The sequence below is a fragment of the Gorilla gorilla genome, chromosome 18 (assembly GCF_029281585.2).
Source record: "Gorilla gorilla gorilla isolate KB3781 chromosome 18, NHGRI_mGorGor1-v2.1_pri, whole genome shotgun sequence".
NCBI lineage: Eukaryota > Metazoa > Chordata > Mammalia > Primates > Hominidae > Gorilla > Gorilla gorilla.
Window position 1 is genome coordinate 115,186,614 of NC_073242.2, and position 133,267 is coordinate 115,319,880.

At 45.0% G+C, this 133,267-nt stretch overlaps 1 protein-coding gene and 1 long non-coding RNA gene across 3 annotated transcripts; both read left to right on the top strand.

Annotated features, from left to right (window-relative positions):
- The first annotated feature begins 21,329 nt into the window (after nt 1-21,329).
- Nucleotides 21,330-102,220, top strand: USP10 (ubiquitin specific peptidase 10). Of its 2 annotated transcripts, none has more exons than XM_031002658.3 (14): nt 21,330-21,495; nt 54,970-55,038; nt 62,041-62,101; nt 66,354-67,394; nt 80,709-80,800; nt 81,355-81,464; nt 81,883-81,938; nt 82,164-82,267; nt 84,978-85,077; nt 86,206-86,383; nt 90,037-90,202; nt 94,359-94,503; nt 96,985-97,050; nt 101,193-102,220. In XM_031002658.3, exons 1-14 carry the CDS (start codon nt 21,460-21,462, stop codon nt 101,378-101,380), a joined length of 2,412 nt encoding a protein of 803 aa, XP_030858518.2. In that variant the 5' UTR covers nt 21,330-21,459; the 3' UTR covers nt 101,381-102,220. The 2 variants fall into 2 exon arrangements, with proteins under 2 accessions (XP_030858518.2, XP_055222666.1); XM_055366691.2 differs by lacking the exon at nt 21,330-21,495 and adding an exon at nt 26,071-26,184.
- LOC134757524 (uncharacterized) lies at nt 26,195-37,946 on the top strand. The gene is made up of 4 exons (XR_010131607.1): nt 26,195-33,085; nt 36,074-36,160; nt 37,374-37,475; nt 37,718-37,946. It is a non-coding gene; the product is annotated as an uncharacterized lncRNA (long non-coding RNA).
- Nucleotides 102,221-133,267: the final 31,047 nt, after the last annotated feature.

Genomic DNA, 133,267 nt, shown 5'->3' on the forward strand with positions numbered 1-133,267 from the left:
CCTAACCCCCGAGGTGATGGTGTAAAGAGGTGGAGCCTTTGCCAGGTGATTAGGGCACGAGACTGGAGCCCTCATCATGCGATTAGTGCCCTTATAAGAAAGGCCTGAGGGCTGGGCACAGTGGCTCAAGCCTGTAATCCCAGCACTTTGGGAGGCCGAGGTGGGAGGATGGCTTGAGCCCAGGAGTTTGAGACCAACTTGGGCAATATAGCAAGACCCCATTTCTAAAAAAAAAAAAAAAAAAATACATATATATATATATATATATATATAGTTTTTTTTTTAATTAGTTAGGTGTGGCTGGGTGCGGTAGCTCATGCCTGTAGTCCCAGCACTTTGGGAGGCCGAGGCAGGCAGATCACCTGAGGTCAGGAGTTCGAGACCAGCCTGGCCAACATGGTGAAACCCCATCTCTACTAAAAATACAAAAATTAGCCAGGTATGGTGGCAGGTGCCTATAATCCCAGCTACTCAGGAGCCTGAGGCAGGAGGATCACTTGAACCCGGGAGGCAGAGGTTGCAGTGAGCTGAGATTTCGCCACTGCACTCCAGCCTGGGCAACAAAAGGGAAACTCTGACTCAAAAAAGAAAAAAAGAAAAAAATTAGTTGGGTGTGGTGGCACATGCCCGCAGTCCCAGTAGTCCCAGCTACTCGGGAGCCAGAGACTGGAGGATTGCTTGAGCCTGGGAGGCCAGGGCTGCAGTGAGCCGTGTGTGCGCCACTGCACTCCAGCCTGGGCAACAGAGCAAGACTTTCTCACTTTCTCTCTCTCTCTCTCTCTGTATATATATGCCTGAGAGAGACCCCTTAATCTCCCACCGTGTGAGGACATAGAAAGATGGAGCCATCTATGAACCAGAAAGCCCTCATCTGAATTTCCTGGAGCCTTGAGCTTGGACTTCCAGCCTCCAGAGCTGTGAGTAATAAATTTCTGTTGTTTGCAAGCTACTCAGCTTATGGCGTTTTGTTGCAGACACCAGTCTAGGGCAAATCCTGGTGCACTGAAGTCACTAGGGTCAAATTCTCAATATTGGCTGTACACCAAAGCCAGCACATACGCACAAACCGAGACTCATGTGCAGGGCTTTATCCCAACTTTAGCCACCACCAGGCGGGAAAAGGAAAATCCCAGGCTGTTATTAGGGAAAGGCAAATAAAACCACAATAAGAGACCACGTCACAGGGACTAGGAGGGCTAGAACCAAAGATAGATAATAGCAAGTATTGGTGAGGTTGTGGAGAAATTGGAACCCGTCTGCTCTGTTCATCGGAATGTAATGGGAACAGTGGTGCGGCCGCTGGGGGAGACGGTCTGGCAGCTCCTCAAAAAGGCCAACAATGCATTACCCTACCACCCAGTTATTCCATTCCTAGGGATATGCTCAAGGGAAATGAAAATGCATGTCCACAAAAAAACTGTACACAAATGTTCATAACAGCATTATTCATAGTAGACAAAAGTGGGAGAAAACAAAATGTCCATCAATTTGATGAATAGACAACAAAAATGTGGTCTCTCCATACAAGAAAATATTATTGCATCATGAGAAGGAAGGAAGTTCTGATACACGCTACAAACCAGGAACCTTGGAAGTATCATACTAAGCGAAAGAAGCCAGACACAAAAGAACACATATTGTGTGATTCCAGTTGTATGAAATGTCCAGAACAGGTAAATCCATAGAGACAGAAAGTAGATTTGTGGTTGCCAGGGGCTGGGAGATGGAAGAATGGGGAGTGACTGTTAATGGGTGCAGAGTTTTATGGGGAGATGATGAAAATGTTTTGGAATTAGATAGTACTGATGGTTGAACAACTCTGTGAATATACTAAAAGCTACTGAATATATAGTCTAAAAGGCTGAGCATGCAGTCTTTATGGTATGCGAATTATATCTCAATAAATTTGGAAGCTCAGAGAATGTGCAGGACATTGTTTTGCTGACAGAGCATCATTTTCTCTGACATCTTGAGGCAGGATTCGCACTTTTACTGGTGGAATTTCATTTACTCTGTGGACCCAAGCCCAGGCAATCAAAGCATTAAATCCTCCTAGCAGGAAGAATGGTCTAGACCTGGACATAACTCAGGTCAGTCCAAATGAGCCTTTGTTTTGGGTCATCTGTTTGTATAGTTGGTGAAAGAAATGCTGTTTCCGCTGGGGATACCACAAAAAGGATGTTGTTAGACTGCTTCTAGCACTATCTAATCACCATGTGAGAAGAGTTGGCTTAAGAATGGAGCTAACCCAAAAGAAAGCAAGGATGTCAGAAGGAGAAAGTAACACGGAGTCCCATTGACATCATTTGAACCCTGGATCCAGCCATGCCTGAAACCCTAGACTTTTAGGTCCAACAGATGATAACATTTCTTTTTCCTTACCCTAGAGATGCACTTCTGTCATTTGCAACCAAAAGTCCAATCTAGACTATTTCATTTAAATGTTTTTGAAGCATATTGTCAGACTCCCAGAACAGTTAAACCAACTCATACTTCCACCAGAGCATGCATGTCCCCATAGTTGAAGCAGACATTGAGTCCTGTAGCTCTATTATAGGTTCCAAACAGACTTCCACAAAGGGTCCTCCATCTCAGAATCCTCAATTTGTTTTGTTTTCTTTTGAGATAGGGTCACCTCTGTCACCCAGGCTGGAGTGCAGTGGCACGATCATAGCTCACTACAACCTCAAACTCCTAGGCTCAAGTGATCCTCCTACCTCAGGCTCCTGAGTAGCTGAGCCCACAGGCATGAATTGCCACACCTGGCTATTTTTGTACTTTTTGTAGAAGTGGAGTCTCACCATGTTGCCCATGGCTGGTCTCAATCCTTAATTTTAGAACTGGACAAGAGTGCAAGGAATCATGTATATGATGGTTAATTTCACTTGTCAACTTGACTGAATCAAGGTGCCGAAATGTCTGGACACAGCTTACTCTGGTGTGTCTGTGAGGGCATTTCTGGGCAAGAGGAACACCTGAGTCAGTGGACTCTGGAAAGCAGACTGTCCTCCTAATGTGGGTGGACCTCATCCAATCAGTGGGAGGCCTAAATAGAACAAAAGGGAGAATTCTCTCTCCCCACCTGTCTTTGAGGTGGGACATTGGTCTTCTCTCGCACTTGGACTGTAACTTACATCATCGGCTCTCCTGGTTTTCGGGCCTTTAGACTGGAACAGGAACTACAGCACCTGCTTTCCTGGCTCTCCAGCTTGCAGAGGGCAGATCCTGGAACTTCTCGGCCTCTGTAATCATGTGAGCCAATTCCTTACAGTCAATCTCTCTCTCTCTCTCTCTTTTTTTTTTTTTTTTTTGAGACAGAGTCTTGCTCTGTCTCCCAGACTGGCATACAGTGGTACCGTCACATCGGCTCACTACAGCCTCATCCTTGTGAGCTCAAGTGATCCTCCCACCTCAGCCTTCTGAGTAGCTGGGACTATAGGCGTGCACCACCACACCTGGCTAATTTTTAAACATTTTTTTTTTGTAAAGATGGAGGACTCACTGTGTTGCCTAGGCTGGTCTCAAACTCCTGGGCTCAAGCAATCCTCCTTTCCTTGGTCTCCCAATGTGCTGGGATTATAGGCATGAGCCCCCGCCTTTCTATACATTTATCTCCTAATGGTTCTGTTTCTCTGGAGAACCCTGACTAATATAATGTGATAACTTGAACACAGAGAAGACCTTGTGCATAAAGATGTCCATTAATATTTATAAGAGCAAACAATTTGAAATAATTTATATGCGTGAAACTTGTACAGAACAGAATATGGTACAATTGCTTAAAATAATGTTTATGAGGGCTTTTTCATTTTAATCAAATGGAAAAATTATTGCACTTGTGCCATAGAAAGGCCAGAATACAAAAATCAGATATCCTATAATAATAATAATAACACTTTCATTTCCTGAGCAGGAACGAAGTGCCAGACACTGCCTTGGGTATATTATGTGCATCATTGAACTAAATGACATTCTCACCATTACATTCAAAATATCAAGAAAAAAGATTTGGAACTTATATGTTATACCAAAAAGCCAACAGTGTTTGTCTTTTAAAATAAATCGTTTTTTTTTCCCTTCTTTCCACCTATTTTTACCCTCTTTACCACACTGAGTGTGTATTGCTTCTATATTTGGACAGAATTAAAACAAACTGAATTTTTTAAAGTAAGATGGAGCCTCAGTCCCATGCCTCAACCCTTCCTCCAATTTGTACAAGATCATGGTACTCATGGTGGCAGCCGATGACAGGTGGTAGGATGCCCCTCCCCTTCTCCCAGGAGGCTGTCATCCCTAGAATCTTCCCATGAAGTTAAATTTCAAATTATTGTATAACTAATGTATCAGTAGTGCTACCAGCAGCAACATGATCTTATATGCAAATCAGTTTTATTTCATCACAGCACAAGCCCAGCATAGTAATTACCTATCAAGTGGTAATTACACTTTTATTATTTTTTTAAACTTTCATTAAAAGAAAGCATCTTAAATTGGAAAGAAACAATCCGTGTCACAAGCCAGTTAGTCAAAAAATGTTTGTCTGTTTGGAGGTCCCAGAATGAACATCGTAATATCCACCCCTGATTAAATACTTACCATGTAGCAGGCATCTCGAAAAGCACTTCGCATTTCATATCTCAATATGTATTCCTCGCTGCCGTGCTGGGAGGTGCGTCTTCTTATCACAAAATTACTGATAAAGAAACAGAGACTCAGAGAAATTTCAATAGCTTGTCAAGCTTCATAGAATTTAAGGCGAGGAGCATTTAACACAGAAGTCAGGGGAGGTCGGCAGCAGTGACTCATGCCTGCAATCACAGCACCTTGGGAGGCTGAGGCAGGAGGATCGCTTGAGCCCAGGAGTTCAACACCAGCCTGGGCAACATAATGACACCTCGTCTCCAATAAATAAAAATAAATAAATAAATAAAATATTAGCTGGTTGTGGTGGCATATGCCTGTAGTCTCAGCTATGGGGAGGAGGCTGAGGTGGGAGGATTGCTTGACCCCAGGAGGTCAAGGCTGCAGTGAGCTATGATCACACCACTGCACTCCAGTCAGGGGGACAGATGAGACCCTGTCTCAAAATTATAGATATATAGATAGATAGATAGATAGATAGATAGATAGATAGATAGATAGATAATCAATCTGACTTTGTGATGAAGCGATGCAATATAGGATGTATAAAAGGGAAGAATGATGTGATAGTCATCTGTGGGGTGCCTCAGAGGCTCTTTGACTTGCGTATTTAAAGCTCCTAAAGGAAGCCAGGGGATTTTACCCACTGTGCTGCTTTGCCAGGAGGGGTGTGGACTTCACCTCCCTGCTATGCTTTCCACAAAGGCACGCGGATGGAAATGAAGGAGGAGAGAAAGGCATGCCCGCAGTGCCCACAGAAGAGCAGTCCTTCTCCTGGCTAGGGGTCATTTGTGTGTCTCTCTGTCTCCTATCAGGCTGAGAGCAGTGAGAGATGAGGTTCTCCGTGGAGTTAGGCACTCCTCCTAGACTGCCCCTTTCTACCCAATCCAACAAGTCAGAAATACACCATTGGGATAACATTTCCTGTCTCTCACCATTCATATCATTTGGCAGATTCTGTGACCTTAATATCTTTCCATGCCTTCTCCTGTTACTGATCTCCACTACAGCATCCTGTTCTGGATGGCTTCATTGGGAAGTCTATGCATTTTCTCTAGCTTCAGGCATAGCTGTATCCAGGAGTTCACAAAGTATCTCCAGCCTGGATTCAGGGTTTCAGGTACAGGCTCTTAACTAGCTACGAACCTTCCCATCTTTTTGTGCTTCTCTAACCTCACCATCTTCCCACCCTTAGTTCCGACTGGTTTACGTCCCAACGGATATAAACAGAGAGGTCTTTCTAAAATGAAAATCTGATCACCATTCCTGTGCCAAAGCCGTCAGTGGAAAGATGACAGTTGAACTTCCTGCCTTGGCATGATCTGCCATCAGCCTAGCTCCTCAATCTCACTATCCTCCATTTCCCCCATGTGCCATATAAAGAAAATTTATACCAAACTTGGGATACTGAATGCCCTTTGGATGTCATACCAAATTATTGTATTGTCTTCAAGTCATCCCAACGGTCATCTGACTCTCAAAGGCAGAGCTTCTCAAACTTGAGTTGCACGTCAGGACCCCTGGAGGACGTGCTAAACCCGGAGTGCTGGCCTGCTCCTGGTGTATCCGATTCAGTGGGCCTGAAGTCAGCCTCAGTATTTACCTTTCTCATAGCTCTTGGGGGCTAATGCTGCCAGTCGAGGGACCACACTTTAAGAACCACAGCTCTGAGATCTTCTGGGGCAAGGGTTAGAAAGCTTCCTGAAAAGGGTCAGATGGTCAAGATTTTAGACTTCGTGGGCAAGACGGTTTCTGTTGCAGTGACTCAAGTCTGCTATTGTAGTGAAAAAGCAGCTATGGGCAATATATAAACAGATGGGTATGCCTGTGTTCTAACCTTATTTATGATAACAGGTAGAGGGCCAGATTTGGCCCACAGGCCATAGTACTTTGCTGCTCTAGAGAAATGTAATTTTTTTTTTTTTTTTTTTTTTTTGAGACAGAGTCTTGCTCTGTTGCCTAGTCTGGAGTACAGTGGCACGATCTCGGCTCACTGCAACCTCCGCCTCCTGGGTTCAAACGACTCTCCTGCCTCAGCCTCCCTAGTAGCTGAGATTACAGGGACCCACCACCACACCCGGCTAATTTTTGTATTCTTAGTAGAAGTGGGGTTTTGCCATATTGGCCAGGCTGGTCTCAAACTCCTAACCTCAGGTGATCCGCCCACTTTGGCCTCCCAAAGTGCTGAGATTACAGGCATGAGGCATCATGCCCAACCAAGAAATGTAATTTTTTAAACTTACTATTTACTTTTAGGGCCTAGACTCTGCAAAGTTAGATGTTAGCTCATGGAATATTTTTTGTTCCATACAGATGGAAATTATTTCCATCTGAAAGAAAAGATAATTTCCAATGTTGTCATTTTATTGCCTTGTAGGGCGTTAAACTTCTTGTGTTATACTTCACACTTTTATTCCAGCATTCTTTCTTTCATTAACTGTACAGACCACTTCTGACTTACAACTGTTTGACTTAACAAATTTTTGAATTTATGATAGATTTATTGGGGCATTAAATTCATTTTTGACTTAAGATATTTTCAGCTTACCATTGGCTTTTTGGAACATAACCCTATTGTAAGTCAAGGAGCATCTGCGTATACTTCAGTCTCTTGTATCTTCCTTTGGACCAACTTGACTGCCCTGGTGGGGCTCTCATTAATGAGGTAAGTGAATTTCTGTCATGTGTTCACTATATATTGGCATGAAATATTTTTTTTTTGAGTCAGGGTCTCACTCTGTTGCCCAGGCTGGAGTGCGATGGTGTGATCATGGCTCATTGTAGCCTCAACTTTCCAGGCTCAAGGGATCCTCCTACCTCAGCCGCCCCAGTAGCTGGGACCACAGGTGCATACCACCATACCCGGCTAACTTTTAAATTTTTTGTAGAGAAAAGGTTTTGCTATGTTGCTCAGTCTGGTCTTGAACTCCTGGGCTCAAGCAATTCTCCTACCTCGGCTTCTCAAAATGCTTGGATTACAGGCGCGAGCCACAGTGACCTGGCTACAACCACCATTTATTATCTGTCACAATATTGTGGGTTGGCTAGGCTCAACTGGGCAGTTCTTTTCTCTGGAGACAGCTGGGGTTGCCATCATCTGGGGTCGTGACCAGGCTGAGCACCTTAGTTCTCCTCTACATGGCCTCTCCATGCAGCTGAGGGCTGGGTTCCACGAGGGAACATCCTGAGCACACAAGACAAAGGCCCAGCCCTGGAGTTGACACAGCATCACCTCCACTGCACGCTATTGGTCAAAGCAAGTCACAGGGCTGGCTCAGCTTCTAGGGGACAGAAAATAGACTCCACCTCTCAATGCCAAGAGTGTCAGAGAACAGGCAGCCACTTCTAATCTCTCAGAGACAGATCAGGGCTGTTAAACTCAGGAAGAAATCTTCAAGGTGACCTTGAGTGGATTGGGATCATAATCCCAAAAGACACAATCCAGAATGCCATAATCCCAAATGCTGAAATCCCAGAAGATCAAAATCTTGAAAATATCATTCTGAAAAAAATCATAAAACATTAGGCCAGGCGCGGTGGCTCCTGACTGTAATCCCAGCTAATCCCAGCACTTTGGGAGGCCGAGGTTGGCAGATCACCTGAGGTCAGGAGTTCGAGACCAGCCTGACCAATATGATGAAACCCCGTCTCTACTAAAAATACAAAAAATTAGGCCGGGCATGGTGGCAGGTGCCTGTAATTTCAGCTACTAGGGAGGCTGAGGTGGGAGAATAACTTGAACCCGGGAGGCAGAGGTTGCAGTGTGGCGAGATTGCACCACTGCACTTCAGCCTGGATGACAGAGAGAGACTCTGTCTACAAAAAAAAAAAAAAAAAATGTAGGATATCACACTTAGTAGGATGTTGCTAGAATCCAGGAAAGATTCAAGGTGTCTCTCACTAGCTGGGTAATCTCTTCAATCTGGGAAACCTAGTTTGTCATGGGGTGGGAAAAGGGAATCTCTACTCAGGAGAAAACATAAAGATGGTTTTTGAGGGCATGAAGCCCATTCGCCTCCTTGTCCAGAGACTTTAGCTACCATTCAAATGTTCTTTGGGGCCTCAGCTCATGATTAATTCATCAAGTATTGGTTGAGCTCTCGACACATGTCAGGGATCATGCCTTGTGTTGAGGCTTACAATGGAAAGCAAGAACTACAAGAGCAAGATCATGATCGTTAGAGCAGAACCAGGAAACCCTGTGGCTTTGACTCACCAGCATGCAACGGGACCAAAAAAAAAAAAAAGAAAAAATTCATCTCCTGTCCAATTTCATCAGCATTAAGTGGCCTCCTTTCTGAAGAGGGACAGCTGTTGGGAAACCCTTGCGGGGTAACATGTAAAATGCTCACCATCCACCAAGTCATTGCTTATTTACTTACTTAATAAAATAAAATCAGGGAAAGATCTGTTAACAAATAAACACTTCACGGCAGTGCTGTCAATGATGGTGAGATGCTGGAAACAAGCTACCTGTCTAACAGTATGTGCTGAGAGCAAGCGTGTATATATGTGCATTGATATGGTTTAGCTGTGTCCCCACCCAAATCTCATCTTGAATTGTAGCTCCCGTAATCCGCATGTGTCGTGGGAGGGATGCAGTGGGAGGTAATTGAATCATGGGGGTGGGTTTTTCCTGTGCTGTTCTCATCATAGTGAATAAGTTTCCTGAGATCTGATGGTTTGATAAGGGGCAGTTCCCCTGCACATGCTCTCTTGCCTGCCACCATGTAAGATGTGCCTTTGCTTCTCCTTCACCTTCCACCATGCTTATGAGGCCTCCCCAGCCATGTGGAACTTTGAGTCAATTAAACCTGTTTTTTTTTCCTTCCTTCCTTCCTTTCTTTTTTTTGAGACGGCATCTCACTCTGTTGCCAAGGCTGGAGTGCAGTGGCACGATCTTGGCTTACTGCAACCTCTGCCTCCCGGGTTCAAGCGATTCTCCTGCCTCAGTCTCCCGAGTAGCTGGGATTACAGGTGTGTGCCACCATGATGCCTGGCTAATTTTTGTGTTTTTAGTAGAGACAGTTTCGCCATTTTGGCCAGGCTGGTCTCGAACTCCTGACCTCAGGTGATCCTCCCACCTCAGCCTCCCAAAGTGCTGGGATTAGAGGCGTGAGCCATCACACCCAGTCTAAACCTCTTTTTCTTAATAAAGTACCCAGTCTTAGGTATTTCTTCATAGCAGTATGAAAATGGACTAAAACATGCATACAGAATCTGAATACGTCCACATTTATATACATACTGTGTACATTCTTAGTTGACTGGCGGAGATTCTAGTAACATCCTACTAAGTGCAATATCCTACTGTTTCGCCCTTATCCCTCCCAGGCTACTCTTCACACAGCAGCCAGAGAGATCTTGTTCAAACCTACGTCTGCTCCTGTCCCTCCTCGTTCCTTAGTTTACAGGCTGATCCATGTTCCCCCCATGTGCCTTCCCTCCCTCCTAGGGCAGGTTGCTGAGCTGAGTTTGATGTTGGTGTTTAATGACAAACAGGTTTCAGATAACACGTCTGCACAGAGGGAGCCATAATTCAGGGCTCAGACGGACCACCTGAAGTCTGATTCAGCTCTGGAGGAAAAATTGTCTGTTCTGGTTTTATGGCATGACGTAGAGACAGACCCAAACAGGAAAGAAGGCACGTGACAATGGAGACAGTTTGAAGCAGTGACTCGACAACACAGGAATTTTGTTCAACTTACCCTCATATCTTTGGAATCTAATAGTTCCATACAGTAGGAGCTCACCACACTTTTTAATTTTTATTTATTTATTTTTATGAAATGGCATCTCGCCCTGTTACCCAGGCTGGAGTGTAGTGGCGTGATCTCAGCTCACTGCAACCTCCACCTCCTGGGTTCAAGTGATTCTCATGCCTCATCCTCCTGAGTAGCTGGGATTACAGGCATGCACCACCATACCCAGCTAATTTTTTGTATTTTTAGTAGAGACAGGGTTTCACGATGTTGATCAGGCTGGTCTTGAACTCCTGATGTCAAGTGATCTGCCCACTTCAGCCTCCCAAAGTGCTGGGATTACAGGCATGAGTCCCCACTCCTGGCCCGTTCACCACGCTTTTGTCAAATGAATAAATACACGAGAAAATGAATGAGTGATGCATATAAAGGGTTTAATCTGAGTGCTTGACACACGGTGCTCAGTAAATGGTTCACATTATTATGTGACCAGACCACTGCCCAATTCCCCAGCACCATCTCTGCCAAGACTCCCTCACTCTCCCAGGAAACTCAGCTGCGAATCCACCCTGGCACCTTGGAGGTGCTGGGTGAACTATCTCGGTTTTTCCTGGATCACCCTTCTCTCCATTCCTCCTGGATCACCCTTCTCTCCATTCCTCCTGGATCACCCTTCTCTCCATTCCTCCTGGATCACCCTTCTCTCCATTCCTCCTGGATCACCCTTCTCTCCATTCCTCTATGCCACACCCTTTGAAGGGACCCTTGGTATCAGCTTCCTGGGGTAGCTTTGCTGATGCTTCTCCATGTACCTCAGTTTACCCTACCGTAGCTGATGCACACCATCTCATTTAATCCTGACAATGACCTGTGTGAAAGGCATCATTACCCCCATATTACAAATGAAGTAAAAGGTTTCCAGGAGCAGCCTTGCCCACAGCTTCCTGCCGCTAAGCGGGAGAGCTGGGAACTGAGCTTGGACCCTCGGACTCCACAGTCTATTTTGTAGATTCCCATCACATTCATGTTAACAACAAGCTTTAAAAAATCAAACAATCAGTGTTTGTGCTAGAATGCTGGAGTCACAGATTATTTTTTTCTTCAAAATTGTATAATTCTGTTAAAATAATCAATCTTGCCTTTAGAGTAGAAAAATATACTTTTTTTGTAGGCTAAAGAAGATTGAAAGAATGCTTTTGTTCTCTGGGGGGTCTGGCAAAGAAGAAAAAACCTACATCACATGAAAATTGATGAAACATAAGAAATTCTTGGATGAGTGGGAAAAGGAAGGGTTTGTAAGGGTGACTGGATCAAGAAAAATGAAGGAGCATTAAATAATAATGTCACCACTTCAACTCATTGATAATATGAACACATTGCAGCTAATGTATCATTTCACGTGACTGAAGTTGCCGCCACCTTCATCATCTCCGTTGATCTCAGGGTCTACTCAACGAAGCATGCAGGACAAACAGGGCTTTCTTCCTTATGTAGGAACCAAGTTACAGAAAATTAGTGATTTCTCCAAGGTCTTAGAGTGACTTGGGGGGGCTGAATTAAGAATGGAACCCAGGCCAGGCATAGTGACTCATGCCTGTAATCCCAGCACTTTGGGAGGCCTAGGTAGGTGGATCACTTGAGCCCAGGAGTTCAAGACCAGCGGGGCAACATAGGGAGACCCTGTCTCCACAAAAAGTAAACAAAATTAACTGGGTGTGGTTCTGTGTACCTGTAGTCTCAGTTGCTCTAGAGGTTGAGGCACGAGAATTGCTTGAGCCCAGGAGGCGGAGATTGCAGTGAGCTGAGATGGCGCCACTGCACTCCAGCCTGGGTGACAGAGTGAGACCCTATCTAAAAAAACAAAAAAGGAAGAATGGAATCTAGATCAATAACGTGTCTTTTATTTTTTTCTTATTCCCTTTCTTTAGCAGTTTTTTCTCCTGGCCAAAGTCTTTGAAGATGGTGGTGCCTAAATTTGGCCCACTGTCTGGGGAGGGGCAGAGACACGGGAAATGAGTATAATGTTTAAGTGAGGAACTGCATTATATAGATCCTCACTTAAGAAGAGACGTCAGCTATGTGAGTTCTGCCACCAAAAATAAAAGAGTAAAAGAATTAGAAGAAAAAAAAAAAGCGGGTGTTCTAGTCCGTTCAACATGCTATGAACGAGCAAAGAGATCCGAGTGAGGCTCAGATGAGAGGCAGGGCTCTGTGCTCCCTCCACGGTCCTCCCTCCCTCCTAGGGCAGATTGCTGAGCTGACTTTGATGCTGGTGTTTAACGATAAACAGATTTCAGATAACACGGCCTGCAGAGCAAGCTGTAATTCAGGGCTCCAACGGACCACCTGAAATTTGATCCAGCTTTGGAGGAAAAATTGTGTTGGTTTTATTACATGACAGAGACAGAGCCAAACAGAAAAGAAGGCAGGTGATGACTGAGGCAGACTGGAGCCATGACGCTACCAGCTGAGGATCACCAAGGGTGGCCGGCTGCACCAGAAGCTGGGAGACAGGCCTGCAGCAGCGTCCTCCTTGGAGCCTTCAGAGGGAGCATGGCCCTGCCAACACCTGGGTTTTGGACTCTGACCTCCAGAGCTGTGAGAATACATTTGTGTTGCTTTAAGCCTTTCAGTTTGTGGTTGTTACAGCAGCCACAGGAAACAGCGACTAGGTTGGTTCTTTTCTGGGACATATGGGACTTCTCTTATGTGCAGTTGTGTCCCAAGGACTCCTGATGACCTTGCTGAAACTTTTAGAAAACTGCCCTACAGGCCGGGCGCGGTGGCTCACGCCTGTAATCCCAGCACTTTGGGAGGCCAAGGCAGGCGGATCACAAGGTCAGGAGATCGAGACCATCCTGGCTAACACGGCGAAACCCCGTCTCTACTAAAAATGCAAAAAATTAGCTGGGTGTGGTGGCGGGCACCTGTAGTCCCAGCTACTTGGGAGGCTGAGCCAGGAGAATGGCGCGAACCTGGGAGGTGGAGCTTGCAGTGAGCAGAGAGTGCCACTGCACTCCAGCCTGGGCGACAGAGAGAGACTCCGCCTCAAAAAAAAAAAAAGAAAAGAAAAAGAAAAAAAAGAAGAAAACTGCCCTACAGTGAAAGCCTCTTCCTCCCAGCCCTCTGCCTTCCTGCTCTCCTCTGCAGGGGCCAGCCCCACAGCCTGCCGGCCAATCTCCCATCTCTGCCCACCCTTCCTCTTTCCCTCCTGGGCCTTTTCCTTCTCCACCTCTTGGTCCCTGTTTCTCAGAGGACCGGGACTAACGAAGACATCCATATATCACGTTCAACAGCTACCAAGATTTTGCAACGTTTGCTTCGTCACTTCCTTTTTCCTTCCTGTTTTGTCCTCAGATACTTTAAAGCAAATCCCATACCTCACGTCATTTCATTCTCTACATATTTCAGAGCCCACTTCTTAAAACCAGGAGTATTTTCTTATATAAACCACAATGTCATGACCATACCTAACACATGTATTGGTAAATAGTTTCTTGGTATTTTCCAGGCCTCACCTACATTCTCTAAATTGTCTCAAAAATGTCTTTTCATAGTACTTGATTTGACTCAGTTTTGAACTCTGCATTTGGCAAATCTTTTTTATCCCAATCTGCCCCACTTATAAGTGACATGATGTTAGGCAAGTCACTTGACTTTTTTCCATTTCCCCCACCTTAAAATGGGGAAACCAATAGTATCTGCCTTACTGGGTTTTGCAAGAATTAAATGAGGTCATTCCTTCCTTCATTCATTCAACAAATGTTTTGTAAGCAGCTGCCCAAAATGCCTGGAACTGTTCTAGGTCCTGCAAAAATATCAGAACACAAGACCAAGTACCTGGCTTCATGGAGCTTATATTTTTTATTTTTTTATTATTATTATTATTATTATTATTATTATTATTATTTTGAGACAGTTGCTCTGCTACCCATACTGGAGTGGAGTGGTATGATCTCGGCTCACTGCAACCTCCACCCCCCAGGTTCAAGCAATCCTCCTGCCTCAGCCTCCTGAGTAGCTGGGATTACAGGTACCTGCCACCATGTCCAGTGGATTTTTGTATTTTTTCGTAGAGACAGATGGTGTTTTGCCATGTTAGCCAGGCTAGTCTCGAACTCCTGGACTTAAGTGATCCACCTGCCTTAGCCTCCCAAAGTACTGGGATTACAGGCATGAGCCACCGCACCAGGCCTGATTCTAGTGGAAGAAAAAGACAATAAACACACAAAATAAATATGCCATAGAATGTCAGCTAGTTTCCCCAAATGTCAGCTACAAGTTTCCCCAAATTCTGATTTTTATTTGAAAGAAAGTTTGTGAGTGCTGTGGGAAAATAACCTGGATAGCAGGAGGGCACAGGGTGGGGCACCCATTATGGGCAAAGGAGTGAGGAGGGTCCTTTAGGAAGAGATGACCATTAACAGAAACCTGAGTGAATGAAGGGTTAAGCCTCCCTGGGGAAAGAAAGTTCCAGGCAGACAGAGGGCACATTTAAAGTGGGCGCTTGCTGGCACGGGAGAGCTGGAGTTCTCAAACTTCTTGGTCGCTGATCTCTTTACATGCTTAAAAATTATTGTTGGCTGACCTCCTGTTGGCAAAGCTAAAGAATTAAATGAGAGAGAGAAAAAAAAAAAAAGAGCCAGTGCGGTGGCTCACACCTGTAATTCCAGCACTTTGTTTGGGAGGCCGAGGTGGGAGGATCACGAGGTCAGGAGTTCAAGACCAGCCTGACCAACATGGTGAAACCCTATCTCTACTAAACATACAAAAACTAGCTGGGCATGGTGGCTCACGCACCTGTAATCCCAGCTATTCAGGAGGCCGAGGCAGGAGAATCGCTTGAACACAGGAGACAGAGGTTGTATCTGTTGTGGTTTACCATATTAGAAGTAAAAACTAAAGCATTACAAAATAATAACAATTTATTTAAAATATAATACTTTCATTAAATGTTAACATAAATAACATCATTTTAGTGAAAAACAACTATACTCCAAAACAAAACATTTTGGTGAGAGGAGTGGCATTATTTTGTATTTTTACAAATTTTTAAAAAGTCTGGGCCAGGAGCAGTGGCTCACACCTGTAATCCCAGCACTGTGGGAGACTGAGGAGAAAGGATTGCTTGAGCTCAGGAGTTTGAGACCAGCCTGGGATTACAAGCATTAGCCATTGTGTCTGGCCCCACTGTCCTATCTTGTACTTTGAATGGATCTTTTACTCATGTGCAATTCTATAACATCAGTCATTTGGAAAACATTGATTCACTGAGTTATGCAGATCTTCCAAATGTTGATGCATTCTATTCTATTTTTTTTTTTAAATTACAGACATAAAGATGGCAACAATAGACACTAGGGACTACTAGAGGGGCACGGGAGGGAGGGGGGCAAGGGGTGAACAACTAACAGTTGGGTACTATGCTCAGTACCTGGGTGGCGAGATCATTCCTACCCCAAATCTCAGCATCATGCAATATACCCAGGTAACACACCTGCACATGTACCTCCTGAATCTAAAAGTTGAAAAAAAGTTACATTTATTACTATCACCACCAATCTTATCAGAAAAGTCTTTAAGAATTGGGTAGCTGTCCGTCTCACAATGGTGGATACAAGTGTCTCCAAATTCTAATTTTTGTTTGAAAGAAAGCTTGAATTTTATAATTGGCAATAAATGCTGTCAAATGCACTGAGCCCTTCCTGTGCAAACCTCACTTTCCCTTCTAAGAACTCTGGGAGTAATAATGACAATTTTCACCATTTATTAAGCCCTTGCTGTATGCCGGCCATTTTGCTAAGCAATTTGCCTCTGTTATCTTATTCTCCTTTTCACGATATCCCTGGGAGGTATTATTTCTCCCATTTTGCAGGTAAGGAAACTGAGGTCCAGAGACACTAGTTACTTGCTTAAGGCCACACAGTTAGTGGCACTCCTATATACTTTCAGAGTTCCAGAAAAGAACTCTTGGGAAACACCTACTCATCAAGATCTAGCTCAAATGTTACCTCCTTGGGGAAGCCTTATGCCCAAACTGGACAATGAGAAAACTCACTTACCATTTGTCGAATGGTAGTTTAAAAGCACCAGGCACCGGGCATGGTGGCTCATGCCTGTAATCTCAGCATTTTGGGAGGCTGAGGCAGGAGAATCGTTTGAACCCTGGAGGCGGAGGTTGCAGTGAGCTGAGATCATGCCACTGTACTCCAGCCTGGGCGACGGAGTAAAATTCCATCTCAAAAAAATAAAAAAATAAAATAAATAAATAAAAGTAAAAAAATAAAAGCACCAGGCAGCACACTCCATGTGCTAGCTCCATTACTTCATCTCCTCCTAGCAACAGGCTTATAGAACAGGTGGTGTTGCTTCCCCTGTCATAGTTTCCTATTGTTGCTGGAACAAATCACAAAATTTACCGGCTTAAATCAACACAAGTTTTTTGTTTTAAAGTTCTGTAGCTCAGAAGACTCACGGGGCTAAATCAAGGTGTAAGCAAGGCTATGTTCCTTCTGGCAGCACTAGCAGAAAATGTTTGCCCTTTTCCAGCTCCTAGAGGCCACCCACATTCCTTGGCTCATGGCACCGGCAGCGCAGCATCTTCAAATCTCTCCCTTTCTCTTTCTGCTTCTATTTTCACATCTCCTTGTGACCTGACTCTCTTGCCCCTCCTTCTTTCCCTCATAAGGACCCTTGTGATTACATGGGACCCACCAGTCATGTCATAATTAGGTTATTTCCCAGGATAATCCATCTCAAAGCCCTTAACATTACCACATCTGCAATGTTCCTTTTACCATGTAAAGTAATATATTCACAGGTTCTGAGGTTGGGGCATGGACATCTTTGAGGGGAGGGGCATTATTCTGCCCATCACACCACCTTCTACAAAAGATTCACAGAAAATGTAGGTACCTTGCCCAGGTTCACACAGCTAGTGAGTGGGGGATTCCAGATTTGAACTTGGGCCTGTCTTGACTCCAGGCCTAGGCCACTGTCCCCAGACTCATGGGAGATACCAGGTGTATTAGTCTGTTGTCACGCTGCTAATAAAGACATACATACCCAAGCTAGGTAATTTATAAAGCAAAGAGGTTTAATTGACTCACAGTTCCACATGGCAAGGGAGGCCTCACAATCATGGCAGAAGGCAAATGAGGAGCAAAGTCACGCTTAACATGGCGGCAGGCAAGAGAGCTTGTGCAGGGGAACTCTCATTTGTAAAACCATTAGAGGCTGGGCGCGGTGGCTCACACCTGTATTCCCAGCACTTTGGGAGGCTGACGTGGGCAGATCACTTGAGGTCAGGAGTTCAAGACCAGCCTGGCCATCATGGTGAAACCCCATCTCTACTAAAAATACAAAAATTAGCCGGGCATGGTGTCACATGCCTGTAGTCCCAGCTACTCCAGAAGCTGAGGCAGGAGAATCACTTGAACCCAGGAGGCGGAGGTTACGGTGAGCTGAGATCCTGCCACTGCACTCCAGCCTGGGCGACAGAGCAAGACTGTCTCAAAAACAAAAACAAAAACAAAAACAAAAACAAAAACAAAAAAACAACCAAACAAACCATAAAAACCACACACACACACACACACACACAAACATTAGATCTTGTGAGACTTATTCACTACCATGAGAACAGTATGGGGAAAACCACGCCAATGATTCAATTATCACCACGTGGCCCCACTCTTGACACGTGGGGATTATTACAATCCAAGATGAGATTTGGGTGGGGACACAGCCAAAGTATATCACCAGGGTCTGCTAAGCACTGAAGGCCATAGTGCTTGTTCATATCTTCCTTTTAACATCTATTTCCTTGTACTGAAGATATGTGTTAATATCTATGTGAATTATTTGAGAATGAAGAGTGGGATCTTTTTTATTATTTATTTATTTTTGAGACAAAGTCTCACTTTGGTCCCCCAGGCTGGAGTGAGATGGTGTGATCTCAGCTCACTGCAACCTCCGCCTCCCGGGTTCAAGCAATTTTCCTGCCTAGGCCCCCCAGGTAGCTGGGATTACAGGTGCCTGCCACCATGCCCAGCTAATTTTTGTATTTTTAGTAGAGACAGGGTTTCACCATGTTGGCCAGGCTAGTCTCGAACTCTTGACCTCAGGTGATACACCTGCCTCAGCCTCCCAAAGTGGTGGGATTACAGGCGTGAGCCACCGTGCCTGGCCTGGGATCTTTTGTTTATTATCATTTTTATTTGTTGTTCAAGCAACTGTATGATAAAAATCAGACAAACAACTATATATATATATAACATATATATTATATATATTATACATATTATATAATGTATTATATATATTATACATATTATATAATGTATTATATATTATACATATTATATAATGTATTATATATTATACATATTATATAATGTATTATATATTATACATATTATATAATGTATTATATATATTATATATTTATTATATATAATATATATAATAAATATATAATATATATTATATATAATATATATGATATATATGATATATATATTATCATATATACGATATCATATTATATATAATATATATATCATATATATTATATATATCATATATAGTATATATGATATATGTTATCATATATATTATATCATATATCATATATAATATATGTTATCATATATATTATATCATATATCATATATAATATATATCATATATATTATATATGATATATATTATATATATGATATATATTATCATATATATGATATCATATATCATATATATTATATATATATATTTTTTGAGACAGAGTTTCACTCTTGTTGTCCAGGCTGGAGTGCAATGGTCCCATCTCGGCTCACTGCAACCTCCGCCTCCTGGGTTCAAGCGATTCTTCTGCCTCAGCCTCCTGAGTATCTGGGATTACAGGCGCCTGCCACCACGCCCGACTAATTTTTGTATTTTTAGTAGAGACGGGGTTTCACCATGTTGATCAGGCTGGTCTTGAACTCCCGACCTCAGGTGATCCACCCACCTCAGCCTTCCAAAGTGCTGAGATTACAGGCGTCAGCCACCGCACCGAGCCAGAGAGACAACCATAAATCACTAGTGAGTTTTCACGTCCCCCAGTTTCTATCCAAGTGCAGATATCACTTTTCCATGGTTAAAATTATAGCACAGACACTATATTGTATTGTTTTCCCCAATTTTTTGTTATAAAAATTTTCAAACATAGAGAAAAGCTGAAATATATAGCACTACTTAGAGCCAACAATAGTAAACATTTTGCCATATTTGCTGTCTCTCCCTGAATGTTTATGTGTGTACATGATTTTATCTTTTGTTGAACCATTAAACAATAGTTTACAGACATTATGGCCTTCACTCCTCAACTCTTCAGAATGCATCTCCTCACAATAAGGACATTCTCTCAATGAGCACAGTATAATTATTACACTATAAAATTACCAATAATTCACGAAGATCACCCATATCCAATCCATATTCAAATGTCTCCAATTGTCAACAAATAGTAAAACCAGCTTAAAAGACACATCAGGATCTAAGCAAGATGACACATTGTATTTGGTTATGTGTTTCTAGCTCTTCTATTTTGGAACAATCCCTCCCTACCACTTATATTTTTCTTTTCTTGTCTTTCTTTCTTTCTTTCTTTTTTTTTGAGACAGAGACTCGCTCTGTCGCCCAGGCTTGAGTGCAGTGGCGCGATCTCGGCTCATTGCAACCTCCATCTCCGGGGTTCAAGTGATCTTCCCACCTCAGCCTCCTGAGTAGCTGGGACGCCTGGCGTGCCACACTACATCCCACCAATTTTTGTATTTTTAGTAGAGTTGGGGTTTCATCATATTAGCCAGGCTAGTCTCCAACTCCTGACTTCAAGTGATCCGCCCGCCTCGGCCTCCCAATGTGTGGGATTCCAGGCATGAGCCGCTGCGCCTGGCCCACTTATATTTTTCATGGCATCCCATTTATGAAGAGACCAGGCTCCCTATTTTATGTAACGTGGGAATGGATCTCCCTGTTAATCTCCTCTGCTCAGCGTAGGGTCTAGCAAGAGCAGACTCTCTGTAGGTGTTTGTTGAATAAATGAAACCAATAGTAATGGTTATTAATAACAATCCCAGTAGCCAATTTTTATTGACTATTCTCTTGGCCAGTGTGCTCACGTTAATCTAATTTGAACCTCACAGAAATCTTACGCGTTATGACATATTTGTCTTATTCACAGGTGAGGAAACCAAGGCTTAGGGAAGGAAAGTCGCTTGTCTGAAATCACAGCTAGAAAAGGGGCCAAAACCCAAGGGTGGACCCACTGGCTGGAAAACAGTGCAGTTAGGCAGGGGCCCCTGTTTCTTAATAATGAATGAACCAACGACTCCCAAGGCTGGTTTGCCCGTGCACACGCACGCACGTGTGCAACACGTAGCACTTGCTGAGTGCTACTTGCCAGGCCTCATCTCAAGCACTTTACGCGTGCTTTTATGCCCTACGTTTCGTTTTTGTCTGTTTTGCTTTTTTCCCCTAATGCCTAGCCAAAGGCGTGGCCCAGGCGCCCAGGCAGGACTTGGGGAGTGAATGAAGAGTGAACAAATGAATGAATGCGCGGCAAAGGGATCTTCATAAACCAGACCCTCCTCGGGGATCTAATGCGAACACTCCCGAGGCCCGGGCCCAGGTACGCTGAGGGCGGCTCGTGGGCCCCGGGCCGACCTCAGCCCGCGGCTCCCGGGCTCCGGGGGCCCAGGTGGCCCCCAGTAGCTGAGGAGCCGGGCCCGCCGGCGCCTTGGCGTTGCCACCTCTACCTGCCTGCCCTCTCCCCTTCCGGATCCACAGCCAGGCCTCGGCGGGCTCCTAGTGTGCAGCCGCCCGGCCGCTTCCGCCCGAGGGTCGCGGGGCTCAGAGTCCGGCAGGCTCCAGGCGGGGCAGGGGATGTCCGCGGCCCGGCAGGCGCACGCCCACCTGTCGGCCGCGCAGGCGCAGCAGCGCGCCGGCCTCCCCGCGCCCCGCGGCGCGCGGCCAGTGCGCAGGCGCGGCGGCCGATGCGAGTGTGTATGTGCGGGCGAGAAGATGGCGGCGGCGGGGGAAGCAGCGTGAGCAGCCGGAGGATCGCAGAGTCCCAATGAAACGGGCAGCCATGGCCCTCCACAGCCCGCAGGTAGCCGCCGGTCTGCGCCTTCGGCCGGAAGGGGCCCGAGCCCGGGGCGGGCGGACGCCGCGGCGGGCGGGCGTCGGCGCCCTGCCCGGAGCGAGCGTGTGGGAGTGGGGGAGGGCGCCGGGACACGCTGCCCGGGCCTAGGCCGGAGCCACCCGCCGCCTCCGCGCCCGCCGCGCCTTCGTCCCCTGAGCCACCCGGACCCCTAGTCCCGGGGAGGTCGAGGGGCGGGGGCTCCGGGCCCCGCTTGGGGAGGGCGTGGAGGGCGCCGAACGGGTTAACCTCCCCGGGGCTGGACCGCGGGGCGAGCCCGGGGTGTGGAGTGGGGCCCTCCCCGCCGCGCCGGCCGGGGGAGGCGGCCCGGGGGCTCCGGGAGTCCCCTGGAGCGGCAGGGGCCCCAGAGCAGCTCAGGTTGCTGCCTCTGCCTGGAGCGAGCCTCAGAGATTTGGGGGTGCCCTGTTGCCCCTTTGCCCCAAAAGCTTCCTTTCTCAGCTTGATTGATGACGCGGGGGTTGCCGATTTTCTGTTTTTTAGATAGAAGTCGCAGAGTAGCGGCCTTGGGCTACTGTTGCAAAGAAAACTCGAAATAAGTCGCAAGGACCGTACTTTCACTTGCATTTGAGTGACATCCCTTGCACGAATCCATCCCAGCCAGGCTGACAACTAACGCACCCTGCCTGAACAGTATCTAAAGCTTAGGGGCCCTTTACAATAATCCCGTAGTGGAAAGAAAGAGCTCTTTTTGGGAGATGTGCGTGTAGAGTTAAGCTCTTATTCACCTCTCCCACCCCTTCTCTCACACCTTCTCCCCCCTCCGCCATTATAATTATTCTGGACAAAAATCGGCATGATGTATTATTTGTCAGCCTTGCTTTAGACTGCTAATTTGTTGACATCTGGTCCCTATAAATTGTTGCACACTTTTAAACCATCTCATTGTGTATTTGTATTAAATATGGGGAAATGAAACAAAGTAGCCATTCGGGAAACTGCGAGTAAAATCATAACCCTTCATAAGCAATTGGGTTTTGTTGCCCTTCTGCAGATGAAGTCAATCTGACTAGACCTCTTTTGAAACATGATTTTCGGAACTATTGTAATGAATGCGTGTTGTGGAATCTAAAATGCGAAAACTTTTTAAAAAATTAGATCTTACGACAAGCTTCAATTTTGTTAAATTAGCTGTAGTTTAGTTTGCATCAGAATTTCCCCCTTTAACGTTTTGTTCCCTTATACATTTACTTTTGTAAGTAGTGTAGGTCTTTGCGCCAAAAAAGGGATCAGTAGTTGAATAATTTTTACAAATGTATAGCACAAAGATTTTAAGAGATTTGGTGTATTTAGCTTTGTTTAGACCTTTCTATTAAAAAAAAAGATTTGATATTTGCTTTTTTCTCAACTTAAATCCTAATTAACTAGCTTATTGTTAGAATTGGTATGAACAATTATAAGGCTCCTTATGAATTAATGTGTAATATTCCTTGTGATTTTGACATGAAGAAAGCATCTTTAGGCATAGCTCACTTCCTTTATTTAATAAGCATCAATCACAATTCAAGGTTGATTGAAATGTTAATTAATGGGGATGGATAATATGTAAACTTAATTGTAACTTCGTTTGCATTCATTGTCCCAGTATTTACGTTTTATACAACAGTCTAAAGCGTTATACACATCTTTAGAAAATTGGAGTAGCAAAAGTTGGCGGAAGGTAAATGTTAGCAACACTTTGGGTTTATTCTTTTAAAGTATGATTTAAATGCTTTTAAGTTTTAGCATGGAGAAAGTAGCAAAGGAAATAGTTTGATTTCTCATAATTTTCTTTTTTTTTTTTTTTTTTTTTTGCGTTGGAATTTGGCTCTTGTTGCCCAGGCTGGAGTGCTGTGGTTATTAACCTATAAACTTTTTAATTTATTTTGAGATGGAGTTTCGCTCTTTTTTTTTTTTTTTTTATTTTTTTGAGACGGGAGTCTTGCTCTGTCTCCCAGGCTGGAGTGCAGTGGCATGATCTCGGCCCACTGCAACCTCTGCCTCCCAGGTTCAAGCGATTCTCCTGCCTCCATCCTCCCAAGTAGCTGGGATTACAGGCGCCCACCACCACGCCTGGCTAATTTTTTGTATTTTTATTAAAGATGGGTTTCACCATGTTGTTCAGGCTGGTCTCAAACTCCTGACCTCAGGTGATCCACCCGCCTCGGCCTCTCAAAGTGCTGGGATTATAGGTGTGAGCCACTACTGCGCCTGGCCGATTTCTCATGATTTTCATTTTAAAAGAATAGTAATGGAAACAAGTAATGGAATCATGTATGACAGGATTTAATTACTGGTTCCTGCTCCAGTCATTCTGAGCGTTTTAATAAATTTGTTTTATTTGGTTGCCTACTGTCCTAAGAGTCTTGCAGCCTTAATGGCCATTCATTCATTCGGCAAATACTGATTGTTTATCAGATATTAAGCGCCATGATATGTATATTACTTGTTTATGTTGGGAATAACAACTGCAAATTGAAGGTCTTATTTTAAAATTGACTTGTTAAATTTGTCACTGAGAATAATGGGAGGTGGAAAAAGTTACAGTTTAAAAATGTTTACAGGCCAGCGCGGTGGCTCGTGCCTGTAATCCCAGCACTTTGGGAGGCGCAGGTGGGTGGATCACTTGAGGTCAGGAGTTCGAGATCAGCCTGACCAATATAGTGAGACCGTGTCTCTACTAAAAATACAAACATTAGCCGAGTGTGGTGAAGATCGCCTGTAGTCCCAGCTACTTGGGAGGCTGAGGCAGGAGAATCGCTTGAACCCGGGAGGCGGAGGTTGCAGTGAGCCGAGATCATGCCACCGCACTCCAGCCTGGGCGACAGAGGAAGACTCCCGTCTCAAAAAAAAAAAAAAAAAAAAAGCGAAACTCCATCTCAAAATAAATAAAAAAGTTTATAGGTTAATAACCCTATTTCCGTATATTAGAAAGTGTTGGTTGATCCCTGTTACCTGTATTGAAGTGTAATAGTGAAGAATTTGGAAACATTTTGAGACCGGTAACTCAACATTTTAGCAAAGACAAATAAATGAACTTCAGCAGTTGAAGTGTAGGTCCAAGTGAATATCCTTGTCACTGAGGGGACCGGTTAAATTATTTGGGGTAATTAATTTGAAGCTATTAGTTTTGCCTTACACCGAAAAAATATTTGTGATTATTGATGTCATTTATAGTGAAATCTCCACAATAATGCTTCCTACACCCAATTTGAATGTCATGCAGTTGGCTTCTGTCCTTGTCTCTGCATAGACTCACCCCAGTCTCTTTTTTACCTTGTAATAGCAGGACCTCCACATTTTACATGATGGAAAGTCTTGGGTTCCCTCTCTAGCATATGGCTGAATGTTACCGTATTGCTGAATATCTGTTTCTAGCCAACAGCTGGATTAGTGTTAATTCTTGAAAGAGATACATTTTTATTAGAATCTCAAGTAATGAGCAGCTGAAGTAAATACAATTGTTTGAAATGTTGACAGGGCATTTGGAGATAACAGTTTTCCTTTGCATAGTGATAGCAAGCTATTTAAACATGTCCTAAGAGTAGATGTTTTAAGTTTGTGAGTCAGTGGTCACCTTAGTGGTTTGTACAGATGGCCTGAGCAGCCGCCCCGTACCAGGACCTCACCTTCATGCTCTTGAGCCCATCTCATTGAGAGCACAGCGCACTGAAATTACAGTGAATACTAAGCGGGCCTACCACATTCTAAATTCCTCACTAAAGCAAAAGTTAGGACATGTATTCCAGTGTTCTGTTACGTGGAACTGATAGGATTTAAGCAGTGATTCACATAGGAAAACTTAAAGGAGAAAAGGATTACAAAGCTTAATGATTGCTGTTTAATGCCAAGCCTAAGCGGCACGTTGCATTGTGCTGTGCTCAGAATATAACATTCAAGTAATTGAGAAAAGTGGTATCATCTCCAATTGAATTAGTTACATCAGGGTTTTTGTTTCAGTTTTTTGTTTGTTTGTTTGTTTTTAAAGATATAATTTCAGACATGTAGGTACTTCCTGTTAATGGTTCCTGGTATTCAGGTGGCACATTAAACGTAGTTGCTGAGGACACTTACTACTGGTACTATACCAAAATATGAAACGTAGTGGGAAGAGCTTGCTTTTGAATTTGTAATTAGGCTGTTACTTTTCTATTTACTGCCACACATGCAAGAATCACCATCGCACAAAACAGATAAATCTGTTTGCAATGGAATTTGCTGGCCTTGGGCCATTGGATTACTGTCATTTGTCACTTTAGTGCGACTTCAGCAGTGTAGATGTTCATTTCCAGAGACTTATATGTGCTTGGACTGCAGTTTTCCTGTTTATTGAAGTGTTCTCCCAAAAGGTCTTTCTTTGACCATTTCTGTCAGTACAGGCTGGATGAAGAATTAGTGTAGGAAAATAAAGGTAGCCCATGGGGTATGTGTATAGTATTTGTTTCAAGGATCAGAAAATGTAGAATTTATCATAAACCTCGATGTGGAATCTTCAGATCCTAGATTTTTTCTGAACTGGCTATTTTCTGGCTATTTGAAAGCTCCTGGGCCATGATCCCATTTTCATCAGATGACTTGAGAACCCAGAAGCTCTACCAGCACTGCCATTCTGTCCCGTCTTGAAACATCATGCCCTGGTTGCCCTCTCCTGGAATAGGGCAGGTAAGGTGTTGAGATAGAAATGTGGTTTGGGGCTGTTACAGCCTGAATTCCTCGACTTTCCCTTTTGGGCTCACATGAGAATTGTTAGGAGAATGTGCATGTGGAGTGCGGGCCCAGCACCTGCTACCGTCTGTGCTGTAATGGTGGCTGCTCCTAAGAGTCCTCAGTCTCCTCCCCGTTGGGCTTGTGTCTACAGCCTTATCGGTTGTCATTCTTCGGATCCATTCTCAGTTTATTTTTCTGGTATTAGCTGGAGGGACATCTCCTTAAGCCTGTACTCTACGGCTCAGGAGTCTCAAAACCAGTCCATTTTGAAGTGAGAGTATCCCTAATAAAAAGGTGAGTGTCCCCACTCCTGTGCCTTGTTTTTTTTTTTTGAGACGGAGTCTCGCTCTGTCGCCCAGGCTGCAGTGCATTGGCAGTATCTTGTCTCATTGCAACTTCTGCCTCCTGGGTTCAAGTGATTCTCCTGCCTCAGCCTCCTGAGTAGCTGGGACTACAGGCACCCGCCACCATGCCCAGCTAATTGTTTGTATTTTTAGTAGAGACTGGGTTTCACCGTGTTAGCCAGGATGGTCTCGATCTCCTGACCTCATGATCCGCCCACCTCGGCCTCCCAAAGTGCTGGGATTATAGGCGTGAGCCACCACACCCAGCCACTCCTGTGCCTTTTGAACCTGATTTTTACTTCTAGCTGACTCCTCCCTCCGTCCCTTTCTCTCTTTCTTTCTTCCTGATCTGATGGTGCTAGATTTTTGTTTTCCCGTTTGTCTTTGTTTTATGAAGATGTGCTCCTTTCCATTTGTGTATGTTGAGTACAGACATATGCCCTTGCTTGCTTTTTTTTTTTTTTTTTTGAGACAGTCTTGCTCTGTTGCCCAGGCTGGAATGCAGTGGTGCGATCTTGGTTCACTGCAGCCTCTACCTCCCAGATTCAAGCGATTCTCCTGCCTCAGTCTCTCAAGTAGCTGGGATTACAGGTGCCTGCTACCACGCCCAACTAATTTTTTTGTATTTTTAGTAGAAACGGGGTTTCACCATGTTAGTCAGGCTGGTCTCGAACTCCTCACCTCAGGTGATCCAGCTGCCTCAGCCTCCCAAAGTGCTGGGTTTACAGGCATGAGCCACCGCAACTGGCCCAATTTTTGTATTTTTAGTAGACACGGGTTTCACCATGTTAGGCTGGTCTTGATCTCCTAACCTCAGGTGATCCGCCCGCCTTGGCCTCTCAAAATGCTGGGATTACAGGTGTGAGCCACCACGTCCGGCTAATTTTTTTGTATTTTTAGTAGAGATGGGGTTTCACCATGGTGGTCAGGCTGGTGTGGAACTCCTGACCTTAGGTGATCCACCTACCTTGGCCTCCCAAAGTGCTGGGATTACAGGCATGAGCCACAGCCCCCAGCATCCCTACTCATTCTTTGAAAAAAACAATTTGTTGTTGTTTTGTAGAGACAGGGATTTGCTGTGTTTCCCAGGCTGGTCTTGAACTCCTGGCCTCAAGGGATCCCTTCTGCCTCAGCTTCCTAAAGTACTGGGATTACAGGTGTGAGCCACCGCGCCTAGCCTCCCTATTCATTCTGCAAGTATCAGTCTTTTTACTTTTGATAGGACATGTTGAAGTTTTGATTAAAAATAGAAGAGGATTTGAAAATGAAGTTCAATTCTAGAGGTTTTCGAGATTCCTGCCCAATATAAAAAACTTCTGATACATTAAAACAATTTTTTTATACTTCATTTTTTAGAGCAGTTTTAGGTTCTCAGCAAAATTGAGAGAAAAGTACAAAGAGTTCCTATATACCCCTTCCGTTGATATTTTAAGTAATAATTTCCCTTACATGGCTGCAAAGACTATATATATATTTATATGTATTTACTTGTATATATATTTATACTTATATATATTTTTATATTTATATATATATATTTTTTGAGACGAAGTCTTCCTCTGTCACCCAGGCTGGAGTGCATTGGCGCAGTATCGGCTCACTGCAAGCTCCGCCTCCCGGGTTCACGCCATTCTCCTGCCTCAGCCTCCGGAGTAGCTGGGACTATAGGCGCGCGCCACCACGCCCAGCTAATTTTTTGCATTTTTAGTAGAGACGGGGTTTCACGGTGATAGCCAGGATGGTCTCCATCTCCTGACCTCGGGATCTGCTCACCTTGGCCTCCCAGAGTGCTGGGATTACAGGCTTGAGCCACCGCGCCGGGCCAAGACTATATATATATTTATTCAAGACCTGAAGTAGGCTTTCTGGGTAGATCTGATCATTGGAGAAGGAGGAACATATTTATTACGAGATACTAAGCATTGTAGTAGTCATCATTTGAAGCCTATAAACTCTATAAACTGCATAGTTTAGAAAGTGCCTTAGCTTGTTTGAGCCTTTACAGCAACTCTGTCCTGTATTATTATAACCATTTTACAGATGAGTAAGGTAAGACCCAGAGAGGTTGTGGCTTAAGGTCAAATGGCTGCTGGCCATCAGGACCTTTTAAAAGCAGGTGTTTTGACTTCTAAATCCTTTGCTTTTTCTACTTTGCCAGACTGGTTTTCTGGAAGAGACTGATGAAGGCATAATCTTTCACACTGTGACTTCCCCTTAGTAGTTCCTCCATAAACATTTACAGAATGAATGAATGAAATGTGCATTTAAAAACTTTAATGTTACTAATTACAAAATTTGTTACTATAATATGTTACTATTCACTAAAGTTTGTGTGGGGTACATTTTAATAAAGTCGTTTATTTTATTTTCTAGTATAAAGACATGCTATTTTTAAGACACGAAAACAGCACAGACGTATTTAAAGTGAAAAGTAGAAGTCATTCCCTTCCTCTCTGATCCTTAATCGTCAGTTTGATGTGTGTCTTCTATGCTTTTTTCCACTGGAGTATTTTGTTGTTGTTGTTCCGTTGTTTCATAATATGGTCTGTTGTATCTAGTCACTCAACTTTATTGAGCAAACCTTGTTTTCAAAATTATTGAAAACATCCACTGAAGTCAGTTTTCTTAGGTTTACCTAATTTTGCCAGGGAATGAAGCAGATATTCTGGAGATTAAAGTGGCTTATCAGGATCCAGTGTGCAGGGGATTGTGGAAGTGCTGTCACAACTTATAACATGTTGTCCAAACAGTTTTTTTTTTCCTTAAGAAATATTTTGGGCCAGGTGCAGTAAGTGACTCACGCCTGTAATCCCAGCAATTTGGGAGGCTGAGGCAGGCGAATCACTCAAGCTCAGGAGTTTGGGACCAGCCTGGGCAACATAGCAAAACTCTTTCTCTACAAAAATACAAAAATTCGCTGGGCATGGTGGTGCTCTCCTGTAGTCCCACCTACTTGGGAGGTTGAGGTGGGAGGATCGCTTGAACCTGGAAGGTGGAGATTGTAGTGAGTCGAGACTGTGCCACTGCACTTCGGCTTGGGTGACAGAGCGAGACTCTTACGTCAAAAAGGAAAATATAAGAAATATTTTGAAGACTTCCACCCCCTTAGTGGTAGTCATGCTGTCCGGTGTTCATATTGTAAAAAGAGGTCTGGCTGGGCGTGGTGGCTCACACGTGTAATCCCAGCACTTTGGGAGGCCGAGGTGGGTGGATCACCTGAGGTCAGGAGTTTGAGACCATCCTGGCCAACATGGTAAAACCCCATCTCTGCTAAAAATACAAAAATTAGCCGAGTGTGGTGGCGGGCACCTTTAATCCCAGCTGCTCGGAGAATAGCTTGAACCCGTGGGGGCAGAGGTTGCTGTGAGCCAAGATCACGCCACTTCACTCCAGCCTGGACGAAAGAGTGAAACTCCATCTCAAAAAACAAAAAAGGAGGTCTGATTCACATTCAGATTCTTGTCCATCCATTGCCTTTGCACTAGATTTATGAGAGGACAGACTTTTTATTAGTTGGAGATTGGTAAGTCACCTGCCCTAGGGAATAATGAGAAACTGGGTAATTAACCTGAATTTTTCTCCATCTTCTTCAAAATCATGTTTTTGTCTTCTGTCACTTTGTTTCGTCAGAGTACTGCAATGGCAAAAAACAAAACACTTCCCAACTCAGGTCCCACTCCTGAGAGATAACCACATTTAACTACTTCTGACTTGTAATAAAATGCAAAATCAGGGCTTCCAAGTGTGGTTTACTATTTTGTTTAGAATTAATTTGCAGAATACTAGACACTTTTTTTCAGAACCACATATGAAGGACTTTATATCTTTTGTGATTGTTCACAGATTTTGCTGGCCGGACGTTAGGAGTATAGAGCTGAAGAGAGAATTCCTGTGCTTTAGAGGTTTGCTGGGTAGTGAGGGAGAGAAGCAGGCTAATGGCTGGGTGCATCCAGTTTTAGGGTGGTTAATTCCTGTAACACAAGTGTGAACAACATAGTCAAGAACATTCATTCATTCGTTTGTTCATTCATTCAGCAAATAGTTACGGAGTGGCTGCTGTGTACCAGGCACTGAGGAGGGAGTGATGAGCGAAAACAGGCATTGTTTCTCTCGTGGAGGAGTTTATGGGTCCATTGAGGAAGACAGCTTGCTAATCAGATAATCACAGTTACGTACATGTCACTCCAAACTGAGAGATGTTTCCCAAAGGAAGGGAACACAGTCTGAAGTCAGAGAATGGTTCCCGTGGAAGTGACGCGTTTACAGCATGAGACAGTGAGGACAGCATGTGTGGTGGACCTTTGGCTGGAGGAAATTTGGAGCACTTTGGAGAACTCAGCAAGGACTTGTGTGTCTTGGGCACAGAGCTGAAGGGGAGGGACAGACGCACCATCCAACCTTGCAGCCTTTGTTAGATGTCACTGTCTTTATTCTGAGAAAAGTGTGGAAGAGGGGGTGGTACAACATTTGACCGTGGAACCTCATAATCACATTGCCTTTTGGGATCATACTCTGCCCAGTGAAGAATAGACTCACGGGGTCGCAGTGGCCGTAAGGAGATCATTTAGGGCAGGGTCCTTGGACTTTTGACTCGGAGGGTGCCGTGGAGGTGGAGAGAAGTTGCGTGACTCAGGAGTTAGGTATAAGGTGTTTCAAAAAAGGAGGAGAGTGGGACTGAATGTTGGGCAAAGCTGGGAAGATGTCTCTTCTAGAACGGTGACATTTGAGCTGGAGTTTTCCAGGCAGAGAAGCACACGGACAAGGGCGTGTGGAGGAGAATGTGCAGAGGAACTGTCTCAAAGCCTGCAGCCTGTTTGGGAAACAGATAGATTTGTGGCTGAAATGGTGTGTAGGGTGAAGTGGTTAGCCGGGAGTCTGGAGAGGAGAAATAAAGAGTTTGATAATCCAAGCTCAGGACTGAGTTAAGTTGGTAGCAACACTCTGTGTGTTAAGATTGCTGGTTGAGGCCGGGTGCGAGGCTCACGCCTGTAATCCCAGCACTTTGGGAGACTGAAGTAGACGGATCACTTGAGGTAAGGAGTTTGAGACCAGTCTGGCCAACATGCTGAAACCCCATCTCTACTAAAAATGCAAAAATTAGCCGGGCATGGTGGCGCATGTCTGTAATCCCAGCTACTTGAGAGGCTTAGGCAGGAGAATCGCTTGAACCCGGGAGGCAGAGGTTGCAGTGAGCCAGACTGTGCCACTGCACTCTAGCCTGGGCAACAGAGCAAGACTCCATCTCGGAAAAAAAAAAAAAAAGATTGCTGGGTTGAGTTGATTGTGCAGGGGTCTTACTTAGATGCTTCGAAAGTTGTCAGGGATTTGATTCTTTAGGCTCTCCTCCATAGCTGGGACTCTACTCTCTGCTCATTTTGGCATCTTAAGCCTCATAACTTTGAGGGGAAAGAAGTAGGGCATTTCTTTTGGGGACTTCTGAGACAGATTAATGTGAGGCAAGTAGCCCTTCAGTGTCCTCAGTGATAATTGGATAGAGTAGTTGGGGAAGGTCATTTAGGGACATATTCCCTTTATTTTGAGGGGGAGGCACCTTTAAAAACAAGCATCTGTCCCTTGATTATATTCGTAGAAAATATTAAGAAAAACTTAGGTGACTTGTTACCTTATTTTAAATGTTTCCTGTAGTACTTTTGGTAGTAAACTTTAGAAATTTGGAATCATTGGATTTAACAGCATTTTTAGGTTTGTGATCCTCGAGTGCCCTCTTCTAATACCAGAATCACCTGGCACCCTGGGTGCCACCAAGAGGCACTGAGTAAGGATCCCTGTGAGCAGGTCCCCAGGCCGTCTCAGCCAGGCTCAGGTTGCAGATCGTCTGCATGGGTTTGTGTACAGCTTTTTTTGTTTTAACTTGTTGAGCACTTTCCCATGAATAGCAATAACGAAATCGTATTTTGGACAAAGTGTTACATCTCCAGTCTAGGTTAGGTGTGAACAACAACAAAAATATGAATTGTGCCCCTCACTCTGAGTGTGATCCTCACTTATTTTAGCGCTGAGTGGAATTGTGGAACAGTTGTGAGCAGACGAGAAACCTGACATTATGCCACTTTGAAGAGCTGTCATGTTGTGTCTTCAGAACGAGATTTCAGTTTGGTTTGGCATTCATTAAGTCCATGATTATGCCTTTTAAACTAGCATTTACCCAGCACTTGCTCTGTGCCAGGGCCCGTGTTGGGATTTATAAGTTGCAAAAAACATGTTTTTAAAAATGTAAGTACACATGTGTTCCCCAGAACCTGAAGAGCTGCTCTGGCCGTTGCTCTGCACCCCACATCTTGAAATAGGACTCTTGTGGACAGCATGGGATCAGCACACTCCCCCACAGCTCAGTGTAACTGTGAGCATCTGATGTCCCAGAGAACTGGAACTTTATAATTCATCCTGAAGCCTGGTTGTCACCATCTCTGAGGATGTGTGCATAGCATTAAGCCAGTTTACCATCGGGAGTTCCTGCTCTCTTTTGCTGTTGTTGCTCATGGATTCGTCAGGTGAGGAAATTCTAGTCTCTAGTTTTTCCCAAACTGGTGCTGAAATAATACGCTTGGTTCTCTGTTGCTTCTTACCTCTTTGCTCTTCTGTGCCACAACAATGTATTCTAAGTTAGGTGCCAGCAGCAGAAACTTTTCTTCCACCTATAACTAGAGTTTTCGGTGTGAGAAAGGGCTAGCTTTTTTTTTTTTTTTTTGTCTGAGATGGAGTCTTGTTCTGTCACCCAGGCAGTGGCAAGATCTCAGCTCACTGCAACCTCTGCCTCCGGGGCTCAAGTGATTCTCTGGCCTCAGCCTCCCGAGTAGCTGGGATTACAGGTGCGTGCCACCATGGCTGGCTAATTTTTGTATTTTTAGCAGAGACGGGGTTTCACCATGTTGGCCAGGCTGGTCTTGAACTCTTGACCTCAAGTGATCCGCCTGCCTCAGCCTCCCAATGTACTGGGATTACAGGCGTGAGCCACCGCGCCCGGTGGCTTTTGCTTTTTAAGGTGGACAGAAACACCTTGCAGCTGTGCTTCGTTGCCCTTGCTGCTTTTGGGTGGAAACATAGACTTAAGTTAGCATATTCATCAGTTGATCTCTTTTCTGTGAGAAGGGAAAGAAAACGCAGTATTTTGTGTGTATGGCAGGCTTTGAGGGCCCTTATACGTTGATTCTGTAGATGCCCTGTCCTTCCTCAGGAGGCAGTCAGCTGTGTACAGAGTCCCGTGTGGTCCTGTCCTGAGAGCAGCGGAAGGAAGACGTGGCTCTGCCTGGGGAGACTGTGCTTTTTGCAGAGGCCACCACCACATGGATGAGCCGGAAGCAGCCGCCGGCCTGGCTGCTCTGTCGGGTCAGGAAGGCTTTCTTGAGTCTGGTGTGGTCTGGCACCCCCAGTGTCGCCACTGCCTAGCACAGTGGGCACTCAGGTGTTTGTCTGTTGGATCGGTTAATTGGCAGGGACCAGTTGAAGCAAACAGAGAACAGCTGGTTGTCATTCGCTGTTTTCAGGACTGCTTATGGTTGTTTTTGGTGTTTCTATAATAGTTCTAGGCATGAAGTTCAGGACCACAGCATGCAAGACCACGAGGGACAGATTTGCCGTCTATAGAAATAGTAATGAGAGCTGATGAAGAAGAGGTGGCTGCTTCCCACAGTATCCCATTGATTGTCATTTCTGCATTTAGAATGCATGAGTGACCCCTAAGCTGCTCTTCAGGTTCTTCAGTGCTCTCTTTACCTCTGTTGTGTAGTTTCTTGACTCCAGGTGACTGACCCGCACATCACATATAAGTTATTTGGTTTTATTTCTTGGTCTCTTTCTCAGCAAGTGTAGTCAGGAGATGATAGGACACTTAGCAATGCAGAGAGAATGCCTTCACCAGAGTTACCAGCAAGTGCTTGGCTGTGGGGGCTCCGTGTACTAAAGCTCTTCCAGGACTGTTAGTGGGCATGCCAGTGATCTATCTTCGCAGGCCTGCTTACAGCAAATGCAGCTGTCCCCCAAATCCAAGAACCGTGGAGCAGCCAGCCTTTCCAGTACAGGGCCCAATTATGTGTCACCAGTGAACATGGAAAGAGCTTTTTGGTTGGTTTGCCGCAGTTAGTTTATCTTTCCCCCACCTTTGTGACCTTAGATATCTCAGCCAAAGCCACTATTCACCCACTAGTTATTTATTGATCTCAGCTATGTGCCAGGCATTGTTGGTACAGAAATGGAGGGGAACGCATTGTCTGTCCCCGAGACCCTCTGTGTGTAGACAGGCTCGCCCCCTTGTCCCTGTGGTTTGCTCCCCTACTTTCAGTGAGTCTCTGTGCCTGGGCCATCTTCTTAGGCCCACTTTACCCACCTTTAAAATTGCGCCCTCCTTCACACTTGTCACCCTGTCTCCTTGCTCCCTCTCCAGAGCACTTCACACCTAATACCCTACATACCCGGTATCCTGACATGTGTATCTGGTTCACTCTCTTGTCCTCCCCCAATGTAAGCTCCGTGAGGACAGGGGTTTTTGTTTGCTTTGTTCACTGCCAGGGCCCCTAGTTCTAGAATGTGGTGAGTGCTCAGTAAATATTTATTAACAAACACGTTCGTGAAAGACATACCACAGTGGACATATTCAGAAGCCCACAGTCTAGTGTGGGAAAGAAGCTAGAGAATCAACTGTTAGGATCCAGAATTAGAGAGACTGTCACAGGAGAGTCCCCGGGGACACCTTGGCTCATGTTTGTGAGGAAAATAGTTCACAAAGATGAGCCTTTGGAACTGAGTTCTGTAGTTTGCAGAGTCAGCCAGGCCGGCAGGGTCCCAAGAGAAGGGCGCCCAAAGCAGAAAGACCTGGCGTGTGCCGTGTCGCTGAAGTGCATTTGGGACGTGGAGAGTTGTCAGGGCTGCAGCGCTGGGGGTTGGCTGGGAAGGTGGATGGGTGCGTCTTGTAGGTTCTGCTAGAGCCTTTTAGCCTGAAAAGTTCTGGGAGACTAGAAAGGCTTTTCCTGGGCACCAGAATAGTAAGGTTCAGTTGAGCGACAGCTCTGTGGTGGCCACATGCAGTTTGGAGGGTGAGGGGTGAGCACAGAGGCGGAGGTAGATTGTTGCAGAGACCCAGTTGAGAAGCGTGGAGGGCTTGAACAGTGCCTAGAGGAGGGGCAGGCCTTAGGGTGGCGGGAGGTGGGTGGCTGGCGGGAGCCAGCTCGTTGTGGTGTGTTCATGGTATAGTAGTTTCTTCCTTAAAATGTGGAATGATACTTGTTTAGTAAAATGTTTTTCTCACTTCTTCCTCTTTTTTAGAGATGGGGTCTGGCTCTGTCATCCAGGCTGGAGTGAGTGGCACAATCGTAGCTCACTCCCTGCACCATCTAACTCCTAGGCTCAGGCCATCCTCCCTCCTTAGCCTCCCAAAATGCTGGGACTACAGACGTGCGCCACCATGCGTGGCTTTGCATTTCTTATATTGTTGAATGTTTTTCCATTAAATATTTTCCTTTGCGATTGTTGTTTTTTTTTTTTAGATCTCAAGAGCCTTAACTTAATCTTCAGCATTGTTTTTTAAGGACTGCAGCGTATTCACAAGTTATAGTTTCTGCATACTAAAAATGGTAATGTTTGGCAGGTTTTTTTGGTCCAATTTTTAGTTGTTAGTTGTGAATTTATCTTATTTCCTACAGCAAATTAAGCACGTTATTGTAAACTGGAAGATGAACGTCCTTAATTCATTGATTATTTTTGGGGTGAAGGGAGAGATATATTTTGCTAAGGGGTGTTAAGAAGATACTTAGTGGATATTTAAAACGTGAATTTTTTTAAATTTTAAAAGTAATATCAAAAACAAGTTCTACATATGAGATGTTTGAAAAATATTTAAAAAGGTCTGTTTATTATTATTATTATTATTATTATTTTTTTTTTTTGAGATGGAGTCTTGCTCTGTCGCCCAGGCTGGAGTGCAGTTCACAGTCTCGGCTCACTGCAACCTCCGCCTCTCGTGCTAAAGCGATTCTCCTGCCTCAGCCTCCTGAGTAGCTGGGACTACAGGCATGCACCACCACGCCTAGCTACTTTTTATATTTTTTAGTAGAGATGGGGTTTCACCATATTGGCCGGTCTGGTCTCGACCTCCTGACCTCAAGTGATCTGCCCGCCTAGGCCTCCCAAAGTGCTTGGATTACAGGCGTGAGGCACCACTCCCGGCCCATTTATAAAATATCAATAAGCTGACTTATGTTTGGTGAAGGCCAACTATTTCAGCTACTGCTGTAGATATCCAGGAAGATAACCAAAGCATCCTTACCTTTGTGTATAATGGATAGCTAAGGCATAAGAAACAACTGGGCACGTTACAAGATGTGTAATTAAGTGCTGAATTATGTGGTGCATGTGGCAGGGTCTTTTGTAGTAATTCAGAGAATGAAGATGGGTAATGAGCTAGTCTTGAGAAGGAATAGGATCTCCACCTCCCAAAGTGCTGGGATTACAGGCATGAGCCAGTGAGTCCACCTGGGTGACCGTACTACTTTATGTGAATTCTCTGGTCACTGCTGCCCAACTATCCTTTTATCTCCTTTTTTGCTTACCCCTTTTATGTGTTTGGGTGCCCTCCCTTTTTTTAAAAAAAACAAACAAGTAGAGCTCAGCTTTCTAACTGGCTTACACCATAAACTAGAGATTTAGTGGCTCATGTAACTAGAAATTCCAGAGGTAGATCAGGCTTCAGAGTTGGTTTAATTCAGCCATTTAATTACAGTTTTGAGGACCTGGCTTCTTTTCATTTTTTCACTTTTCATTTCTTCATCTTTTCATTCTGCATGTCAGTATTATCCCAGGGCTAGTTTCCCCCACGATGGCGGAATGGCCACAGCAGTTGCAGGCTTCACATTTGGGCACAGCCTCCGTCACACCAACCTGACCAAGAGAGTGAGTGTGCATCCCAGAATTTTAGGCAGTGTCCTGAGCTTCTTGCCCTTTGGGTCGTCCCTGAACCAGAGCACTGTGGCGAGGAGGGTGGTATGCCAAGCAGGGCTCCCATCTGGCCTGGGGGTGGGGGTGTGTTGACTTCTGAACTGGGGGACCACTATCCCACAGGGTAGGAAGGGGAGCTGGCCAGTTCGCTACTGTCCCACATGAGCGTAATGTCTCTCCCCCCTCTCCTTTTCCAGATATGCCAGTTCCTCCTGGACTCCTCAGACTGGAAGATTGTCCTTTCTCCTTGGCAAATCATCTGTACTATCTGATTGCATCTTACAGTCTTCTTTAAATATTATAGTTCCTTAACTGTTAATGTGTCTGTGCCTTGAGGTCAGCCTCAGGTTCCAATCCTGTTCATTTTGTTTGTGGAATCTCAGGCAAGGTTGGTTTCTCTGAACTTTTAAAGTTTTTTCATCTTCATTATTCAGCACATCTTTATTGGATTCTCAGTATTGTGCTTCAGTGGACGAAATACAGACTGACACAAGGAGATAACAGTTCATTCACAGGGACATAGGTAAATCAGAATTACTGTGAAATATGAACAGTGCTTTGGCAGAAATAGGGTTTAGAAACACTTCCTGAGGAGGTGATGCCTGCGTTGAGCTTTGAAGGACAAGTAGGACTTCTTCAGAGCATGGGGGAAGAGGGAGCTGCCTGCACGAAGGCTGATAAGCAGAATAATGAATAAATGCAGAGTTACCGGGATCTTAGGTGCACGACCTTCGGCAAGGTTGGTAGGCAGAGACGCCCATTACACCAAGTTGAAGAGTGAAGATTCTACCTTTATATATATACCTTACAATTACATGGGGAGTGACCGCATGTCCTGGTCTAAACTTATCCCAGCATAATTCATCGTAATGATCCTTTCACTCTGAGATATGCCTCTAATTTGGATGATAAATGGTTACACAACTTAAAATAGAAGTCCAGAGCCATAGGGACAGTCAACTGTGATAGCAGTGTGCTTGCTTCATAGTAGAGCCTTGGGATTACATGAGATAGAGCATAGCAGTGCTTCTCAAACTTAAAAGTCCGTTGAGAATCAGCTGCGGGTCTTGTGAATGTGCACATTTAGATTCAGTACACCTGGGGTGGGCCCTGTGCGCTGTCTGAGCTCCTAGGTAATTCCTAGGCTGCTGGCCTGGTGACCTCACTTTGAGTAGCAGGTAGTGTTGGGCTTTGGGAGCTTCAGAGGGTCTGTGAAGTTCTGAAATCATAGGCAGAAATGTGTGTACATGCATTCTTTAGGGGGTGGGCCTAATTCCCTTACATCAGTTTCTCAGGAGGTCTGCTGCCACCCAAAAAAGATTAGGAATCCTCCCTTTTAGAAATTTTGTGCAGATTAAATGAAATATGTTGATTAAATGCCTTTAACATTGTCTAGAGCATAATGGACATTCAGTACACACTAGGTGTATGTCCTCATTCCCTGACCCCAGTTCTTTGAAGGCAGGACACATTGCTTAAACATTTTAAACTGCTTTTTAATGTCCTTTTTATGTCATTGGTGCTCAATAAGTGTCAATTTAGCTTGGTGACAAGCTGTTTGGTGATTGTGAGCCATTCTGTCAGCATTTGCTAGTCTCTTAGGTGCCAAGCATTTTACTAGGTAGATAGGAGGAGGCCACTACCTAGGTTATTGCAGATACCCAGGCATAGGTGGAGTCATCAGGGCCTCTGCTGGATAGTAACTGTAGAATTGAAGAGGAGATGCATCACTTCTTAGTAATCTTCCTGAGTTATGTGTGTTCAGGAAAGTGCTTCTACTGCCTTTGATTCATTGAGGTCCTAGTCTCTGGTTCTCAGGTGTATGTGATTTCAGTACGGATTAATTTACTGTAATGCTTAATTTAATTCGTTCAGTTGCTATTCTTGACAAATGCAGTTTTTCTGAACATTTTGATATTTTGTTGAGATGGTCCCAGAAATTTGGGATTCGTGATCACGTTAGGGTATTTGTGATGGAAAGGGTATATAATTTATGGTATTTTCAAAGTTTCTTACCTAAGAGATTGGAAGAACAATGATGAGAGAGAGATTGGAAGATTAGTTGTCTTATAGAATTGTAGATGCTTCAGAGAACTTGACTACATTGCGAAGGGAAAATCTTGGATTGGAAGGTTATTTTTTTGAGAAAGTGGAGTGTTGGTAGTGAAAGTTAGATTTCAGTGATTTAAAAGCAAATGAGAGATGAGTTTAATTACAAAAGAAATGTCTTTTGTTCAGAAGACATTTCTGAAGAGTCGCTTGTGAGTTAATTTATTTTATTGAGACAGGATTGTACTCTGTGACCCAAGATAGAGTGCAGTGGTGCAATCATGGCTCACTGCAGCCTCAAAGTTATTGGCTCAAGGGATCCTCCCACCTCAGCCTCCTGAGGAGCTGGGACTGCAAGTGTGGGCCACTGTGTTTGGCAGGAGTTTAATTTTTCTGTCATAGTACTTCTAATTTAGTTGCATTATAGTTTTTCTTCTGGCCGGGTGCGGTGGCTCACGCCTGTAATCCCAGCACTTTGGGAGGCCAAGGTGGGTGGATCACCTGTCAGGAGTTCAAGACCATCCTGGCCAACATGGTGAAACCCTGTCTCTACTGAAAAAACAAAAATTAGCCCAGGCATCGTGGCACATGCCTGTAATACAGCTACTCGGAGGCTGAGGCAGGAGAATTGCTTGAACCCAGGAGTCGGAGGTTGCAGTGAACTGAGATTGCGCCACTACACTCCAGCTTGGGCAACAGAGCGAGACTGTCTCACAAAAAAACAAAAGTTTTTCTTCTTTTAGTTTTGTTGTTGTTGTTGTTTTTGAGAAGGAGTCTTTCTCTGTCACCCAGGCTGGAGTGCAGTGGTGCAATCTCAGCTCACTGCAACCTCCACCTCCTGGGTTCAAGCGATTCTCCTGCCTTAGCCTCCCGACTAGCTGAGATTACAGGCGCCCGCCACCGCACCCAGCTAATTTTTGTATTTTAGTAGAGACAGGGTTTCACTATGTAGGTCAAGCTGGTCTCGAACTCCTGACCTCAAATGATCCGCCCGTCTCGGCCTCCCAAAGTGCTGGGATTACAGGCATGAGCCTCCGCGCCCGGCCAGTTTTGTTGTTGTTGTTGTTGTTGTTGTTTTTGCCTTTATTAAGTTGTTAATGATCAGTAAACCCTTAAAAGCACTAAAAGAGTTCCCATTTTAAAGACATCTGGATGTTGTTCATCAACTTTATATAGTGAGTAATTATCTCAAATTATTTTATAATTTCTTTTTTAATTGGGAGGCATAACTGAATGGAGAAGTAGCTCCCCTCATCCTCCTGTTTTCTGCTTAGTTTCTCCCACCTCTCCTCAGTTGCCTGTAGTGATGGAGCTTTTTCTTGGATCACGGGAATGCCCCTACACAGTGATTCTAAACTCCAACTGTAAGTCAGAATCACACAGGAAGTGTGTAAAATGCTAAATAAGGCCTGGACTCCACCCTAGACCACTGAAGCCAGAATTGTTGCAGGTGTGGCCTGAGGATGCTCTGGTTCTAAGGTGTGGCCAGGTTCGAGGACTGTTGTCTTAGGCCTTTGTCCAATATGGTTTATGCTGTTCCCCTGCTAGGTGAGTACCACCGCGGATTGATTACCTGCTTTTATGTGGAAAATAGAATATAGGAAGCCGATTGGGTGGAAAACATCTCTTCCAGTGTATGTAGATCCCATAAGGGGGACTTTGAAGTCTGGAGTTAACAGTTTTCTAATAAAAGATTTCAGACCATATCCAGGAACTTAAATACATAATTAAAGAGTGGAATGCAAATTATTAGGATTTTTGCTGGTAAAGCAAGCTATACTTGCATAATTTAAATCTTTGGAGGGCATGTTTCGACAGATCATTAGGTGAAGGTTAAATTGAGACAACAAACAGTGGATTCCTTCCTTAGCTAGTATACCTCTTTTTGCATTCTTTTATTTTCAACAGATAGTAACTTTGCAGCTTTTTACTTCTTCAACCAAACCTTCTAAGTAACTTTGCTTTCCATTAACAACAAAGCTGCTCATTAAGGGGGAAGTTCTGTGCTTGATCTTAACACCGGAAGGAGAGGAGTCTATTTACCAGCTAATGTAAGTACTTCTCATTAGACAGTCCTAGATTTTCTAGGAGATTTGAAGAGTCTGCTGACAGTGGCCAGCAAATCAGAGGAAAATCATTTCTGTAGCTAGGTTCTTTTTTCATGGATGTCCTTTAAAAGGAAGCTCTGCTGTAGCGATGTGCGTTCCTTCCTGGCAGGTGGCCTTCAGTAGCTGGCCTTTTGTTGGTCCGGTTCCAGCATATTTTATTAAGTGAAAAATCCTGTAGAACAGATGGCACTTACAAGTTTCTGCCCATGTAGCACTCTGTTTAATGAAATACTATAGTTTTGCTTCATTGTTTTTGGCAGTAATTGTCTTTGTGTGGAGTTTGAGTACATGGTCTGAGAAGCTCGGCAGTAATAAAGGTTGAGCCAGGCAAGAATAATCTGAAGTGACTGAGTAATGGTGGGACAGAGGCTTCAGAGTGGTGCACAGTTAAATTGGAAACAGATGCAGAATAAAAAGATGATGCACAATTTTTTTTTTTTTTTTTTGAGATGGAGCCTCGCTGTGTTGCCCAGGCTGGAGTGCAGTGGTGCGATCTTGCCTCACTGCAAGCTCCACCTCCTGGGTTCACGCCATTCTCCTGCCTCAGCCTCCTGAGTAGTTAGGACTACAGGTGCCCGCCACCACACCCAGCTAATTTTTTGTATTTTTTAATAGAGACAGGGTTTCACCGTATTAGCGGGGATGGTCTCGATCTCCTGACCTCCTGCCCACCTCGGCGTCCCAAAGTGCTGGGATTATAGGCCTGGGCCACCGCGCCCAGCCGATGATGCACAATTTTTTTTTTTTTTTTGGGAAGGAGTCTCGCTCTTCTGCCCAGGCTGGAGTGCAGTGGCGCGATCTCAGCTCACGGCAACCTCCGCCTGCCATATTCAAGCTATTTTCCTGCCTCAGCCTCTCGAGTAGCTGGGAGTACAGGTGCCCGCCACCATGCCTGACTAATTTTTGTATTTTTAGTAAAGACGGGGTTTCACCACTGGCCAGGCTGGTCTTGAACTCCTGACCTCAGGTGATCCACCTGCCTGGGCCTCCCAAAGTGCTGGGATTACAGGTGTGAGCCACCATACCCGGCGATGATGCACAATTTTTAAGATGATGTTGTGTAGCACTGGGAGGTCTTTGGACCAAGGAATGTGAAACTCAAAATCCCAGAGTGTGGATGCCTACAAATAGAGTGTACTGAAGAATTCTTCTTCCGTAGATGAGAGATTAACAAATAGAGTGTACTGAGGAACTCTTCTTCTGTAAATGAAAGATTACAACTGTGGCCATTGGTCTTCAAGAGCTTTGATTATGGTACTGCTTCATCTGCTTTACGTAGATTGTGCATAACAATTTTTAAAAAGTCAACCTTATTGAAGTATAATTTAATACAATAAATGTGCCCATTTTAAGTTTGCAGTTCGAGGTTTTTTGTCTTTGTTTTTCAGACAAGGTCTTGCTCTGTCTCCCAGGCTGGAGTGCAGTGGGTGATCATAGCTCACTGCAGCCTTGACCTCCTGGGTTCAAGCCATCCTTCTGCCTTAGCCCTCCCAAGTAACTGGGACTACAGGCGTGTGCCACCAAGTCTGGCTTTGTTTTGTTTTGTTTTGTTTTAGAGATTGAGTCTTGCTCTGTTGCCAGGCTGGAGTGCAGTGGCGCGATCATGGCTCACTGCAACCTCCGCCTCCCAGGTTCAAGCAATTCTCCTACCTCAGCCTCTCGAGTAGCTGGGACTACAGGCACACGCCGCCACACCTGGCTAATTTTTTGTGTTTTCATAGAGACAGGGTTTCACCATGTTGCCCAGGCTGATCTTGAACTCCTCTCAAGTGATCCTCTCACCTTGGCCTCCCAAAGTGCTGGAATTACAGGCCAGGAGCCATCATGCCCAGCCCAGTTTGAGTTTTGACAGATGTATACACCAAAGTAGTAACTACTACCACACTCCAGATATAGAACATTTCCATTGCTCAGAGAGTTTCTTCATGCCCCTTTGCCATGAATCCCCACCTTGTCCAGGCAGCTAGTGGTCTGCTTCTGTCACTGTAGGCTAAGAAAGTTTGCGTTTTCTATAATTACATTGGCGCAGAATTACACAAACTGTACTCTTTTGTTTGATTACCTTCACCTGACCCAACTATTTAGATTTAGCCATGTTGAGTGTTGAGTTCCAGCCTTTTCAGTACTGGGTAGTATTCCTTTGTGGATGTCCCACAGTTTGCTTGTCTCTTTCCTCTTGATAGACATTTTTGTTGTTCCCACTGTTTGAGTCTGCTGTTCACATTCATGTACAAGTGTCTGTGTGGACATAGGTTTTCATTTCTTGTGGATAAAATGTGTTAAGTATATATTCTATTCTGTAAGAAACTGCAAGACTTTTTCAAAGCGGCCATGCTGTTTTCTGTCTGCACCAGCAGTGTATGAGAATGCTTCTCTGTCCTCACCAACATTTGATATTGTCAGTCTTCTTTTTTTGAGACAGAGTCTCACTCTGTCGCCCAGGCTGGAGTGCAGTGGTGTGATCTTGGCTCACTGAAACCTTCACCTCCCAGGTTTAAGCAGTTCTCCTGCCTTAGCCTCCCGAGTAGCTGGGATTACAGGCAGATTCCCCCACGCCCAGCTAATTTTTGTATTTTTAGTAGAGATGGAGTTTCACCATGTTGGCCAGTCTCGAACTCCCTACCTCAAGTGATTCGTCCGCCTCGGCCTCCCAGAGTGCTGGGATTACAGGTGTGAGCCACTGCGTCCGGCTCAGTCGTCTTAATTTTATAGTACATCAATTTAAAAGATAATTTTTTGTCCCTAGGAACATGAGTTCCTGTCATTGACAGCAAAGTGAAACTGAGTACAAATAGGTGGTTCTTAGTGAAATGTGCCCAGAAAGACAGTTTGAGCAGAAAGGAGGGACCAAGAAATACAGGATGCATGCCTGCTTCACACTGGAAACCGGTGGTCTTATTTGAGGGTCAAAGATGGGGGGTGGGGAATAAAGTCAATTTTAAAAGGATTGACTGGCTCCAATACCTTCTGATCACATCCAAGGTTTTTTTTTTTTTTTGGCCTTTTTCCCCCCTTATACACTTAAGATTTTGAAAAGTGGTTTCTCTTTAGCTTGGGAAATGGATCACTTGGTAACTGTTAATGATTTTTCTCTAGGTCAAAATAGGTGTTCCTTTAAAGTGTTCTGTGAAGCTTAATTCACTTACGTTGAATAAGTCTTATATTTTAAAATATAAGTTTAAGTGTTATACTTTAAAAATAAGTGTTATTTCTTGATTATATTTATTTGAAGATTATATTTGAGAATGAAAGATGTACTCCTAGCTGGAACATCTCTGGTGATAATAAAAACATGAAATAAAAACCATTCAGAGTGATCAAGTTAAGACTGTCAGCCCACTGACACCTGGGAAGTCACAATGATTGCTATGTAGTTTGGAGAAATTATTCCTTATCCTTAGATAAGCTTTTTATTTGTGTGGGTTTTTTCATCTTCCTCTTCCTGAATTCACTTGTTCAACAAAGCTATTTTGAGCACCTACTCTATGCCAAGTCTACTGCATTAACTTCTGGCTAGACAAAGATGGATCTAACTCGATTCTTGTACTTTAAAGAAATCAGCTTTATGGAGGTATAACGTATGTGCAGTGAATTTCACCCATTTAAAGTGTATATTTCCATGAATTTTAACAGATGTATACATTTGTGTAATCACCTCCACAATCAAGACACCAGTTCTGTCATTCCCCAGAATGACGTTGAGCCCCCTTGCAGCCTCTTCTTTTGTTCGTCCTTGGCCCCAGCAAAGATAGAACTGCTTCTGTTACAGTTTCTTTTTTATTGGTTTCGTCTTCCATTTCTGTTTTTCTTAAGGTCAGCCCCAAGGTGATTGTAATGAATATGAAAGTAGGTGGAATCTTGAACTTCTGCGAGGGCTATCCCAGATAAAGTTGATTGAATTTACTCCCTAATTTATCTGCTGTTTCATACAATGGCAGTTTTACACAGCAAGTTATTCAATAATGAGGGCTATCTATATTACCTTGCTATTTAGTACTAGTTAAGAGCACAGCGAGTTAAAATTTAACGGCCATTTTGTAATACAGTTCTAATATAGACACAGGACTGGAAAGTTGGTAATAGTGGGTTTCTGTTAAGTGAATCATGTTTTCTAATTTGGAGATTCAATCTGAATTCAATCTAAAATTTCTGAAGGAAATTTTAGCTCGGAATCTCCATGAAAGCACTTAATATACAGCCAACCTGTTAAAAACCATATTTTGAAAGGTAAAATGATTACTTTTTGATAGCACTTTAATAGTAGAAATAGAATATACAAATAGGGAAGTAGACACTCAGTTGCAGTACTTTGACATTTGAGTTTCAAGGAGAGAGGCTGCCTGTGAGAGTGACTTTGTGATAGTTTGTCTACTTTGTTCCCTTCTCAGGACCTCTTTGCCCCAAGAAAGTAAAGCAAAATTTTGCTATAGCCCTATTAGTGAGGGAACAAAACTTCTCTTCCTCCCTCTTCCTTTCTCTGCTTCTGCCATTTGTAACACTTAGTGCAGCTTGCAATTGGCTTGCACTGTAATAAAACTGTAAATGTCACCATGCCCTGACCCCTGTGTGTGTTGTATTCAAAGTTTTACTCTCGTAGTCTCGCATAGTTGAGTGTGGATTGTCGATGCTCGGTGCATATTGTTAAATTGGCGAACTTCCTGCTGTGCATTCACTAGTTGATGACAGTGTCATCTCCAGATGTCCTCAGAACCACCCACACCACCTTCTGAAGTTGAAAGCACACAATGATTGTTCAGTAGATATCAGCTAGCACCCATAACTTACTGGGCTTTGATTCATAAAGCCTAGTAAAGAAATTAAAATTTTTATTTTGATATAAGTACTGACCTTTTTTAAAACTTTATTGAGATATAATTCACATGCTGTGGAATTTGTGTATTTGAATAAATATGCATTTCAGTGGTTTTTAGTATATTCACAGAGTTTTGCCGCTAACACCGTAGTCCATTTTAGAACATTTCATCATCCCCAAAAGAAAGCTCATGTTCATTAGCAGTCACCGCCTCCTGCTCCCCCATTCTCCTCTCCTCCCAGCCCTTGGCAACCATGATCTTTCTGTGTCTGGTAATTTGCCTATTCTTGGCATTTCATATGAATGGAAGAAACAATTTATGGCTCTTTGTGTCTGGCTTTAACTTAGTATAATGTTTTCAAAGTCATCCTGTTGTAGCATGCATTAGTCTGATGACATTTTCTTTTTCTTTTTCTCTTTCTTTTCTTTTTTCTTTTTTGAGACGGAGTTTTGCTCTTGTTACCCGGGCTGGAGTGCAAATGGCACGATTTCCGCTCACTGCAACCTCTGCCTGCTGGGTTCAAGCAATTCTCCTGCCTCAGCCTCCTGAGTAGCTGAGATTACAGGCGCCTGCCACCATGCCCGGCTAATTTTTTTGTGTGTTTTTAGTAGAGACAGGGTTTCACCATGTTGGCAGTCTGTTCTCTGACTCCTGACCTCAGGTGATCCACCCGCCTCGGCCGCCCAGAGTGCTGGGATTACAGGTGTGAGCCACCGTGCCCGGCCTGTCTGACAACATTTTCAAACCCGTGTTTCTTAATCCTTTTTAGATTCAAGAGATCCTTTTGGAGATGGGAAGAATTTTAGAAGTTGTCTGGTCCAACATACCTTCATTTTGTAGATGAGATTAAGGTTTTAATCACTCCAAACAGTCTATTGCTCTTTTCATGTTTCCCCAAATTCAGCTTATTTGGATCAGGAGAAGAGGGAGAATACTTTATACTTCTCAGCTTCTTGTGTATTTGACTGTGACCTGGTTATACCATTTGCCCCTGTGAGGCTTAGCTGTGCATCTGTGAATGGGAGATTGTTCTTAGAGATTGGTCATAGTTGTCCACCTGCCTCGGAAATTGCAGGGTACAAATGCAGCAGCAAAGTATTTACGTTCTTACTTCAGGGCTGATCTCCTTTTTCTATCAGTCCTTTTGAAGGCAGAGAATGTTAATTTGGAACAACCTGCATATTTATTCAAATTTCCAGAGAGATGAAACTTTCAGAATGCTGTGCTGCAGCGCCCCCCTAGTGCCGTGCTGTACTGATAGTCCCCAGTGTCTCCTGAAGCCGAAAGTGGTGTTTCCCACAGTTCTGGCGGGAGAGCTGTAGCCAGCAGGTTGTGCAAGTGAACATTAGACATCTTTTCTCCTTCTCACCTTCCTTGAGCCGAGATGGAGGAATGTGTCTTTATTTCTGAGGGCAAGGTCTTTGTTTTTCCTTCAGCAGGAACACTGGTTTTCCCACTTCGTCTAAACCTTTGCCCAGGGTTTCTAAACTCAGGCCCCCTGAGGGCCGTAGTGGCCTCCACACACCTCCAGAAGGTAAACTGAGCCAGCTTAGCCAACAGGCTATGCTTCAGGAAGGAAGGTGTCTTTTGTTCCCATCCCTGCTGTGGTGTGGGCTTGCCCCCCTTTTCTCGAAGTGTTCCTTGTATATTTTTTTCCACATCCTCTTGAGAAAGGATCAGAAAGTAAAGATGTGAACAGTGAGAGTTTTGAAAGCCCGGGATGGAGGCCGGATGGGATATGAGGGGAAGTGGTGGAGGGGAATAAATAGCTGCTCTAGTTCACAGTCTTACTTCCCCTAAAAAGGGGAAGAAATGCCTAAAGCCCTTGTAGTTTGCTCCCCCGAATCGCAGGCATTTCTGTGCCGTCCCGCCCCTGGGCATTTCCTATGCAACCCCAGGACGCGGGAAAGGAGCGTTTGTTACTGCTTTGTGATACCTCCTTTTGACCCCAGTGTTCTGACTGGCAGAGTTGCTGAAACCTTAGGGGGCTTCCCAGTCTTTCCTGATGGTATTTGGTGTAGCTGTGGGAAGGGCAGAGTTAGCCGCAGCAGTGTCACAGTTTCTGTAGTGTGGCATGGCTGACAGGGCCTCCAAGTACCTGCTTTTATTTTAGTTTTATGACAGCCACCAATATGTCCTAGGCTCTGCACTTTCTTTGAAATTACAAGAAACGATGAACTTACTCCTGCTTTTTAGTCTCCCATGTGAACTGAATTGTTCTGTATTTTATCTTGCTCTGTTATGGGCAAAACTAATTCATGTCATCAGTGGCATTTCCCTCTCCACTAGGTTGTAAATCCTGTGAAGTCAGACACAGTTATTTTCATCTTTATTTTACCCAAACACCTACAATTTTCCCCCCTCATGTGACAGCCTTTGAAATAAGTTAATCTTCCAGAGGAGAGAAAACACTAAACAGTCAAACATAAGGAGAGGGTAAAGATTTTCCTCATAACCTCACAATTTTCAGTGTTAGCTTTAAAAAAACAAACAAACAAACAAAAACTTTTTATTTGCAAATAGTTTCAAACTTGAAAAGTTGCGGAAAGAAAAATAGTACAAAGAATCCCCAGATGGTCCTTTACCCAGATCCACCTGTTGTTAAGATTAAACCCATTTGCTTAATCATTTGTGTGTGCTGCAGTTCTCTGTCTGCAAATACACACTCATACAGATACACATACAGGCACACAGACATGGGCTAACAAATGCAGATACACAGACATACAATCTTTTTCCAAACCCTTTGAGATTTCAGGGAAGATTACATACACTCTAGCCACTTACTCCTAAATTCTTGAATGTGTATTTCCTAAGAATAGGCATATTCTCTTAAATAACCACAGTAATATGTTACCACTTTCACAAATTTACATTGATGCAGTACTTTTTTCTAACCTGTCCATATTCTAATTTTGGGAGTTGACCATATAATGTCTTTTCTAGAATTTTCCCTTCCAGCACAGGATCCAGTCTAGGGTCAGGAAATGTATTTAGTTGTCATGTCTCTAGCTTTTTGTAGTCTGGAAGTTTCCCACAGCCTTTCAGGATATTGACTTTTTTGAACAGCAGTTTCTCCTCCCCTCTTTTGATAACATTCCTCATTTTACCAAACACCTAAAATAACTTTTGATTGGAAGTTAGAATGGCTTTTGGAGAAGGAGATGGTGAAACCAGAACATTTTAATAGCAGTTGGCTGTCCTGAATTTCTGTGATAAACTTTTTGGTGTCACAAACATGCCTTGCTTCAACATTTAGTCAGGTATCATTTTAGTTAAATAATTGTCACTCACTGGTATTTGCTATAAATATATTGAATAAATTGAATAAATAATTGAATAATGGAATAAATAATTGAAATATATTGAATAAATATTTGGCCTTTTTTCCTTTTTTTTTTTCTCACTGTTGCCCAGGCTGGAGTGCAGTGGCGCGATCTCGGCTCACTGCAACCTCTGCCTCCCCGGTTCAAGCGAATCCCCTGCCTCAGCCTCCCGAGTAGCTGGGACTACAAGCATGTGCCACCACACCTGGCTAATTTTTGTATTTTTAATAGAGACGGGGTTTCACCGTGTTAGCCGGGATGGTCTCAATCTCCTGACCTCGTGATCTGCCTGCCTCGGCCTCCCAAAGTGCTGGGATTACAGGCGTGAGCCACCGTGCCCGGCCTCCTTTTGTAGTTTTATCAAAATTATAATTTATGTCCACTCACTGGTATTTGCTATTGAATAAATATTTGGCCATTTTCCCTTTTGTAGTTTTATCAGCATATCAAAAAATTACCTTTTTCCTCCCAATAAAGTTGTCATATTCTGTTTTATAAGCAGCACCTCTTCTTTTTTCTTTTTTTTGAGACGGAGTCTTCCTCTGTCATTCAGGCTGGAGTGTAGTGGCACTATCTTGGCTCACTGCAGCCTCCGCCTTCCAGGTTCACGTAATTCTTCTGCATCAGCCTCCCAAGTAGCTGGGATTACAGGCACCCACCACCATGCCCGGCTAATTTTTGTATTTTTAGTGGAGGTGGATTTCACCATTTTGGCTAGGCTGGTCTTGAACTCCTGAAGTCAAGTGATCTGCTCGCCTCGGCTTCTGGAAGTGACGAGATAACAAGCGTGAGCCACCGTGTCTGGCCAAGCGACACTTTGTCTTTTGGAATAGTGTTGATAATAAATGCTTCTTCATTGTAGTGCTTTGAATGATGCATATGATTTTGTTAAATACAAAAATGATGTCTTAACTTTCACATTTGTATGGATTATTTTATTACGTCATTCATAACCCATGTTTGAATGGTTACCATGCCAGCTTACTTTGCCAAGAAAGAAATATTTATCGTTTTTCAAAATGTGCATTGCAATTCTAAGAAATTCCATTTTATTCTTAGGATTCCCCCAGCTTGTGATATCGATGACTTGTCTTTTACTGACATTTGATAGTTAACTCCCCAAATAGAGGATTCCTTTATATGTGGTTATTGGGTTGTATCAGAATTCCTGCTTGAGTATAAGTTATATTTGTATTGACACATAGGAAAAAGACACATGTAGTTTATCTGCCATGAGCATATGGGGAATACTCATTGTATGGGAGATGGAAATTCTAATCAAGTTCCCCGGGAGGCTGAACGCCTTGCAGAGATGCTCTTAAACCCTTGGCACTGACTTCTTAGCCCGTTCCTTTATTTCAGTTATAAAATCGAAAGGACCGGTTTTAAATATTGCTGAAGTGTAACTGCTCACTTTTAAAAGCTCATGCATTTAAGGATTAAAATGTGATTCACGTGTATTTTGATGGAGTTGTTTATTGAGCTGTGTGAGCCAGTGTTAAGGAAATTAAGTTGGAGTTCCAAACAGCCGTGGCTAGTGATTTGTCAAGTGTTAAATGATAGTTCAGTGTTGCATAGCTGGTAATCAGCAGTTACTTATGGTGTATTTTTTTGCGTGACATGTTTTCATCAAGTCCTAAGCTGTTGTCAATGAGATCTTGAAACTAACATGCTTATGAAATTATGTCTGTGCAAAATGGGTGTATTTGAAGAGTTGTAAGGTGATTTCTGTTGTGTTTACTTTTTATGATTAATGTTTTGAATAAAGTATGTAGTCCCCTCCCAAAAAAAACCCTCCAAAAAACGTGCTAGGAAATCCCCTTCACTTCTGTCTGTGTCCACTCAGCGTCCACTCAGTGCTACTGTCCCAAAGGTGAAGGGCCACATTTTTTCTTGTTGATCTTTCCAGTGTCTCTTTATGCAGACACAAATATCTATATTATTAACAAACACAAATGTGTTATTATATAGCAACACAGATAAATACTCTATTTTCCTACCTTTTTTACACCGAGAGTGCCTTCTTCTTTTAATAGTATTTTGAAGATCTCTCGCTGTCTGTACCTAAAGTTCTTCCTCATTTTCCCCTAGTTAATTTTGTAATTTGATTGAAGGTACGTATCTGTGGAGAAATTATTGACATGAAGTTATAATAAAAACACACTTAAAATGTATAACATTTTCTCAGATACTTTAAAAATAATTAAGTAAAACTAATAAATTTGAAAGTAATAGGAGAAAAAAAATTCACTGAACCGTTTCTGAGCGTTCCAGCTCATGACTTGAGGGTGTTTGCCGCTGACTCATGCTGAAGCCACTTGGTGTCTGCGTTTGAAACAGGAAGTGTGTGTTAGTGGCTTGGAATCTTGTTTTCTCCTCCTCTCCTCCTCTGCTGCCAAGATTTTTATCAAATCATTTGGATTTGTAGTTTTCTTACTGGATTGAGCAGCTCTAAAAACCTTAGGCTGTATGTGAACTCAAATAAGACAGTGTGCTTAGAAGTATGATTTAAATAAACATGTTTATTTTCCATTGCCTAGGAAGAAAACCTTCCTAAAGAAAATACCTGATAATCCTGCAGAACATTCTGATTTCTTATCCTTAGGTATCTTCCCCACATTCTGAAGTAAAAGGCCTTTCTTGTTAGTCACAAGATAAGATGGATAACTTTTAATATATAGCATTTCTACCTCTTTTTTTTTTTTTTTTTTTTTTAAGACGGAGTCTCTCTCTGTCAGCAGGCTGGAGTGCAGTGGCTCAGTCTCGGCTTGCTGCAACCTCCACCTCCCGGGTTCAAGCGATTCTCCTTCATCAGCCTCCTGAGTAGCTGGGGCTACAGGTGCATGCCACCATGCCCGGCTAATTTTTTGTATTTTTAGTAGAGACGGGGTTTCACCGTGTTAGCCAGGATGGTCTCGATCTCCTGACCTCATGATCCGCCCGCCTCGGCCTCCCAAAGTGCTGGGATTACAGGTGTGAGCCACCGCTCCCGGCCTCTACTTTTTTTTTTTTTTTAACTGCTCGTTGCAGAGCGGGGCTACCCCATAGGCAATGTGCACAGAGTAGCCACGTTTCTACTGTTGATATTAAACAAAACAGCATGATTTTAGTTTATTTATTCTTAATATTTGCATTAAACTTCACAGCTGCCGTGTGTTTCTTGTATTTTACTTCGTTATCATTCTTGTATTTCTCGAATTCATTTTCTGGAATTCTTAAGCAGTTTCCTTTCCTCCCCCCAAGAAAAAGGTGTATGTGACAGAAAGTGTTCTTTCTCTTTTGCACTTGAAAAGTAATTTATAGAATTCTATGAAAAAATACTCTGGCATTCTAGGAACAAAATCCTTTTTTCTCGAAACTTTCAAAATGTTGCCCCATTGCCTTCCATAGCCTTGTTGATTTTGCTATTAAGACGTTCTGTTGAGTTTTTTAATTTAGTGATTTAAAATTAGTAATTAATTTCCGCGAACACTTTCATGATCTCTGGTAGCTCTTTTTTTTTTTTTTGTGATAGCCTGTGCTAATTTTTTCTGCTTCCTTTTAGCCTATAGAATTTTCCCTTCCATTGCTTTGAGGGTTTCTTAGTGAAATTCATATCATCTTTTCCCAGTGTTGGTGATGAGAAGAAGGTGTAACCTTCTATATTCTTCACTGAAAAGTGACAGTATTTCAGAAGATCATTTCTGAACCATTTTGAGGCTCTGTTTATTTTCACTGTTACCGTCAATACATAATTTCTTTGTTGACTTTTGCAAGTATGTGTAAATATTATATGAAAACTTTTTTGTTCTTAATGTATATTTATAGTTTTGGTAGATGTTGTCAAAGAGCTCTCCAGAAACGTTTTCCCTGTGCATTCTTACCAGTAGGGTATTACATTTAGTGGCCATTTATTCACGTTTACAATAATAATGAGTATTATTCATTTATGTAATATTTAGTTACTGGTTATTTTTGAATCACTTGGCTTGTAAATTTCCCTGGAAGCTACTAGACTGTTTAGTTCCATTAGAACAGAGGAACCACACTCTGCTTACCATTTTTATACCCAGTACTGATCATATGTGGGCATTTGTAGGTTCTAAATTATTGATTAAATGAATGAATCATTGCTTCTCCGTTGTGGAAATCGCTAATTCTTCTCAATGACTTCTTCTTCTTCTTTTTTTTTTTTTTCTTTTTGAGATGGAGTCTGGCTCTGTTGCCCAGGCTGGGGTGCGGTGGCGTGATCTCAGCTCACTGCAACCTCCGCCTCCCGGGTTCAAGCAGTTCTCCTGGCTCAGCCTCCCGAGCAGCCGGGACTACAGGTACACGCCACCACGCCTGGCTAATTTTTGTATTTTTAGTAAAGATGGGGGTTTCACCATGTTGGCCAGGCTGGTCTCGAATTCCTGACCTTAAGTGATTCGCCCATGTCAGCCTCCCAGAGTGCTGGGATTATAGGCGTGAGCTACTGCGCCAGGCCTCAATGACTTGTTTCTTGAAGCTCCGTGGAGAATATGAACTGGTAGGCACTTGCCAGACTCACATCCATGCAGTTTAACCACTTCGTTTTCCAGAAAATCACATTCTGAATTCCGTGAAATCAGGGCTTGCAACAAAGGCTGTGTCTGTCTGATAATATGTGTATCTGTGTATCCTATGGAAATGCATTTTTAAACTAAAAAGTTATATAGATATTTTTAAAGATCATTAATCAGGATCATTAACATTTTCCTTTTTTGGATTTCCTTGTCTTCCCATTTGAACCTCGTTTTCTGCTTTTCTTTAGCATGTTTGGCAGAGAAAGCGGAAATGGAGGTAGTGGCATGAGTCAGCAGAAAGGTAAATGGAACAACTGGCAGTATTTGTGAACCAATAAAAATCTCCTGCAAGCAGGACTCGACAAGTTTGGCATACAAAATTGATTTGTTTCAAAATAAGCTTTATCAGTTTCATAGTGTTCTTTGACAATTTGTAGGAAAGGTTCAGTAGTATTTCTTTTATATAAACAACCTAGAACTCTGTGTTGCAGATCCTCTGTTTAATTGAGAAAGGATCTTGGGGGTTATGGCCCAAATGTTGCATAGGATTGTTAAAATATGTAGCATTTTTTCTGAAAGTATATAATTTGTATATTTTATGTGATCAGTGACTCTCTTATTTTTTTCAGTATATTTTTGGAGATTTCAGCCCTGATGAATTCAATCAATTCTTTGTGACTCCTCGATCTTCAGTTGAGGTAAGACAAAACTGTGTTTTAGTGAGTATGTGGGTAGATACAATTAACAGTTATGTTTCTATTTTAATTTGTTTTTTTAAATAAAGAATTTCAATGTAGAGAAAAGTATGGAGAGTAATATGAGAAATGCCTCAACCCACCAACTAGATTTGACTGACATTTGATTTGACATTTTGCTGTATTTACTTTATTAGGCTTTGAAAAGCAAATAAAACATTACAGATGCAATTGAAGCCTCCTTTGGACCTCTCTCCCATCTCTCCCCAGAAGTAACTACTCTGCTGAAATTGGGAAATATTGGTCCTGACTGGTTTTCACCTTTGATCGTATACGTGTATATCACCATAGTCAATCGTAGTGTTTTATGTGCTTTAAAGTGTCACGTAAATGGTATACTATATTAATTTTGTTGTTTATTTTAAGCTAATGTTGTATTCTTTATGCTGAGAAATTTGTCCTTGTTCTTTGGTTTCCAGTGCTCAGTACCACTGATGGAACACACTGCAATTTACTTACATATTTTCCTGTCGGGGGCCATTTAGGTCTCTAGTTCAGCCGTTAAAAATATTGCACTCAATGTATTTTATCATGTCTCCTTGTGCCCCTCTGTGGGCTCCGCCGGGACACAGACCTGGGAATGGAATTACTGGGTTCTGTGGACTGAGCCTCTTTAGTTTCACTAGAGACTGCTCGTTTGCTATCTAGGATTTTAACAGTCTTCATTCCCATCAGCAGTGAATGGGAGTTTTCTTGCTCGTATTAAAAAAAAAACCTTGCTAACTCTTGGTGTTGGCATATTTAAAATTTTTGTGAATCTGATGTGTAGTAAATGGACTCTCATTGTTTTAATTTACATCTCCCAGATTACAAACAGCTGGGTACTATTTCATTCTCTTCACGTGTCTGCTGGCAATATGGATGTCCTCTGCTGTGAATTACTTGGTTTATATCCCTTGTCCATATTTTTAAATCAAGTAGCTTGTCTTTTTCTTACTGATTTTAGGATTAATCTTTGGTTTTACAGGCATCTGTTCCTAGCATGAGGGCTTTAAGCTTCACATGTTAGGTGAAGCATCTCTTCCTAGTATGAGGGCTTTAAGCTTCACGTGTTAGGTGAACCCTTTTTGGGGTTGGGTTTTTTTGTTGTTGTTGTTGGATAAGAGGAGTACACTTTTAACTTTAATGTCAACTGAATTGATTTTTTTTTCCTTATTGTTTGTGGATTTTCAGTTTTAAAAATATCTTTAGGAAATTCTTCCCATCCTTTAGATAACGAAGACATTTGTCTGTTTTCTTCTAAAAGTTTTCAGATTTTGTTTTCACGCTTCAGTGTGTAATAAGCTGAAATTGAGGCACTGAATTTTGTATATGTGTGAGGTGGCATCGAACTCCCTGCCCCTGTGGCCCTGGCAGGTGCCTCCTCACCATTCATTGGGAACTCAGCCCTTAGCTGTCCTGTCAGCCCCGTTGGGCAGCTCATCTCCTCTGGTTCCGAGTGTGCTATTCTGTGGGCCTATTGCTTATCTCTATATAAACACCACACGTTTTATTTTGTTTTTTTATTTCTATTTTTTCTTTTCTTTTCTTTTTTTCGAGACAGGGTCTCACTCTGCCCAGGCTGGAGTGCAGAGTGCAATCACAATTCACTGCAACTTTGACCCCCCGCCCCGCCTCAGGGGGGTTCTCACGCTTCAGCCCCTGAATAGCTGGGATTACAGGTGTGTGCTGCCAGGCCCGGGTAATTTGTGTGTGTGTGTGTGTGTGTGTGTGTGTGTGTGTGTGTGTGTGTTTAAGTAAGGGGATTTTGTATTTTTTCCCACATCACGCCGATGTAACCATACGTTTTAGTTGCTACAGGTTTTCTCACGTGTGTACACATGTGGATGGGTGGGTACCTGTTTGCAAGTGAGTAGACAAAAACTTGAGTTTTCATGTGATAGGAAAGTGAAAAGTGCACCGTATTTCAAGTCTGAAGGCCTGGGGTCGCTTCAGTTCTGCCACTTCCACAGGCTCGGAGGGTTTGGGCACGTTCTTTCCTTTTGGGCCTCCCATTTCTTTTCTCTCTCTTTTGTTTTTTAAATTGAAAAAATGCAGAATGCTTATTCACGTCACAGAAATGTTGGGAAATCAGCTAATGTATGGTCCGATAACTAGTGAGTAACAGATGTTAGTAGAAATGGATGAAAAGGGTACAGATGGTAAGTTATGCCAAACCTTTTATTCACAGAAGACGTGACTGTGTCTCATGAAAATGAGCTCGAGCTTCAGAACTCGTAGTGTGTCTGGGCTTATTTGGGCTTTTCTGTTTTTCTTATTTTTGAGCATACGGTGAAGTTTGGAGGGGTATAAAAAGAGTTTATCAAAATCACAGTAACCTGCAAAAGGGAAATGCAGGCTAATTAACATAATCGGATGGAGTTGTTTTCCCCAATCTTCAGGAATCTGAATTATAATAGCACATGATTACACAGGAACTCACTTTCATGGGGCGGCATGTGGTTGGGCCTGTGGGTGTGTGAGTGGCGAGGGCGTGTCACTTGGACCTGTGGGTGTGTGAGTGGCGAGGGCATGTCACTTGGACCTGTGGGTGTGTGAGTGGCGAGGGCGTGTCACTTGGACCTGTGGGTGTGTGAGTGGCGAGGGCGTGTCACTTGGACCTGTGGGTGTGTGAGTGGTGAGGGCGTGTCACTTGGACCTGTGGGTGTGTGAGTGGCGAGGGGAGGGCGTGTCACTTGGACCTGTGGGTGTGTGAGTGGCGAGGGGAGGGCATGTCACTTGGACCTGTGGGTGTGTGAGTGGCGAGGGGAGGGCGTGTCACTTCCACAGCACAGTTTGGCCTTTTATCTCTCAGGTAACATAATTGCCGCTCAAACATGCAGTGTTTCTACCATGTGGCCGTGGCATGAGTTACAGTCTAGTCGAATTTTTCGTATGCTTTTTCTCCGTTGTTAGGAGCTTGATAAAACATTGTTTTCTCTACTTGGGGCCGTGAATTGAAAAACCAAAATTAAGAAATGTGGGATGTTAAGATGAAAGAGCATTCTGCCTTCCTGCAGAAGCGCCTCCTGCCAGCGGAGGGCTGCTTTGTCTTTTAGTTTGCTTGCTTGGCAGCTTGCCACTGGCAAGATAAGGTGGCTAGTAATTTAGTGGCATCAGGAGAAACGAATTCAGGTGAAAGGTAGCTGGCATCTTTTCTAGAGTTGTGCTCCAGTGATTTAAAAATGATTTTCTCCAGTGGAAAAAATGCAGTCACCTTATTTAATAAGCATGTTTAAACCTCAGTCGTAATCCTGTTATTTATGTTCAGAAAGAAAGAGGAAATGCTCACCATTCTTTACAGTTTCCAGAATCTCAGCTTTGGAAGTAGCATACATCCCAACCATGACTGAGTCAATAAGCCCCCGATGACATAGTGTTGGCAGTGGGCAGTGTGTGTGGTGTGGGTGTGTGTGGGTACTCATGGAGAGTAGAGAGTAGAGACAGTTCTTAATTTGGTGTGTTTTCTTTTTTGAGAGGGAGTCTTGCTCTGTCACCCAGGCTGGACTGCAGTGGCGCGATCTCGGCTCACTGCAAGCTCTGCCTCCCGGGTTCACACCATTCTCCTGCCTCAGCCTCCCGAGTAGCTGGGACTACAGGCGTCCGCAACCTCGTCCGGCTAATTTTTTGTAGTTTTAGTAGAGGCGGGGTTTCACCGGGTTAGCCAGGATGGTCTTGATCTCCTGACCTCGTGGTCTGCCCGCCTCGGCTTCCCAAAGTGCTGGGATTACAGGCGTGAGCCACCACCCCTGGCCTAATTTGGTATCTTAATGGGATTTTAAAGGAGGGCTTTGTGGTTCAGGAGAGTCTTTGAGACGGAAAGCAGAACACACAGGTAGCCCAGAGGGAGACTTCAGAACATGACCTTCCTATAGCCACGGGCCCAGGTATCCTTTTCACAAGGCTGCAGCACTGTTTTCAGACTGTGCGTTTAGCATAACTATTAATAGATGACAGTTTTTTCCCTTGCTCACTTTGTATTTGTCTAGGGAATTTTATGTCTTTGCTTTGATTTTTGAACTTTGTATTCTTACAAATAGTTATATAGTTAATGAGTGAACTTCGAACCATCCTGGCACTTTTATTCTGTTGTGTATTTAGATATCCAGTTACCACAGACTAAGTGCATCTGATGTGTGAGGAAGGTTTGCTGAATGAAAGCTGCTGTGTGCCTGTGGAGTAAAACACACACATTTCCACAGTGCCACAACCCACCTGGCATTCCTGCAGGTGCGCTCTTTTATCAGCTTAGCAAATCAAAGTGTGTTGAGCATGCTTACCGAAGGTGGCAGTGTCATCTGGGAGTTTGATGGTGGTCGTCTCACCAGATCCCTGCTGTGCCTCTTACTGGCAGTGTCACCTGCTGGCACTGTCACCTGGCTTCCTCATCTGAAGCTGGCAGTGTCGCCTGGCTTCCTCATCTGTCAGAGGGCCACAGTAACAGGACCTCCTCCCCAGAGTTGTTGAGGAGGAGCAGGATGTGTGCCTGGCACACCCTGAGTGCCCAGTCAGTGCCACCTGGTGTCACTGGTCCAGCCTCTCCACCCTCAGTCAGCGCCACCTGGCATTACTGGCCCTGCCTCTCCACTTGGCTTGTCCTCAGCGTCATCTGTGTATTTTTCCCGATTGCTGGGGTTTTCTTCTGCATGTTGTGGGAGTGGCTGGGAGTTGAGTGAGTGTTCACACCCCGTGGTTGAATGTTGAGGAAGGGGACAGCCGGAAGATGGTGAGCAGGGTTGTAACAGCTCTCTGCCTTGTACTGGCTTTTGAAGTGGATGGGTGAAGAGGTCCCTTCTCCGAATTGTGCGTCTTCCCAGCCTGCTGCACTCTCTCGGGTTTGGAGGTTTCCTTCAGCATTCTCTCTTCCCCGAGCAGAACAGAATACTGGGAAGTGTGAAGAGAACATTGATATAATAGTGATGAAACTGTTTTGACTCAGAAAAAGATGATTTCTTGATGTTACAATAAATTTTGTGTAAAAATAGAGTGATTCAAAACACTTTTCATGCCTCAAAATAACACAGCTTTCTGTCACCAGGGGGCATCCTAGTGTCATTAACAGAAAAAGAGGGCATTCTATGTATCAGTTTCTAAACTGTCTTCTGTGACCTCTGACAGAGGGTTTTGAACGAAATGGAGGCTTCCTGAGACACACATGGCCGCTGTGTCCACTGCCCTTATAGACCCACCTCTCTGCTCCAGGTGCCTGCCAGCATCAATGCTGGTGTGCGGAATGGTCTTTGCCTTGCGGGTGCCAAGGCTAGTGTAGCCCATCTCAGCATACAGAATGCTGTCTTCTGGGTGTCAACGTGATGAGTACTAGGTTGCCCCCTGGTGGTGGAGATAAGTGCAGCTGTCAACTCCTGAAGGTGTTAGCTTCTTTTGAATTGCCCTGTGTTTTCCTGTTTGTCATAATTCTCTGGGAAGAGAACTTACTGCGTTACTAGCGGAGAGAAGCTTGTATTGCTGTGATTATTGAATTGGTGTGCTGAGATCTCATTGGAGAACTCAGCTGAGGAAGCCAATCAAGCAGCAGCTCTCATACAGTATTGGGCATGAGACTTACCTGGGAGCCTCTGAACTTTGCGGCCCTAGGGCCATTCCTGCACTGGCCATTGTACTGCAGTGAACAGACTTTGGGAAGTGCTGCACCAGAATGTCTTTTTGTTCTTTTGTTCTGCCCTCAGGTAGCAGAGGGCTTACCTCACCCCTTTTCTTCCTAAACCTTTTTTTTTTTTTTTTTTTTTTTGAGACAGAGTCTTGTGCTGTTGCCCAGGCTGGAGTGCCGTGGCACTATCTCGGCTCACTGCAAGCTCCGCCTCCCGGGTTCACGCCATTCTCCTGCCTCAGCCTCCCGAGTAGCTGGGACTACAGGCACCCACCACCATGCCCGGCTAATTTTTTGTATTTTTTAGTAGAGACAGGGTTTGTTTTTTGTTTTGTTTTTTGAGACAAAGTCTTGCTCTATTGCCCAGGCTGGAGTGCAGTGGCACGATCTCGGCTCACTGCAACCTCCATCCGCCAGGTTCGAACGATTCTCCTGCCTTAGCATCCCAAGTAGCTGGGATTACAGGTGCCTGCCACCATGCCCAACTGATTTTTTGTATTTTTAGTAGAGATGGGGTTTCACCATGTGGGCCAGGCTGGTCTAGAACTCCTGACCTCAAGTGATTCACCCACCTCAGCCTCCCTAATTGCTGGGATTACAGGCATGAGCCACCATGCCCAGCCCCTTCCTAAACTTTCTTACACCCAATGTGTCCATTGGAAGCATTTCCAACTCTTAAATAAATGTTATGGAATAGCTAGGAAGAAGAAAAATTTAAGTTATTTTTGAGATAACCTTTCAGCTTTTTACAAAGAGGTCAGACAGTTCCCATTCTGCTTTCTGTCTGCCAAACAAGGAATGTGACTTCTAGCTGTTAATGTAGTTAATTAAGGCACTGTGTTAAAAAGGGAGCCGCAGTCACCAGGCTTTTTGTTTATAGTGCGCTTTCCTCTGCTCTCCGACCATGGACCTGGTCCCAGCCTCTACTGGCTGTGTTGCAATGTAGTGATCGTGAATAAGAGGTGCAGTCAGGAAGAGTCATCTTCGCTAGTGCGCAAACAAAAGTGTCTGTGGTCTGGATGGTCAGTCACTGACATCCTGTGGAAAGAAGGATGTATCATGAACATTTTATTGTAGCTGATTTACATGTCCATTGGAGTTCGTTTTTATTCCTTTTGGCTTCATTTTCGGATCTGTTTAATAGTGATAAATATTTGAAAGCATTTCTATTGTGTTTTTTCGTTAAATGAAGATGATTTAGATTGCACTGACTCTTCATGTATGTTATTCTGCTAGAAGTAACGGCATGAAAAGTTGTGTGGATTAAGAGTTTTAATGAATTGTTGCCTTAATTAAATGGTAAGTGTTGGTTTTAACATTTTGTTGAATTAAAATTTGTTTTCTGATTCCTTGTGCAGCTTCCTCCATACAGTGGAACAGTTCTGTGTGGCACACAGGCTGTGGATAAACTACCTGATGGTAAGCTAGTTCTCTCCTTATTTCCCTGAAGGGAATTTGGCCATACGTGCTGGGTGGGCAGGCTACCTGTAAACATTGTTTCCCATTTGAATAAACATTTCTTTGCAGCTTGAAGTTTTTGCTGTAAACTGTAATGTATTTAATCGCTGAATCACTTTGACTAGTGAATTGGTTTTAAAGCGTATCCTGTGCTTCGGAGTGCCAGCCATGTAAGATTTAGTTTAGGAAATGGTTGTTGAGTTCTTTTTTTCCTAACAGTTCTGAGTGCAACAGGTATGTTACTCTTCATCAGCACATGCTGGAGTTGAAGCGAACTTTGGGTCTTGTTGCTAAGCAGCCTGCTGGCTCCAGCGCCAGCTAGCTTCTGAGCCTGTGTTCTTTGTAAACTAAGGGGCAGCTGGCATCTATTGTTCTTGCAGTTCACATTCATGTCCTGGTCTGTCGCTGACTCTTAGGAACTCAGGTCACCTCTTCACCTCCTGGTCTGTTACTTTTTTGGGTCTCCATCACAGGCACTAAGCTGATTGCCAGAGATGGTGCTTATGGAGATGCAATGATTTTGTATTGCTTAAGTACCCAGCGTTGGAATACCAGCAAGGTTGTTTTAATTATTGATTGCAGGCTACCCTTGCACAATTCAAACTTGTCTAGATCATTTTTCAATCTGAATCACTTTAAAGGCCCTTACTGGCCTCCAGGAAACTGATGCCAAACTTTTTCTTTGAGAGTTAGAGGTTTGGATTCCCTGTTCAGTTAGCATGGTCAGACTTATGAAAGGGGTTTTAATTATAATTTAGGCTTCAATAGAAACCTTGAAAAGGCTAACCAAACGTTTTATCTCCAGTAACATCAGGGAGTGATTATATCTAAAATTTTAGGTTTATAAGAAATGTGGGAGACCATAAGGGAAAGAGCAGATCTAACAGTAGCTTAGGACAAGTAATAAAATGAATGAAGCTTGAGGGACCGGGAAGCCGGGCTGCTCAGCCTCCTGAGCCACCTTTTAATTGGCTGATGTCAACCTCTCAGGCATCTGAGTCAGTGGGACTTCCTCTGTCACTGTGTGCTTTGCACGTAGTGAGCATGCTGCTCATGTTGAACCAGTGCTTACAAATGCGCCATTATTTTCCCATGCACATCACTTCTTTGAGTTCACCCTCCTCCCTGTGCAGTGGGCACCACCAGCTCCCCCAGCCTCTGGAGTTCTGCTTCCCCCTCCCTCCTTCCAGCCTGCCTGCCCTTTTCAGTGACTGCTTCTTGGCCCTTTTTCTCCATTCTTTACTCTCTTCCCTCTAAGTCCTGCCTTTTTTCTGCCAAAAACACGACTGGAATCTTGCCACCAGTTTGCACAGTTAGTGACAGGCCTGCTTTTCTCTGCAGCCTTTCTGGGTATCTTGTGTTTCCATGACATTAGTTTCTCTTCCAGTGCCTGCTCGACTGTACAGAGCCTGTGGGCACTGTCATGGACCTGCCTCCCTTTCCAGCCTGCTCAACTGCTGATGGCAGGATCCATTTCTCTCTGTCTGTCACTGCGCCTGTAGTATCTGGAATGTTGTAAGCCCTCAGTACATTTGTTGGATGAATGGTTTAGGATGCTTTATTCTGCTCCCTCCCACCACCTCCAGCTGCAGCAAGCCCTTTGCAGAGGCACCTCATCGTGGCTTCCCTTTTACATCTCGGCCTTTTCTATTTTTGTGTTTTTTAATTTTTTTATATTTTAATTTTTGTAGGTACATAGTAGGTGTATATATGTATGGGGTACATGAGATATTTTCATACAGGCATACAAGTAATAATCACATCAAGGTGAATGGTTGTCCATCACCTCAAGCACTGCCTGTTTTAGATGTTCCTAAAGCTTGAGATACCACTCCTTCACCCTGCCCTTAGCAATCCAGTGATCCATCAAGTTCCACTGACCTCTCTAGTTTCTGATAGAAGTTGATCACTGTTTCCTGCATCCAGAAGAATCCTTTTTCTAAAGCTATTCACAGCCTTCTCTCCCCTCCCTCCATGTTTTCATTCTCAGTTGTTTGTATTTGTCTCCCTAATAAATGTGAACTCTCTAAGCAGGGCCCTTGTGTTACTAATCTCTGTATATTTCCCTCCCTCGCCCCCTGCCTTGTAGTCCAGGCCTCTCTACTGCATGTACTGCAGTGAGCAGCCTTGGAGAAATGCTGTGTTAGGATTCATGGTTTTATGAGCCTCTGCCTGCATTACCTGAGTATTGAGTTTCAGTCTTCCTAATGTATTGATTGGGTTGTTGAAGCCAAGCGTGCAGGCTGTCCTGCACTTCGTCTGCCTGGCAGATTGGGCTCTGAGCTCTCTGCCATGCGGTGCAAGGCACGTGCATCCATTGTGAGTGTTCCTCCATAAGAAGAGGAACTGAGATGGCTAGGAATCTGCCTTCTAGTGAGATGATCAAACATGGTATTGAGTAAATGTTTGATACTAACTATAACATACTGAAATGGTTCTGTTCACGTTACATCACATTCTAGAATGTTTTATGTTCTGATAAGATTGAGAATTGAGATGTGGACAGCACATCTGTGTCTTAGAAATAATCAGTCTTGCATAAGCAGAATGACACAACACGTTCTAGTTTCTAATGTGATTTCACAGCCTTCAAAGGGCAGGCTCCACATGGAGCCTTCTGCCCCAGGCACACCCGTTTCAATCCGGGGAGCCTTGACGGCCCCAGAACATCAGGGAGTAGGGGATGTCTGGAACCAAAATGAACAGCCAGCCCCTACATATGACAATAAATTCATTTCCCCTTGATAATTCTTTTCAAAGTAAGGAAACAAAAAATAAATAGTAGCCAAAGGAATTAGATGGTTGTGACTTTATGCATAAACTTGCTGTTAGGTGTAATTGTTATCAGTGTTCTTTTCCAGGAACTTTCTGTTGTTGGGGCAGGATTGTGCTGCCACCACCCCTCACCCCCTACAGTGGGGGGCTGTGATTCTAAAGCATACGAAGATTCAGGAGGCCTCGGGAGGCTGTGTAGCTCCAGCCTCCTGCACACTCACTTGCACGTAACTGGCCCCTCTCAGCGTCTGTATTTTTTCTTCTACAAAAAGACTTCTAGGGGTCCTTTCAAGGTAAAATATATTCAGTTCTCCGCAGTAGAACACCATTCTTTGGGTATTAGTTTCTTTTCTTGAGATAGATGCCTTGAAAAAAAAATTGGCCCCTTAATGCTAGCCTGGAAGAAATCTTCATGCATTAAAGATGAAATATAAGGCATGTGTCCTTCCCTTAACTTCAAAATGTGTAACTTTTTATCAAATATAAGGTGACATTGATGCTTGATTTCTGTTGAAAGACACAATTGATTCTAAAACTTAACCTGATTTCAGAGATGTAAACTATAGAAATACGTCTGTCTTAGCACAAATGAATTATGTGGATTGTGGTTAACTGGGAAGGAAGTATTGAAGGCTTCCCAAGAGATATTTAAAAGTTCACAATTCTAACTTTTTCTTTTGGTATTTTTGGAACGCTTTACCACCCATGGAGTTAATCCAGTGTGAATTTATTTAGAGGACGTTTGCATGTGTTCATGTCAAGGCCATTTTTCAGACTTAATTGAAGGTTACCAGCGGAGGAGACCAAGAGATAGAGAATTCAGAAGAGTGCTCTGAAGTGCGCTTTTATATATAGGATTCTTTGTTTGTTGTTGTTGTTGTTGAATCTTTTTTTGACATCTTTTTTTTTGTTTTTAAATTTATACTTTCTAATTTCTCTTATCCAGTATGTATAGGATTCTTTGCGTAGTTCATGTTTTTGGAATTAATCAAATCACGTTAACTAGAGAAGCTGATTTAACCATGTTTTAAGTCCCTAAGTTAGTTGTCATGATCTTTTAAAATTTAAGTTGTCCAAAATACATATTCCTTTATCTCAGGCATAAGGCAGCTATAAGAAAGTCAGATTCCATTGGGGGGTATTTTTAAACTGGCAAAATATTACTTGCTTTTTATTACAAATTTATTTTAATTTCTACCTTCTGAAAGCCTTCCTTAGCTAGAAAGATAAGGCTTCTGCTTCTCATATCCCCAAATTAAATAATAATTTTATAGTTGTTTCATTTTCAGCAAATTGTTCAGCGTAAGTAAACGACGTAATAGATTTGTTGATTAGGAAGAGAATTTAAGGTTTTTATTTTCAAAGAGAAAGTGAGTAATTACTGGTACTTAGAGTTTGTAGAACTGTATTCTTAACTAATAGTTTTCTTTCTAAACAGGACAAGAATATCAGAGAATTGAGTTTGGTGTCGATGAAGTCATTGAACCCAGTGACACTTCGCTGAGAACCCCCAGCTACAGTATTTCAAGCACACTGAACCCTCAGGCCCCTGAATTTATTCTTGGTTGTACAGCTTCCAAAATAACCCCTGATGGTATCACTAAAGAAGCAAGCTATGGCTCCATCGACTGCCAGTACCCAGGCTCTGCCCTCGCTTTGGATGGAAGTTCTAATGTGGAGGCGGAAGTTTTGGAAAATGATGGTGTCTCAGGTGGACTTGGACAAAGGGAGCGTAAAAAGAAGAAAAAGCGGCCACCTGGATATTACAGCTATTTAAAAGATGGTGGCGATGATAGTATCTCCACAGAAGCCCTGGTCAATGGCCATGCCAATTCAGCAGTCCCGAACAGTGTCAGTGCAGAGGATGCAGAATTTATGGGTGACATGCCCCCGTCAGTTACGCCCAGGACTTGTAACAGCCCCCAGAACTCCACGGACTCTGTCAGTGACATTGTGCCTGACAGTCCTTTCCCCGGAGCACTCGGCAGTGACACCAGGACTGCAGGGCAGCCGGAGGGGGGCCCCGGGGCTGATTTTGGTCAGTCCTGCTTCCCTGCAGAGGCTGGCAGAGACACCCTGTCAAGGACAGCTGGGGCTCAGCCCTGCGTTGGTACCGATACTACTGAAAACCTTGGAGTTGCTAATGGACAAATACTTGAATCCTCGGGTGAGGGCACAGCTACCAACGGGGTGGAGTTGCACACCACAGAAAGCATAGACTTGGACCCAACCAAACCTGAGAGTGCATCACCTCCTGCTGACGGCACGGGCTCTGCATCAGGCACCCTTCCTGTCAGCCAGCCCAAGTCCTGGGCCAGTCTCTTTCACGATTCTAAGCCCTCTTCCTCCTCGCCGGTGGCCTATGTGGAAACTAAGTATTCCCCTCCCGCCATATCTCCCCTGGTTTCTGAAAAGCAGGTTGAAGTCAAAGAAGGGCTTGTTCCGGTTTCAGAGGATCCTGTAGCCATAAAGATTGCAGGTATAGTTGAAAAGATACAAATCTAGAGTGAAGATGGGAGCAGACCTCATCAACTGGGCTTATAGACTGTGGTGTTACCCATAACAATGGCAGATTACCTGTGTGTTAATAGCAATGTCTGAAGAATGCCTATGTCTTAAATGTTCTCTAAAAGTAAGACAATATAGAAACAAATGGGAGGAGAGGGTTGTCGTAACTTTATGTTAAGTGAAAGATCCATGTCTGTTAGCAGTTCTTTTCTGTTGACAAGTTACATTTCCATTTCTTGCCTTTTGTTCAAGTAATTCTGCTCCACGGTGTGAATGTATAATGGACTTTTTCTGTGATATACCTTTGGTATGATAATCCTGATTTGTACTCACTGTGTGCTCCTTCTTTTTTATATTTCTTAAGATACAAGAAAGCATTTTGTGAAATAACATTTTTTTTTTTTGGATTGAGTAAATGGATTTTATTCAGAATTTTGATACACCAAGGTCAGCTCTTGAAAGGAAGAGAAAAATGTTAAGGGTTCAGCCCAAAGTTAATGTTTTATTTTAGAGTGCTAAGGCTCCAAAGTAGAAACAATTCACAATAAAAATAGAAAGCTGCATAATTCACAGATTGTTTTTAAAAAGTTACAGTAGGAAGTCAGAAATGCAGCAGGGTATGAAAGAGGCATGTGTCCTCACATAGCCACGTGTTGGTTAACGGTGGATATGTGTTCCGGGATGTGCGTGTTAACATCAGAGAGTACTACACAAATACAGGTGGTAGGGCCTTAGGCTGGTGGTGCAGCCTCTTACTCCTGGGCTGCAAACCTGTCCAGCGTGTTACTACTGAATACTGCAGGCAGTTGTAACACAGTGCTAAGTATTTGTGTGCCTGAACACATGTAGACATAGAAAAAATATAGTACAGATATGGTATAAAGGATGAAAAGTGCTTCACCTGTATAGAGCACTCACCATAAATGGAGATTGCAAGACTGGAGTGGCTCTGGATGGGTCAGTGATGAGTTCTGAGTGAATGTGAAGGCCCAGGACAGTACTGAGCAAAGCCAAGTTTTATAAACAGTCAACACTTAGGCTGTACTACGTTGATTTACAAATTTTTCCTCAATAAGGAATTAACCTTAACTTACTGTAACTTTTTTACGTTTTATTTTACTTTTGAATTAAAAATTCTAAACTTTTTGACTCTTTCATAAGAACACCTAGCTTAAAACACACACTACAGCTATACAAAAATATTTTCTTCCTTTTTATTCTTTCTTTCCTATAAGCTTTTTTATATTAAAAAATTTTTTAAACTTAAAAACTAAGACACAAACATTAGCCTGGACCTGCACAGGGTCGGGAGCATCACGACGCCACTAGGCGGCAGGACGTTTCAGTTCCACTAGAATCTTGTGGGACCATCATATGTGCAGCTCATTGTTGACCGAAATGTTGTTACGCCGCGCGTGACTGTACGTACCTAAGAAGCAGAAGCTGTGTCGTCAGGTTGGATTCTACCAAGCCTGGTGACCAGATCTTCAGATTCTCACCCTAGTAGCCAAGTTAAAATAAGCTGTTTGGTATAGGCTTTCTGTAATACTTTCTGATGTGACCTTTTGGAACACCTGACACCCTTCATTACCAGGATGTAGCAGCAAGCTGCCAAATGCACACCCTTCTGTGGATGGTCAGAATTGTGTAAAAAATAAAACACATTCATTGGGTGGCAATAGGATGATAGCAAGCAATGTATATATATTTTTAAGAGTATTTTATTCCTTATACGAAATACATTATCTCAGGTACTCTTGTCGTTCTGAAGTTCTCTTAAATGAGGAAATGATAGGCCAGACATCGTTATTTTGGGCTTCATATATATTTTTTAAAGCCAGGTGATTTTTTTTTTTTTTTTTTTTTTTTGAGATGCAGTCTCACTCTGTTGCTCAGGCTGTAGTGCAGGAGGCACGATCTTGGCTCACTACAACCTCCGCCTCTTGGGTTCAAGTGATTCTCCTGCCTCGGCCTCCCAAGTAGCTGGGATTACAGGCACATGCCACAACGTCTGGCTATCTTTTTTTGTATTTTTAGTAGAAATGGGGTTTCACCATGCTGGCCAGGCTGGCCTCAAACTCCTGACCTCAAGTGATCTGCTCGCTTCAGCCTCCCAAAGTGTTGGGATTCCAGGCGTGGGCCACCGCACTCAGGCGAGGTGATTTCTTGAACACAGCTTTCAGAATGTATTTATTGCAAGGACTGATACTGTAGGTGGATGACAAGGTCAGGAGATCGAGACCATCCTGGCTAACACGGTGAAACCCCGTCTCTACTAAAAAAAAGCTAAAAATTAGCCAGGCGTGGTGGCGGGCGCCTGTAGTCCCAGCTACTCAGGAGGCTGAGGCAGGAGAATGGCGTGAACCTGGGAGGCGGAGCTTGCAGTGAGCCGAGATGGCGCCAGTGCACTCCAGCCTGGGCGACAGAGCGAGACTCCATCTCAAAAAAGAAAAAAAAAAAAAGATAGATTGTGTAAGCCTTTATATAGATTACTAAGTTAAAAGTTTATTTTTAACCTATAATGAGAAATGCGTGGTTAGGTGCTCTTAAAAATGTGCATTCTAAGTTCGAAGTCATGAGAATTTTATTTTATTTTCTTTATTTTTGAGAGGGGGTCTTACTCTGTCGCCCAGGCTGGAATGCAGTGGCGCAATCTCGGCTCACTGCAACCTTCTCCTCCTGGGTTCAGGCAATTCTCCTGCCTCAGCCTCCCTAGTAGCTGGGACTACAGGTGCCTGCCACCACGCCGAGCTAATTTTTGTATTTTTAGTAGAGACCGAGTTTCACCATGTTGGCCAGGCTGGTCTTGAACTCCTGACCTCAAGTGATCCTCCTGCCTCAGCCTCTCAAAGTGCTGAGATTACAGGCGTGAGCCACCGCACCCAGCTGAGAATATTATAGTTTCGTTTCTAAAATTGCTCCACAAAGGAAAACCTCACATCCTAGAGAGATTTTCTCTATCTTTATTTAAAATAAGCAAGAAAAGCTTCATTTAAAATGTTTTAAAACATTCTACTTAGTCATATGACTTTAAATATAGTTTGATAAATAGTTTGTTATGTTCTGTGTATGTTAAAGTCTAATTGAAGTAGCTTTGTCAAACACTGAAAGTAAGGGCCTCTTAATGACTGGTAGTAGAGGAAAGCCTTGCCACACACAGTCCATGTAATTATTTTTGTGTGGACATAGTGTAAGCCCCTACCCAACAGATTATTTTTTTAATCCTATTTGGTTAGGTCAGTTATGAAGATGTTTTAATTTTCTGAGCAAAAGTGTAGTTTCTTTAAAAATATATAATTCTTTTCAGCCTGTTTGTTGAGGCTTCGATAGACAGAACGTAGTTGCTGACAGTTTCAGGAGTCTCGTGAGATAGTAGAGCAATAGAGTCACATTGAATAACCCTTGGGATCATATAGGGCTTAGGGAGAATGGCATTGTTTGAAATTTTTTTTGTTGTTTTATTCTCCTACTTAGGGATTTACTTTATAAAAGTGGTAAAATATACTCAGTTTGTTACAAGTCAGATCCACTACCACAAATTCCCTTTAGTGGGCACACTTTTAAGTGTAGGCCCACTTATTTTAAGCAGCGTTTAACTGAGTGAAAGTCCAGTTTCATTAAAAGATCTGTTGATGTGGGTTATAATAGAGTTTGACTTGCATTAGTATCTAACTGTTTCTACTGAGACAGTGGTATTTGTGTTATTAACTTTTGGGAAAGAGGGAGTAGGGAATGATTTAGACATTAAATGTATTCCTTTCTGCCAGGCATGATAGTGTGGAGATTGAGGCTTGAGGCTCGATCACTTGAGCCCGGGAGTTCGAGGCCAGCCTGGGCAACATACTGAGACCCCATCTTTTTTTAAAAAAGGTTATACACACACACAATGCTTAGAATAATTTGTGTATTTTTTGTCTCAAGTTTGTTTCAAATACATTTCTGGACTATTTCCCCTATTGTTAAGTCTGCTTAATAAATGCCAATTAGTTTCTATGCCATCAGAAGTGAAATTAAGAAGGCAGATGGGGCCGGGCGCGGTGGCTCACGCCTGTAATCCCAGCACTTTGGGAGGCCGAGGCGGGCGGATCACGAGGTCAGGAGATCGAGACCATCCTGGCTAACACAGTGAAACCCCGTCTCTACTAAAAAATACAAAAAATTAGCCGGGCATGGTGGCGGGCGCCTGTAGTCCCAGCTACGCGGGAGGCTGAGGCAGGAGAATGGCGTGAACCCGGGAGGCGGAGCTTGCAGTGAGCCGAGATCGCGCCACTGCACTCCAGCCTGGGCGACAGAGCGAGACTCCGTCTCAAAAAAAAAAAAAAAAAGAAGGCAGATGGACTAAAAGAATCACGTATAAGGGATTTTGAAGTGAAATACATTAAACTCTTGATTACTCTTAAACTATCCACTGTAACGGGTTCTACTTGGACCTTCTTGGTGGCAAGGCCATCTCCTCGGTGTAGGTTATGTGTCAACATTTTGTTCTATTGGCTGTTTTTCAAGTGTAAACTGTTATTTGAAAGGAGAAGGACACGCCAGGGGAGAGTGTGTGAACTGAACACTCATTGACTTCCTTTAGCCCCAAGGGAAGGATGAATCTAAACACAAAAGCCCTGTCTTGCCGAGGGTTGGAGAGGGATCTGTGTTTCAGTGACTGGTCTGAGAGGAGATGGTTGCCATTTTTCAGTAGGAGTCAACAAAAGGAAACTTAATACAGCCCGGCACAGTGGCTCACGCCTGTAATCCCAGCACTTTGGGAGGTTGAGGTGGGCGGATCACTTGAGGCCAGGAGTTCAAGACCAGCCTGGCCAACATAGGGAAATCCCATCTTTACTAAAAATAAAAAAATTAGTTGGGCGTGGTGGCTCATGGCTGTAATCCTAGCTACTGAGGAGGCTGTGTCAGGAGAATAGCTTGAACCGGGGAGGTGGAGGTTCAGTGAGCCGAGATCGTGCCACTGCACTCCAGCCTGGGCCACAAAGTGAGAGTGTCTCAAAAAAAAAAAAAACCCAAAACTTAATAGCTTGTGTTTGAAAGTAGTTGCAAAACGCGACACCCTTGTTAAGAGTGAGTATGGCAGACACGTGGGGAGCGCCTTTGCTGCTGCTTCCCTCATTAGCACAGATACTTTGGCGTTGACAAACATGTGATGTTTGAAATTGAACGTATGCTTTCAGTGAACATTGTACTTTTCCTGGGTCTTTACTAAGGAACATTCCTCATATACTAGACGAAATTGTATCAGATGCTTTCACATCACAAATAGAGCCATTTTGTATTTGATGTTTTGCTTTAAAAATTATGCAACAGTATATTTTGTTTTTACAGAATATAAATAATGCTGGGTAAGAAGAGTGGCCAACTGCCCGATAGAATAAGTTAAAATTCCAGTGAGAGAGAACTAGGAAAACTGAGCTCTTGAACAGCTCTGAAAACATTGCGTTGAGGTATCTAGCAATGTCATTTATTATGAATTGTTAGTCAAAACCTGTTTATATGATTTTTCACAGTGGTTTTTATACTGAAAAGGCATTGGATCAAGAAACAAAGTTATTACAATTTGGGTCTTCTCTAATGAATTACCCTGTCCGTGTTTATTTAAGTGTAAATGAACATACAGTTATGTGCTGCTTTAATGATGTTTCAGTCAACAACAGATCGCATGTACGACGGTGGTCCCATAAGATTATAATGGAGCTAAACAATTTCTAGTGACCAGTGAGTTGTGTTACAGTTGCCTACGGTATTCAGTACACAACACGCTGTACGGGTTTGTAGCTTAGGAGCAATAGGCTCTAGCATATGGCCCAGGTGTGTAGTTGGCTATACCATCTAGGCATGTGATCCCACAATGACAAAATTGCCTAATGCCACATTTCTCAGAACATATCCCCATCGTTAAGCATGGCTGTGTATCCTAAAACTGATCTTTATTTTGGCAGTTTATAAATCATGCATATATTCCCCCCTCTCCTTGGGGGAAATGGTTTCTCAGATATTTTGCACTTCCTCTTCAAACTCTGAAGTACACAGGCAGTGGTCACGCGGCGTGATCTAAGTTAAAAAGGCATGGCACCCGTTTACAGGGATCCACCCTTGTGGATTGAGAGTTTAGTCCACATCAGATTCGATGTTTGTAGCCTCACATTTATTACACATCTTTCCACTTCAGAAACATAAGTTGATCTATAGTCAATGGGTAGTGGTACATTTTGGTCACTTTGCTGCCCTCCACCTGGTTAGATAACCAAGATAGTGTGTGTTCTTCCAAATTGATGGTAATGAGGAAAAGAAAAGCACTTGGAGAATGTTCTGGACAGTTAGAAAGATGACAGAAAAGCAGGTCAACAACACCAGAATGTCGATTACGGGCCAGTTACTGAGCCCTAAGAATCAGAGTTCTGTACCTTGCATTTTCAGGGATTTTCAATGTTAATATGACCCCTAAGTCCTAATTTTAGGAAAACAGAATTTGATGTGTAAAATATGTGTAAGAATAATCATAGCTTATGATGACATAAAAGTTTACGATGCTGGTATTGCCTTCGAGTTGATAAACAATTTCAGTGGGCTGATTTGTGGCAGCCCTTGTGAGCTACCATCTACCATGTATGTCTTAAAATTTGAAAAAAGGCTATTAAGCAACTCCATTTTTCTATATGTCAGCAGATTTCATAAGAGTGAAACTTCAGTTCAGCCTTTTAATGTGAGTTATTACAAAAGTGAACTACAGGTTTCAATTTTGTGTCTTTTATGAGTCATTCTGGCATTTTGTGCCTTTTCACACACATTGTTCTAGGCAGCCCCACCCACTCCTGTGACAAAGATGGACTGGGGGAGGCCATCTTCCTAAAGTTGCTGTCTGAACAGTTAAGTAGTAAATTATACCAACCATGATGAATTGAAAAGAAGGCTTCTGGGGAAAGTTTGTTATTAGAGCCAACTTGTATTGTATGCCCTAAAAGAAGGTAAAATAGATACACCAATGGCAATGACTTTGGAATGCAGGTCAAGTTTCAACCTAGAAATTCCCTGCCCTCTATCCTTGGCGGCCCGCCTTCCTCATTTTTATTCTTTTAGCCTCCATAATTAGAGTGCGTATTGGACTTAAGGCTAGGAATAACATTGTAAATGAAAATGTTGACGTTGAAAGAGGAATTTAAATAGAGCGAAGAGTGATATTAGAAATTTGGAAGTGGTATTAGTTCTGGCTTGTCCGTAAGACCTGACTTTTGAATGATAACAATAGGATTCATTCTCTTGAACATAATTCGGTCTGGTCTTAGGAGGAATTAGAACTGCTTTTGCACCCCTGTTTTTTTCACTGCGAGGGAGAAGAGGAGCTCACGAACTTCATAAAGCGTTAGTGTCTCCTCCAGTTGATGGTTATCGAAATGAGTCAGGATGGAACGCTTAGTGTACGTGTGAGATGTTACAAAACTGGACCTTAAATGTTTCTTGAGCGTTTGGATCTTAAGAGAAAATCTTTGACAATAAGTATTTAATCTTCATTTCTTACAATCATTCCTCTTAAAATGGAGCTTTATTTTTTTAAAACGTATTTTTTTTTTTTCTTAAGAAACAGGGTCTTGCTCATTCATTCAGGCTGGAGTGCTGTGGCATGATCATAGCTCACTGCAGCCTTGATCTCTCAGGTGCAGGTGGTCTTCCTGCCCCAGCTTCCTGAGTAGTTGGGACTATAGGCAGCCACCACCATGTACAGCTAATTTTTTTATTTTTTATTTTTTATAGCAACAGAGTCTCACTGTGTGGCCCAGGCTGATCTTGGAACTCCTGGACTCAAGTGATCTTCCTGCCATAGCCTCCCAAAGTGTTGCCTGAAATAGAACTTTATTAATACATCTTTAATATGTCAAGATGTTTAAAACTTGTCAAGATTTTAAGGAAGCTGGGCTAACATTTCCTCTTGGGATGCTGAAAGTTGTTGGTTTTCTCAAACTCTCACATAAATTCATTTGCTTTTCCCTTCTCCTTCCACCTCTATTAGCTCTTTATTTTCTAGGGGGGATTCTGATGTCTATATTGAGCTGGCCGTCATGCCGGAAGTGGTCTGCTTATGTATTTACATGCGTGCTCATCTTTGCTATAGCTGAGCATGGTGCAGCTCCTTACCTGTTCCAGGTGCGGAGTGATCTGCCGCACAATGAATGAAGTGACAGAGCCAGGGTGCGAACCCCCATCTTCCTGGTTTGTGTGCCTGGGCCCTTGCCCTTTACTGTGCGTCTTCTCAGGAGCTGTCATTTAGACTTTCTGGACCAGGAGCTAAATGACCTTTAAAGTCTGTTGAGTCATTTCTAACAAATATGAATGGAGTCATTTGCCGTAACCAACAACTTTAATCTCCAGATGTTTAATTGATCCTGTATTACTGTCTAATGAGAACTTACTGTATGCCACGCACTGTCTAGTTGGAGTAATGATTGGCCTTGCCTTCAGGGTAGTCTAAGGCATAAGATCAGAAAGGAACAGATGGCAGCTGTTTGTGGAGAGAAGTGATCATTGGCAGAGGGGTGTTGAGGGGAGAAAGCAAGGAGGGGAGGCCTCATGCAGCTAGTAGGGATGGCAGTAACAGGCTGAGACACAGAAGGCCACCAAGTCCTGTTACCTTAGATGGGGCGGACTTTGTTGAGCAGTTGAAGTGTGAGAGTCTTGTCTTTAAGGAGCCTCCTGTCCAGAGAAGGAGGCACACAGCACTGATATCAGGTAGGCAGTGATGAGGTCAGCTACTGTGGAGACAGTGTGGAGAATCTTGAGTGTCTTCTGTCGGTCTTACTCTGAGATTAGGATTTAGGATCATTATAAGAGGCTAATAACAGAATGGTACGGTATTTTAGTTTATGAAAGACTTGCCACTAGATAAAATTTTTCTACAGTAACAGAATAATCATTAAGAAAAATCTAGGTTGTTCAGTGTCTCTTCTGTATTTTCCAAGTCTGAAAAGGTTTATTCTGCGTTTAACGACGTCGTACCAGAATGGCCTTTCAAAGACTGTCAAAGGCTTGAAGGAAAGCTGGTGGAGTACATTTCCTAGTACACGTCCCAAGGGCCCGTTTGTTCTGCTGTTGCAGAGGTTGTGCTTGTTCGCTTTTGTAGGTTCCTTGCAGTTACTGAACAAACCACTGGGTGGTGCTAGAAGACTTGATTTTAATGCTGTGGAAGAAAAACAGTGAAACTGCTTTTTAACCTGCCTGCGCCTCAAAATAAGCAAACTGGAAGCTGGTATCGATTTAAGGGAATGGCTGATGTAGAAACTAAAGGTTTCTGTCTGACCGGTTCACGCTGTCTCACAAATAAATGCTGGGAAAAAAGTCGGTTTATAGTTGATTTATGTATCTTCTGATTGCATAGAGATTGAATGGTCAAGCCTCCAGGCCATGCAGATTATTCTGGGCCCCTAACTCAGTTAAGAACATGAAAGGAGGCCAGGCACAGTGGCTCACACCTGTAATCCCAGCACTTTGGGAGTCCAAGGCAGGCGGATTGCTTGAGGCCAGGAGTTCGAGACCAGCCTGGCCAATGTGGTGAAACCCTGTCTCTAGACTTTGTCTCAAAAGAAAAAAAAAGGAGCTGCGTTTTCAGACAGAGCTTAGTGCAGCCAGTTCTTGATGGCTGTGTACTGCTTTCCTTTTAAGAGTGGAGTTAGCCTCGTCATAAAGCATGTTTTTGAGTCTGTTCCAAGGGGTCAACAACGAAGGGAAGTTTCAGGCAGATCTTGTATGCCTAGCCCTGGTGGCTGCTTTCATTTCCTTCCAGTATCAGTGCTAAACGGGAATGAACATCTTCAAGCCCTGTCACACCCGCCTCTGGCATCTTCGCCCTAACTGTGCCCTAGAAGACCTTTCCTTCCGTATCGTCAAGAAAACTGAAGTTGCTTTTTCACTCCTTCTCCCACCCAGAAACTTTGCTGCATCTTCTTGGATCCCTAGCTCCTTGCACCCATGATCCTGTCTCCTTCTTCAGCCCGGCTTCTGGCTGAGCAGCCTGCACTTGCTGTCTTCACTCCTACACGCTGCCCCCACTCCTACACGCTGCCCCTGCGTGCTTCTCACTTCTGTACCCTTCCAGCCCTGCACTCTGGGGACCTGTGCGTATGTTTGTGTGATTATCAATCTGTTGAACCCGGGAGGTCGAGGCTGCAGTGAGCCATAATCACGCCACTGCACTCCAGCCTGGGTAATAGAGCAAGATCCTGTCTCTAAAATACTAATTATGATTGGGTATGGTGGCACACATCTGTAGTCCCAGCTACTCGGGAGGCTGAGGCACAAGAATTGCTTGAGACCCAGAGGCGGAGGTTGGAGTGAGCTAGGATGGTGCCACTGCATTCCAGCCTGGGCGGCAGAGTGAGACTGTCTCAAAAAAAAAAAAATCAGTCATTTGCTGGTCTTTTAATATACATATACGATTTACTGGTGTCATCTGGGTATCTTTTACTAACATCTCTAAAACTGAGCTCATTACCACACTAAACAAAAAATAACCTGCTCATCTGTTGTATTCCTCCTCTAGTTGGATAGCACTGCTGCCCCAGTCAGTGAGAACCTTCTAGTATCTCTGTTCTTCCTCAGCTTCCATTTGGTGGCTTCAACCCCTGACCTTCCCAGAGTTTCTGCAGCCCTTGGATTGGGCTAAGCATCCTTCCCCCACGCCCCGCCCCCCATCCCCCAATACCCCTTCAGCTTAGCCTGTACAGTGTGTGTTTGGAGCCAGGGACATCACAGTTCGCCCCTTCACTGGTCTGCGAGCTTGCCTAGGGCAGGACCACCTCACATTCATCTCTGTGCCTTCCTTACCCGGTGCCTAGGCAGGGCTCAGCAGGGGTTTACTCGCCTTCAGCGAAAGGCAGCGTGTTTTTTAACAAAGGTTTCAGCTACACGCCATGGCTCATGCCTGTAATCCAAGCACTTTGGGAGGCCAAGGCAGGTGGATCACTTGAACTCAGGAGTTCAAGACCAGCCTGGCCAACATGGTGAAATCCTGTCTCTCCTAAAAATACAAAAATTAGCTGGGCGTGGTGGTGCACATCTGTAATCCCAGCTACATGGGAGGCTGAGGCAGGAAAATCACTTGAACCCAGGACACAGAGGTTGCAGTGAGCCAAGATCGCACCACTGCACTCCAGCCTGGGTGACAGAGCAAGACTTGTCTCAAAAAAAGATTTCTGTGTTAGAAAGATAGCAGGTTTTGAGTCTTAAGGTTAGGTTTAAAAAAAAAAAGTCATTTGATATAAAAATACTATGGCAAAGACTTGTTGGAATCATGCTGGAGTTTTTATTTGAGACACTATGCCTTTACGTCATTGATGGTTATTTGAAAATGCACCTTTTTAACACTGCAATGACATTAGTTGCTGTTCTGTGGCACACACTAGAAATGATAGACTGTTGTGATGATATGGTTTAAAGACAAATGTAAAAATCCACTGTCAATAGACTTTAAGCCTGTGGGGAAAAGTAAGTATCTGAAACCTTGGAATAAAAGGGATTTTTAAGTGAAGCCTCTTATATATTGAGGAAAGGGCTCATCAACCTCTTGAGTCAGGTAGACCCAGGTTCACAGGTCATTTCAGCTGTTATGTGACCTCAGTTTTCTCATCTGTAAAATGGGGTTGGTAACTATCTCTGACAGTAGGGTTATGATAATTATGAATAATATACACAAAGCTTCTAGCACAGTGTCCCTCACATGACAGGTGCTGTCTCTGCTGGGTGTCATCACATGCAGGCTTGGGGTTCAGTTCCTAACTGATCCATTATTCATTTATTTCAAGGCCCAGTTCTGTATTCTATATTAAGAGAGAGAGGAGCTTTGCAAACTTAGTCTAATTGAACAGATTCCACAGAATCTGTCATGTTTTACTTTCTACAGAAGAAGAGCTATGCAGAAATTATTCCCTACGCTTCTTCAGTTAGAAGGAAGAGGATATTTATTCATAGGAAGGAGGGAATGAGAGGGGTGTGTGTGTGTGTGTGTGTGTGTGTGTGTGTGTGTGTGTGTTTTGAATTTTGTAAATTAATTTCTTCATTTGATTAGTGCCGCAGTCTGGGATCTGCCAGTACAATGTAGTTTAGAAAAGAAAAGCTTATTTTTGAGCGATGCCTTAGATGGATGCTACTATCAAATGTATGTATGCCATTTTGGTTTTTCTTTCCTATATACAATTTGTTTATTTATTATACTTTATTTTTAAATGAATTTTTGATTTTTGTTGGTACATAGTAGGTGTATCTATTTGTGGGTTATATGATTAGTATACAATTTAAAAGTAAAGGAGACAGTGTGGATTCGCTGCAGATTATGGAGTTGAGGCCCTGGCTATGCTACCTGGCTCCTGTGTGATCACAGGTAAGTTAGTTAGTCTTTGTGAGCCTCAGTTTCCTTATTGGTGAAAGGGTTAAAGTGGTGGTACTCTTAGATTACTAAGGATTAAGTCCAGCCAATTAACATTTGTAAATTGTAAAGAACGTGCTAAGTGTAGAAGGGTTTATAAATTGTAGCCATCACCATTAGAAGATTCATAGTGGGACAGGGGGAGACCTTGTCTTGTTTTCAAGCATTTCTGATGGTTAATTCTATAAAGATGGCATTCACAGCTGTTTTAATACAGAAAAAGAGTGATGTCCACTCAGGGTGAACCTGAGGCTGAGCAGCGTGTTTGTAAATGGAATAAGGGAATTACAGTGTATAAAACAGTTGCTAAATTGGATTTCTAGTGGACAGTTTAATTCGTAGGAGACCGCTGTCTCTGAAAGGAGTATCTTTACTCACTGAACAGCCATTGAACACACACAGTGATGTATAGGGTCAGCATTAGATGCTGGGGATGCAGAGAGGAATGAGACGTGGGTTCTGCAAGATATCTTTCTATCTAGTGTCTGAGGCGCCTTGCTGCTGATGAGACACACCTGGCTAACGGTGTTTAAGGAAGAAAGGCTGGATCTCTCAAATCTATTCTCTAATAATGATACTGTTAACATTTTTTTGCTTCTCATTAAAATAGGTAGTTCTTGTGTTCCCTAATTCTGTTCCCCCCAGGAAGATTAAATGTTGCTATTTGAGGGAAAAGATTAGTTTCAAAATGTTCTAATTAAATAATGTACTTGATGTTGAACTGAATGAAGCCTTAACAGTATGCATTTTCTTTGGCTGTGTGTTTTACTGAAGGGATTTTAAATGCTGTCCCAGAGTAGAGCATATGAAATGATTTGAATGTTCTTCACTAGATGTCATTAATTTCTGAAATATGCTTCTTCACTCTTTCAGAGTTGCTGGAGAATGTAACCCTAATCCATAAACCAGTGTCGTTGCAACCCCGTGGGCTGATCAATAAAGGGAACTGGTGCTACATTAATGCTGTATCCTTCCTGGACGCCGTCCGCAAGGCCAGCTTGTTGCAGCTGTGCCTCCTTTGGGTGCATGTGACTTAGTTCAGCCTCCGTGGGCCATCTAGCCCTCCCTTTGAATCCCCAAGTCTGGTTTATTACTTGGTCTGCCTACCTTGCTTATAAACAGGGCTATTCCTGACCCCAGTCCGTCTCCCTCTAAAAGAGAGGATATGTTGGCACGTGAATGAGGGCTGCAGACAAGCTGACTCTCATTAGAATGGTCACAAATAATAGGGCAGAGCAACCACTTACAACTGGAAATTTGGTTTTAACTGATTGAACTGTCTTGGTTAGGTCAAGTTCTTGAATACAAACGACTGACTGCTTCGTAGATCCTTATATGGACATCACAGGACACCTACCCTAGTAACTATTTGGTTTATTCCTTTTCGTGGTGACATATCTAAGTAGTTCAACGTCCTTAGCTTCCTTGTGTTTTTATAAACATTCTTGTGCTTCATGTGCCTTCAGGAAATGTGGTGTGTCTGTTCATTTCCTTTACGCTCCTTACTGCCGCTATGTAGACACTGCAGGCATTGGTTGCTTGCCCGCCGATGTACCACCTGATGAAGTTCATTCCTCTGTATTCCAAAGTGCAAAGACCTTGTACGTCAACACCCATGATAGACAGCTTGTAAGTAAGGTGGTGAAAGATGTGTTAAGTGGTGGGGGTTTTCCCGTCTGATAATTAGAATTGAAATAGTTTAGTAAAGCTCTTGATTTCCTGCAAATGAGTCCTATAATTCTGTCTTTTTTAAAAAATAGACTGTTGGCGATTTTATATGGAAGTTAACCAGAAATGGAATTGGAGCATTGTTGATCTGTGTTCTTTAGATTCAGTAGAAAATATTTTAGCGTTTACCAGCATATATCACTTGAAATGGACCAAAAATGCATATAGAAAAGACTAGAGTTCACTAGCTGTTACAGCATTGGTTACCTAAAATCTGCTATACTCGTATAGCTGATATTCTACTTAGCCATCAAAGCTCTTTAGTAAAAGTCTATATTGTTTAAAACTGCACTATTTAACATTTTTTCCCCATGTTTAGTGTTCGGCTAATGAATGAGTTTACTAATATGCCAGTACCTCCAAAACCCCGACAAGGTTAGTAAAAATGAGTTTTTTTGATGCTATTACATATTGGGAGTTATGGAGACAGATGACTTAAATTTGGTAAATTCAGTCTTGTTGGGAAGATAATGTCTTTACACCTATGCCATTCTCAACATTCAGCCAGGTGGGAGGTGGGGGAGTTTTGATGATGTTGCTTTTTTCATCATTTATGACTTCATTGTAGTTAGGAAAACCTGTGTCCTGTTTCCATTGCAGCTCTTGGAGATAAAATCGTGAGGGATATTCGCCCTGGAGCTGCCTTTGAGCCCACATATATTTACAGACTCCTGACAGTTAACAAGTCAAGCCTGTCTGAAAAGGTTTGAGACTTCTCTGTTGTCGCTAGTATCAAGTGTTGCCTTTTGTTCCAGTGTTTGTGTGGTAACCGTTGCTTATTGATATTTGCCGTCTGTCTCCAGCGCTATAAGTAGATGTAGGTTTATAAGAGTCCATTGCTTGGATGATATGGTGCACCAAGCACTGCTGTCAGTACTTTACATATATTAACTTAGTTGACTCTGAATAAAGTATGATTATGGTCCCCTTGTTACGGTTAAGAGAAGTGAAGCCACTGTCTGAGGTCATGTAGCTAATGTACATGGCAGAACCCAGCTTTCAAGACAGTTCTCTTAACCACTGCACTATATGCCACTGGGGTAGAATGGAGTGCACTGGGCCTGGAATGATGGCAGTATTCAGAAGAGCTTATGTCTTCATCATACTTACAGGCTTTAGTAGCTATTTGATGTACTTGATTCCTTTACCTAAATTTTTTTTAATCACATATTTTGTTACTAAAGGCATGAGACCAAGGGGCCAGGGAGCCCTTATAAAAGGCCCTGGGGCTGTTGAGAGTGAATTGGGCCGCCCTTAGCACCGTTAACTGGAGCATTTCTTTCCTCCAGATTGAGTTTGTGATGAATCAGTACAAGCAGTTGAAATGATGCTTAGGGAAATGTATTCAGAGAGAAAAATAGTTGAGAAAATGCCATTTAAGTCAAGTTTACTTGAAGCTTCATTGCTTTGAAGAAGAGTGGATGTCGAGGGCATTGTAGCAGGATACCACCAGGGGTAGCAAAGGGTCTTAAGGTTTTTAAATGCTTATAATGCAGCTTTTGGTATTGGCTTGGGATTTGCATTTCCCAAGTAATGGGAACATGGTGTTAGGGATGCAGAAATGGAATGAAGTGCGCCCTCTGCCCTCAGTGAGGGAATGAGATAATGAATAGTCAACAAGAGAAGCACAAAGATATAGAGATGCCTTAGAACCCAGAGGGGCCCACCTAGCACAGGTGGAGGCAAAATAAAGTGGGTGCTCAGGAACCCCTCTTGGATCGTGCACAGAGATAATGCTGTGAACAAAAGCATCTTTTAAAGGTTACATTAATAGGGGATGTGTTGGGCTCCCCAAGACCATCCTGAGGTTGGGTGATTCACTGGAAGAACTCAGAAAATGCAGAAGCTGGTATACCCGTGGCTATGGTTGATGACAGCAAAAGCATGCGGAGCAGAGTCAGGAAAGGAAAGGACAGGTGAGGCAGGGCCTAAAGGAAACTTCCAGACTCCTCTCCCAGTGGGGCCACAAGGCTACGCGTAACTACTCCAGCACCAGACTGTGAGCACACGTGAAATGCCACCAACCAGGGAAGGTCATTACAGACTCCGTGTCCAGAGTTTTTACTGAGGGCTGGTCCCATAGGTACCATCTGCCTGGCTTGAACCAAAAGTCCAAACTCCCAAAACAAAAGCAAAGTGTTCAGCAGAAAGCACATTGCTTGCACAAACGGTTTAGGCAGAATCCCGTATCAGTTATTGGACCGATGGGAACCTTTCTGAAATCCAAGTTCCCAGACACCAGCCAAGGGGCAACCTTGCAAGCAGGCCTTTCCAAGGAGAGCCACCCAGGCCTGCTATGAAAAGTCTTCCGCACACTTTGGCTGTGCCAGTTTTTGCCCTTTTCTGCACACCTGCAGAGCATGCACTCACGTGAACAGCTACTGTCCACGTCTACTATTTGGAGAGGGCAAGTAAACTTTGCACTTTACCTAGATGCTTCAAACAGAACAATTTGCAGGGCCTTGGAATAGGCAGTTGTGCTGTGAAGAATGAAATATGAACTGATGATAAGTAACAGAATCAAACACTCCTGATGTGGGATTATTAAACTCTTGGGTGACTCGTCTGTGAATGATTTTGCTGATGTATGTGTAACACAGCTAACGCTCTAAATCAGTGGAGTTTTTCCACATGTAGTTTGAGTTCTTTCCCATGTAGTTGTCCATCATCAAAGACAGACAGAAGCAGACATAGGGCTGCTTAGCTCATTGCTCGAGTGGTAACCCTTGCAGTTGAACAGTGAACTGGCCCTAGACATCTAGTTCTTCGTCTTCTGTTTCGTTTACCCGAGACAGAAACTTTTTTTTAAATAACTTTTTTGTGATAAAGGTAATGTGGCCAGGTGTGGTGGCTCATGCCTGTCCCAGCACTTTGGGAAGCCAAGGCAGGCAGGTCACCTGAGGTCAGGAGTTTGAGACCAGCCTGGCCGACATGGTGAAACCCCGTCTCTACTAAAAATACAAAGATTAGCCAGGCATGGTGGCACACGCCTGTAGTCCCAGCTACTCGGGAGGCTGAGGCAGGAGAATCGCTTGAACCCGGGAGCTGGAGGTTGCACTGAGCCGAGATTGCACCACTGCACTCCAGCCTGGGTGACGGAGTGAGACTTTGTCTCAAAAAAAAAAAAAAAGTATATTTGTTGAAGAAAATTTCAAAAATACAGAAGGTATAAATAATAAAAATCCCCATTAGTCCACCCATTTAGAGATATGTGTTTAGTCTGTTTCTCCTTTTCCTCCTACTCTTGGGATTTCAGCTATGCAAGGGAAACCCATGTCATCATGTCATTGTTTGGAAATACTTTACATCTTCCATTTCAGAGGAGGCATGGTTGGACTTTGCAAGTACTGTATGTCCTGCAGGCCTTTGACAGTGATCGGTTCACAGTAACGTGATTATATTTGACCTTTTCAGGGTCGACAAGAAGATGCTGAGGAATACTTAGGCTTCATTCTAAATGGACTCCATGAGGAAATGTTGAACCTAAAGAAGCTTCTCTCACCAAGTAATGAAAGTAGGTTATGGTCCACTTGCCGCAGAGTTGTGCAAGAGTTCGCTGTAAACAGGTGTTGCATACTCATATGTTACGTTGCTTCCCTGCCCCTCAGTCGTTTTCCTTTCAAATAGCATTTATTCCCTACGATAACTTACACCATCGAGAAGGTTATAGTTAGGTAAATTACGGTTTATCCCGAACCTCTGCCATTTTTCTTTAACTTTTAATTAGGAAAATGATCAAGCATATAAAAAAGCTGAAAGAATCGTTTGATGAATACCTTTATCATTGCCGAGTGTACAGTTTTAAACATATTTTCTGATGCTATACACACATTGTGTATATATATATATATATTTATATGTCTTATCTATCCATCCATATATACATACATACGCATACATTTTCCCTGAATGATTCAAAAGTTAAGTTGCAGCTAACAGTTTAGTTCATCTCAGGTGCTAAAGCATCCCCTGCGTAACCACAGTCCCTTATCTAACTGACAAAACCAACTGTAATGACACGGTAATACCGACTTTGCAGAGCATCTTCAAATTTCGCCAGTTGTCCCAGGGATGTCATTTCTAGGAGTTTATGTAAACAAGGATCCGGTGGCATTGTGCCTGTTGCGATTGGTTGCCGTGGATCAAGTGGCGTTGCGATGGGTTACAGTGGATCCAGTGGCGTTGCGCCTGTTGCGATGGGTTGCCGTGGGTCCAGTGAAGTTGCGCCTGTTGCGATTGGTTGCCGTGGATCCAGTGACGTTGCGCCTGTTGCGATTGGTTGCCGTGGATCCAGTGACGTTGCGCCTGTTGCGATGGGTTGCTGTGGATCCAGTGAAGTTGCGCCTGTTGCGATGGGTTGCCGTGGATCCAGTGACGTTGCGCCTGTTGCGATGGGTTGCCGTGGATCCAGTGAAGTTGCGCCTGTTGTGATTGGTTGCCGTGGATCCAGTGACGTTGTGCCTGTTGCGATTGGTTGCCATGGATTCAGTGACGTTGCTCCTGTTGCGATTGGTTGCCGTGGCTCTTAATGTAGACCACACCCTGATTTCATTTTTAAAACTGCAATCGACAGATCTGTGCCTTTTTATTTTTTGCTGTTCTTGTCGTAAATAGTAGTGTAAGCAGATGCTCTCCTTTTCAGAACTTACGATTTCCAATGGCCCCAAAAACCACTCGGTCAATGAAGAAGAGCAGGAAGAACAAGGTGAAGGAAGCGAGGATGAATGGGAACAAGTGGGACCCCGGAACAAGACTTCCGTCACCCGCCAGGCGGATTTTGTTCAGACTCCAATCACCGGCATTTTTGGTGGACACATCAGGTTTGTGCTTTTCTAGAATAACTTAATATTTGCCTTTTCTAGGGTTTTGCCGTGTTGGTGAAGGGGGAAGGTGTGAGGGTTGTTTTGAGACTTCTTGGACGTAATGGTTTGCATCTTGCTCCCCTGCCTGCTCATCTCTTGCACTTCCTGATGCCTCCCTTGTCAGCCCCCATGGCTTATTCTCTCCCTGCTGGCACATGTCTGCAGGGGACAGGGAGCTCCTCACTTCTACTCTGTCAAGTTCAGGTGCTCACTGCTAGGGAGTAAGAGAAAAGCCAGCTAATTGGCCATACGCGGTGGTTCATGCCTGTAATCCCAGGACTTTGGGAGGCCAAGGCGGGTGGATCACCTGAGGTCAGAAGTTCGAGACCAACTTGATCAACATGGTGAAACTCCGTCTCTACTAAAAATACAAAAATCAACCAGGTGTGGTGACAGGCACCTGTAATCCCAGCTATTCGGGAGGCTGAGGCAGGAGAATCGCTTGAACCCAGGAGGCAGAGGTTGCAGTGGCCCAGATAGCGCCATTGCACTCCAGCATGGGTGACAGAGTGAGACTCTGTCTCAAGAAAGAAAAGATACAGGAGGATGTCATCATGACTTAGGGGTAGGCAAAGGTTTCATAATATAGGTCATAAACAATAACCATGAGAGAGAGAGAGAAAAAAAAAATATATATATATATATATTAGACTTCATCTGCATTTAAAACTTGCAACATAAAACCACCTCCGGGAGGCAGAGGTTGCAGTGAGGCAAGATTACACCACTGCACTCCAGCCTGGGTGACAGAGCGAGACTGTCTTCAAAAAAAAAAAAAAACCAGCTAATCAAACCATGTGTTTTGGTAAGAGAAGACAGTGTATCTGGAGGAATTTTATTTATGTTAATAAATTGTGTATATTTAAAGTATACACAAGATGTTATGAAATAGAGATAGTAAAATAGTTGCTACAGTGAAGCAGATAAACATATTCCCCATCAAGGTTACCCTTGTGTGTGTGTGTGCACATGGCAAGAGCAGCTGCAGTTTTACTCATTTCGCAAAAGTCCCAAATACAGTGCACTGTGAGTAGCTCTTGTCCGATGTTCCACATCAGATCTCTAGACCTGTTCGCCTGTGTGGCTGCCCTTGGTGTCCTTCGACCGACATCTCCCATTCCCGCTCCCTACCCCTAGGAACCACTCTTTTCCCTATCTCTGTAGTTTCGTTTTTTTTTTTTTTTTTAATAAAGATTCCATGTATAAGTGAGACCATGCAATATTTTTCTTTCTGTGTCTGACTTATTTAACTTAGTATAATGTTCCCCAGGTTCATTCATGTTGTGGCAAATGGCAGGGTCTTTATTACAGCTGAATAGTGTTCCCTTGTCTATGTATACACACCACAGTTTCTTTATCCATTGGCCCATCCACAGACAGTTGTTTCGCTGTCTTGGCTGTTGTGAACTGATTGGAAGCAGGTGAGCTAGAAAGTGAAGAGAGTGTGAAGGGAGGTCTTTTTTACACAGACAGACACGTGACTGGGCTGGAGTCCCTGGGCACCTGGCTGTGTGCCAGTTCCCTTAAGCAGCTTTTTGCTCATTCACAAAGTCCTTCAGAAAGGTTTTTCTTTATTTACCTGAGAGCTTTTCAGTACCACTGTGATGTGGAATTCAGCAAAACTTGTACCATCTCCAAGAAGGTTTACCCATCGAAAGTACTGAAGAGGCCTCATTGGAGCCTAATTTCCTTTCTGAGGCCTTGCGGCATAACCCCCAGGCCGGTATTTCAGTGACACTCTTAGTCTGTCGTTGTCCCAAATGCTGCGTACCTGAAAGAAAGAGCACCCCTTTTGAGGCATCAAGACTTGATTCAGTCTCACTTCTGAGATTGAATCAACAACTTTCAACAGGTGAATAATAAGAACCTCAGAAATCTGCGCTGACGCCCTCAGAAGCTGGTTTCCCGTCCTCTGTGGAAGTGGATTTAGAAGCCAGTTGAGCAGCCATGTGACCTTGAACAAGTCACTTCTGTGTTCTGCACTGGGAGCTCTATTCCACTGGCCCCTTTCTATTCTGGTGCTCTGTGGAGTGTCCACGGCAGCTGGGTGGTCAGTTGTCGCCTGGGAAACACCCAGCCCCGACCACTGCCTGTGGATCCTTGGGACACGTCGTGTTGGGAGGGAGACGCTGAGGTCCAGGTTGGTGCGCAGCAGTGAGGGAAGGCTGTGCCCTTTGCTCCTTCAGCCCAGCAGCCTGGTTTAGGATTGTGAGAACACCCCCTCGGGATGGGAGAGAAAGATGAAGGGACAGCTCAAATGGAGGCATCAGGAACATGGTTTTTGTGCAGAAGCCGGGTATCAGAATTTCAAGGCCACAGAGGGTCAGCATACTCAAAGATTCCAAATTTGTCTAAGAGTAACCAGTGGAAAATACCAGCGTCCATTTGGAGGACTTGCTGGCTCAGATTGAATGGCTCTGTCACGGCTGCTAGCCACATCCTCTGAGGGGTCTCTGTGTTGAAATTGGTTGTTGATGTTTCTTTTTGAAAAACGGTAAAGCAAAGATAAGGAATTCTTACAACGTAGGAACTTCTTTTCAGCCATTGTTAAGCATGATTCTTTATTCACACCAATTGAAAGATTTACTTCTGAAACTCAGTCTCTTCAGATGTTTTTCAGTTTCCCCAGGAAGACTTCCCCGCCTTTCTTCCCCGGTGCCACCTTTGCTAAAGCACAGGACCACTGAATCAAGAGGGCTTCTTGATTCTCCACCAGCTCTCATGAGCGGTTTCCCCACTACTGTATCCCTCTCCAGAACCAGGGGAACTGTTGTCACTGAAGTCTTCGAACTGTAAAGGAGCATGGAGATGCGTAATTAAACCCTGGACAGAAAAGCTTTCAGCGAGCTCTTCACCGCATCTGTTCTGGAAAGCCTGAGTACCTGTCCACACCCATTTTATTCCGTTTAGAAACTAGGTCACCGAGACTGCAGAAATAGAAGCCCTTGTTGAACCCCTGGAATGTTCCCTTGCTGAGGCTAAATGAGAGATGGGCCGAACACACAATTTTTACTCAGAAAAACTTAGAAAAAGAAAAAAAAAATGAAATGAAAAACCAGCTAAGAAAACAAGGTCAAATTGGCGCCCTTCTTGGAAGGGTGGCAGCCTTTTTTCCTGGAATGTTAACTTGTTTTTTATTCTACACACCCTATTCCCCTTCTTCTTTTTGTAAGACATAGGAGGAAAATGCCATTAAAAATCCTCTTTTTACCTTGGGATTTCCTCTATTTTATTAGAACAGGCTATAATACTTGGAGAAAATGGAAAGCAGCAGTGTTTTGAGGCCATGGCAGGGTGGCTGCCTCTATGAACTGGTGCAGTAAATAACAGTGTGGAGAGGAGGTGAAAGAATTTGGAAAATAAAATATGTTTTCTTCCAGAGCACTGGCGTTGGGAACATTCATCAACTGGTGGATTTAGTTAGAAATACTAAAGAGGTGCTATTCAGCAGAATTATTTTTAAATTCAGTATATTTTTGGCTTTTCTCTGTGGTCTTTTGAAAGTGATATTGAATAATCTTATTTTCAGTGTTTATTCCTCTTGGTTAATCTTAAGGGAAAGTGGCAAGGAGTGGTCTCTTAATTTTTTTGTTTTTGCTTTCAATTCTTAGGTCTGTGGTTTACCAGCAGAGTTCAAAAGAATCTGCCACTTTGCAGCCATTTTTCACGTTGCAGTTGGATATCCAGTCAGACAAGATACGCACAGTCCAGGATGCACTGGAGAGCTTGGTGGCAAGAGAATCTGTCCAAGGTTATACCACAAAAACCAAACAAGAGGTATGTTCACACTTGATTTTGAACCTTTCTACTGAGGTGCTCTGGTTTGGTGGAAAGAACACAGAATTAGGAATGAGGGGAAATGGGTTTGAATTATGCCTCTTAAATCAGTTGCTTAACCATTTTGTACTGAAAGTTTTTATGCTTTTACAATGAAATGGTTGAAACGTGATCCCAAGGGCCTCTTTTAGCTCTAAATCATATTACACAAGGTAGTGATCTCCTTTTGGATTGTTTATCTTGAGCTACATTTAATTTTCTGGCAATCTAATGATGGTATCACAACATCAATACTACCTCTGACAGAGGCCAAATAGCTTATTTATGTTCATGATACCGTAGGGTACAACTATCATTAGATTAGTTCGGATGTCAGAGAGATTCCAGACACATCTGTTTTGCATTTGATTGTAGATCTTCCAGGTCATTGTAAATATAATGTAGTCATTGTTCTGATGCTTGTTACTCTTTGATTTGATCTGGGAAAGGTAAGATCCTTGAGTCTTTCAGTCTTCATGAATTTAAGAGTATCACATTATAGCTTGGTGGAGTCCTTGTCAACTCAGTTGGGCGAGACGGATAGCATTCTGCCCTGTGAGAGCTTATTAGTTCCTGGCTGTCCAGATGTGCCAGCTTATGGCTATTTTGTACTCTGCAGCAGAGAGTGTCTTCTCTGTTATATATCTTAGGTTGTGGCAGTGAATTCATAAAAATGCACTGGGGAGATGAATGCAGGCTGATAATTATGGACAGTCCATAGCATTCCTGCAAAGCGATATTTGAATAATGGGCAGTGGATGGCAGCTACAAGGTAAAATAAGGTGCCCCAACTTAAAAGACCTGTCATCACATTGCATGACTGGGATGGATCTGTCCTTGGCTTATCTCGTGTGCTCTGAGTCAAAAAGAGCAAAGTAGGACATAGGGACCTTTAGCACCTTGGGGGTGTCCTGCTGTAGACTGGTCCACCCAGGCTCTGGGGGGATCTGTAGAAGTTAGCCTAATCTTCTACCGTATTTGCAGACTTGCATCTCATGGGTGATTTTGTTTAAAAAATAGAAGCAGTAGGAGCCAGAGGCAGAAACTTGGTAGTTGACTTCAGTGAATGAGCTAAGAAGAGTCTGGCGGTGGACCTCGTGGAAGAGAGAGAGGGAAAAAGTGGTATTTGTGTTGGGGAGGTTGGTTGGGTGGTTCAGTTGTGCATTGGCTGTGGGTGACTGTCGGCTTGGCTCACTTCTGTGGCAGCTGCAACTCCAGAGATGGCTCCCTGGCCCTGGCTGCCGGTGCACTCTGCTTATGCTGTTTCTTGAGCCAGCTATGGGAGTCTTTGGCCACCCATGCTGTTGGGGAGGTGGTCAGCCTTTCCATGGGCTGCCTAGGGAAGACCCTTTTGTGATGTGTCTGTTTTTCTCTTTTGCTTCTGCTGCAATTACAGTTTGACTTTGCTGGGGTGGGCTGGTAGGGGTGGCGGTGTGGGGGCAGGGATTGAGGCGCAGGCAGTTGTCAGCCTGTTGTTAGACAGTAGTGAAGAAAGAATGGTTTATCCTAAATAGCAGGTTTGGATGAAGGCTTCCAGAAAGAAGGCGGGCCAGGTGTGGTGGCTCACGCCCATAGTCCCAGCACTTTGGGAGGCTGAGGCAGGAGGATTGCCTGAGCCCAACAGTTGGAGGCTGCAGTGAGCTATGATCGCGCCACTGCACTCCAGCCTGTGCAATAGTGAAACCGTTTCTCTAAAACATAAGAAGAAATAAAAATAAAGGAAAGCTGGCATTTTGGTGGACTCCGGAAGATAAAAAGGATGCTGCCAGCTGTTCTGGGTGCGCGGTTGTTGTGGTGTGTTACCAGATGAGGCCAGGACCACTTTCAACAGCAGATGTTTCAGGAAGGTTGGGGACAGCCTGTATGGAAGTGTCTATAAGGAGCAAATTACATATTTTCTTGAATGTGTTTTTAAGTTTTTAAAATGCCGCCTTTAACTTTGTTATGTTTTAGATCGGAAGTGTTTTTCTGTGGGAGCATGTGAAGGTTTTGGGGATAGGATTATATGAAATATTTGCTATATAGAAAATGTCTGCCTTTGTTGAGTGATTAGAAATTAAGCCTCAGTTGGCTGGGCGAGGTGGCTCACGCCTGTAATCCCAGCACTTTGGGAGGCCAAGGTGGGTGGATCATGAGGTCAGGAGATCGAGACCATCCTGGCTAACACGGTGAAATCCCGTCTCTACTAAACATACAAAAAGTTAGCCGGGCATGGTGGCAGGCACCTGTAATCCCAGCTACTCAGGAGGCTGAGGCAGAAGAATGGCGTGAACCAGGGAGGCGGAGCTTGCAGTGAGCCGAGATAGCACCACTGCAGTCCGGCCTGGGCGACAGAGCGAGACTCCGTCCCCCAAAAAAAAAAATTCTCCAGTGGTTCATGCCTGTAATCCCAGCATTTTCGGAGGCTGAGGCAGGCGGATCACAAAGTCAAGAGATCGAGACCATCCTGGCCAACATGTTGAAACCCCATCTCTACTAAAAATACAAAAATTAACTGGGCATGGTGGTGTGCACATGTAGTCCCAGCCTCTCAGGAGGCTGAATCACTTGAACCCGGGAGGTGGAGGTTGCAGTGAGCTGAGATCACACCACTGCACTCCAGCCTCGATGACAGAGCGAGACTGTCTCAAAAAAAAAAAAAAAGTATTATCCAAATGAATACGGGAAGCATCAAAGACTTTATAAGTACAGAGAATGATAAAGGGATTAAGTGTTATTTGTAAAGATGCATCTTAGTAACAAAAAACCCGGCTTTATTTAAAAGCAGCATTCATTAGACCTGTGAAAGTACTTCAGGAACAGATTAAATTGATAAAACTAATGATTAGAATAAATAGCTTTAAAGGTTATTTAAAACATCTAATTGGCCTGGAATCCCAGCACTGTGGGAGACTGAGGCGAGCAGGTTGCTTAAGTCTAGGAGTTCAAGACCAGCTGGGCTCATGGCTGTAGTCCCAGCTACTTGGGAGGCTGAGGTGGGAGAATCACCTGAGCCCAGGAAGTCAAGGCTGCAGTGAGTCCTCATCATGCCACTGCACTCCAGCATGGGCAACCAGAGTGAGATCCTGTCTTAAAAAAACAAACAAACAAAAAAACCCATCTAATCATACTGGTATCAGTTTTATCAATACTATCAGAGTTATTTTAAAATGGGTCAATACTAGGCCTAGCGTGGTGGCTCACGCCTGTAATCTCAGCACTTTGGGAGGCTGAGGCAGGTGGATCACCTGAGGTCAGGAGTTCAAGACCAGCCTGGCCAACATGGTGAAACCCCTTCTTTACTAAAAATACAAAATTAGCCAGATGTGGTGGTGGGAGCCTGTAATCCCAGCTACTCAGGAGGCTGAGGCAGGAGAATCGCTTGAACCCAGGAGACGGATGTTGCATTGAGCGCAGATCGTACCACTGTACTCCAGCCTGGGTGACAGAGTGAGAACTCCCTCCCCCCAAAAAAGGCGGGGGAGTCAGTACATAAATAAGGTGGCACTAAGTTCGCTTTTTAATTTTTATGCTAATTTGTCAGTAATGCCACAGAGTAAAGTTCTTAACTTTGAGTTTACGACTGGGCTTCAGGGACCCAAGAGGCTCTCTGCAGTTGTGCTTATAGGAATGTATGCATTTTTCTTCTTCTTTTTTCTTTTTTTCTGAGACAAGGTCTCGCTGTGTTGCCCAGGCTGGGGTACAGTGGCGCGAACTTAGCTCACTGCAACCTCTACCTCCTGGGTTCAAGCGATTCTCTTGCCTCTGCCACCCAAGTAGCTGGGGTTACAGGCGCCCACCACCACGCCTGGCTTATTTTGTATTTTTAGTAGAGACGGGATTTCACCATGTTGGCCAGGCTGGTCTCAAACTCTTGACCTCAGGTGATCCGCCTGTCTCAGCCTCCCAAAGTGCTGGGATTAATGGGCATGAGCCACTGCACCTGGGTATGTGCATTTTCTTAAGAGGAGCATTGGTAGATCTCAGAGCTTCTGTGGGGCAGGAAAAGCCATGAAGTCCTGCCACAGGACTCTTGGGCCTCACCTCTCAGAGGACGTCTTTGAGCAGAAGGTGGATGTGGTGTCAGCTGTTGCAAGTAAGACAGGGACGGTGTGTCCTGGTGTGCTTTGTGTCTTAGGTTGAGATAAGTCGAAGAGTGACTCTGGAAAAACTCCCTCCTGTCCTCGTGCTGCACCTGAAACGATTCGTTTATGAGAAGACTGGTGGGTGCCAGAAGCTTATCAAAAATATTGAATATCCTGTGGACTTGGAAATTAGTAAAGGTAATGCATACATAAGGTCGGGAGTGTTCGTGGTGACGCACTCCTGCACATCAGAAGCTCAACCCTGTAGCATTTCTTTATGATGTCAAGAGTGAGGACATTATCTTGCTGGACTTGGACTTGTTTTAAGTTTCTTGACTTGTAATAGACCTTAATACTAAAATTCTCATGAAAATGGCCTGTTGAAAATAGAGGCAAAAATAATTAAACTCTATAATCTTACTAGATTAGAAAAATAGCAGCTTTTGTCTATCAAAAAGAACATCACTTTTCTGCGAATATTTCAGGGATGAATGGTGCAGTTTGCCTTCCACCGAGTGTTAACAGCTGTGTTGACTAGCCCAGTTAAGTGGTTTTTAGTGAAGTAAGAATGATTTCTCATAGGCAGTGAGAGTCCCTTCTAATGTCTAGTTGTGGTGGCGCACAAGTAAGACATGTGGCACTTACCAGCCTCAAGTCTCTGTCAGGTCACGGGCTCAGCACTTTTTGAAAGCAATTTTAAAGAGCCCCAGGTTAAAGGCATCTTGCTAAAAGCACAGCTTCAAGAAGACTTTTCTTGAAAGCTTTAGAATTTGTGAAAACGTATAGTACAACACTGAGGCTTGATTGGGACTGTGATTAGCTAGAGAGGATTCTCAGAATATCGAGGTGTTTGGGAAGCAGAAAAGAGGACACTGGGCCTCACTCCTGGGTCTTGTAGAGGAACAAACCGGAACCGAGAGTCCTCTTCTCTCCGTCCCCTGGCACAGCAACCCCACCTCACGCCTCCTTCCATATAGATGACCCAGGAACTGTGGGCATGGCTGGCTTCTAGCCGGCTCCCTGTCTACCCTAGGGGCGCCTTATACCTTCCCTTGAAGACTCAGACACTGTCTCTCCCAGGCCTGCACACAAGAGCTGTGCTTTCTGCTGACGGGCTTGGCTGCTGTGCCGGGTTTAGTGTCCGTTGCTCCTCTCACACTTCTAGCTGCTTTATCACTCATCAGCAGATTGCTTTTTAATCCCATTTGAGGACCAGCAAGAGGAAGAAAGATGCCAGTGAGAATCATGTAACAGATCCTCCTCCCCATTTTATTCTATCCATCGGGAAACCTAGAATGCCGGCTAAGTCAAAGAAGGCATCCTCGGCCTCTGCTCCTGCATCTTCACTCGCCTCCAGATCAGCTGTCTGAGCTGACTTGGATGTTTTTCTACAGTGATTTTATTTTTATATCTTTTCTTGCTTGCTGTATTTTTATATCAGCTGCCACCTCCAATACATTATCAAAATATGACATAAATGGGGGCTGGGCGCAGTGGCTCACACCTGTAATCCCAGCACTTTGGGAGGCCAAGGCAGGCAGATCACCTGAGGTCAGGAGTTCGAGACCAGCCTGACCAACGTGGTGAAACCCCAACTCTTCTAAAAACACAAAAATTAGCCTAGCATGGTGGTGGGTGCCTGTAATCCTAGCTACTTGGGAGGCTGAGGCAGGAGAATCGCTTGAACCCGGGAAGCAGAGGTTGCTGAGATCATGCCACTGCACTCCAGCCTGGGCAACAAAGCAAGACTCCATCTCAAAAAAATAAATAAATAACATAAATGGGGGACAAGAGGACCTCACTTAGGTCATTGGGTAAGTGGCTGCCTCGAAAGCACACCTTCGACGGACTCTTGAGTCGATGTAAGTGGTACTTCTGCACACAGTAAGAGCGGGGAGCTCCCGCCTCGTAGCAGCTGGTAGACTGGTTCCTATTTGGAGAAATCATGTTACTGTTCTGTAACTGAAGTTTTGTTTTGTTTTTTTTTGTTTGTTTGTTTTTTCTTCGAGACAGAGTCTTGCTCTGTCACCCAGGCTGGAGTGCAGTGGCGTGATCTCGGCTCGCTGCAACCTCCGCCTCCCGGGTTCAAGTGATTCTCCTGCCTCAGCCTCCCGAGTAGCTGAGACTACAGCCGTGTGCCACCACGCCCGGGTAACTTTTTGTATTTTTAATAGAGACGTGGTTTCACTGTATTAGCCAGGATGGTCTCGATCTCCTGACCTCGTGATCGCCCGTCTCAGCCTCCCAAAGTGCTGGGATTACAGGCGTGAGCCACCGTGCCTGGCCTGTAATTGAAGTTTTATGATCTGACGCATATGTAAAATATTTTAATTCTTGTCTTGGATTTTTCACAGCTGTTTTTGTTTTTAAGTCAGCAGCTTGTTTCTTTTCCATTTTGTGGAGCACCTGTTTTTAAGGGGCTTCCCACAGGAGCACCACAGCCTCGGCCGTTGCTCCTGTTTCTTTAGTGAGCTGGCTGCACATTTTGTGTCCTATTACGTCACATGGCTCATTTTCTTCATGAGTCAGTTTTTGTGCAACTAAAGGGATAGAGTGTTGTTTTGTTCCTGGTCTGACAGGCAGTTTACTTGCTGGGGAGAATGTTGTTAGCCATTTTTTGCTGCTGTTACCCTGAGCCTTTCTAAAAGTGCTTCAAGCCATTGATATTTTGTTTTCCAGAACTGCTTTCTCCAGGGGTTAAAAATAAGAATTTTAAATGCCACAGAACCTATCGGCTCTTTGCAGGTGAGTAAATTTGTACGACATTACTTCTTCATTAAAACACTGGTGAAGGGGTTTACAGCTGGGCACAGATTTGCTGCAACTTAGCATAGCGACCAGATGCTCTACTTAGGAATCCCTGTGGCCTTGTGAGTCGGGGAGTCACGTGAGAGTTTTACCTGAAACTCTGCGTAGATGACGGATTATCATCTTGGCCCTGAGGACAGACAACAGAAGACCTTGCTCAAAGGGAACATTTCTGTCTTTGAGTCAGAGGAGGGAGTTTCAGGCTCCGAGGCTGGCTGTTTGAGAATGTGACCTTTCCCGGCTGTGCTTGTGGCACCTGTGGGTGACAGTGCTGTGGAGTTTCCACGACACCTGGTCACCCAGCCAGGTTGGGTGAGCGCGCCCCCAGCCAGTGATCCCTGCGTCCTCCCCCACAGGTATTGTTAGGGCTGCTTGAGAGGGTGGGCCCGATTACACAAGCTCCTCGGCTGCCAGGCCGCCAGTCAGTCATGAGAAATCTCCCAACAGGGTGAATGGCACCCCCTGTTCCCTCATGGGTGGGCCTTGAGACCTCTTCTGTCTCCTGGCTTAGGCTCCGTGCAGTATCATTTTTTCTTCCACATCATCTTCCCTTTCCGTTCTGCCTTCGCTTTTATCCTTCTTTCTCTTTTATAGCGTCATCTTTTATGCCTCTGAGTCTTTACCTGTTTGGATTGTTGCTGTTTGCCGCACTTTCGTTTGCTTCCCAGGCTGTTTTTACTACATGTTTCTAGCTTCTGTGTCTTCCCTCCTCTGGTGTGGCCTTTGGTGAACCTGTTTGTATCGTAACATAACACTGCCATTTATTGACCTTCACACATGTATTGAACCTTTTGCCAAGATATTGTTTCATTTCCTTACGTGTGTCCTAGGAGATGGGAGGTGGGATCCCTATTTTATAAAAGAATGAACCAGAACTCAAGGAAGAAAACTCACCACTCTGGCCTGCAGTGGCAGAGCAGGGCTTCAAGCTCCTGTCCACCTCAGCTCACGCCCGATGTTTTAGGAAGTTTGGCGAGTGGGTGAGGGCCCAGGGGTGGGGGCCCAGGGGTGGGGACCCAGGGGTGAGGGCCCAGGGGTGGGGGCCCAGGGGTGAGGGCCTAGCGGTGGGGGCCCAGGGGTGGGGGCCCAGGGGTGAGGGCCTAGCGGTGGGGGCCCAGGGGTGGGGACCCAGGGATGAGGGCCTAGCGGTGGGGGCCCAGGGATGGGGGCCCAGGGGTGAGGGCCTAGCGGTGGGGGCCCAGGGATGGGGGCCCAGGGGTGAGGGCCTAGCAGTGGGGGCCCAGGGATGGGGGCCCAGGGGTGAGGGCCTAGCGGTGGGGGCCCAGGGATGGGGGCCCAGGGATGGGGGCCCAGGGGTGAGGGCCTAGCGGTGGGGGCCCAGGGATGGGGGCCCAGGGGTGAGGGCCTAGCGGTGGGGGCCCAGGGGTGAGGGCCCAGGGGTGAGGGCCCAGGGGTGGGGACCCAGGGGTGAGGGCCCAGGGGTGGGGACCCAGGGGTGAGGGCCCAGGGGTGGGGACCCAGGGGTGAGGGCCCAGGGGTGAGGGCCCAGTGGGTGAGGCCCAGAGCCACACTGCAAGGTGCCAGGCTTCCCTCTCTTCCTCTCACTATTCGTTGTTCCTTTTGACTCTCTTCTTTTCTCCCCCCCGATCACAATTCCTCCTCAACTTGCTGGGCCTCAGATGGGACAGCCATGGGCACCACGCGCTTGTGGGTGTCTCCAGCCCTGTCCGCCCCCTGCCTGGAATGGAAGGTCTGAGTCCTCAGACTCTGCAGTCAGCCAGTATCCTGCCTGGCTCCTTGGAGTGTGGCACCCAGGTCCCAGTGGGTGGCCAGCAGTTTCTCTGCCTTCTCCCTGCACCTCTTCCCCTGGAGGCTCTTGGTGGGGACATCACTGGGCAGGGGCAGGGGCTAGGGATTGCTCGTCTCCTGGTCAGGGCCCCAGTGTGAGCACACACACCCCTCCCCGACTCTGCAGCCTGCCTCGCCCTGGGACCTGGGCCTGGGTTGCTCTCCCCTGCCCTCCTGAATCCTCATCCCCTAACCCATTATTTTTTTGAGATAGAGTTTTGCTCTGTCGCCCAGGCTGGAGTGCAGTGGCACAATCTCCATTCACTGCAACCTCTGCCTCCCAGGTTCAAGTGATTCTTGTGCCTCAGCCTCCCGAGTAGCTGGGATTACAGCTGTGCACCACCACATCCAGCTAATTTTTGTATTTTGAATAGAGACGAAGTTTCGTCCTTTTGGCCAGGCTGGAAGCCTATTCTGATTTTGGAAATGAGGTCACTGGACTGGTTAGAATTACCTGTAGAATGAGCAAAGGAACACTTTTTAAGAACTGCTGTGATTATGGGGCCTGGGAGAAGCAATCTCGCGCACAAGCTTTTCAGGCGGTTCTCAGCGCTCCTGTCAGGGGGGCTTGCAGGTGTGAGTGACACACGGCTCAGCCCAGGGTAGTTAACTGGGCTGCTGCTTATGAAACTAGAATGGTGACATGCAGTCCCCCTTGAAATTTTAGAATGGAGATGTCTTGTGGGAAAGACAAGTTAGTAAAACCCCCAGGCCCTGCAAATTCTACTGATGGTCGCTTTGAAGCAAAACTCTTAGCCCAGTCAGTTAGGTCTGTGAGGTGAAGATCTAGGACAGAAGTCTCAAAGTGAACTTGGGATCCAGGGGACATGCTGCTGTCATGGGTGCTTCCTGCCCTTTCACAGGATGGCTGTGAATTGTGCAGTACGGGATGAAGCTATGCCCTTGGATTGGCTGTGTCCCTGGCTCTCTGAAGTACGGGCCCCACAGTCTTGCTGTCCCTATGCTGTTCAGTCTCCTCCAGGGTCCCTGCACAGAGGATTTCTTTGTGCAGAGCCCAGGAGTCTGACTGGTGGCCTCAGTCATAAGCACTGTCCTCTAGCCAGCCAAGGTCCCTGGCCCAGAGAGGACTGAGGCCTCCTGCTGTCATTTAGCCCCTCCACGTGACAACTGCGACTAGAACCTGGTGATGTTTGGTCTTGTTTTAGTGCTGAAATTCCCTACCAGCCAAGTCTGGCACCTCTCCTGGTTCCTGTTCTTTTGTGCCACTGCCGGTGGACGCAGCTTAGCAGGCTGCCCTGTCATTCCCCCCGGAATGCTGCCGGACAGCCGCCTTTCCGAGGCTGGTGTCTGCTGCTGGCCAGGCAGACCTGTGCCCCTCTGCTCCATGGAAGTGGAGGATGTGTTCTGTGGCTGTCTTAGTGTTTTCATGACATCTTCTACAGATTTTTTTTTTTTAGGCCTTTGACTAAGGCTTCTTGGTTATAGGATTTTTTTTTTTAAGTAAATAACTGTGTGTGTGTGTGTGTGTGTGTGTTTTGTTCTGTTAAAACATAGAAAAATGGGTAATTTTTTTTAAAGGCAAACATGTGACTACCAGCACCATCTCCGCAGTGCCCCACCACAGCTCCACGCTCAAGCGACCGTGGTTAGCAGTCCCAGGGTCCCTCCTGCCATGTGGGCCGGCAGCGGGAGATTGTGTCCCGTGTCTTTAGGATAGATGGGCCACAGAAGGCCTAAGGACCTTGTTTTCTTGTTTAATATACCATAAGCATATTCCCGCATCACCATTCTTAATCTATTCCACGAAAAAATAAATTGTGTTATTTTAATATAATTTACTCATCAGTCATTTCTTCTAGTGGCCATTAAGGTTTTCCATTTTTTCACTGTTAGAAATGACATCATAATCTCTGTCCAAGATTCAGATAATCTCTTCAGGACAGTCTAGAAGTAGAGTCAGCCACATCCAAGGGCATGAGCCAGGTCTGTAGGCCTGTACAGCTGATGGCTGTGTAGGAGTGTCTTTGTGAGGCATGGGACATTTTAAATATGTGGTTAGTATGCGTACATGCACACGTGTACCTATCTGACTTACCCTTACCTTGCAGTTATAGAAAAGTTTTTATTATGGATTGCCTGCGTGTTTGAGTTGAAATAGCATTGGTTTGTGTGATGACATGTCTCTGTCCCACCTGCTTTGGAGAGGGTTTTACACATGGGATGCATCCCTGGAGGGAGGTCGGCGGAGACCTGTAATGATTCGTGTGCAGTGCTGTTCTCACTCTGCTGCCTGCCGGGCTCTCTTCCAGTGGTCTACCATCACGGCAACAGTGCGACGGGCGGCCATTACACTACAGACGTCTTCCAGATCGGTCTGAATGGCTGGCTGCGCATCGATGACCAGACAGTCAAGGTGATCAACCAGTACCAGGTGGTGAAACCAACTGCTGAACGCACAGCCTACCTCCTGTATTACCGCCGAGTGGACCTGCTGTAAACCCTGTGTGCGCTGTGTGTGCGCCCAGTGCCCGCTTCATAGGACACCACCTCACACTCACTTCCCGCCTCTCTTTAGTGGCTCTTTAGAGAGAAACTCTTTCTCCCTTTGCAAAAATGGGCTAGAATGAAAAGGAGATGCCTTGGGGTTCGTGCACAACATAGCTTCTGTTGACTCTAACTTCCAAATCAAAATCATTTGGTTGAAACAGACTGTTGCTTGATTTTAGAAAATACACAAAAACCCATATTTCTGAAGTAATGCTGATTCCTGAGATAAGAAAGTGGATTTGATCCCCAGTCTCATTGCTTAGTAGAATAAATCCTGCACCAGCAACAACACTTGTAAATTTGTGAAAATGAATTTTATCTTTCCTTAAAAAAGAAATTTTTTAATCCATCACACTTTTCTTCCCTACCCTTTAGTTTTTGATAAATGATAAAAATGAGCCAGTTATCAAAGAAGAACTAGTTCTTACTTCAAAAGAAAAATAAACATAAAAAATAAGTTGCTGGTTCCTAACAGGAAAAATTTTAATAATTGTACTGAGAGAAACTGCTTACGTACACATTGCAGATCAAATATTTGGAGTTAAAATGTTAGTCTACATAGATGGGTGATTGTAACTTTATTGCCATTAAAAGATTTCAAATTGCATTCATGCTTCTGTGTACACATAATGAAAAATGGGCAAATAATGAAGATCTCTCCTTCAGTCTGCTCTGTTTAATTCTGCTGTCTGCTCTTCTCTAATGCTGCGTCCTTAATTGTACACAGTTTAGTGATATCTAGGAGTATAAAGTTGTCGCCCATCAATAAAAATCACAAAGTTGGTTTAAAGGTGTGTGCATGTTTCTTTGAATGCAAATGCCTTTTTGGGTAACTGAAATTCATGGGGGCATGAGTTTGCCTCCAGAATTAAAATCTGCCCTTCTATCAGCTCAACGTGTTTGTGGAAGCTGAACCACCACTCAGGTTATGCTTGTTTAGTATTTTCAAATGGATTAGTGATTTGGGTAAACGAAATGTTTGACTCTTCGATTGGCAGAAAGGAGGAGGTTTTCTCCCCTTCCCCTCCTCATCCCTTGTTTCTATAGCCCAGCATTTTCAGTATCACCAAAATAGTTGCTGTAGATCAAGGCTAAACGCTCTTCAATTGAGTGCCACTGGGGCGGCTGAGCGGTGCCTCTAGACGCCACCCTCAGTAGTGGGAAGGAAGCCTTCTGAGACGGAAGACATGGAGAGAGGGATGTCACATGCAAGGGTGCCTGTGCCCCGGCTTCTGGCCCTGTGTGGATGATTGATTGTGGTGTCCTGAGATCTACAGAGAAGGGGTTTTAACGTGGTCTGAGCCTTTCTCTCAAGTTCTTGCTCTTACCATCTGGTGTTTCTGATTGTAGCCTGGTGCCATCTGGGGTTCAGAGCTTACTAAACTTACTGTACAAGTGTTGTCCGTCTAACCTACTTACCCTTTGTAATTCTATTCTGATTTGCTTGGCTGAATTATAACTCATATTGAGAGGTGAAGCCAGCTGGACTTCCTGGGTCAAGTGGGGACTTGGAGAACTTTTCGGTCTTCTAAGAGGATTGTAAAACACACCAGTCAGCACTTTGTAGCTAGGATTGTAAAACGCACCAATCAGCACTCTGTAGCTAGCAAGTGGTTTGTAAAATGCACCAATCGGTTCTTAAAACGCACCAATCAGCAGGAGTCTAAAAGTAGCCAATCACAGGGAGGACTGAAAAAAGAGCACTCTGTTAGGACAAAAACAGAACATGGGAGGGGACAAATAAGGGAATAAAAGCTGGCCGCCCCAGCCAGCGGTGGCAACCTGTTCCGGTCCCCTTCCACAGTGGAAGCTTTGTTCTTTTGCTCTTCACAATAAATCTTGCTGCTGCTCACTCTTTGGGTCTGTGCCTTTTTTAAGAGCTGTAACACTCACTGTGAAGGTCCACGGCTCCATTCTTGAAGTCAGTGAGACCATGAACCCACCGGAAGGAACCAACTCTGGACGCAATATTATAATTAGCTTCTCATTAAAATAATGTACAGTTCCCATGGAAGCCAGATTAACTTTGGGGCAACCACCCACACCAGCAGCAATAAGTCAGCAAAAAGATAAAACCCCATCCTGAAGCACTTGGCTGAATGTGTCCGTTGTGATGCTTGACCCAGCTCTGGCCCTCTGTCCTTGATGGCTTATTCATCCTCACTCTGCCCCCAGCCTCTACGACTGGTGTTGATCATTCACCCTATGCAGTATAAAGTGACTTTGTCACTGCCGTGTCCCATGTGTATGAGATTGAGTGTCCTCTCTGGAAAGGGGCCCTCCGATCTAGGAAAACCTTTTCACCGAAGCTGGAACGAGAGGCCAGACAAAGCATGCGGTTACTAGGTCCACCAACCTGCTTCTGAATCTTAAAAGCTGTCCTGTATATGCAGATAGAAGGTTTCTCTCAGATACCGTTCAGTGGTTTCTCTATCATCTTTCATTTGCTAAGATACATATTTTGTCAACCTCAAAATATGTTGGAAATGATTGTGCTCTAAAATTGCCTTTGAAAGTTCCCCAGTCCCTTTGAAGAGTGGCTAGAGATTCTCTCCAATGGGACGTTGCCGTATCTTGGTCTGCCAGTGACAGCTGGCAATAACATCTGCTCTGAGGGGTGCTGCCCTGTCTGGTGTACCTGGCCTTTTTAAATTCAACTCCCTGGCAGGCAGCAAAGGGCTTCTCTGTTAACCCATCTATGCTGATAGAAAGATGCAAGCTAGTGCTAGCTAGACAGCCTGCAAAACCCCTGTGTTGTTTTGGGCTGTTAGAACAAAAATACCATAGTCTGAGTGGCTTAGACAACAAACATTTATTTCTCACAGTTCTAGAGGCTAGAAGTCCAAGAGCAGATGCCAGCAGACCTGTCTGGGGAAGGCCTGCTTCTTGGCTTGGAGACAGCCACTTTCTCACTATGTCTTCACAGGGCAGAGTGGTGAGCCCTGGTCTGTTTCTCTTACAAGGACACTCATCCCACTGTGGGCCTCCACCTTTGTGATTTCATCCACACCTAAAAGGCCCCACTTCCTAGTATTCCACCGGGGGTTCAGGCTTCAAAGATGAATACTGGGGGGGGGACACAAACGGAGCCCATAATCTCATGCCGCCTGACTCCTGAGGCTGTATTCGTGATGAACGTGTGGCGGCTGCCCAAGTTTTGTTTTGCTCAGGCAGGATCAGCACACACCCAGCCACAGACAGGGAAGCCCAGAGCGGGGCAGAATATGGTCCCTCAAGTGAATAATTGGCCCAGGGATACAGAATTAGGTGATTCTGGCAAATCCAGACATTTTCTAGGGTCCCGGTGAATTTTGGGTCTGTCCCTGTTAGCTGTTCTTGAGATTTTGCACTCAACTTGTGATGGTTAATATGGAGTGTCAACTTGATTGGATTGAAGGATGCAAAGTATTGTTTCTGGGTGTGTCTGTGAGGGTGTTGCCAAAGGAGATTAACATTTGTGTCAGTGGGCTGGGAGAGGCAGACCCACCCTCAGTCTGGGTGGGCACCATCTAATCAGCTGCCAGCGTGGCCGGAATAAAAGCAGGCAGGAGAATGTGGAAAGACTAGACTAGTCTTGTGGCCTCCATCTTTCTCCTGTGCTGGATGCTTCCTGCCCTTGAACATCGGACTCCAAGTTCTTCAGTTTTGGGACTTGGATTAGCTTCCTTGCTCCTCAGCCTGCAGACGGCCTACTGTGGGACCCCTTCTTGTAAGTCAATACTCCTTAATAAACTCCCTTTATATATACATTTACCTATAGGTTCTGTCCCTCTAGAGAACCCTAACGTACAACGTTTCTATTTTATGTTGCAACATTTAATGTTTTTGTAAGTTTCATAGTACGGTTTCCTAACTTTAGGTTATTTACTTCGGGAACTTTGCTCATTAACCTTGGTGCTGAGGCTACAGACTTAGTGATTTTCCTTCATTATCATTTAACATGCCTTTGTAGGTGGCATTTAAATCAGTGAATGGTTACATTTTTAGTATGTTATAGGGAGATTTTCCTCGCATTTGTCAGTTGTTGACAACAAGACTTGGAAGTTCTCTTACAGGGAAGATGTCATGAAGTTTACCTGGTTGGTATGTTATTTGTCCACTAGCCAAGAAAGTGCAAGCCCCTGTGTGTTTGAGGCAGGATGGAGAATGGAGGTCATTCTGGCCTCCATTGGTGTAACTATGGTTCAGCTGCCCAAGTGGTTCACAGTGGCATTCTGCTTTCATTTCTCTCTCACTCTTTTTTTTTTTTTTTTTGAGATGGAGTTTTGCCCTCGTTGCCCAGGCTGGAGTGCAGCGGTGCGATCTCAGGTCACCGCAACCTCCACCACCCAGGTTCAAGTGATTGTTCTGCATGTGCCACCACACCCGGCTAATTTTGTATTTTTAGTAGAGACGACGTTTCACCATGTTGGTCAAGCTTGTCTCGAACTCCTGACCTCAGGTGATCCACCTGCCTCGGCCTCCCAACATGCTGGGATTACAGGCGTGAGCCACCGTGCCCAGCCCCTGCTTTCACTGCTTGATGTCATTGGTCATACCATCCTAGTCTAATGTGTGGGCAACGTGAGCAGGAACTTTGCAGTCAGCAAAGGCATCATCTTAGAATGTCTTTTATTTGGTGACGTTTCTGATTATTGCTGTCATAGACTGCTTATACTTGACCAGGCCAACTGGTTACAAAGTGACAAGCATAGTCCAAGTCAGTGGCTTTTGAACTATGGGAAATAACCCAATAAACCAGTGAGCTAGTATTGTACAGCCAACTCACGTTCATGAGTCAATGATGAGCAAGTTGTGGCAGTGTGGACACAGCAGTCTCTTGGCTTCATTTCTCTTTGGAAGTGCTGAGTGCATCAAAAGAACTAAAAACAGCAAGAGACAGAAGACTCACAGTTTTTCTGGTACTTCTCTGGCTCAAGAATGAAAAATATCTTGACTGAGCCTAGTGAAGACAGTATCTCTATACCAATTTCCTGAGGGTCAGTGGACTTAAAAGAGATTAGACCAAAATGTTAGTGTTTTTAAAATCCGTGTCTAGCAAGGCCAAGTGGTAATAGTCAACTCTACACGAAGTGTTTTGTGTTTCCTTTATTTTATTGTTTTTTTGTTTGTTCGTTTGTTTTTTTGTTTTCTCTGAGACAGAGTCTTGCTCTTGTTGTCCAGGCTGGAGTACAATGGCATAATCTCAACTCACCGCAACCTTCACCTCCTGGGTTCAAGTGATTCTCCTACCTCAGCCTCTCGAGTAGCTGGGATTACAGGCACCTGCCACCACACCCAGATAATTTTTGTATTTTTGGTAGAGACGGGGTTTCGCCATGTTGGCCAGACTGGTCTTGAACTCCCGACCTCGTGATCCATGCACCTCGGCCTCCCAAAGTGCTGGAATTACAGGCATGAGCCAATGCGCCCGGCATGTTTTTCCTTTAAAATCAGTCATAGCGAAAGTCACCGAGCAGACACTGTTCTGCCTTCTTCAGACATTTTCTCTGGCTTCCTAGGAATTGGGTTTTTTTGTTGTTGTTTTTATTTGTTTGTTTGTTTGTTTGTTTTAGTGTTATTCATCTTTTAGACTGGCCGTTCCCATCTTATTTACACCTTTTGGGGAAAAATTAACTTGCTCGAAAATGAAATGCACCCGATGGCATCTGCTGGCTTTACCTCATGGTGATGTTCCTTTATGAACTAGTGACCAAATGCTTCATTCTCTTTTCTGATTGTTTCCCTCCCTTTCCTCATCCCCCACCTCAATAAGACATGTTACATCATTTTAATGAGCAAGTGTACATTTTTTCCAGTGGGACTTAAATTGTACGTTTGCTTCTTGGTCGTACATGCATTTTGTTTCACAGATTTAGTCGTGTCTCCTGTTGTTCTGTGGTCAGGATACGGGGTCATTTGCTAGGCACTGATTTGCTGAAGACAGTAGTATTTTGTCAAGTGGCCCTTCCTTGGAAACAACTGGCAAGTAAGCAAACCTGGAAATCACTGTTCTGTGCTGTATTTTCAGTAAAGGGAGTTTACACAGTGCTTGCTGCTGTGGGATTTGCAAACTATTTTATTTTGACTCTAGGATTTCACACAGTGATATGCTTAAGATATTTTCTATAATTTTTTTTTTTTTTTGACAGAGTCCCACTCTGTAGCCCAGGCTGGAGTGCGGTGGTGTGGTCTTGGCTCACTGCAACCTCCGCCTACCGGGTTCAAGCGATTCTCCCTCCTCAGCCTCCCTAGTAGCCGGGATTAGAGGTGCACGCCACCACACCCAGCTAATTTTTGTATTGTTAGTAGAGATAGGGTTTCACCATGTTGGCCAGGATGGTCTTGAACACCTGGCCTCAAGGGATCCACCCACCTCGAATTCCCAAAGTGCTGGGATCACAGGTGTGAGCCACCGTGGACGGCCTATAAAAACTTTTATCACTTTCATTTTCTCATAGACTCCCGTTTAAGTTCTTGCTCTGTTTTGGGGGAAAGTGTTTATTGTTTGATTTTCTAATAACGAAAACATTAGAGTAGCTTCATTTATGCTGCCTGTTTCAAGCCGATACACTGCTCAGTTGTGTTTGTGTATTTGAAAAGTCCCCTGATAGGAAATTTCTGAGGGGTGCCTGTGTTGTTGGCACATTTGAGAACTAGACAAAATCTAACTGTGTCTTTTTTCTTTCTTTTTCCCCTATTATTTGGTTTTGTTTTTTTAACAACCCCTCTGGAGTGTGTTTTGGTTCATGGGATCAGGCCACATGCCCTGGTTTTCGAGGTATAGCCTTGGCTTTCTTGGGTTGGGTCTAATAAACCTGACCTTGGACTTCCCACGTGTCCTTCAAAGAAAGCAATTATTTTTGCCTATTTTCTGAGTATGATGGTATTCTCCATTTGATTTAACAAAAAAATTCTTCCTCTGCTTCAAAAGACTGAAAGCCTCTCTGTAAGGTGCTGATTGACTTCCAGATCTGAGGACCCCGTCTCTGCTTCATTCCTCCTGTTTCCATCAGAAGGCACAGGTCTGGGACTCAGCGCAGCTGACCTGTCTGTCCCTCTCTGCACAGGTAACCACTTATTTATTGCTGCTTAAAGTAGAGCTTCTGATACCCGTGGGGCTGGCAAGAGACCCTGACATTCTTGTCTTATTTTATCACACACAGTTTACTCCTGGGCTCTGCAGAGAGAAGTCAGTGCCTCAATTTTCCATTGAAATATGCACCCTTGGCATCCTGGCAGGTGAGCGGTGCCCCCTTAGGGCTAATACAGTGACATAAAATGTGTCATATTTTTGGCTTTGTGGTGGCTCATGCCTGTAATCCCCGCACTTTGGGTGGCTGAGGCAGGCTGACTGCCTGAACTCAGGAGTTGGAGACCAGCCTGGCCAACATGATGAAACCCCATCTCTCCTAAAAATACAAAAATTAGCCAGGCATGGTGGCATGCACCTGTAGTCCCAGCTACTTGGGAGACTGAGGCAGGAAAATCACTTGAACCCGGAAGACAGAGGTTGCAGTGATGTGAGATTGCGCCACTGCACTCCAGCCTGGGCGACCGAGTGACACTTGGTCTCCAAAAACAATTAATTGTCATATTTTTGAAAAAGTATATTAGCTTTGCAATGAGTAAAGTTCACTCTCTAGGAAGATGTCCCTGTTTCCTGTGGCTACAAACGCTCCCTGCCACACTGGGAGGCCACACCTCACAGCGCCGGAGTGCAGTCTTCAGTGGGGTCCTCTGCTGTGACCGAAAGAAGGGTGCAGCCGGGCCTGCTTCTGAGGCTAGGGTCTGAGACCTGGAGTGTGTCCATGGAAATCAGATGTTGAGCTACAGGGGACCAGCAGCCCACAGCAGCACCCTCAGTGGCTACCTTAGGGTGTTCCTGTGGGCCTCCCCCACCAGCACCTCCCTCCAGCTTTCCTGCCTCCATCCCCTCTCCAGGACACTTCCTCCTCTGGCTACAGGTTTGGCACCTTTCATTTGAGAGAGATTAACAGCAAACACACAGGACTTTCTGCGGGCCAGGGCTGCTGCTGAGCTTTTGCCAGGCATTTGGTCCTCTGCCAAGCCCATGCATAGTTTCTGTCTACATTGTGCAGCTGGGGACTTGGCACCTGCCCAGCACCTATGCTTGGGGCCCCTCCTCTGTGCTGCAGGCAGGTGTTCACACCCTTTCATACCCGGTGTCCACTCCCTGCAGCCCACCCTGCTTGACGAGGTCATCACTGGTGCTTAGGAGTAAACTGGAATGGCAGACAGAGCCCAGTGGATATTGCAGAGGAACAGAAGGAGAAAGATGTGCATGATGCCTCAGTGCTTGCAGCATTAAAGCAAAAAAAAAAAAAAAAAAGAGCAAAGTAGCACAATGATTAAATAGTCGGGTGCCTGCATTCCATCCTCACCTGCTGTGAACCAGCCACATGGCCTTGGACAGGTGGTCCAGTGCCTCCTCTGGGTAGTGGCTGGGAGTGGCACTGTCACCTAGGCCCTGTCACCTAGGCCCAGGGGCAGGAGTAAGCAAGGTAGCAGGTGTGATCCATTAGCACAGCTGATGCTCAGTCACGGTGGCCCTGGCACTCCTCAGAGGGCCCCTGCCATGCCTGGGGGAGGAGGGGCTGCAGTCCATGCCCAGTGAATGTACCACCTGCCTGACATCGCAGCGTCCACTCTGGCAGATGCAACACCACGCCCAGTGAGGTCTGAACAGGGACCCTCAGCAGTGGGCCCACAGGTGCACGTGAGTGATGACCATAGCTGCCCGCTGGTTGTGCCCTCCTGGGCAGGAAGCACACCAGGGAGCCCTGGCAGAGCAGGCCGTTAGGGAGCACCCAGGAGGGCCTGGGGCTGGGGCCTCAATTCTGGGCAGCCAGCCTTCGGGACCTTGGTCACGCGCCTACCTGGACCTGTGCCCCTGCCTGCCCCATCCCTCGTTAGAATCCCAACCCTCTGGGTACTCTGATCAAGCCAGACAGTGCTAGTTCAGCACTGAGATAGTGTGTCCTGTCTGGTCAGGGACCACCAGGGTAGACAGACGTTCACTCCTAAGTTCCCACCGAAAAACAGCACGAGGGTATTGGGCAACCAGGTGAAGACTGTTCCAGAGCCAGTTATCCCAGAGGAGCTAGGAAGCCTTTCCCTCTGCTGTCTTCCTTTTACTCAGACACGTCCTCCAGAGCTGGCTGCATGTGCATTCCCTCTGCTTTCCTGGAAGTCCCCTCCTTTCCATCTACAAAGGGACTTTAAAAAATACTCACAGTCACTAGTGCACAAGAAGAACCATTCAAAGCCGGCATCCAACCTCAGATTTGGAGCAACCTAAGATTTGTTTGCAAAGGAATAGAACGATAAAGCTTCAACCCACCCACGTTTATAACTGAGAAGAAAACACACACTTCATTTGGTAAATACAGCAAACAACTGAAAGTATGCTTTGACTCTGTATTGAGGCCAGTTAGGGGATGGAAAGGGTGAGGCTAAGCAGGTAAAGGAAATGGAAGAGAAGGTCAGGAGAAGGAAAATGTGAGCTAGGCAGGCGGCTCACGCTTGTAATCCCAACACTCTGGGAGCCCAGGGCAGGAGGATCATTTGAGTCCAGGAGTTTGACACCAGCCTGGGTGAAATAATGAGACTTTGTCTCTACTAAAAAAAAAACAACAAACGTTAAAAACAGTAATAAAAGGAAAATGTAGAGGGGAGAAGCAACTGAGAAGAGAGGGGAGAGTGAGAGGGAATGAGCAGGGAGGTGGAGGGCGTGGGGGTGGCTTTGTTTTGGCCTCATCTTTCCAGGGAGACAGCCCTGTGGCGATGGCCAGGCCACGATGCTAGGCTGCTCTTGGTCATTACCAGCCCCTGAAATCAGCGTCCTCAACCCTAGCCCTGTCATCTCTGCTGGGAGTGGGTCTCTATTTCTTTTCTGCAATTTACATTTAAAGCAGAGTTTACCCTGGAATTCTGAAGGTTTCGGTGTTGAGATATGGTTTGCATTTTAGAAATTCATTTTGGAAACGTGAAGATGTCTTCTATGCGGCTTGAAAGCCCGTCTGACGTTCACAAGCTGTATGGCTCAGGTCTTCAGTGCCTGAAGGTTACACAGCAAACCCACCTTGACTTTGACTTCGGAGTCTTTTCCTCCTGAAGCCAAATCTGTTTCAGCATTCTGGTCTCGTTAATTCTCATGGTGACAGTATATTAATATGAGCCAAAGAGAAAATAAAATTCACCGAAAGAAAATAAGGCCGAGCCTCATTACGCCTGTAATCCCAGCACTTTGGGAGGCCGAGGCAGGTGGATCATCTGAGGTCAGGAGTTCAAGACCAGCCTGGCCAACATGGTGAAACCCCCGTCTCTACGAAAAATACAAAAATTAGCCAGGAGTGGTGGCATGCGCCTGTAATCCCAGCTACTCTAGTGGCTGAGGCAGGAAAATCTCTTGAACCTGGGAGGCTGAGGTTGCAGTGAGCTGAGATTGCGCCACTGCACTCCAGCCTGGGCGACAGAGTGAGACTCCATCTCAAAAAAAAAAAAAAAAGAGAGAAAATGAGAATAAATAAGCAGCCATTCCACCTCTTGGGTCAAAGCTTCCAAATTTGCTTTTTCTCCAAGGAGTGGCAGCCACAGCAAAACATCTTCGGCAGCGTCTGGCCAGGGCGTTCCTCCAGCCCAGTTTTGCCCTGGACTAGACTGAGTCAGGTCGTGCATGGAACACAAGCACAAACCACGGTCAGCTCCTCGAGACTGACCCACTGGCCCACTGAGCAGATGAGCCCCTGGGTCTCTGGACGCTGCCCAGTTGTTGACATCCTGAGGCAGGTTTGCGGCTGATGGAGCAACAGGGACGGGCTGGGCCCGGCACCTTTTTCACGGAAATGATGAGCTCTCGACGGCAGTGATGCCAGGGCCCATAAAGCCTCAGGCGCCCGTCATTGCTGCTGCCTGCGTGTGCTCGCTCACCGCGACGGCGGCGGGCTGGAGGAAGTTGTGCAAGAGCCAAGTGTCTACCATGAGTCTGCATGTTCATATGGTTCAGATTTGCCTTGGAATCCCCGCGAGCCAAACCCTTTCATTTCACTTAGTAAAAGGGATGCTTTGACTCAGATGTTCTGTCCTATTTAAATGAGAGGGGCGCGGGAGGTGATGGAACACAAAACCATGAGCCATGGCTTTGCTGGGGAATGCTGTGGATCTGGGGTGTGATAGAGAGAGAGAGTGTGTGTGTGTGTGTGTGGCAAAGTGCACAAATCGCACGTGTACACCTCAGTGGCTTTTTACACATTTAGACGTGTGTAAGTGTATAGAACATTTCCACACCGCGGAGGCCCCGAGCTCACTCCCTCCTGCTCTCCCCATCCCTGACGCTAACCTGATGCTTGTCGCCGTACATCAGCTTCTCAACCTCGGCACTATTGATTGCCATTTGGGGCCAATAATTCTAGGGGGTGGTGGCTGTGGTGGGCACTGTAGGATGTTTCCTGTGTCCCTGGCCCTGACCTACTAGATACTAGATGCACCCACCCCCTCCATCGTGACAACCAAACATGTCTCCAGACATTGCTAAATACACCCTGGGGACACAGTCACCCTGGCTGAGAACCACGGCGTGGGTCACTGTGACTTCTGCGCTTCCTCTCCATGGCATCGCACGGTGCCATGTGTCCTGCCCTCCGTGTTCTTCTCTCTACGCTGCTTCTCTGAAATCTCTCCAGCGGTGGCGGGTGCCAGGAGTTAGTTTTGCTTTCTCACTTTGGAGTAATGTTGCATTTTATAGATGTGCCACGATGTGCTTGTCTGTTCCACTGCAGATGGCATCTCTTGTTGCAGTTGGGGCTGTTAAGAGCGTTCTCAGTGTGCCTTGTGGAGGGCTTGTGTCCTTTCTCATGGGTGCATCCTCCTGAGTAGGACTGCGGGGTCCCAGGCAGGCGCCTGTTAGCAGGAGTGGCCACCATTGCACAGTGCTCCCAATTCCACTCCCACAGGCCACCTGAGAGTCAGGGAGCTTCTGTCACAGTTTTAAATGCTGCAGGATTAATGCAAACTTTCTGATGTGCTTCAAGTTGCTTTGTGTTGAAATGGACTAGAGGGGATTTAAGCTCACAGACATATATCCAGAGCATGCCCACTTTGATAATGCTATCTTCACTAATAAATTATTCTCAAAACAGCAGGTACTTGCAGTTCTGAACTAGATAAAGCCCTTTCCTTTCCGTCTACTCACTGAGTCATCAGATGCCTGGCTGACAGCTGACGCTAAGTCTTCACAATTAACCAAGTCTCTGGGCGCCCCTCAGGCTTTAACATGAGGATACATGGCAGATTGATCACGAAGCCCCACCTCTCATTTCAGCTGCCCTGAACAGCAATTCCCAAAATGCAGGGGGATAAAAAGAGTGGAAGGAAATGTCGTGGTCTAAAATATCACCAAAAGTTGTCTTTGTTTTATTTATTTATTTATTTTATTATTTATTTATTTTGTTTGAGACAGAGTCTCACTCTCCCAGGCTGGAGTGCAATGGCCCGATATCGGCTCACGGCAACCTCCGCCTCTCAGGTTCAAATGATTCTGCTGCCTCAGCCTCCCGAGTAGCTGGGATTACAGGTGTCCGCCACCACGCCCGGCTAATTTTTGTAATTTTAGTAGAGACAGGGTTTCACCATGTTGGCCAGGCTGGTCTCAAACTCGTGACCTCAAGTGATCTGCCTGCTTCAGCCTCCCAAAGTGCTGGGATTACAAGTGTGAGCTTGGCCTCCAAGGGTTGTCTTTGTGGGATTGTTTGCCCTCCATCTGTTTGTCTGTGTATTCCCAGTTTTCTGCAATGGACAGTTTTTACGTTTCAAATGGGAAACTCTTTTCTCCTTCCGTGTCTCCATGCAAGCCCAGAGACGCCGGCGTCATGTCTCTCTCCCATCCTCCACTTCTCTGACGACCAGAGGTCCTGGGTTCTCTGAGGCCTGCGCCTGGGCCTTGTTACAACCCAGCAGGCTTATCTTGATTCCAGTAATTGAGAGGCACATTTGCCAAGTTTATATACCCTCTTGAAAGTCAAGTACTGGTTTGCGGATTAATGCGAGATTCAGTTGCATGCATTTGAAATGCAAGCGTCTAATTCCGCGTGTAAAATACAGGGCCACAGACCTCTTGGGCATTGCACACCATTCCATTCACATGAGCGCAGCAAAAGCAAACTGTAACCCCTAAGATTAAATTCTCCTTTAAATACTCACGGGTTTCCAGCTTCGGGGGAAAATATGTCTGGGAAAAGTATCTTGGGGTTTCATCAAACACTTGGAAAATAATCTGAAAACATTTTTCCAAACCCTCCACGCCTCCAGCCTGAATCCTAATTGATAGTTAATAACTACATCTGCAGAAGCCTTCTCACTCTATCACGATTACTGTAAGGCTAAAGAGACATCTGTCTGGAGTACTGAGAGGGAAGCAAGGATCTCAGGATCACCAAGGATCTCGTCTGGCCAAGGTCTTTACCACACAAACAAGCTTTTTTTCACCCCCAGAAATACTTGCCCTGAGTCAACTGTCAACCATTACCAGAATCAGATCTCGGACCAATTGCAAGTGTATTTATGTATTCATTCATCAAACACGTATTGAGCCCCAACTCTGTGCCAGGCATTGCCTGTACTTGCAGGGAGATCAAAAATGAAAGGAGGTGAGCATTTTGACAGCTCTTGTCTTAGAGAGTTTGCAACCAGTGGGAGAAAGCAAGACATCGGTAACTGGGAAAAGGCAGGGGTCCTCCGAGTCACAGAGCAGAGCCCAGAGGAGGGTCTGGCTGGGCAGTAGATGTTGAATTCTATTTTTTTCAAAATCATTTTTTTCTATTCCAGATCCTTTGCTTTTCCACATCAATTTTTACTGTCTACAAAAAGTCATGCTGGAATTTTGACTAGAATTGTGTTAAACCTCCACATCGATTTGGGGATAATTTACAGCATAGTTATATTTGAGCCCTCCAATCCGTAAACACAGTATATCTCTGTTTTTAGGCCTTTGATTTCTTTTGTCAGCATTTTGATAAAGCATACAGATCATCCTCAAGTTTCGTCAGATTTATACCTGAGTATTTCATTTTTGGAGAGCTGTTGTAAATGGGTTTAACATTTTTATCATTTATCTATTTTTCATTGCTAGTATATAGAAATATGATTTTTTTTTTGTCTGTTGGCCTTATGTCCTGAGATCTTGTTAAACTCATTATTTCAATAAGCTTTTTTGTTTGTTCATTTGGACAGCGTCTTGTTTGAGCCTCAGAGTTTAAGGCTGCAGTGAGTGGTGCCACTGCACTCCAGCCTGGGCAAGAGAGTGAGACTCTGTCTCTAAAAAAACAAGTAAAACATAAAATAAATTTATAAAAATTAAAAAAAATCGATCAATGTAATCCATCATATTAACAATCTGTCACCCAGGCTGGAGTGCAGTGGTGCAATCACAGCTGGCTGCAGCCTCAACTTTCTGGGTTCAAGCAGTCCTCCCACCTCAGCCTCCTGAGTAGGTGAGACCACAGGCATGCACCACCATGCTCAGCTAATTTTTTTTTTTTTTGCAGAGATGGGGGTCTCACCATGTTGCCCAGGCTGGTCTCGAACTCCTGAGCTCAAGTAATCCGCCACCTTGGCATCCCAAAGTGCTGGGATTACAGGTGTGAGCCACCACACTTGGCCCAGCCTAAGCTTTTTAAATAGTTTCCTTAAGATTTTCTACATAGAGAATTATGTTATATGCAAATATGGAGAGTTTTATTCTTTCCTTTCAGGTCCATGTGCCTTGGATTTCTTTTTTCTTGTTGTAGTTCATTGGCTGGGCCTCCAGATAAGATGTGGACTGGGAATGGTAAGAGTTTATAAATTGTCTTTTCATGACCTCAAGGGAAGCATTCTCTTTGCCCATGAAGTCAGTCCGATGCTAGCTGTGGAGTTTTTATGGATACCCTTTACAAGATTATGGAAGCCGGGCACGGTGATTCAGGCCTGTAATCCCAGCACTTTGGGAGGCCAAGGCAGGTGGATCACCTGAGGTCAGGAGTTCAAGACCAGCCTGGCCAATATGGTGAGACCTTGTGTCTGCTGAATTACAAAAAATTAGCCGGGTGTGGTGGCGTGCGCCTGTAATCCCAGCTACTCAGGAGGCTGAGGCAGGAGAATTGCTTGAACCTGGGAGGCAGAGGTTGCAGTGAGCTGAGATCATGTCATTGCACTCCAGCCTGGGCAACAAGAGTGAAACTCGGTCTCAAAGAAAAAAAGATTAAGGAAGTGGCCTTCTGCTCTTGTTCTACCCTGGTTTTCTGAGAGTTTTTTTTTTAATCATGAATGGATGTTGAACTTTGTCAGATGTTTTTTCTGCGTCAGTTGGTATGATCATGTGGTTTTTCTTATTTAGTCTGTTAATATGATGGATTAATTGATAGTTTTTTTATTGTTATAAATTTATTTTTAAATTTTTGTTTAGAGACAGAGTCTCACTCTGTCGCTCAGGCTGGAGTGCAGTGGCACCACTCACTGCAGCCTCAAGCACCTGGGCTCAAGGAATCCTCCAGCCTCAGCCCCCCAAGTACCTGGGACTACAGGTACATGCCAAGCTCACTTTTAAAATTTTTTTGTAGAGATGGGGTCTTGCTGTGTTGCCCAGGCTGGTCTCAAACTCCTGGCCACAAGTGATCCTCCCACATCAGCTTCCCAAAATGCTGGGATTACAGGTGTGAGCTACTGCACGCAACTTTGATTGATTTTTAAAAAATGTTGCACCAGCCTTGCCTTCCCCAAATAAACCCCACTTGGTCATGGGGTTGTATGACCTATGACCAAAATATTAGCAAATATATATATTATTGAATACAACTTGCTAGTAGATTGGTGAAGATTTTCACATCTATGCTCCTGATGGACATTGGTCTGCATGCATTTCTTTTCTTGGACTGTCTTTGTGTGGTTTTGGTATCAAGGTAATGCTGTCCTCATAAGATGAATGGGGAAGTATCCTCTTCTCTTTTATTATCTCGGAGACATTGTGTAGATTTGGTTGTTTCTTCTTTAGATGTTTGGTGGAATTTGCCAGGGAAAGCATCTGGGACTGAAGATGCTCTTTGGGAAGGTTTCCTGCTGCGTTGAGGTTTAGGCTGGGAGGGAAGAGCCTGGGAGCTCCGAAGGCTGGGAGGTACCCGAGTTCTGCTGCCTTCCCCAATCTGTCTGCTGCGTGTACTCTCCAGAGGCCCTCGATGGCAGCTCCCGCACTCTCTTCAGGGTTTCGGTTGCATTCAGTGGCAGATGCAGGGTGAGCAGGACAGGACAGGCTTATCCATTCTGTGCAGCCAAACCTCCATAGTTTTTATTTTCATAACACCAACCTGTGTGGGAGCCAGTGGCTGAGAGCGTGGCAGGGCTCAGCACATCCTGACATCACAGGGACCCGGGAAGGCAGCCGACCTCCATGCAGGAACTTCCTCCTTTACAGCGTCACAGGAGTCCCCTCCAAGGCCTCAGCTCTCCGGGGCACATGCGTGCTCCTCACCTTCCATTTCCATTTCGCGTGTTTTGCTGGCGTCAGTGCTGCTCTCCGTTGGAAATGCGGGAGCCGCCCCTAGCCATGTTACACGTGGAGAAGCTGCGGTGCCGGGAGGAAGAGGGCGGCGTTAGGTGGGCAGAGCTGAGAGTCACTCCTGGACTCCTGCGCTTGGGGCACCACGCACTGATCTGAGTGGAACCCCAGCCAGCCCGAACAATGCTGGGAGGCCACTGGGGCTCTCAGTCAGCAGGGCGCCACTCATCCAGGGAGTCAAAGTGCTTGGGTGAAGCGCGTACAGCCAAGAATCTATATTCTAAATATTAATATTTAATATTAATAATAACCATAACAAGAGCTCCTATGGATTAAACGCTTGCACACTGACCATTAAGCACTTAGCATTTATGAAGCACTTCCTACGACCTCTCCTTCATCTCGCTGCGGCCCTGCGAGGCCGATAGTGTTTATTATTCTCATTTACAGAGGAGGGAGGTGAGTCCTGGAGGAGGGAACAGACTCCCGGGGGACACACAGCAAGGATTCCGGCCTGGGCCCATTTTGGTAGCGCTTCCTCACGGTGACAGATCCAGCCACTACGCCAGCAGACGCCCTTCACGGAAACCTCACGTAAAGGCTGAGTTAGTGCTGTCTCAGACGACTGCAACGGCGTGGTAGGAAACGTCAGTAAAGAACGGTTTCCTTGAAAAGTCTGCACATTTATAGTGTGTTGTTTTGATTAGGAATTCTGGGAAGGCAGACACGTCCTTCTGCGTGGACAGCTGCCATCTCTCCCGCTCCGCAACGCTGGATCCTTCTGAAGATGGAGCAGGATTGGATCACTCATGGGAACTTTCTAACCTTCTCTTCAGCTGACCTCGTCTGTGCCATGGGAAGCCAGACTGAGTCAGAGAGTTCCGAGTCCCCACCCCTTCCTTAGTGCTGGAAAGGAGGTGGAAACTCCTCAACCTCCTGTCATTAGGATTCATCTCAGAAATCTGCCACACAGGGCTACCCCGGGACCCTATCCAGGCAGGGGGGTGTGTCAGAAGCACTTCACCCCTGCAGGTGCAGGCACGCTTACTCTCTTATTGGAGACACTGCCTTGCCTTGTCACCCAGGCTGGAGTGCAGTGGCACTATCAGGGCTCATTGCAGCCTCCATCTCCCAGACTCAAGTGATCCTCCCACTACAGCCTCCCAAGTAGCTGGGATTACAAGCGTGCACCACCACCACACCCAGCTGATTTTTGTCTTTTTGGTAGAGATGGGTTTCACCATGTTGGCCAGGCTGGTCTCGAACTCCTGACCTCAAGTGATCCGCCCGCCTTGGCCTACCCAAAGTGCTGGGATTACAGGTGTGAGCCACCACACCTGGCCAATTTCTGTACCCATTAAAAACTCAAGAAATCTTTGCCTAACCTAAGCTCACAAATGTTCTTCTGTGTTTTCTACTAGAAGCTTTATAGTGTTAGCCTTTACATTTAGGTATCTGATTTGACTGAGTTAACTTTTGTGTGGGAGGAGGTAGAGATCGAAGGTAATTTTTTGCATATGAATGATATCCGGTTCTTCCACGTGTTGAAAATACTCTCCTGTCCCCATTGAATTTGCCTCTGCCCCTTGCGAAAAAATTGACCATGTGGGTCTATTTCTAGACTGTATTCTTTTTGTTTTGTTTTGTTTTTGAGACAGCCTTGTTCTGTCACCCAGGCTGGAGTGCAATGGTACGATCTCAGTTCACTGCAACATCTGCTTCCTGAGTTCAAGAAATTCTCCTGCCTCAGCCTCCCAAATAGCTGGGATTACAGGTGCTCGCCACTACGCCCAGCTATTTTTTTTTTTTTTTGTATTTTTAGTAGAGACGAGATTTTGCCATGTTGGCCAGCCTGGTCTTGAACTCCTGACCTCAGGTGATCCACTCACCCCAGCCTCCCAAAGTGCTGGGATTACAGTCATGAGTCACCGTGCCCAGCCTCTTTTTTCTTTTTTTTTTTTTTTGAGATGGAGCCTCGCTCTGTCGCCCCAGCTGGAGTGCAGTTGTGATCTCGGCTCACTTCAACCTCCACCTCCCGGGTTCAAGCTATTCTTCTGCCTCAGCCTCTGGAGTAGCTGATACTACAGGTTTGTGCCACCACGCCCAGATAATTTTTGTAGAGACAGGGTTTCACCATGTTGGCCAGGCTGGTCTCAAACTCCCGACCTCAGGTGATCCACCTGCCTTGGCCTCCCAAAGTGCTGGGATTACAGGCTTGAGCCACCGCGCCCGGCCTAACAGCTTTACAGTATGTAAAGAAAAAACTGATAGAACTGAAAGGAGAAATACACAAATCCAAATGACAGTTGGATATTTCAACACTCCTTTCTCACTAATTGATGAAATAAGAAGACAGAAAACCAGTAAGATTATAGAAAGCTTAAACAAACTTAACAACTAACTGACCTAATTAACATTTATACAATACTCCACCCAGTATTCTAGAATATACATTCTTTTCAAATGCATAAGATAATCACTTGGACCATAATCTGAACCAAAAACTATATCTCAACAAATTTTAAGAGATCAAAATATTATAAAATATTTTCTTGTCCAGGTGCGGTGGCTCATGCCTTAATCCCAGCACTTTGGGAGGCCGAGGCTGGTGGATCACCTGAGGTCAGGAGTTTGAGACCAGCCTGGCCAACATGGTGAAACCCTATCTCTACTAAAAATACAAAAATTATCTGGGCGTGGTGGCACAAACCTGTAGTACCAGCTACTAGGGAGGCTGAGGCAGGAGAATTGCTCATGCCTGGAATCCCAGTACGTTGGGGGGCCGGGGAGGGAGGATCACCTGAGGGTGGGTGTTTGAGACCAGCCTAGCCAACATGGTAAAATCCCATCTCTACTAAAAATACAAAAATTAGCAGGGCATGGTGGCAGGCACCTGTAGTCCCACATACTTAGCAGGCCGAGGCAGGAGAATCTCTTGAACGCAGGAGGCAGAGGTTGCAATGAGCTGAGATCATGCCACTGCACTCCAGCCTGGGCAACAGAGCGAGACTCTGTCTCAAAAACAAAACAAAACAAAACAAAATAATTAGATTATAACCCTAGGAGGATTCAGGAACTCTCTTAGCTAGCTTTGTAACTTTTCTGTAAAACCTAAAATTATTCCAAGTTTAAAAGTTTACCAAAATCAGTCAACATAATTCATGATATAAACAGACTAAAGAAGAGCCATGTAATCATTTCAATAGATTCAGCTTTTGACAAAATTCAGCATCCATTCATGAGATAAGCTCGCCACAAACTAGAGAGGGAAGGAAACTGCTTCAACCTAACACAGGACATTTATAAAAAAAAATCCACAGCTAACATCATAATTGATGGTGACAGACTGCACGCTCCCACCCACGTCTGGAGCAAGGTAAGGACGTTCACTCCACCACTACTACTCAGTGCTGTAATGGAACCTCCAGCTAGTGTAATAGGCAAGAAAAAGAAAGAAAAGGCATTCGGATGGGAAAGAGAGAAGTAGGACCCTCCTTATTTGCAGGCAACATGAAAACCTAGGTAGGAAATCTTGTGGAATCTACAAAAAAGCTCCCTGAACTAAGAAGTGAGTGTAGCCTGGGCATGGTGGCTCACATCTGTAATCCCAGCACTTTGGGAGGCCAAGGTGGGAGGATTGCTTGAGGCCAGGAGTTCGAGACTACACTGGCCAACACAGCAAGACCCCGTCTCTATTTTTTTTAATTTAAAAATGTTTTAAAAAGTGAGTGTACTAAGCTTGCCAGATAAAAGATCAATACACAATAATCAATTGTGTTTGCATATGCCAAAAAAGAACAATTGTAAAATAGGATTTTAACAATACCATTTACAATAGTATAAAAATATGAAATCCTTGGGCTCAAATCTGACGAATCAGTGTAAGACCTGTACATTGAAAACTGCAAACATACCTGAATGAAAGGAAAGACCCAAATAAACGGATAAATACACTGTATTTAACAAGCCAGGATTTGAGGGTCTCCCCAGAGTGATCTATAGAGTCAGTGCAATCCCAATCAAAATCCCGGCAGCTTTTTTTTTTTTCTGGTAGAAATTAAGTGGATTCTAAAATACGTATGGAAATATGAAAAAATAAAACACAGTCGAAACAACTTTAAAGCATGACCGAAGTTAGAAGATTTACAGTTCTCTTCAAAATTGTTATAAAACTTAGCAACACCGTATGGTACTTGTATTGAGGTCGATAAATAGATCAATAATATAGAATGCTGGCCAGGCATGAGGCGGGCAGATCACAAGGTCAGGAGATCGAGACCATCCTAGCTAACATGGTGAAACTCCGTCTCTACTAAAAATACAAAAAATTAGCCGGGCATGGTGGAGGGCGCCTGTAGTCCCAGCTACTCAGGAGGCTGAGGCAGGAGAATGGTGCGAACCCGGGAGGTGGAGCTTGCAGTGAGCCGAGATGGCACCGCTGCACTCCAGCCTGGGCAACAGAGCAAGACTCCGTCTCCAAAAAAAAAAAAAAAAGCTGTGTTATTTGGCATATATACATTTAGGAATTTTCTATATCCTTGATGAGTTGGCCTTTTTGTAATTATGACAAACCCATCTTTATCCCTGGAAATATTACTTTGTCTAATATTAATATCACCACTCCAGCTTTCATTTTGTGAGTATAAGCATGTTGCATGGTATACATTTTTCCATCTCTTTACTTTTAACCTATTTATATCTTTGTAGTTAAAGTTGGTTTCTTGTAGACAGCATACCGTTGGGCCTTGCTTTTTCATACAATCTGACAACCTTACATTATGTTGGAATGTTTAGAACATTTACATTTAATATAAATCAATATAGTTGGGTTAAAACCTGCTATCATGCTATTTGATTTTCAATTTGTCTTATCTCTTCTTTGTTACTTTCTCCCCATTTTCTTGTCTTCTTTTAGATTAGTTGCATTGCCTGTCTGATTCCAATTTATGTATATTATTTGCTTGCAGATATGTAAAAAGTTGAAGTTTCATTAGGGATATACATAAAATAGATGATTTTTCTAAAATAATGAGGTCAATCATGAGATGACTCATGAAGGAAAAGATCAATTGAAAAATGCATGTTTGGAAAAAAATTGCATGTTTGGACTTACCTTCAGTTATCATTAGGAAACAGAATAAAACCTAGACCAGAAGTTAAGTATTTTTTTTTTCCTAAGCTCACAATTGTAGTTTCTATGATTTGAATCATCAGAAGAACAAACTTGATAATCCTGGAAATTTAGGAGACGTGAGGTCATGGAAGGTCGTGGAAGGTCCTGAAGGTGAGTGTTCCGTCAGGAACGGTGTGTTCACCTTCCTTATCCTCCTGCTAAGCCCTCTCTCTAAAGTTGTGTATTCTGCTCCAAAACTTCCCTTGCCAGAGGATACTTTTCATGAATAAATGCTCTCCAGTTCTTGTCATTGCTAAGTACAGTTCTTGGGTTACTTTGCATGTCTCTCCAATATCAATTTGATGGAGTATCTTCGAGGAACTGACAACGTGCCAAACACTATACGCAGGGATTTGCCTACATTCAATCATTTAATCCTCCCAACAACACTGCGAGATTGACAAGATTCTTAGCTGCCCTCCATGGCTGATGAAGTGGCATCTCAGTGAACTGAAGGAAGTTGCTGGAATTCCAATCTGTGGTGTCCAATTACCAGGCCTGTGATCTTGGCCCCTAAGCTATCTTTGGGAGGGCCTGCCAGTGCTTGGATTTCCTGTTTCTGTCTCTTTCCCTGCTGGCTGAAGTTAACAATCAGTATTTCTCAGGGCCCTCTGAAATTTCCTTCCCCTTCAAATATCAGCCTTATGCTGGTACTGGGGATACCCAGGGAGTGGGACGTGGTCGCCAGCTTATAGATGCTCGAAGTAAAAGAGGAGATGGAACAATTGTCACAGTTAGCTATTGCCACGGTGATGCTGAGTAACAAACCACCCGTAACTCTGTGGCTTTATTCTTGCTCTCTGTCTGCAAATCATCTGGGAAAACGGGGTGGGGTGGGGTCACCTGATCTATGCTGGGCTCAAGCTACAGGATGGATCCAATTCTACTGGACACTTTGTTCTGTGACCGGTGGATTGCCTGGGGCATTTTCTCCTTGTGGCCATGGCGGAAGCCCATCAGTCAAAGCAAGTCACGTGGCTAAGCTCAAAGTCAAGAGGCGGAAAGTCCTCTTTGCCCACCACGAGGCCATGGTAGACCCCAAGGCCATTGGGCTGTAGAACAGACAGCAGAGTGGAGAACCAGAACCGATAATTCAGTTCACCTCATTTATTTTAACAGGTGAGCAAAGCAATTTGCATGACAGCAAGATGCTGCTAAGGAAGACAGAAGATAAAAGCAACTGCCTACCTTGCCAACCACATGCCTTCACAGAGGAGGTGACATCGGTGCTGGGTCTTGAAAGGTGGGGTTTCCCGGGTGGAGAGAGAGCATGTGCAAAGGTCCAGTGGCACAAAAGGCCCCTGTGGGCTCAGAGAGAAGGAAAAAGCTTAGTGCTGCTGATGCGTAGAGGGGTGCATGTGCTTGCAGGTGGGTGGAGAGGGTATGGGGCAGGGAGTTGGGTGCAGTCGAGAGAGATGAACCCAGAAAGTTGCCACTAATGAAGATAACCAAGGTCATTAACGGGCAGGGAAGTGTCTGGTCAGGCTTGGGTTTTCAGATAATGATTCTGGCTGCAAAGTGGAGACCAGAGAAGAGGAACAATTAAAATAATTAACATGTGTAGGTTTTTCTTTAAAAAACAGAAAAAGCCAGGCATTTTACATGCCTAATTAGAACCTCACAGCAACCGAGCGAAATAGGCATTATTGGCCGGGCGCAGTGACTCACGCCTGTAATCCCAGCACTTTGGGAGGCCGAGGTGGGCAGATCACTAGGTCAGGAGATCGAGACCATCCTGGCTAACACGGTGAAATCCCGTCTCTACTAAAAAAATACAAAAAATTAGCCAGGCGTGGTGGCGGGCGCCTGTAGTCCCAGCTACTCGGGAGGCTGAGGCAGGAGAATGGCATGAACCCGGGAGGTGGAGTTTGCAGCGAGCCAAGATCGAGCCACTGCACTCCAGTCTGGGCGACAGAGCGAGACTCCCTCTCAAAAAAAAAAAAAGAAATAGGCATTATTAATTTTAATTTTAGCATAAAAAGAAATATATTTGCATTCATTTAAAAATCTTTCCTCATTGGCCAGGCTTGACCGGCTGGGAGCTCACTGTGCTCACCCTCAGGGAATGCTGACTTTTTTCTTTTTTTTTGAGACAGAGTCTCATTCTGTCACCCAGGCTAGAGTGCAGTGGTGCGATCTCAGCTCACTGCAACCTCTGCCTTCGGGGCTCAAGCAATTCTCCTGCCTCAGCCTCCCCAGTAGCTGGGATTACAGGCATGTGCCACCACGCCTGGCTAATTTTTGTATTTTTAGTAGAGACGGGGTTTCACCATGTTGGCCAGGCTGGTCTCGAACTCCTGACCTCAGATGGTCTGCCTGCCTCGGACTCCCAAAGTGCTGGGATTATAGGTGTGAGCCACCAAACCCAGCCAGAACTTTTAGTGTTGTCGTTTGCTCTGTTGTCAACAGAGGTTGATGTTCTCATCCCCATTCCCCAGAGGAGGAAACCTGAGCCCTGGAGAGCCTGAGGAACATGCCCAGTGTCTCAAGTGAGGAAATGGTGGGCTAGGATCCAAACCCGGGAGGTGGGCAGCTGGCCACTGGGCCACAGTGCCTCCCCATAGGTTGAGTCCAGAGCCCCCAACCAAAATGGCGGATGGGCTGCAGGAGAAAGGAGGGACTGATGTGGCTTCTACCTGCGTCAAGTGGACCGGGTGTGGGACCAGTTTCAGGGGAGCAGGAAAGGAAGAGAGGAGTCAAGAATCCTCAACCAGCTGGGCGTGGTGGCTCACGCCTGTAATTCCAGCACTTTGGGAGGCCGAGGTGGGTGGATCACGAGGTCAGGAGTTCGAGACCAGCCTGACCAACATGGTGAAACCCCATCTCTACTAAAAATACAAAAATTAGCCAGGCGTGGTGGCACTTGCCTGTAGTCCCAGCTACTCAGGAGGCTGGGGCAGGAGAATCGCTTGAATCTGGGAGGCGGAGGTTGCAGTGAGCTGAGATCACGCCAGTGCACTCCAGCCTGGGTGACAGGGCGAGACCCTATCTCAAAAAAAAAAAAAAAAAAGGAGTCCTCGACCATGCCATATGCTTCCAGTTACAGAATATTCTAGAACAGGCAAGCAAGTCTACAGCAAAGCAACAGAAAGCAGATCCATGGTTGCTGGGGGAGGTGGGACGCAGATGGGCGTGATGGGAACATTCTGTATCATGGTGGTAGTTGGACGGGTATAGACATCTGTTCCTCATCCAGCTGTCCACTTAAATGGGTACACGTGCTTGTGGATAAACCCCACCCCCTGTAAGGTTGATGTTAAAAATTCTTCTGAGGCCTCCTATTGGTGACATTGCTCAGGTCGGTGGACGTCAGGGGATCCCATTTCTTAGAACAGAGGGATGTCTTTCCGTCATTTGAATTTCTGGCTAGCCGACCTTTTTCCTCCTCAGCTGGAGCCCCTACCTGCCTCGGGGGACTAGGAAAGCTTAGCAGAACCTCAGCAGGAAAGCAACTTGTTTAGCTTTTAGAGTTCTCAGTGAGACCAGAGCCCTGGGAAGCAATGGAGAGGGAAACGGGGTTGCCCAAATCCTTTGCACCCCTTTTGCATCAAGAGTCAGGCCTGTGGTCCTTGGCAAACTAACGCAGGAACTGAAAACCAAATATCGCACGTTCTCACTGATAAGTGGGAGTTAAACGATGAGAAGACATGGGCGCATAGAAGGGAACACCACCCACTGGGGCCTGTCGGAGGGTGGAGGGTGGGAGCGGGGAGGGGATCAGGAAGAAGAACTCATGGATACTGGGCTTAATACCTGAGTGACGAAATAGTCTGTACAACAAACCCTCGTGACACACATTTACCTAAGTAACAAACCTGCACATCCTGCACATGTACCCTGGAAATTAAAAGTTTTTTTTAAAAAACCATTGTTTTACAAAGTCAGTGAAAAAAGGGCCAGGCGCGGTGGCTCACGCCCGTAGTCCCAGCTATTCGGGAGGCTGAGGCAGGAGAATCACTTGAACCTGGGAGGCGGAGGTTGCAGTGAGCCGAGATCAGGCCACCGCACTCCAGCCTGGCAGCAGAGTGAGACTCTGTCTCAAAAAAAAAAAAAAAACAAGAAAAAGAAAAAGTATCTTTGCTGTAATCAATAGAAGGTCTTGAGATGAGGCCATCCTGGATGACCATGTGTGCCCTAAGTGCAACCATGAATGTCCGTATAAGAAGAGAAGAAGGCTATGCGAGGACAGAGGCAGCCATGGGAGTGATGCGGCCACAAGCCAAGGAACACCTGGGGCCCCTGGAAGCTGGAAGAGGCAGGAAGGATCTTCCCTGTCTCAGCTCTGCAGACACTTTGATTTCAGACCTGTGGCCTCCAGAACCGGGAGAGAACACATCTCTATTGTTAGCCACCCAGTTTGCCGCAGTTTGTTAGGACAGCCCTGGGAAATTAATCACGGCTCCTGTCATGTAAAAAGATCGGTGGGTGGGCTCCGTCTTTGCCTCTCTGCAAAACCATGAAGTCCCTAAACTTCCTTCCCACTCATCTAGGGGGAGAGGAGAGGAAGGAGGGAAAGAGCGAGGGCTGAGTGGCTCTGAGTGCACATGGGTGGACTAGTTGCTGCAGAGACCACTGCAAATTAACAGAGATGATATAGAGAGACTGAGGCTGAGCATGGTGGCTCACGCCTGTAATCAGCACTTTGGGAGGCAGAGGCAGGCGGATCACTTGAGGTCAGGAGTTTGAAACCAGCCTGGCCAACATGGTGAAACCCCATCTCTACTAAAAATACAAAAATTAGCCAGGCATGGTGGTACAAGCCTGTAATCCCAGTACTTTGGGAGTCTGAGGCAGGCAGATTGCTTGACATCAGGGGTTTGAAACCAGTCTGGCCAACATGATGAAACCCCATCTCTACTAAAAATACAAAAATTAGCCGGGCATGGTGGCACATGCCTGTAATCCCAAATACTGGGGAGGCTGAGGCAGGAGAATCACTTGAGCCCCGAAGGCGGAGGTTGCAGTGAGCTGAGATTGCACCACTGCACTCCAGTCTGGGCGACAGAGTGAGGCTCCAACTCAGAAAAAAAAAAAAAAAAAAAAAAGAAACCAAGAGATGTCCTGTTGTCAAGGTTAAGTACTACCCCACCCCTCAACTGCCCTGTTAGGGAAAATAAGGAATTTGCATTTTCAGACACCCAAGTGGGACCCGCCGAGATTAAAAATGCAAGAAGCAGCGGTTCACAGGATGCCAAGGATGACTGGACTTCCTGTCCACCACCTGGGCCTGGCCAGAGCTTCTGCAGGCACTTCAGGCTCCCCTGATGGTGGCGGTGATGCCGTGGGTGCTCGGGGACAGTGGGAATGCAGTGACACCACTCGGGCTAGAGAACCCCCTGGAGGCTCTTGCATGGGTCGTCCTGGGCCATGCACAGCCTGGAACTGGCCACTATCCAATTTTGCATCTGGGAAGTGTTCATCGATTGCTAGAAAAATAATCAGGTCGAACGCAGGCCATTTCCGGTAAAGAGGCTCTAGGGAAGCACCTTCAGGCCAGATGACTCAGGACTGTGCGGAGCGTGTGTGGTCTGGGAGCCGGCTGCCTGCCGGGCCCGGGTGCTCTGCAGGGAAACAGTTGGCTGCCTGAGGGCTCATTCATGGCTGTTTCCCCTGGAAGGGCGGCGCAGGAGCCCGGTTCTGCAGCCCTGCCGACGCCGTGTCACAGACACAGCTCTTCATGGATCCATCTGGTTTCCCATGGCTGCGGTAACAAGTGACCACAAGGTTGGCAGCTGGAAACAGCTTAAGCATTCCATCTTACGGTTCTGGAGGTCAGAAATCTGAGATCAGCATCACTGGGCTAAAGTCAAGGTGTGGGCGGGGCTGGTTGCTCCTGGAACCTCCAGGGGAGAATCATCTCCTTGACTTTTCCAGCTTCTAGAGGCTGCCTGTACTCCTGGGCTCATGGCCCCTTCGTCCATCCTCAGAGTGCTTCACTCCAACCTCGGCTTCCATCATCACAGCACCTTCTCTTCTGACGCTGACCCTCTGGCCTCCCTCTTACAAGGGAGGCTTGTGATTCCATGGGGGCCACAGGAGAATTCAGGCCGCTCTTCCCGTGTCACCACCCTTAGCGGAATCAGGTCTGCAGAGGCCCCGTTACAATGAGTGCTGGGTCCAATAGCATTTCCCAAAAATCCATGTCCACCTGGGACCTCAGAATGGGACCTTATTTGGAACTAGGGTCTCTGCAGGTGTAATCACATTAGGATGATGTCACACTCAACTAGGACGGGCCCTAATCTAGTGCCTGATGTCTTCATAAGAAGAGGAAAGTTTGGACACAGATGCACTGGGAAGGTGGCCATGTGAAGAGGAAGTTGGAGATTGGAATGGCCACAGACGGGACATCAGGCATTGCCGGCCACCAGAAGCTGAGACATGTGCAGATGGATCCTCCCTAGGCCCTTTGGGAAGAGCATGGCCCCTTCGACACCTTGATCTTGGACTCCTGGCCTCCAGGACTGTGGGAAAATGCATTTGCGTTGTTTGAAGGCCCCTGTTTCTGGTACTTAGTTACAGCAGCCCTAGGAGCAAATGTATCGTGTAAGGGCACATTTGCAAGCTCCAGGAGTCAGGAACAGGCCTAGACGGGGTGCCATTATTCAGCCCTCCACAGACCCTTAGCAGGGCGGAGAAATGGGCCAAGCCCCCTGTCAAGGAAGAGCTGGAGAGTGGAGAGGGCACCTGGAAGGGTGTCAGAGTGGCGTGGCTCTGCAGAACGGGGCCTGTCACAGGGCAGGTGCTCAAGCCCTTGTGGATAAGTGGACGCACAAGTGCAGGTGTGTGAGTTGAGACTGTCACATGCCAAGGTGGCCTCTGCTGCCAGGCGGGCCATGAGACTTTTTTTTTTTTTTTTTTTTTTTTTTAGACAGAGTCTTGCTCTGTTACCCAGGCTGGAGTGCAGTGGTGTGATCTCGGCTCACTGCAATCTCTGCCTCCTGGGCTCAAGTGATTTTCCCATCTCACCTCAGCCTCCCAAGTAGCTGGGAATACAGGCATGCACCACCATGCCCAGCTAATTTTTTATTTTTTGTAGGGATGAGCGTCTTGCTATGTCGCTCAGGCTGGTCTTGAACTCCTGGCCTCAAGTGATCCTCTTGCCTTGGCCTCCCAAAGTGCTGGGATTATAGGCGTGCGCCACTGCACCCGGCCTGAGACATTTTCTTTCTTTCTTTTCTTTTCCTTTTCTTTTTTTAATTGAGGCGGAGGTTCTCTCTTGTTGCCCAGGCTGGAGTGCAATTGAGCAATCTCGGGTCACTGCAACCTCCACCTCCCAGATTCTCCTGCCTCAGCCTCCGAAGTAGCTGGGATAACAATCATGCGCCACCACGCCCAGCTAAGGTTTTTTATTTTTAGTAGAGACGGGTTTTCACCATGTTGGCCAGGTGGGTCTTGAACTCCTGACCTCAAGTGATCTGCCCTCTTCGGCCTCCCAAAGTGCTGGGATTACAGGCGTGAATCACTGCACCCGGCCTGAGACCATTTTTTAAAAGTGTACATAGACCCCAACTGGGTGAGCTAATGGAACCATCTCAGTATTCCAGAGCAAGACACAGAAGGACGCTGAGGGAGAGACTGGCCCTGGGACACTGGGATCCCAAATCCCTGGTCCTCTTGGTGCCTGCCTTCAACACACCTGCCTCTCCTCATGTGGGCTAACCTGGCATCTGACTCTGTTTCAGAGACTTACTTCTTCCCTGTTCCTAGAGCACTGGATGGCCACACCCTCCTGCAGAGACAAACCTTTCTACCGCTCCTTCCCCGCCCCAGGCTCCAACCCTGCGCTCCACCCAGAGGGGATGCTGGGAGGGATAGCTCTTCCTTCGTGGGCCAGCCCTTAGCTCTGCGGGGGCAGGTGCTCTGTGTCCTCACTTCCCTAAGTGGACACATCTCTGGGGTTTTCATCTGTCCCAATTCCTGCACCACCCCAAGTACCAAGTGCCAGCTCATGGTAGAGGTCAGCGTAGGGTGGAGGCTGGGTGCCATGCCCCGTTATTGTCTATCCTGGCAATAAAAAATCCAATTGTTGTTAATATCAGTGATAATTAATCTTTAGTTAAACCTTAATAATAATATTTACTATGTGCGCAAGCATTTACCTATTTTATTTTAATTTGTTTTACTGGGTTGGATGTTGGCCACCCAAAATTCGCGTCCACTTGGATCCTCAGAAGGTGGTTTTGGAAATAGGGTCCTTGCAGATATATTTAGTTAAGGTGAAGTCACACTGGAATTGGGTGGGCCCTAATGATTTATGTGTCTATAAGGAAGACACAGGCCAGGCATGGTGGCTCACGCCTGTAATCCCAGCACTTTGAGAGGCCGAGGTGGGCGGATGACCTGAGGTCAGGAGTTCGAGACCAGCCTGACTAACATGGAGAAGCCCCGTCTCTACTAAAAATACAAAATTAGCTGGGTGTGGTGGTGCATGCCTGTAATCCCAGCTACTCGGGAGGCTGAGGCAGGAGAATTGCTTGAACCCGGGAGGCGGAGGTTGCTATGAGCTGAGATTGTACCATTGCACTCCAGCCTGGGCAACAAGAGCAAGACTCCGTCTCAAAAAAAAAAAAAAAAAAGAAGACACAGACACACACGGGGAGAGAAATGCAGTGACCATGGGGGCAGAGACTGGAGTGGTGCAGCCAGAAGCCAGGGAACTCCAGGGACCTCCAGGGGTCTCCAGGGACCTCCAGAGACCTCCAGGGACCTCCAGGGGTCTCCAGGGACCTCCAGGGACCTCCAGGGGTCTGCAGTCGCCAACAAAGCTGGCAGAGGCAGGGAGGACCCTCCTCTAGAGCCTTCAGAGGGAGCACAGCCCTGCCGGCATCTTGACATCACTTCTGGCCTTCAGAACTAGGAGTGAATATATTTCTGCTGGTTTAATTCACCCAGTTGGGGATAATTCGTATGGCAGTCCTGAGAAAGGAATGCTGTCATTTACCTGCTTATCAAGCTTTGACCAGAAACTCTACTTATTTGAATTTTTTTTCTGGGGTGGGGGTGAGTGGGGCAACCCATGGCAGGGTGATAGCAGTCATAGTGTTTATAGAGACCACAGTGTTGACGACTTGGAGAGCAAAGATGCAGGGGAGATTACTAATGACGAGAACTTCTGACAGTCAGCCCACCTGGCACACAGTGTTAGGAAGGGGTCTTATTATCATTCCCACTTTACAGATGCAACACTGAGGTGCAGAGACGCCAAGGCACGTCTCCAGGGTCTCAAGCCAGGAGCTGTTGGAGCTGGGGTTCATGCCCAACAGGGGACCTGGGGACCCAGCGTGGGTACTGCTGAGTCCTCGCCAGGGGCTTGGCGGGATAAGTTTCCATTCTGTTCCGGCCTGGTGTGGAGGGATCTGGGCTCACACAGGATCCAGCACACACCCTGAAGCCGGGGACACCATCTGCAGGACCTGCAGCATCCAGAGGCCTGCCTTCTTCCTGGCCTGACAGGTTTAGAATCTTCCAGAAACCGCACCCTGGAGGTGAAGCCCAGGGCGCCGTCTCCTCTGGAGAAGCCTCCTGACTGTCCTCCAGGGGAGAAAGTGGTCACAGCCGCAGCATTTGCCAAAGGAGCCGCCCAGGGGATATTTTTCTGAGGAATTCCCGCTCCAGGTCATCACCCTGGTTCTCTGACTCCTAAGCTTGGATGATGAAGAAATGAAAGGGGCAGGAACTCAGGGGATGGTGGGAACCCAGGTATGCTTTGGGTATGAGCTTGGGCTGTCCAGGGGTGGTGGTTAGAAAGCGGCCTGGGCAAAATGTCTCTTACGACATCGTGCAGTAGAGCCCCCAGCTTCTCGTAGAGATGCAATCATCCTTCCGTTCTGTGGTTTTCCCCCAAGGTTGAAGAGGTGCCAGATGGAGGATTCAAAAGAAAGAAAGCCAAGATGCAATAACAAAAAAGAAACTCCCTTGTTCTAGCATTAGGTCTATTTTCACTTTTCTTTTCCACTCTGTTGCCCAGACTACAGTGCAGTGGATCATGGCTCAGTGCAGCCTCAACCTCCCAGCCTCAAGCAATCCTCCCACCTCAGCCTTCCAAGTAGCTGAGAAGACCGAAAGGAATGCTGTCATTTACCTGGAAACAGGTGCATGTCACCACGTCCAGCTAATTTCTTTTGTATAGAGAT

Coding starts and splice junctions, on each gene's coding strand:
- USP10 (XM_031002658.3), top strand. CDS start 21,460: ATGAAACGGGCAGCCATGGCCCTCCACAGCCCGCAG. Junction 67,395..80,708: donor TGTAGCCATAAAGATTGCAG/GTATAGTTGAAA, acceptor TCACTCTTTCAG/AGTTGCTGGAGAATGTAACC. Junction 82,268..84,977: donor AGTCAAGCCTGTCTGAAAAG/GTTTGAGACTTC, acceptor TGACCTTTTCAG/GGTCGACAAGAAGATGCTGA.